Source organism: Dasypus novemcinctus, chromosome 15, assembly GCF_030445035.2.
Source record: "Dasypus novemcinctus isolate mDasNov1 chromosome 15, mDasNov1.1.hap2, whole genome shotgun sequence".
Lineage (NCBI taxonomy): Eukaryota > Metazoa > Chordata > Mammalia > Cingulata > Dasypodidae > Dasypus > Dasypus novemcinctus.
Window position 1 is genome coordinate 19,103,617 of NC_080687.1, and position 121,896 is coordinate 19,225,512.

The 121,896-nt window shown below is 42.2% G+C and overlaps 1 protein-coding gene and 2 pseudogenes across 1 annotated transcript; 2 read left to right on the plus strand and 1 right to left on the minus strand.

The window, feature by feature from the left end:
* Nucleotides 1-21,446: 21,446 nt before the first annotated feature.
* TMEM255B (transmembrane protein 255B) lies at nucleotides 21,447-120,900 on the minus strand. The gene is made up of 8 exons (XM_071208119.1): nucleotides 120,897-120,900; nucleotides 118,339-118,481; nucleotides 94,361-94,423; nucleotides 68,298-68,387; nucleotides 32,679-32,759; nucleotides 27,942-28,027; nucleotides 25,756-25,918; nucleotides 21,447-24,005 (listed from the first exon to the last, which is right to left on the minus strand). Exons 1-8 carry the CDS (start codon nucleotides 120,898-120,900, stop codon nucleotides 23,976-23,978), a joined length of 660 nt encoding a protein of 219 aa, XP_071064220.1. The 3' UTR covers nucleotides 21,447-23,975.
* LOC139436568 (nucleotidyltransferase MB21D2 pseudogene) lies at nucleotides 43,413-45,088 on the plus strand (annotated as a pseudogene).
* On the plus strand, nucleotides 104,415-104,548 carry LOC131273584 (small nucleolar RNA SNORA31; annotated as a pseudogene).
* Nucleotides 120,901-121,896: the final 996 nt, after the last annotated feature.

The window sequence follows — 121,896 nt, forward strand, 5'->3', positions numbered from 1 at the left end:
TAGCAAAGCCAGGTAAAGATACCACAAGAAAAGAAAGTTATAGACCAATATCCCTCATGAACATAGATGGAAAAAATCCTCAACAAAGAATTATAATTAAAGAATTATATACCATGATCAAGTGAGATTTATTCCAGGTTTGCAAGCATGGCTCAACATAAGAAAATCAATTAATATAACATACCACATTAACAGAAAAGAGAAAAAAACCCACATGGTCATCTCAACTGACACAGAAAGGAGTCTGACAAAATCCAGCATCCCTTCTTGATTAAAAAACAAACAAACAAAACTAACTCAGAAAAGATTAGAGCAGATATAAATGAAATCGAGAATTTTTTAAAAATCAGTAAAAATTTTAACAAAACCAAAAGCTGTTTCTTTGAGAAGATTAATAAAAGTGACAAACCCTTAGCTAAACTAACAACAAAAAAAAGAGTAGATGCAAATACATAAAATAAAAAATGAGGAAGGGGATATCACCACTGATCACACAGAAATAATGAGCATCATAAGAGGATACTTTGAAAAACTGTATGCCAACAGGATGGATAACTTAGATGAAATGGACATATTTCTAGAAACACACAAGCAGCCTACATTGACAAAAGAAGAAATTGATGAACTCAACAGACCAATCACAAGTAATGAAATTAAATTAGTCATCAAAAACTTCCCAACTAAGAAGAGCCTGGGCTAGATGTCTCCACAGGAGAATTCTACTAATCATTCTGGAAAGAACTAACACCAATCCTGCTTAAACTTTTCCGAAAAATATAAGGGGAGAGAACATTGCCTAACTCATTCCATGATGCCAATACCAAAGCCACGTAAAGACACCACAGGAAAGGAAAACTACAGACCAATCTCTGTAATGATGTAATGCTAAAATCCTCAACAAAATACTTCCTAATTGTATTCAGCAACACACTAAATGAATTATACACCATGACCATGTGGGTTTCATCCCTGATATGCAAGGATGGTTCAACATAAGAAAATCAATGTAATGCACCATATTAACAGATTGACAGGAAAAAAATCATATGACCATCTGTATTGTTGTTGATGCAGAAAACACTTTTGACAAAATACAGCATCCTTTCTTGATAAAAATCACTTCAAAAGATAGGAATGGGAGGAAACTTCCTCAACATGATAAAGAGTATAGTGAAAAACCTACAACTAACATTACATTCAATGGTGAAACACTAAAGGCTTTCTCTCTAAGATATGGAACAAGACAAGGATGTCCACTGTCACCACTCTTATTTAACATTGTGTTAGAAGTACTTGCTCAAGCACCCTAGGCAAGAAAAAGATATAAAAGGTATCCAAATTGGAAAGGAAGAAGTAAAAATTTCACTATTTGCAGATGGCATGGTCCTATACACAGAAAGCCCTGAGAAATCTACAACAAAGCTTTTCTGGAGCTGATAAATGACTTCAGAAAAGTGGCAGGATATAAGATCAACATGCAAAAATCAGTAGCATTTCTGCCCGCCAATAATGAGCAATCTGAAGAGGAAATCAAGAAAAAATTTCCATTTATAATAGCAACTAAATGAATTAAATACCTAGTAATAAGCTTAACTAAAAATGTGAAGGACTTGTATTCAGAAAACTACACTATGTTGTTCAAGGAAATCAAAGAAGACTTAAATAAATAGAATATTCCATGTTCATGGATTGGAAGACTAAATATCATTAAGATGTCTGTCCTACCCAAATTGGTTTACAGATTTAATGAAATCCCAATAAAAATTATAGCAGCATTTTTTACTGAATTGGAAAAGCTAATTATGAAATTTATTTGGAAAGGCAAGGGGCCTCAAATAGCCAAAAACATATTGAAAAAGAAAAATGAAATTGGAGGAATCATGCTACCTGACTTTAAAACATATTACAAAGCTACAGTGGTCAAAACTGAATGGTATTGGCACAAGGATAGACATACCAACCAATGGAACAGAATTGAGAATTCTGATATAGATCCTCACATATATAGTCAACTGATATTTGACAAGGCCACTAAGTCCACTCAACTAGAAGAGAATGGCCTCTTCAATAAATGGTGCTTGGAGAACTGGATCCACATCCAAAGAATAAGAGGATCACCATCTCATGCCCTATACAAAAGTTAACTCAAGATGGATAAAGACCTAAATATGAAAGCCAAGACCATAAAGCTCCTACAGTCATAGGACCATAAAGATCCTATAAGATCTTGTAGTAGGAAACATTTTCATAAACTTTACACCCAAAGCAATGAAAGCTAAGATAGATAAATGGGACCTTCTCAAAATTAAAAACTTTTGCACTTCAAATGAGTTTGTCAAGAAAGTGAAAAGGCATCCTACTCAAAGAGAGAAAATATTTGTTAACCATCTATCTGATAAGGACCTAATATCCAGGATATATAAAGAAATCCTACATCTCAAAAATAAGAAGACAAACAACCCATTTTAAAAATGGGCAAGAAATTTGAATAGACACTTCTCCAAAGAAGAAATACAAATGGCTGAAAAGCACATGAAAAGATGCTCAACATCACTAGCTATTAGGAAATGAAAATCAAAACTACATTATCATCTTACACTATTAGACTGGGGGCTATTTTAAAAAACAGAGGACTACAAGTGTGGGAGAGGATGTGGAGGAAATGGAACACTCATCCACTTCTGGTGGGGATGTAGAACGATGCAGCCATTGTAGAGGACAGTTTGGTGGTTCCTCTGGAAGCTAAATATAAAACTACCATACGATTCAGTAACCCCACCGCTGAGTCTATACCCAGAGGAATTGAAAGCAAGAACACGAACTGATATATGCACACCAATGTTCACAATGGCATTATTCACTATTGCCAAAAGTGCGAAAGCAACTGAAGTGTCCATCAACAAATGAATGGATAAGCAAATTGTGGTATATACATACAATGGAATATTACTCAGATGTAAGAAGGAACACAGTATTAACTCATGGGACAGCATGGATGAACCTTGAGGATCTTATGTTGAGTGAAGTAAGCCAGTCACTGAAGGACAAATACTACCTGACCTCACTGATATGACAAGCAAATTGATCAGACTCACAGAGCTAGAGCCTGGAAGATAGACTATCAGGAGACAGAAAGGGAATATAGAGTGGTGAGCTGATGCTCAATATAGGCAAAATCTGTAAGGCTGAAGGGAGTGGTTGGGCAGTGGATGAGGGTGATAGTAGAGCAGTGATGGGATTGGGCTCGAGGGTGAAGGATATGAGGGGGAGAAGAATGTGGGCATGGGTTGGACTATATCCATGGAACTGGGGGTAGGGTTGGAGGAAGGAACAGGTGAACTCAGGAGTTACAGGTCTGTGGTTAAAACTACAATGGTGGGAATGTTCTTTTGGCAAATATAGCAGGGAAGGATTATTGAGGTAGAGCATCAGGGGTGGGATGACATGAGGGATAGGGTGCATCTGGGGCATGCTTCTATGGAATATGAAAGTATACATCTTGTCACAGTGTATTTATCGTGGGTAGAGACCCATACAATAAACAAGTATTAAACTCCCATCCTCAGGAGTTCTGCTGTGTTCTCAATTAGAGGGGCAAGAATCTCTCAAGAACATAGGCAATGCTTAATAAAAGAAAAAAGACCAATATGTCAAGCCCTTGATATTATTGTATGTAACTATGAACCTTATTCTTCAAAAATTGAAACTTAGTGGTTACCATAATTTCCAAGGAGAAGGGGAGGGAGAAATAGAATAGATGGAACATAGGACATTTTCAGGGCATTGGAATTGTTCTGCATGATCTTGCAATGATGGATAGAAGTCATTTTAAATTTTGTCAAAACCTGTAAAAGTGTATGGGCAAAATATAAACCATAAAGTACATAATTGACCATGGTTAGTGGCAATGCTTTAATATTTGTACATCATTTGTAACAAATGTACCATATACATGTAAAATGTTATTAATGGGGAAGAGTGGGAGAATGGGAGGGGTTTGGTGTATATGGAAATCCCCTATATTGTCTTTGTGACTTTTCTGTAATCTAGAGCTTCTCTGAAAATAAAGCAAAACGAACAAACAAAAAACAACAATCCCCCCCAAAAGACACTGGGGGATCATATGGAAGAAATTGTCACTCGAAAGATCTTACAGTGATATGGAAGACGCAATGAAAAATTTTTTTCATTTTATTATTATTGTATTTTTTATTTTTGAAATTTTTAAAACTGTTTTTTTTTTCCAATTGAGTTTTTGACATGAGTGTTGTATTAGTCAGCCAAAGGGGTGCTGATGCAAAATACCAGAAATTGGTTGGTTTTTATAAAGAATATTTATTTGGGGTAGGAGCCTACAGATACTAGGCCATAAAGCATAAGTTACTTTCCTCACCAAAATCTATGTTCACTTGTTGGAGCAAGATAGCTGCCAATGGCTGTGAGGGTTCAGGCTTCCTGGATTCCTCCCTTCCAGAGTCTTGCTTATCTCTGGGTTCAAGATTCCTTTCTTCCTGGGGCTTGCTTCTCTTTCCTCTGTGAGCTTACTGCCTGGAGCTCCAGCTTAAGTCTTCAGCATCAAACTCCAACATCAGAAACCCTTATCTCTGTTCTTTGCCATGCCTTTTATCTGCAAGTTCCCACCTACTAAGGGGTGGGGACTCAATGCCCTAATCATAACTCAATCATACCCAGGTACAGATCAGATTACAAACATAATCCAATATCTATTTTTGGAATTCATAACCATATCAAACTGCTACAGGTGCCAAGACCATTCAATGGGGAAGGAACAATCTCTTCAACAAATAGTGCTGGGAAAACTGGATCTCCATTTCCAAAAGAATGAAGATATACCCCTACCTCATACCATATACAAAAATTAACTCAAAATGAATAAAAGACCTAAATATAAGAACCAAAATCATAAAATTTCTAGATAAAAAATTAGGGAAGCAATTTTTTTTAGGTAATGGTTTCTTAGACTTCACACCAAAAACATGAGTAATGAAAGAAAAATAGACAAATATAGCTTTATGAAAATTAAAAACTTTTTCATATCAAAGGGATTTATTATGAATGTGAAAAGAAAACCTACACAATAGGAGAAAATATTTGAAAATCATATATCCAATAAGGGTTTAATATCCAGAATGAATAAAGAAATCCTACAATTCAACAACAAAAGGATAGTAACTCAATTTAAAAATGGGCAAAAGATTTAGACATTTTTCCAAAGAAGATACACAAAACGCCAAAAAGCACATAAAAAGATGCTGAACATCTGTAATCACTGGGGAAATGCAAATAAAAAAAAACAATGAAATACCATTTTATACCCATTAGAATAGCTAGTATTTTTAAAAAATGGAAAATAATAATTGTCAGACAATATGTAGAGAAACAGGAATGCTCATGCATTGTTGATGGGAATGTAAAATGGTATAGCCACTGTACAAAACAGTTTGGTGGTTCCTCAGAAAGTTAAGTGTAGAATTTTCATATTATACAGTAATACCACTTCTGCCATATACCCAAAAGAATAGAAAGCAGGGACTCAAATAGGTATTTGTACACTGGTGTTCTTAGCAGCATTATTCACAATTATTAAAAAATGGAAGCGACCCAGGTGTACATGAACAGATGAATGGATAAACAAAGTGTTGTCTAGTCATACAATGGAATGTTATTCAGCCACAAAAAGAATGAAGTGCTGGAGGGGCCTTTCAGACTGCTGGCCTGGGCCTCAAGAGTCCCTGTCACCATGGCTTCTTAGTCACAGGGCATCCAGCAGCTACTGCAGGTGGAGAAGCGCACTGCCGAGAAGGCGTCCAAGGCTCTCAAGCAAAAGAACTGGAGGCTGAAGCAGGCCAAAGCAGCAGCTCAGGCTGAAATTGAACAGTACCGCCTGCAGAGGGAGAAGGAGTTCAAGGCCAAGGAAGCTGTGGCTCTGGCATCCCACGGCAGTTGCACACTGAAGTGGAGAAGGAGACCCAGGAGAAGATAACCATCCTCCAGAACTACTTCTAGCAGAACAGGGATGAAGTTCTGGATAACCTCTTGGCCTTTGTCTGTGACATCTGACCAGAAATCCATGAAAACTACCGCATAAATGGATAGGGGAGGAGGACTGCCTGTTCCATGGATGGACATTTTAGATGCCTTCACATGGAATATGAAGCTTTAGCAAAGCTAGAGTTATATTCTTGGGGAAAGGCATTAACTTACTTCTGTATATTATGTAGTAGGTCCTTTTACTTTTTAGAGAGTAGCAAACCTAGCTTCTTTGTATAGACTTAGAGCTTATCCAAAGAATTTCATCTTTTTACCTCCTGTTTCTTATCAATTTAATGGGTATCTTATATGTTGTCTATTTTCCTTTGCCATTTAGCTCAAGCTACATATGTGGCAATACTGACTTTTTTTTTCTTACATCTATTACCAAAAACCACATTGAAAGAAAGAAAGGGGTTAAATGTTTTATTTCCCTAAGGCTTTCTTAAAGGTCAGGGGCTTTATCTATGAAAAAGTAGTAAATAGTCATTTGTAACAAGTGTGAAGCTTAAAGTAGTCCTTTCTGGCTAAGAGTTTGAACAATGAATACTAGAACAACTGAGCTGCTTTTAGTTTCTTTTAATAAAAATTACTAGATAGAATTCAAGACTTATTATATGTTGTTGCTTAATGTACTGGTAATCATTTAAAAGTAAAGATTCTTTGTCATGCAAAAAAAAAAAAAGTAGTGCTGATACATGGTGCAACATGAATGGACCTTGAAGACATGATGTTAAGTGAAATAAGCCAGACCCAAAAGGACAAATATTATATGATCTTATTGATATGAAATAATTAGAATATGCAAATTCATAGAGTGAGAAGCTAGAATACTGTTTACTAAGGACTGGAGTGGGGGTTGGGTATGGGGAGTTAATGCCTAATTCATACGAATTTCTATTTAGGATGATGGAAAAGCTTTGGTAATGAATGGTGGTGATGGTAGAACAACATATGAATGTAATTAATAGCCCTGAATTATATATTGAAAGAGGTAATATGGGAAATTCTCACTTATATATATGTTTACTGGAATAGACATTTTTAAAAAACCATAAAACTGTCCAACACAGTGAGCCTTTATGTATGCTATGAAATATATTCAACAGTATAATTAGGATAATATTGACTTATCAGTGTTAAGGAAATTAACACACTAATGGAAAACTGTATCTTTGAGGAGTGCATATGGGTTCTGTGTACCTTTAGCATGGTCTTTCTGTAAACGTACAACTTCTTTAATAAAAAAATAAGGGATAGTTTAAGACATTCTCAAATAAAACCTGAAAGAGTTCACCACTAAGAGACGTGTTCCACAAGAAATGGTAAAGGAGTCCTTCAGATTCAAAGGAAATGACAATAGATAGCAGCTTGGAACTGTATGAAGAAATAAAGATCTCCAGTAAAGGTAACTACATTGGCTAATACAAATGCCAATGTTATTGCATTCTCGGTAAATTACTCTCTATATTTTTTACAAGATTTGAATACAACTATATAAGAAATTTCATAGTGGTTGTAGTGGTTTGAATCTATGTATCACAGAAAAACATGTTCTTAAATTTAATCCACTCCTGTGGGGTGTGGACCCATTGTAAGTAGGATCATTTGATGAGGCTACTTCAGTTAAGGTGCAATATACCTCATTCAGGATGGGCCTTAATCCTGTTGCTAAAGACCTTTAAAAATGCAATGAATACAGAGAGAGAGAGAGAAAAAACCACAGAAGCAAGAAACTGAAAGCAATAAAATCTAGAAGAGAAGGAAGATACCAGCAGATGCTTCCACATGCCTTGCCATATGGCAGAGGAGCCAAGGATCACTGGCAGCCTGTCTTTGGGAAGAAAGCCTCACCTTGATGATGCTTGATTTGGATATTCTCACAGCTTCAAACTGTAAACTAATAAATCCCCATTGTTTAAAGCCAACCCATTTCATATCTGCTTTTAGTAACCAAAGAAACCAATAGTTCAATGTCTATGTTTTGACACACAAAATATAAAGAGGTAATGTATGACCAAACTCACATAAGAGGAGAACAGAGAAGATAGCAGCAGGGACTGTGTATGCTATTTAAGTTAAGTTGATAGCATTTCAAATGAGTTTCTTATAGATTTAGGATTTAAAATATAACCCTAAGGTAACCACAAAGAAAGTACCAAAAATACATATAGAAAAGAAAATGAGAAGGGGATCAATATGTTTCACTATAAAGGTTCAACTTCACACAAAAGCAGGCTGTAATGGAGGAAATGAGGGAAAATAAATGTAGAAGACATACAAGAAACAAAGGACAAACTGGCTGGATTAAGTCCTGCTTTATCAATAATTACTTTGAATGTAAATGAATTAAGCTATCTAAACAAAGAGACACAGATTAGCAGAATGGGTTAAAAAAAACATGATCCAACTATAAGATTTTTACAAGAGATTTAGCTTAGATCCTTTAGCCACAAATAGGTTGAAAGTTGAAAGGATGGAAACAAATATTGCATGTAAATAATAACCAAAAGAGAGCTGGGAGGGCTATACTAATATCGGGCAAAAGAGACTAAGTAAAAAACTATTACAAGAGACAAATGGAAAAGTGGCAAGATGGCATCAGTTTAAGTGTGCATTCACCATCTCTCTTGCAAAAACAGCTGAGTGGGGGCAAGATCCTGCCTGAGGAAACTTCAGGGCATTGATCTGGAGAAAGCTGGACAAAGAGATAAATTGCTCAAGGTAAAGCCCAAATTCTTTGCCCCTGAGGCTAGAAACTGCAGGATGGCTAAGCCCCACCATCAAGGCAAAGCCGCTATGAGCCCCGAGCCCTGACTACTGTCAGCCACCCAGAAGGAGGGAGCATTTTCCAAGAGTGGGAGAGTTATGTTGAAGGGTGGAGAAGGATTTCCTTTCTGTGGGTTTGGTTACCTGGACCCCCTTTGAGATTTGAGGAGCATAAATCTGATCCTCAAAACTGACTTGAGGTGACACCAGGAAGAGGGGAGAGGTGTATCTGCTGAGGCAGCCTGATTTACCTCACCACCCTGGGATAATGAAACTTGGCCTGGGATAGGATGGAGTCAGGCAATTGACTAGTCCTGTGCTGAAAACTCTCAAAATTTCAACTCCCCTAAGGGAGGCTGGCAGTAGGAAGTGATTAATAAGCTTCCAAGAGCCTATTTAGGAACCCCCAGGGGGAGGGGTGGTCTGGAAGAGTTTTTTTTTTTTTTTTTTAAGATTTATTTTTTTTATTTATTTAATTCCCCTCCCCTCCCCCAGTTGTCTATTTTCTGTGTCTTTTTGCTGCGTCTTGTTTCTTTGTCTGTTTCTTTGTCCGCTTCTGTTGTCGTCAGCGGCACGGGAAGTGTGGGCGGCTCCATTCCTCGGCAGGCTGCTCCCTCCTTCGCACTGGGCGGCTCTCCTTATGGGTGCACTCCTTGCGCGTGGGGCTCCCCTACGCGGGGGACACCCCTTTGTGGCACGTCACTCCTTGCGTGCATCAGCACTGCGTACGGGCCAGCTCCACACGGGTCAAGGAGGCCCGGGGCTTGAACCGCGGACCTCCCATGTGGTAGACGGACGCCCTAACCACTGGGCCAAAGTCCGTTTCCCTGGAAGAGTTTTAAGAGTCATTTTCCTGTGGTGAGTTAAGTTACCAGGGTACCATTTGATTTCAAAAGGGAATTCAACCTGACAGAAGAGGTGAGGGGAGATTACCTCACACAGACTATTGCATCCTGCTACCCTGGGGCCATATTTCCTTATCCATTCTGCCAATGGATGTCTCTTGACTGGTGAGTTTAATTCATTAATATTCAATGTTATTACTAACATTGTAATGTAAGTAAGGAATTACTTACATTAGCCATATTTTCTTTGGGTTTATGTATATCATATGTTGTTTTTATTTCTCTTTTTGTCTTTTTAGTTGTTCTTACACTCTCCTCCATCTCTCTCTCCTGTTTTTTCCTTTCAACTTGCAGAACTCCCTTTAGTATTTCTTGAAGAGCAGGTTTCTCTTTGGCAAACTCTCCTAATTTCTGAATATCTGTGAATATTTTGAATTCTCTATCATTTTTGAATGCCAGCTTTGCTGGATGGAGAATTCTTGGCTGGAAATGTTTTCTTTTAGTACCTTACTATGTCATACCACTTCTTGCCTCCACTTCTTGCCTCCATGGTTTCTGATGAGAAATCGGCACTTAATATTATTGAGCTTCCCTTGTATGTAATGGTTCTCTTTTCTCTTGCTGCTTTCAGTATTTTCTCTTTGTCTTGAGCATTGGACAGTTTGACAAGTATATGTCTTGGAGTAAGCCTGTTGGGATTTATACTGTTTGGGGTATGCTGTGCTTCCTGGACATGTATGTCTGTCTCCCTCAATAGGTTTGGGAAGTTTTCAGCTAATATTTCCTCCAACACTCCTTCTGTCCCCTTTCCCTTCTCTTCTTCCTCTGGGATGCCTATAATGTGTATGTGTGTTCATTTTGTGTTGTCATTCAAATCCCTAAGTCCCTGCTGGATTTTTTCTATCTTTTTATCTGTCTGTCCTAGTATATGTTTGATTTCAGATGCACTGTCTTCCACGTCACTAATTCTTTCCTCTGCCTGTTCAAATCTTCTGTTATGTACTTTCAGTGTATTTTTGATTTCTTGGATTGTGCCATTCATCACCATCATATCCATTTCCTTTTTATGTATGTTTACAATTTCTTTAGTATATTCTCCCATTTTTTTCTTAATATCCTTAATCTCTTCCTTCATTTCATTAAGTTGATCCATGACATTTATTTGGACAGCTTTGATTAATTGTTTGATGTTCTGCATCTCTTCCTGGTTTTTAGTTTGTTCACTGGACTGGGCCATGTCTTCTTGCTTCTTGGTATGGTTTCTAATGTTTTGTTGCTGTCTCATCATCTTTTATCTTGATGGGTTTATTCAGTTGATTAGCTTCTCTCACTATTCTAGGTTTTTATTTAGTTGCTGTTTTTGTATGTGTGTTAAGTGTTTTCTTTGACACTCAGTTCCTCTTATTCTATTTCCCTGCTGTTGTCTGTTCTCGTGAAAGAAAAGATTAGGGCCAAAGAAAGCAAAAGAGGGAAGAAACAAAAAGGATAATAGTAATAATAATAGTAAAAGGAACCATATAAGACCTAGGGAAATGAATATTTAACTCATGTAAGCAGTGTAGAGTGATAGGAATAAAAAAGTGAAGTAACAACAATGAAATTGGAAACCTAAAAGAGAAAAATACATAGGATGAATTAATAGGCCAGAATGATGAGGATAGAGGGAAAGAGAAAATAAAAGGAAAAAAGGGGGGGGGAAAAAGCAGTAAAAGGAAACAGAATAGGCAAGAGAGAAAAATCCAGAAGAAATGAGGACTAAACAAAGAGAGGGAAGCGAATTTGGCTCAATGGATAGAGCATCTGCCTATCGCATGGGAAATCCATGTGCTGAAAACCCAGGGCCCCCTGACCCATGTGATGAGCTGGTCCATGCTCAGTGCTGATGTGCACAAGTAGTGCCATGCCACACAGGGGTGTCCCCCGCATAGGGGAGCCCCACGCTAAAAGAGTGCACCCCATAAGGAGAGTTGCCCAGTGCAAAAAAAAGTGCAGCCTGCCTAGGAGTGGTGCTGCATACACGGAGAGCTGATGCAGCAAAAGGACGCAACAAAAAGAGACACAGATTCTGAGTGTCGGTGACAAGAATACAAGCAGACACAGAAGAACACACAGTGAATGGACACAGAGAGCAGACAACTCGGGGGGGTGGGGAGGGGAAAGAAATAAATAAAAAATAAATCTTTAAAAAAATAATAAACAGGTGGAATGTAAGATCAACAACAGAAAGTAGAAGATAGAAAGATGAAGGAAGGAAAAGAGTTAACATTGGTAGACAATATTGGTTTACACAGAAAAGGGGAAACCACGGAAGAGGAAACACAGCAAACAAGAAGAGGAAACACAGCAAACAAGAAACAAACCAGCAGCACCTAAGTATGTAAAAGGGGTGGTGGTGGAGAAAGAGGAAATAAAAACACACAAACAAACATACAAACAAATAAACAGTCCAATAAAAACTAAGGAAACAGCCTTCCATCTTAGGCCCCTGAAGCGCTTCTCAGGCTGTGATATTCATCAATCAATTACCCTGCAGCCTGCCCTCTGCAGGCTTTTGTTTTGTTGTTTTCTCTTTATTTCCCGCTCCTCCCCCCCCCCGCCCCGCCCTGTCTGCTCTCTGTGTCCATTTGCTGTGTGTTCTTCTGTGTCTGCTGTTCTCATTAGGTGGCTCTGGGAACCCATCCTGGGATCTTCCAGAGTAGAAAGAGGTGATCATTCTCTTGCTCCACCTCAGCTCCCTAGTTCACTGTGTCTCTTCTCTGTGTCTCTTTCTGTTGTATCATCTTGCTGCATCAGCTCTCTGTATGGGTGGCACCACTCCTGAGCGGTTTACTCTCCTGCACAGGGCTGCACTCCTTGTGCGGGAGCCACTCTTTGTGTGGGGGGCACCCCTGTGTAGAGCAACACTCCTTGCATATGGCAGCACTCCACGTGGGCCAGCTCACCACATGGGCCAGGAGGCCCTGGGTATTGAACCCTGGACCTCCTATATGGTAGGTGGAAGGTCTATCCATTGAGCCCATATCCGCTTCCCCCTCCACAGGTTTGGATTTTTTTTTAAGATTTATTTATTTCTCTCCCCTTCCCCACCCCCCTCGTTGTCAGCCGTCTATATCCACTTCTATTCTTGTCAGCAGCCTGGGAATCTGTCTCTTTTTGTTGCATCATCATGCTGTGTCAGCTCTCCCTATGTGCAGTGCCACTCCTGGGCAGGCTGCACTTTTTCCACACAGGGAGGCTCTCCTTATGGGGCACAATCCTTGAGTGTGGGGCTCCCCTATGCAGAGGACACCCCTGCATGGCACGGCACTCCTTGTGCGCATCAGCACTGCACATGGGCCAGTTCCACATGGGTCAAGGAGGTCCTGGATTTGAACCATGGGCCTCCCATGTGGTAGGCAGACGCTCTATCCATTGAGCCAAGTCTGCTTCCCAGTTTGTTTTTAAGATTTATTTTTTCATTTTTCCCTACCTCCTCATTGTTTTGCACTTGCTATGTCTGTTCATCTTCCATGTTTCTTTGGGAGGCATTGGGAACTGAACCCATGACCTCCAATGTGGAAGGGAGGCACCTAATTACTTGAGCCACCTCCACTCCCTTGATAAGGTTTTAGTGAGTAAACTAAGTTAATTTTTAAAAAATTAACTGTTTTTAGGAAAAATTAGAGACCTAAGAAAAGCTAATATAAAAATAATATCTATGTTTTCCCTGTCCTAAAGTATCAGCTGGGTGTTTGATATCCCAGTGGATCACTACCCTAAGTGCAGCCAGGAATTGCAATAGGGACCTCGTATATTCAAGGCAGAAACTCCTCCACTGAGCTAAACTTTCCTGTTGGGCTAGTTAGCTCTTCAGAAAGCTATCCAGTCACTTTCCCTTGGGCAGGTTTGACTCTTTGCAGTCGGGTAGATTCCTGCTGATTAGGAGCCCATCTGTCCCTGCCCCCTTTCTATTCTTACTGCTTTCTCTCCCAGGGCAGCAGGGTGCAATAGCCTGTGTGAGGGGATCTCCTCCCTCTCCTGTCAGGTTGAGCTCACTTCTGAAATTCAAATGGGACCCTGGCAATCAAACTCACTGCAGAAAAATGACTCTCAACCCTCTTCCAGACCACCTCCTCCTCCCAGGGGTCCCTAAATAGGCTCTTAGAAGCTTATTAAGCACTTCTTACTACCAGCCTCCCTTAGGGAAGTTGAAATTTTGATAGTTTTCAGCATGGCACTATTCTGTTGCCTGACTCCGCCCTCTCCCAGGCCAAGTTTCTCTAACCCAGAGTGGTTAGGTAAAGCAGCCTGTCTCAGATGATTTGCCTCTCCCCTCTTCCTGGTGCCACCTCAAGCTGGCTGGTATGCTCCCCAAAGCTCAGAGAGGGTCCAGGCAACCAAACAGAAAGGAAACCCCTCTCCCCCCTTTGCCATAACTCTCCCACTCTTGGAGAATACTTCCTCCCACTACACGCCAGTGGAAGTCAGGGCTCGCAGTGGCTTTTTGCCCTGATGGTGGGGCTTAGCCATCTGCCTTTCCCTGCCACAGGGGTGAGAACCTCATGGTTTTACCCTGAGCAATTTATCTCTTTGTCCAGCTCCCTCCAGATCAATGCCCAGAAGCCTCCTGTTCTGTGGGTTCCCAAAACAGCTCACTTGGGCAGGATCTTTCCCCCACTCAGCCATTTTTATGAGAGACAAGATAAACACTTTAAGACATCTTCATTTTACATTTTTTTCCTGAAAATTCTTTTAACAGCATTTTATGTTTCACTTTTATTGGTATCCAAAGGTTTTAAAAATACTTTTTATATTAATCTCATCAGTTTTAGACATTGTAAATATCAGCTAGCCTTTTGTTTTCTATTAATTTTTATGAGGAGTCCTTTATTTAACAAAGACTAATTTTGATGGGAACAAATTCATTTTGCTGCTGTTTTCTATTAACCTATTATGCTATTAATGTTTTGTTAAGAAGTCCTACTTCACCCTTTGGTTACAAATATCTTCTCTTAACCGTGAGCCTTTTTTTTTTTTTAAGATTTCTTTCTCTCCCCCTCCCCCCACACCCCCACCCTGTTTTCTGTTCTCTGTGTCTATTTGCTGCGTGTTTTCCTTTGTCCACTTCTGTTGTTGTCAGCAGCACGGGAATCTGTATTTCTTTTTGTTGTGTCATCTTGTGTCAGCTCTCTGTGCGTGCGGGGCCATTCTTGGGCAGGCTGAATTTTCATGCTGGGCGGCTCTCCTTATGGGGTGCACTCCTTGTGCATGGGGCTCCCCTACGCAGGGACAACCCTGTGTGGCACAGCACTCCTTGAGCTCATCAGCACTGCGCATGGGCCAGATCCACACGGGTCAAGGAGGCCGGGGTCTGAACCATGGACCTCCCATGTGGTAAACGGATGCCCTAACCACTGGGCCAAGTCCACTTCCCAACTTTGAGTCTTAAACAACAGTTGTACCCCAGTTTGACCGGCTGATTAAGTGCAGGGTTCCACTCTCCTCCCAGGAAAGGGAACCACTTCAGCTACCTGAGAGTGTGGAGTTTGCAGAGTCATCACTGATAACTACCTGTCCAGATTTCCTGGAGAAGTCAAAGTTGGGAGGACTTCCTGGCTGTGAAGTTCACCTGATCAAGTCAGTTTAGCTGGGGCTTTTCCTGCCTCCAGTCTCACGCAGCCTCTCACTTCCCTTTACCTTCCTTTCCCTTCTGTAAGTGTACTCTGGCTTTGGGGGTAGTGCTGACTATGAAATATGTTTCTGCTTTCACTGTGGATGTAAAGCAGGACACTATATAATACAGCATGTCTTAGTTTACCAGCACTGCTAGAACAAACTACCGCAGGAAGTTTACCTTAAAATTCAGGAATATATCGTCTCACAATTTTGGAAACCAGGAGTCTAAAAGCAGGGTCATGTTTCCTTTGAAGTCTGTAACATTCTGGTGGCATCCTGCTGTCAATCATTAACTCAGGCTCTGTTTCCAGCACTTGGTAATCTGTCTCCTGTTTCCTACTCACTCCTGCTACTGTGCCCAAATTTCCTTTGCTAAAGACTCCAGTCATTTTGGGTTAAGGCACACCATGATTAAGTTTGGCCTCACCTATCTAATAATATTTCAAAGATCCTATTTACATATGGGCTCACATCCACAGTCTGGGGATTAGGAACTGAACTTGTCTTTTCAGGGACATGAATCAATTCACAACACTGTCCATCAGGTGGTTTATTCATTTATCCTTTCAAATATTTACTTAACAAAAGATTGTGTATCTGCCATGCATCACATATTAGGGGAACCCAGGCAAGACACTTTTGTCAGGTATTAACACGAGAAATAATTGAGTTTCCCTGAGCCCCTGGCTGGTTTTGAACATAAGGGTCTGTAATCATTACTATGAGAGATCTCATGGTGATAAAGACAAAGAATGTGCATCTTTTGTGATATAGGAAGAGTATTCTGCTGACAGGGAAAACGTCTGGTGCTCTGTGAGCTAGGATCACACATTCAACCAAGGGCCAGCCCTTTATTTCCATTATTAACCATAGAAACAACAATTAGGTACTTGTCCAGGATGCAAGTTCCTCCTTGCTGTCAACTAGGGAGATCATTAGCATAGACAGTGTTTATTCAGCTACCAGCATGACAGGTCAGATAGCCAATGCATGTTGGCCAGAGCGAAAAGGTCTTGTGTTCCCCAGAGTTCTTCAGCATGTTATAGATTCTTTAATGCTGCTAATAGGGAAGAGCTGCTGGCGGAGGGAGGTGTCAGACTGTTAAAACAAAGTGTGGGAAGTGGGCTTGGCCCAATGGATAGGACGTCCACCTACCACATGGGAGGTCCATAGTTCAAACCCCAGGCCTCCTCGACCCATGTGGAGCTGGTCCACACGCAGTGCTGATGCGTGCAAGGAGTGCTGTGCCACGCAGGGATGTCCCTGGTGTAGGGGAGCCCCATGCACAAGGAGTGTGCCCCGTAAGAAGAGCCACCCAGTGCAAAAGAAAGTGCAGCCTGCCCAAGAATGGCGCCACACACATGGAGAGCTGACGCAGTATGATGATGCAACAAAAAGAGACACAGATGCTGCTGATAAGGATAGAAGTGGTCACAGAACAACACACTGTTAATGGACACAGAGATCAGACAACTGAGGGGGAGAGAAAGGGGAAATAAATAAATCTTAAAAAAAAAACAAAGTCTGAGGGGAGGGGTGGTTGTAAACTTATTGTACATACATAAATCTTGAAACAGCTGCCTAGTATAGACTACATATTGGAAAAGATAATTTGAGGTCATTATTCAGCAGTTTATAGACCATTTCTTCATTGAGTCCCTATAGGGCTTATGATTTTATAAAAGGGCAATGTGGCATTTTATGAATGACAGGTGTTTTTCACTTCATCTCTGCCTTGTCATTTGTGGTAAAGAGATTTTGGAAATGCCCCGCACTCCTGGGAACCTAAGTATTCAAGAGAAAAAGCTGCCACTCAGGGCTGCAATAAATTCTCTGCATGTTGAACAATATTATAAATTCATGTTGAGATCAGTTTATTACAACTTATTTCCTGGGAAATTTGAAACCAGTGATTTGACTAATGTTGAAACTTGACTGCAAAAAAAAAGGGACATTTCCCTGTTACAGAATGCTAAAAATAAACAAAAACAAACACCAATAGAAAACTTGAAAGTGACTGTTCTCAATAGTCCACAACACTTCTCCTTTTTGCTGGAAAACATCTTGAATGACATCTGCTCAGCATAGGACACCACAACTAACCCATATCCCTCTTCAAACACTTGCTCTAACCTTTAGCAAATGATACAATCAGCAGCGGATGGTCAGTTGCCCAGCTTCATGAGGGGGGCTGAGGTCTTTAACTTCAGTGGACAAAATTGCCCCTGATGGATTTCTTTAATTTGGTTAAAGACTACTGTTCTTTAGTACAGTGAATGAAATGCATTTGCAATCATGTGGCAATAGCTTACTGAAGGCTGGTATTCATTTAAATGAAGGCAGCCAATAAACCATGTGGAAAAATTCCTACAAAACATTAAGTTGGACAAGGATAAATATACTATTCACATTTATGATACTAATCCTATTGTGAGCAGAAGAATATCCAGAAATAAATAATAAAAACTTATAATTTACTCATGTCATTACTTTTGCTGGAATCTTTATTTCTTCGTGCACCTTCAATCTAGTCTCTAGTGTCTTTTATTTGCAATCTGAAAAACTCCCTTTAGCATTATTATAGGGCCATTCCTATGGTTACAAACTCCCTCAGATTTTGTTTATCTGGGAATGTCATAATCTCTCCCTGTTCTTTGATGACCACAGAATTCTGGGTTGGCATCATTTTCCATTCAGCATTGCAAATGTCATCCCAGTACCTTGTTGCCTTCATGGTTTCAAAAAAAAAAAAAAAAAAAAAACAGCACAATTTTATTGAGGCACCCTTGTTTCTGACATGTTGCCCCTCTACTGTGACTTTCAGAATTCTTTTTCTTTGGCGATCAACAGTTTAATTATAATATGTCATGGTGTGTATATACTTGAATTTATCCTATTTGGAGTTTTTGAGTTTCCAAGATGTGTATATAATTAAATTTTTTAAGTTTATGGTCATTCTTTCTTCACATTTTCTCTCTGCCCCATCTTGATTCCCCTGCTGGGATTCCCACAATGCATATATTAGAATGCTTGATGGTGTTGCACAAGTCTCTCATGGTTTGTTCACTTTTTCATTTTTTTTCTTTGTACTCCTCAGATGGAATGATTTCAGTGATCTTATCTTCAAGTTCACTACTCTTTCTTCTGCCAGCTCTAATGTGCTGTTGAACCCCTCTAGATAATTTTTAAAAATTCCCATTAGTCTCCAGCTGTTTGCTCCCTTTTCAAGATTTCTACCTCTTTATTGATATTTTCTGTGTTCACTTATCACTTTCCTGGTTTCCTTTAGTTCTTTGTCTATGTTTTCCTTTAGCTCTTTGAGCATATTTAGTACTTGTAGCAGTTTAGTATTGTTTATGAATTCCAAAAATAGATATTGGATTATGTTTGTAAACTGGTCTGTCAGAGGTTTCACTTTTACTTGATTAATTTATGATTAAGGCTTTGATTGGGCCACATCAGTAGGACATTGAGTCAAGAAAATGACAAAGCACAGGAGTTAGTTGGTATCCTGGAGCCTGGGAAGTAAACATGCAGGAGAAACAGATATGTGAGGAAAGAGAGAAGGTTCCTTAGACATGGCAGAGGCCCCGGGAAGAGATGAACCATTCACCTGAGAGTTTACAGCTGACCTTGTAGAGAGAGGAGCACAGCTGAGCCTGGAGAGAATCAAGTCCCAGGGAAAGAGACAAAGCCTAGAGAGCCTGATAGTCTACAGCTGACCTTGTGGAGAAAATAGAGCAGCTGAACCTGGAGAGAAAAGAGTCCCGGAGAGACAAGACTTATCCCAACCTATAGCTGATATTGGAAGAAGCTGGGATCATGGAGTCCTAAGAGGAAGAGGAAGGCTAAACATTGGTAGCCATCTTGCTCCAACATGTAGCAACAGACTTTGGTAATAGAAGTAACTTGTGCTTTGTGGCCTGGTAACTGTAAGCTTCTACCCCAAATACCCTTTATAAAAGCCAACAGGGGAAGTGGATGTGACTCAGGTGATAGGGCCTCCACCTACCTACCATATGGGAGGACCTGGGTTTGATCCCTGGGGCCTCCTAGTGAAAAAGAGGAAGAGAAAGCATGCCTGCATGGCAATCCAGTGCCCATATGGCAAGCCAAGAGCCCACATGGTGAGCCGAGTGCCAACATGGCAAGCTGTGTGGCATGCTAAGTACCCACACAAGTGCCCGTATGGTGAGTCAAGTGCCTGTGTGGCAAGCCAAGTGCCTGTGTGGTGAGCCAGTGCCTGTGTGACAAGCTGAGTAACTGTGTGGTGTGATGAGCCAGTGCCCGAGTGGAGAGCCGAGTACCTGCATGGTGAGCCAGTGCCTGTGCAAGTCAGTCACATGGCAAGATGATAACACAACAAAAGAGAGACAAGGGAAGAGTCAAGGTGAAGCACAGCAGAGACCAGGAACTGAGGTGGTGCAAATGACAGGGAACCTCTCTCCACATCACAGGTCCTTAGGATCAGATCCTGATGAATCCTAGAAGAGAAAGACTAGAAGAGAAGACCAAAAAAAAGCCAACAGATTTCTGGTATTTTGCATCAGCACCCCTTTGGCTGACTAATACAGCATTATTTTCAAAAAAGTATTTGTTTAGTATATCCCAGGTCTGGTCCTTCATGTGGATTGTTTCTAATGCTTTATCCTGCTCCTTAGCATGGGCCATCATTTCCCGTTTTTCACATGTTTTGTAATCTTTTGTTGCAACATGGATATTTTAATATTTTAACATGCTCTGTCTGGAATTCAGACTCTGAGGTGTCAGTTCCTCAAGTGTGTATCTAGCCTGTGTTATGTAGAGATTTATTTGAATGCTGGGAGCCTACAAAAATGGGAAAAGAAAGAGAAAAACCCTTTCCCAGTCTTTGCAAATTGGACTTCAGAATTTAGCTACACAACGAGCTTACAGAATAGCCTGAGGCAAAACATAGGGGCTCCCTGTTTTTTCCAGTGCATGCATCTTCTCCTGGGCATGCACACATGGCTCTAGCAATTCCCCTCTTTACACAGATCTGAATGTATTATCTTCCAGGAAACTTTGCTCCCTCACTATTCTGGGCACCATACTATAGGTCTGACAGCCAGCAAGCCTTTCCCCCTGACAGCTGCAGTTTGACTGATCTGGTACAACATCCTGAGCTAGAGTTCTGAATGACTCTATGCTCTGGGCACATGAATCCGTGGTGAGTGTCCTGGTTTAGTCACTCAGACAGTCAACAGAAAGACTGACCAAAAAATATATGCAACCATTGTGCGTGAGGGTTATTCTGCGCACTTGGGACCTGGGACCTGGGACTATCAATGGAAGTGTAGGCTGCCTATGTACTGACTCAGTGTGGGGTGGGGAGGATCCGCAAAGGGCACCATGAAGAGGGTCTCCTACCATTTTTAAGTTGTTTTCTTGATTGGTGTTCAACTCTTACAGCAATCCTTTATGTGTTTTCTAGAGCATTGTGAAAGATGTTTCTGCCAGATCTCACTAGCTGTTGAAAACTTCTGTGGGGGAAAGGGGCAGTCCTGCAGCCTCTTGCTCCATGTTCATCTTGTAGGTGCTCTAAACAAACCAGTTCTAATGAAATTTTGGCACAGAATGCTCTAATTACATATTACACAGATTATAAAACTGAGTGAAATACATCTTTCACTTGCTTCCAAACAGTTTCGTTAAAAAAATGCAAGACAGGGAAACGGACTTTGGCCCAGTGGTTAGGGCGTCCGTCTACCACATGGGAGGTCCGCGGTTCAAAACCCCGGGCCTCCTTGACCCGTGTGGAGCTGTCCATGCGCAGTGCTGATGCGCGTTAGGAGTGCCTTGCCACGCAAGGGTGTCCCCCGCATAGGGGAGCCCCACGCGCAAGGAGTGTGCCCGTGAGGAAAAGCCGCCCAGCGTGAAAAGAAAGAGCAGCCTGCCCAGGAATGGCGCCACCCACACTTCCCGTGCCGCTGACGACAACAGAAGCGGACAAAGAAACAAGACGCAGCAAATAGACACCAAGAACAGACAACCAGGGGAGGAGGGGGGATTAAATAAATAAATAAATCTTTAAAAAAAAAAATGCAAGACAGTTTTTAAAAAATGAAAAGTTCTCCCAAAAAGCTTTAAATCACACAGGTATATAGTTTTGAAATTTGAAATATATATATTTCACTTACTTGTATGCACTTTATTTCATCTGTATAACAATGTCATAATAGAACTTCCAGAAATCACATATTTTCATAGTTTTGAACACAGCAAAATGCATTTCTCACTCACTTTTATGTCACCTATGTAACAGTATTTAAGTGTAAGTCACATAACAGAGTTTTTAGAGCTGAGTAAGATGCATGCTTCATTTGCTCAAAGCATTTTTTCCCCCAGTATAACACTGTTTAAATTAAAAATCATCCTAGATGTTAGGTTTTAAAAACTGATTTAATGCAAATTTCACTCACCTCTATCCACTTTTTTTCACTCATAAGCACTGTTTTAATGAAACATTATCCAGGATGTTATAAATCATATGTATTACTAGGCTTTGAAACTTGAGTAAAACATGTTTCACTCCCTTATAAGCAATGCTCTTTATCTGTGCAACACTCTTTACATGATACATTTTGTAGACAGTTGTAAACAACATATCTTACCAGTTTAAAAACTGACAAACACACATTTCACTCAATTCTATGCACTTTTCATACCAATAAGACACTATTTTAATTAAAATTTCTTCAGAAATGCATACATTACATATGTTACACAGTTTTGAAAACTGGGAATAATGCAAGTTTCATTCATATCTATACACTTCACTTTACCTATATAACACTGTTTTAATGAAACTTTCTCCCAGAAACCTGTAAACCACATGCTGTAAATTCACTTTTGAGAACTGAGTTAATGCATGTTTCACTCACTTCTGTGCACTTACCTTCCCTAAAACAAGGCTGTTCATATGAAACATTCTAAGAGAAAGAAGTAAATCCCGTACTAGCTTTTGAAATTTTAAATACATTTCACTCATTTCTATTGACTTTTCACTGTTTAATTGAAGCATTATCCTAGAAAGTTATAAATCACATGTTATTAGGTTTTGAGATCCAGATTAAAGACATGTTTCACTCACTTCTATGCATTTTCCTTCACCTATGCAATACTTAATCAAATTCTCCCAGAGCCACATATGCTGAACAGTTTTGAAGGCTGAGAGAAATGCATGTTTCATTGCATCTGTACATGTTACTTCACCTACACAGGACTGTTTTAAAGAAGATCCTCACAGAAGGCTGTAAATCACATAAGTTAATCAATTTTGAAATCTGAGTTCCATGCATGTTTTACTCACTTCTATACACTTTTCAACATTCACACAAGGTCTGTTAACTAAAACTTTCTCCTAAAAGCTAAAAATAACATATATTACTTACTTTGGAAAACTGAGTGCCATGTATGTTTCACTGACTTCTCACTTTTTATCACCCATGCAATACTGTTTAAATGAAAGAAAACCCTGTAAAAAGGTGTATATCACATACCTTATATGGTTTTGAAAACTGAATTAAACATGTTTCACTTGTTTCTGTGTACTTTTCTTCATCTATACAATGCTATTTATTTTTTTTTTTTTAATACTGGGATCATTTATTTTATTTCATTTTTTTTAAGATTTATTTTATTTATTTCTCTCCCCTTCCTCCCCCCCCCCCCCCCCCACACCAGTTGTCTGTTCTCTGTGTACATTTGCTGTGTGTTCTTCTTTGTCCTCTTCTGTTGTTGTCAGCGGCACAGGAATCTGTGTCTCTTTTTGTTGCATCATCTTGTTGTGTTAGCTCTTCATGTGTGTGGCACCATTCTTGGGCAGGCTGCACTTTCTTTCACGCTGGGTGGCTTTCCTTAAGCAGCATACTCCTTGCACGTGGGGGACACCCCTGCATGACACGGCACTCCTTGCATGCATCAGTACTGCACGTAGGCCAGCTCCACACGGGTCAAGGAGGCCCGGGGTTTGAACCACAGACCTCCCATGTGGTAGGCGGATGCTCTATTGATTGGGCCAAGTCCTCTTCTCTATACAATGCTATTTAAATGAAACATTCTCCCAGAATTCTGTAAATTACATAGATAATTAGATTTGGGGTTTTTTTGTTTGTTTTTAAAGATTTACTTTTATTTCTTCCCACCTCCTCATTGTTTGCACTTGCTGTATCTGTTCATCTTTCTTGTTTCTTTAAGAGGTACTGGGAGCTGAACCCAGGACCTCCACTGTGGGGGGAAAGCACCTAATTGCTTGAGGTATCTCTGCCCCCTGCTTTTGTTGTGTCTCATTATGTTTTCCTCCTCATGTCTCTTGTTGTGCCATCTTGTGGCATCAGCTTGCTGTACCTGCCCATCATGTCAGCTCACTGTCTTCTTTAGGAGGCACTGGGAAACTCTGCTCTCTGCTTCGTTGTGTCTCTCATTATGTTTTCCTTCTTGTGTCTCTTGTTGTGTCAGCTTGCCACACTTGCCTGTCACACCAGCTCACTGTCTTCTTTAGGAAGTACTGGAAACCGAACCATGGACCTCCCATGTGGTAGGTGGGAACTCAGTTGCTTGAGCCACACTGCTTCCCAATAACTAGGTTTTGAAAGCTGCATTAAACACATTTTACTCACATTTACTAATCTTCACCTATACACGGCTGTTGAATGAAATTTCCTCCTAGAAAGTAGAAAACATATATTACTAGGTTTTCAAAATAGAGTGAACCACACATTTCACTCACTTCTACACACTATTCATCACCTATACAACATTCAAAGTGAAAATTCTACTAGAATCCTTTAAATCACATATGTTACTTGGTTAGAGAAACTGAGTTAAACACATGTTTTATTACGTCTATGCTTTTTTTCTTCACCTATACAGAACTATTTAAATGAAGCATTCTCCTGGAATTTTGTAAATTGCCTGTGGTAGTTTTGAAAACAGAGTTAAATATAATTTTCATAAACAAACTTATATGTCATTTAAAGAAGGTTAAATAAAGAATTCTCAAAGAAAGCTATGCAAATATTACTTGGCTTTGAAAACCACTTTAAATGCATATTTCACTACTTATATGAACTTTTTTTCAACTCTCCCAATTTAAATGAAACAATCCTACAGAAGCTGTAAATATGTTCTAAAAACTGACTTAAAAGCATGTTTCACTTACTTCTAAGCACATTTCCTCACCTATACAACACTTTAAATGAAACACTCTTAGAACTGTAAATCAAAAATGTTACATAGTTTTGAAAACTCAATAATGTTTATTGCACTTACATGTGATTTTTCACCATGTTTACATGAAACATGTTCCTAGACCTGTAAATCCCATATGCACATAGTTTGAAAACAGAAAAACAAAGTGACAAGCACATTCATGCAGTTGTCTTCATTTAAAGGGGACTTTTAAATGAAATTTCAACCTGGAAAACTGTGAATCATATATGATATGTAGTTCCCAGATGAGACTGAAAAGCATGTTTCACTCACTTCCATCACTTACCTTCATTAACTAAACACTATCAATGAGACTTGCTCTTAGAAAGTTGTGAATCACAGGACTTAGTTTAGAAAACTGAGTAAAACACGTTTCACTCACTTTTGAGCACTTGCCTTCACTCACTAAACACTTTATATGAAACTTTCTCTTAAAGCACTAAATCATGTGTCTTAGTTTCAAAAACTGAAGGAAACCAATGTTTAACCCCTTCTATATGCTTATCTATGCTTAACTAAACACTGTTAAAATGAACTACTCTCTTGGGAAGTTTTGAATCACACTTGTTATTGAGTTTCAAAAATTAAGTGAAATGCATGTTTCAATCAATCCCATTCACTTATCATCACTCAACAAAAATATTTGAATCAAGCTTTCTCTTGGTTGTCAACCCTGGCTCTGCATCAAAATCACCCCTGGACTTTGTTAAAATACAGATTCCAAGTCCCAACCCAGATAGATCTACTACATTGGAAACTCCAGCTTGTTGGTTTGTTTAACTCCATAAGTGATTTTGATGTACAGTCTGGTTGGGAAACAGTGGAAAGACCAGTGGATTTGGAATCAAGACTTGTGCATTCAAGTACTGGTTCCCCCTCTTTACAGCTGGACTTTCATTTCTCAAATGTTGATAACACAGTGCCTAACTCATAGGGTGGATGACAGGACTCTATTAGTTAAGCTTGTAAAATATTTACAACAGGCCCTGCTTCCATAGTGAATAATCAGTAAATGCTCACTATCATAATAATAGAGTCCTAATAGTACTTACAAGTCTCAATTTCCTCATTTGTAAAATGGGTATAATAAGACCTGCCCTGCCCACCTTACGGAGAAAATGAATCTCAAAGCCACTTGTCCATTGTCAAGTGTACTAGAATGAGTGTTGTGATTGCTTAATACTCAGAAGAGGTCTTAACTCACCATGTCCTCCTTGAAGGTCCCCAGTACAGCTGCTGTGACAATGCCCAAGAACAAGCCGAGGACGTTGAACACAGTCGAGGACCATAGTAGCCGGTAGAGGTGGATCACGTCCTGACAGCTGCTCACGCCCACAAACTCATAGTAGCTTGGGGAATGCTCTGTGCTGCATATGGAGATATGACCCTTTCGTTTTTTCAAAGCTGTGATTAGATAATCTTACCATGTGACCAAGAGAGGGCCAAAGTGATAAGAAGACAGGGTTCAAATCACACCAAACTTCTGTTGCAGGGATCAGTTTCTCTGAATCTAGAGAGCTGCATGTCTTTGTCCAACAAAGGGCCACTCGAATGGCCCCCTTGGTTGTGCAAACGTGGGGCATCAGGCCCCTTGCAGAATCAGGCACAGCTGCACCCCTGCGAACACGGGCAGTGAAGTTTGGCACTTGCAAGTCTGGGTGCCCATTTGCAAAAAAGGCCTCTGAGAAGGAAGGAACTACAACCCAACACCCATCCCTACCCTCTCTGAAAGTCAGGGGAGCCGGCCCACATCAGGGCCCTTGACAGTAAAGGGCAATGAGGCTCCTGACATTAAATGACCTTGAGGAAAGTGACATCAGAGCTGAATCCTTGGAGCAAGCAGAGCATAAAAGCTGATGACTGAAGCGCAGCTCAACCCTGACACCCTGGCAGGGAACAAAGGCTGGGGCGTGGGAATGTGAGCTCCAGAGGGAGCCCAAGTGTGGGGCAGCCTGGGCCCTTAAGGCAGAACTGTCCTTCCTCAAAGGATGTGTTGGGGTGAGCAGGGCCTTGGGCATCACTGCAGGTTGATCTGCAGACCCATGGGCCAGAAGGGCCTGACCCCCAGCCACCCTGGGGGACAGCAAGACAGCCAGCAGCAGCAGCTGATGATGCAACATACTGCTGCTCCTGTTTGGGTTTGGCAAAAGGATAGACCACTCCTCTGTCTGTGTGGTGGGGTGAAGTTTAAACCCCCAGAGATTTCAACAAGTCAGGGGGACAGTTCCCCAAGAAGCAAACATTCTATTTCCTGCTGATTAAATGTCAGTGCTCAAGCTAGTAATACAAAATTTAAAAGGCAATTGACCATAATTTTTACCTTGAATTTGTAGAACCAATTACCTTTGTGAAATACTTTGAGTGCCTGCCATGTATCAAGCACTGGGCTCACAGTGGTGAATGGGACAACACAGGCTCTGCCTTCCTGAAGCTTATAGTGAAACGTGGGCTGGATCGAATTATAGCTGTGGGTGTAATGGTACGATAGAGAGGTGAAGTGGGTGCTGGGGAAGCAGGAAGGAGCAGCGAGTTGCTTGTGGTCAAGCACTTGAGAAAGCCACCTTCTCCTAGAGTTGCTCTTGCATCTAAAATTTACCACCTGGCCTTCTCTCCTTCATACACTGCATCCACTGCAGTAAGCACAAGCGGAGGAATTAGATCTCACTTCTAGAGTTGGCAGGAGGATAGAAGCTCTAGAGGGCAAAAGGCGAGGGAGCTGAGGGGACGAGGACACCTAGGGTGGGCAGGCCCCTTGCCCAGATAAAGCCAGCAGCTCTCAGGGACTGAGAAATCACAAGGTGACACCACTGCCCCACCACCTGTGACAGGCTGGGGTGAGTGGGAGAGATGCCAGAAGCCCGGAGACAGACAACTGTCCTTCCTACTTTCAGAGAAGGTGCAGCTAACAAAGAACAGGCAAAGGCCAGTGTGACTTCTGGAAAGCGTGGCTCTGGGCATCCAGAGGGAGCCAGCAAGAGAAGCAACCGTGAGCGGGGAGCAATGGTTTGTTCTAACAAAAAAATGACATCCAACTAGGATAAGTATACTTTTTGCATAAAACAGGCCAATGGCATTAGCTTGGAAGGGGAGAGCCCTCTGGCAGCAAGGGCGAAACCAGCTTAATGAAAGGTAAAGGTACTGTGAGTGAGCAGTGACGCACTGATAAAGGTCAGGGGCTCTCTCACTTCCCACCACCCCATCGTGCAGTCTGGCACTATGGAGAGGAGGGTTGTGGCTGCTCCATCTGCTTAATGGGACTGTCTAACTCTATTTCTAACATGGAACAAGTAGTAATTTTTAAGAACAGTTTGGTGGGGACCTGCCTAATGCAAGTCTATTGGAGGAGGGGGTGTCACAGACCCCTTCTCCATCACACGGTGCCCGGCTCACCTGTCACAGTTGTAAAGGTCACAGCAGTAACAGGTGTTGCTCCTCACCTTCAGCTGGCACTTGCCATTCGAGGAGTGGCAGGTGACCTGCAAACAGGAGATCTTTTCAGTTCTCTCAGAGGCACAGCCCTACGGGATGCCCACTGCCTCACCCTGCACCTCTGAGACGGGCAGAGCTGCCTCTGCCACAAGCGTAAGGAATGCCAGGCTCTTCTCAGGACCGGTCAACCTTCCTTGGCTCAGAGACCTCTCATTCTCTTGAGTCTTTGTTTGCTGACCCTTACCCTCTCCCGATTCCACGGTAGAGCAAGTAGGAACCTCATGGCCCATCCCTTCCAGCAGGAGCTCATGCACCTGCTAAGTGGAGGAGAGTCCAGGCAAAAATGTCTACTGGACAGAGGGAGAGTGTTCAAGGCATCATGCCACCCAGACGAGGACTCATGCTGACAAGGTACAGAGGACAGTTAGGAAGCCACCTCCGATTTGACCAAGCAGCAAGTATCTCTTTTACAAGGAGACTTCCCCATTGGTGCTGGTTGTCCTGGAGCTGCACATGTTTGGGGAGAACTTTCGATATTAAGGGAACAGAATAGGCAAAAACACTCAACTTTTCTCCTTCTCTTAGAGCTGTTTGATAGGAAGACGGATGTATTGGTAAAGCTGACAATGTTTTTCCACACACCTGTGTGAAGTACACAGGCAGATATCATTATTCCCTCTTTAGAAATGAGGACAGTGAAGTTTGGAAAGGTTACAAAGCTTCCCAAGGCTTCATGGGTACTGAGTGAAGAGTGGGGATTTGAACCCAGGTCTCTGAACTTGTAGCACAGAGCATGTCTCAGGATGTCCCACTGATAGGTAGAGTGCCTTGGTTGCCAGGTTAAGGAGCAGTGCCATTTAGAACTCTAGAACATTCACAGACCCTCCTTGAGGGTCATCATTGAGTCTGGGGAAAGTTTCTGAGTGGTCTCTGGACCCTCTTTAGCTAGAGAAATCCTGCTTTTGTGTTTTGCATGTGGCCTTTCTTTCAAGGGTTCTGTGATTAAAGTTTGAATAGTATCCAAGTTGGCAATGGGCAGCTTTGGAGTGTTTGAGCAAGGGTGTGACCTAATGAAAGTATGATAGAATAAGTTGGAAATAGTGTGCAAAAGGGACTGTAAGAAGTGGAGACCAGAGACAGAAATCAGTTGGGAGGCTTTTAAAGTAGTCCACGGGTGAAATCAACCTGGAAAGGAAGAACTGGGCAGGTCAGGTATTACATACAAAGAACTGTAGGAGTGAGAGAGCATGGTCACTGTTTGATACCGGAACAACAACAAAGGGAGAATTTAAGGTGACATTACTGTTCTGAGCCCAGTAATCAAGAAGTCAGAAGATCAGCTCTACAGAATGTTGGAGCTAAAATTTAAGAGGGCAAAACCCTTCATTTCCCAGACAAGAAAGCAGAGCTGACCAAGTTAAAGGCACACAGAAAGTTGTGGAACTGGAACCTAAGCCCCATCTGGGGACTGTATTGCACAGTGAGGTGATAAATTCAGTTCTGTACAGATTGAATTGGTGGCTTGGTGAAGCGTCTAAAAGGAAATGTCTGTAGATCACTGAAACTTTAAGTCTAGGCTCTGAGAAATGAGTCACAAGCACGGAGAGAGGGGTAGAGCTGTGGGAGGGGCTGGGACTGGAGAGGGAAAGAACAGAGAGCAATGAGTGGCAGGGAGATGGGCATGGGCCACATGGCAAAGGAGCCACTCCTATTTCCTGGAACCTCATGTGTGCTTAATACTATTGAATATATGCACTGCGAATGGAGCCATCAAATGTTGGGTAGAAAACACTACAAGGGCAGAGTTTTAAGATGGAGATACACAATGACAGTTGAGCTAGAGACAGGTCAAGGAGAATAATAACTGAGAGAAGGCCATTGAATTTGTCACTGGAAGGTCACTCCCATTTAAGGAGACATTTCTCTAGTGTAGCTGTGGAAGCACACAAGACTGTGAGGAGAAAGGGACAGAAGAAAGGGAGTAGGAACAGAAGCAACTTCTTGCAAGAACTGAGAAAGGAAAATGCATCTCATGAGGGCAGAAGAGCCCAAGCAAGTTTTTCAAGCGAACCAGAACGTAGGGAGGAAGGAGCCCTGCAGAGAGAGAGATGGAAATGCAGCAGGGAGGGCTTCTTAAGGGAACCTGGGTCACAGGAGGTGGGAGAGGGTGGGGCTGGGTGGGCCACAGGAATGTGGTGCTCTATAGGTGGGTCCAATGGACTTAGCTGGGGGAGAAAAGGACCAGACTACTGACTTGGAGGCCTCAGTCTGGATACCTCCAAGTAGGGCTCAGTGATACCAACTATCTAGTATGCTTTTTTTTTTTTTTTTAAGATTTATTTATTTATTTATTTTCTCTCCCCTTCCTCCCTGCCCCAGTTATCTGTTCTCTGTGTCTATTTGCTGTGTGTTCTTCTTTGTCCACTTCTGTTGTTGTCAGCAGCACGGGAATCTGTGTTTCTTTTTGTTGTGTCATCTTGTTGTGTCAGCTTTCTGTGTGCAACGCCATTCCTGGGCAGGCTGCACTTTCTTTCGCGCTGGGCAGCTCTCCTTAGGGGGCATTCTCCTTGCGCGTGGGGCTCCCCTACGTGGGGGACACCCCTGCATGGCAGGGCACTCCTTGCACGCATTAGCACTGCACATAGGCCAGCTCCACATGGGTCAAGGAGGCTCGGGGTTTGAATCGCGAACCTCCCATGTGGTAGACGGATGCCCTAACCACTGGGCCAAGTTCACTTCCCTCTAGTGTGTTCTTTATTTCCATTGTCCATTTGGACAGTCCTTGCTCCTCCTTGCTGATTATTTCTGATACTGCTTTCCTACAAGGTCAACAATTCCTGCATGTTCCTCCAGTCACTTGACACGACAACATTCTGTCTGCACCTGGAATCCTCCCACAGCCTACAGCTGGATCTGCCCCTCTCTAGGGAACCCAGTGCAGGCTCAAGGTCCTCCTAGTCTGTCTGATGGGACCACAGTTAGCCTTAACCCTTCCATGCCCAGGACAACCCTGGATGAGGAGTTGGAGCCTTGAAGAGTGACCCTGTAGAGAATTATTCAAAAGCTAAAATGTTTAAGATGGGAGGGCCTCTAGGTAATCGATTTGTTAGGACATGTCAAAAGCAATAGTAGATGACAAGGTTTAGAGCAGGGGTTGCCAAACTACAGTCAAGGCCCAAATTCAGCCTGCTGCCTGTTTTTGTAAATAAAGTTTTATTGGAACATGGCCACACTCACTTGTTTACCTATTGTTGTGGCTGCTTGTGCACTAAAATGGCAGAATTGAGTAGTGATGACAGAGACCATATAGTCTATAAAACTCTAAAATATTACCATCTGGCCCCTTACAGAAAAAGTTTGCTGATCCCTGGTTTAGAATAGTGCAACTTTGGTTCTAGAATCACCTGGGGAGCTTTTAAAAATCCCAATGACTAGGCCATACTCTATACCAATTATTAATAAACCAGGATCTCTGGGGTGGGACCCAGGCCCTACTATCTTTTAGAGCTCCTCACTGATTCCAATGCATAGTAAGGTAAGAACTCTATATCTGAAGCAGGGGAGGAGAGGCCTGTCCTCAGAAGGTTCGTGGGCAGTCTCAGCAGGGTTACAATGAAGACATTAGAGTAGACTTGAGGCCTTCCTGCCAAACGGAGCCCTGCTTCTCGATGACTGAAGGAGCAGAGAGAAACAGCCAAATCTTGAACTGGGACTGAAAAATAAGGATGATCTGGTAGAGAAGGGCAGACTAACATGTGGGGAGGGGGCTGGGAGGCCAGGAAACTTTAGCTGCGACTCTTTCCTCTGAATGTGACTCTTTCCTCTGAATATTCCTCCAGCCTGACTGCATGAGCTGAATTGAAGAGAAGGGCAATGCAGGGACTGGTGAAAGGCCATGAACCCCAAAGACTGGTCTTTGGAGAAGCCAAAAGAGACAAAGACCCTGGCCAAGAGGCGTTGAGGACGGGGCTGCCCTGGACTCTCACTACCCCAACTCTAATATTTTCCCATATACAGAAGACAGAATGTCTCTTCTCTGAAATGTGCCAAGGAGCTTGAAATCTTTCCAGCAGTTCATGGAGAATCCCAGAACAAACTGATGCAGGATTGCCATGGGGTGTTTACTTTCAGCCACTTCCTCTTTGTCCTCCTCATTCTCTTCCCCTTGTATGTTTGAGAAGTCCATGCTTATTTCAACAGATAAATCTATGCAGAGCTAGAGTTGACAGCCAGTCAGAGTAAAATGAAGCTATACATGTCATCATTCCAGGCATTTTCATGCAGCTAGAAATAGAAATTAAAACACTATGCCAATGTGCTTGGCCCAGGGAAAGTCAATGAGTTTCTTGGCCAATATTAATTTATTACCCTGGCTTTTTATTTTAATAATTAAGGCAGTAAAAATGCAAATAGTAAAAGCCACCCAGAACTGAACAAATGAATTCCTGGAGGCTGTTCTGTGTAAGGAAGGCATGTGAGCAGCTGTAATTCCAAAATAAATACAATATATCAAAATGTCAAAGCTAGCTCAAAAATAAAGTGTGAGCTATCAATTTCTCACCATTGCAGAGAGTGAAGAGATGATAGGAATAACTATTAGAATCAAAACAACAGATTTTGACTAGTGACACAAAAATTTGTCAGATTCACGAAGTTATCAGAGTAAAACCCAAACAAATTAAACAGTGTTTTGTTTACCTCTGTCTGGTAGACATCAGATAGGTAGCCTATCCCTCTTGAGTAAAATTGGCATCTTCCAGTACTAAGAGGTCTTAGATCCTAGAGACAAATAAACAGACACAAATGTAATGAAATAAATTTATCTTCAAATTAAGAGCGGTCAGAGGCAATTTCAGACATGTCTGTCCCAGGCTCTTCAGCTTACAGGAGAGGCACAAAGCAGACTCAGCAATGCCAGTCCAAGAAAACAAAGCAGGAAATACCACCGCTCATTCCAGAGCACCAGGTCTCATGCCATCCAGAAGGCAGGAACATGTATCAGAGGAGTGGTCACCTTGTCCCCCCAGGCTGGGCTAACATTATTGTCTTCCCCAGTCAACATGGGGGAGCCAAAGGAAAATGGTTGCTTGATCTTTTGAGGTACATACCCCTATAATTCTACTTCACAGATGCCTTGCCACCAGCCTCTTTCCTAAAAGTAAAACTTATTTTTTCTACTAGAAAGGCAGCAGCAAGGATTTCAGACTAATGCATTTGTTCATCCAACCTGCCAATCATCCTCCCAACTACGCATTCATTCATCCATCCATCCACTAATCCATTCATTTATCAATGTTTCCATCTATCCGTCCATCCATCTATCCATCCATCCATCCATCCATCTTTCTATCCAACCACTCAGCCCATTTATCCATCCATCCACCTATGCAACTATCTATCCATCTATCCCCAACATTCATGGAGTAGACACAGAGCTAAATTATAATATACCAAGTTAAGACAGTTCCTGCCCTTAGGGAATGTGATGATTTGAAGCTGCATGTACCCCAGAAAAACACATTCTTAAATCTAACCTGTTCCTGTGAGTGTGAACCCATTGTAAGTAGGTGTGGAGAAAAGGCCGGAGGTTAAAATGTTTCCATAACACAAATGAAGGTATGGACCTTAGAACATCAGATACTTTCAGGACAGAACACTGTCCTGAACAACCCTATAATTGTTTGCAGAAAGAAACATTTAAACCTTGCATGGCATACATGGGGAAAATGTGGATGTGATTGCTCTGGCATAATGTTATCTAAAGAATAAAAAAGTAACTATACTCCCATCCCTGAGATACTCAATTAAATGATGTGGAAGCTTGGGTTGAAGCTCTTAGTCCTTGAGGCTTTGAGTACCCTGTATTCATCTTTTCTTACTTCTTGTGTCTCTTTCTTAAGTTCTGCGGTGCCTCCCGTTTGAGCCGTTCCTTATGTCGAGCTTTTCTCTAGAAGTAGGACCTTTTGATGAGGCTCTTTCAGTTAAGTTAATTCTGAGGCCATGAGATGTCCAGATCAAAGCACCATCAGAGATGCTTTTTCACTGAAGTCACCTATTGGTGATCCTGGGGTCCTGCCATGGGCAAAACAAGATGACTACCATTTCTGCCTAGGTTCTGCCTTCCCCTCCGGCATCTACCATCTTCAGGAACTCAGCTATGGGCAACCAGGCATAGGGTTTGTCTATTTCAGGGCCTCCTCTCTCAGTTTTGGCTGCTCTGCTATCTTCCCGAGTTCAGCTGTAGCTATCAGGCATACTGATCACCTCTTCAACTTTGAGCTGCTCCATGGTCCCAGCCTCTTGGGGGCTTTGTGCTTAAACTTTGGCTGCTAGGGATCTCTTACATGACAGGATAAAAAATGGCAGCTTCTGGGAAGTGGACTTGGCCCGATGGATAGGGCATCCGCCTACTACATGGGAGGTCCACGGTTTAAACCTGGGGCCTCCTTGACCCATGTGGAGCTGGCCCATGCACAGTGCTGATGCGCACAAGAAATGCCCTGCCATGCAGGGATGTCCCCCATGTAGGGGAGCCCCACGTGCAAGGAGTGAGCCCCATAAGGAGAGCCGCCCAGCGCGAAAGGAAGTGCAGCCTGCCCAAGAATGGCGCCGCATACACAGAGAGCTGACACAACAAGATAACGCAACAAAAAGAAATACAGATTCCCAGTGCCACTGATAAGGACAGAAGCAGTCACAGAAGAACACACAGCGAATGGACACAGAGAGCAGATAACTGGGGGGGGAAGGGGGGAAGGGGGAAAGGGGAGAGAAATAAATTTAAAAAAATAAATCTTTTTAAAAATGGCAGCTTCTTTTCTCTCTCTGTCTCCATTTATATAAGACCCAGCATGCCTCACTCATGTAGTTTAATCAAATGCAATCTAATCGAGTGATCTAAAGTGAATCTAATGCAATCAAGGGGTATCACACCCACAGGAATAGATTAGTTTAAGAACATCTTCTTTTGAGATTCAAAAAAGAACTTTAAACCGTCACACATGAGAAGTCAGGAGTTGTCGTTATTGCAATAGCCAACAAGGTTGGAGGGGCAGCCAAGGGGGGCTGACTGTTAGAGTGACATGGGATGATCAAGAGAGGATGGTGTCACCAAGGCAAAATGGATGGGCATCCAATGAAGGCACTGCTAAATACACATAATCAAAGAGAACAAGAATGGAGGGACAGGGCACTTAGGGTAGTCACCCCAATAAAAAGTCACAGTCTCTTGCCCAGTTGTTGAACCTGAACCACTTTTCAGGTCCAGGTCCCACTGACCAAAGAAGTGGTCAAGTCCCCAAGGGGAAGAATCCTACAACACCATGCCAGTATATAATGCACAGATTCTCCCTTCCAAAGCTACCTACAGTCATTTACCCAAGGGACTATACACTGGAGAAAGGGGAATACCCAGAGCTTTTGAGGACTGTGGTTTCCAGAGTCGGAGTTGACATTAAATTCTGGAGACACAAAAGCATCGTTAGGGAACCCTCTTATAAGTAGGTGGATATGAAGATGAGGTAATAAAAGGAGGTCTAGCCAAAGTTTAGGTTCCAGTGAGTCCAGTGGGTCTATAGACCCTCTCAGTGGTCATTTCCCCAGTGCTAGAATTTATAATTGGGATTGGTATCCTTGGCAGTTGGAGAAAGCTCCACATTGATCACTGGCCTGTGGAGTAAGAGCTATCAAAGAAGGGAAGGAAAGTAGAAACCTCTGAAACTGCCCTTCCCCCAGCCAGAACTGTGATTAAAAAAATATCACATCCCAAGGTGAGGGGTATTGGGATTAGTTATACTATTATTGGCTGGGAGGTTGGTGGAGATTTGTTACATCATTAAAGACTTAAAGGATGCAAGGGGTGGCCATCTCTATCAGAATTCTACATAATTTGTCAATCTGGCCCCTAGAGAAATCAAATGGATCCTGGAGAACAACTGTAGACCACAAGTACAGCTGCCATACCAGATATAGAAGTTTTGTTAGAGCAGTTTATCGTGGCCCCAGGTATGCAGTATATAGCCATTGATTGAGCAGATGCATTCTTTTCAAGCTCAAAGAAAAGAATCAGAAAGAGTTGACATTCATAGAGAATGGACAACAATATACATTTATAATTTTGTTCCAGGGTTATGTGACTCCAATGACTATACTCCTCCAATCTTGGTGTTATTAAAATAATTACAACTGCTGCTGAGTTCTGGGAGTTAAGTTACAATCTAATGTGAAGGTTGTTCCAACTGCCAAGAATGGCAATGTCAAATGTAAATTCAAGACCCAGGGAAATGCCCACCAAGTAGATCTGTGGACCCAGCAAACTCACTGTTAACTCTCCTGCCTTCTGTCTGAACTATTATAATGTTCCACGGAACATTACACTGATCCATTACAAAAATGTCATTATGCTGATTAGGCAGGATGAGTAAGAGGTAGCTAGCAAGCTGGAGTCCTGAACATGCATTCCAAAGGGTGAGAGAAAAACCCTAAGAATATTTAGGGACTTGCTACTTTAGTCAAGTTTTTAGGGATCCAGGTTAGAACATCCCTTCCAAAGTGAAAGACAAATTGCTGCATCTTGCATCCCCTGCTACAAAAAAGGAAAAAGAGTGCCTGGGACACTCTTTGGGTTTGGAGGCAACACATTTCACACTTAGGAAAACTGCCCTGGCCCGTATACAGGGTGACACTGAAAACCAGCAGCTATATGTGTGTCCTGAAACAGGAAAGTGCTCTGTAGCAGGTCCAGGCTGTGGTACAAGCAATCTTGCTATCTGGGCCATAGGATTCTGCCAGATTCTCTGGTGTTGGAAGTGGTGGTAGAAACAGATACAGCCTGAAGTTTATGGAAAGCTCCCATGGGAGAATCACAATGAGGATCCCTGGGGCTCTGGAACACAACTATGCATCTGCAGTGGAGAATGATATGCCTTTTGAAAAACAGCTCCTCGCATGCTACTTGGCCTTGACCATGGGTCACTAAGTAACCACTGTTGAGAATTGCTTACCATGAACTGAATGCTGTCAGACCGACCAAGTCATAAAATGGGTAGTTACTAATAATCCATTATAGAGAAGCAGATTTGGCTCAACGGATAGAGTGCTTACCTACCACATGGGAGGTCCAGGGTTCAGACCGAGGGCCTCCTGACCCATGTGATGAGCTGGCCCACACACAGTACTGATGCATGCAAGGAGTGCCGTGCCACACAGGGGTGTCCCCCAAGTAGGGGAGCCCCACACGCAAGGAGTATGCCCCATAAGGAGAGCCACCCAGTGCAAAAAAAGTGTAACCTGCCCAGGAGTGGTGCCGCACACACGGAGAGCTGACGCAGCAAGATGACCCAACAAAAACAGACACAGATTCCCAGTGCCGCTGACAAGAATCCAGGTGGACACAGAAGAATACACAATGAACGGACACAGAGAGCAGACAACTCGGGGGGGGGGGGGCGGGAGGAGGGAAGGGGAGAGAAAAATAATAATAATAAATCTTTTTTAAAAACATCCATTGTAAAATTGAAATGGTACTTCTGGCACTGAGCATGAGCAGGACCAGAAGGCACAAGCTAGTTGCATGAGCAGCTAACCCAGACCTCCATGTCACCCACCATATTGTAGCAGGACTTCACCCTCAGCCCAACCCATGGCTGCACAACCAGCTGAAGGAACAAGAAAGCCTGAGCAAGAAAGTGGACCATGTTACATCCTCACTGAGGGGTAGTCTTGAAAGACACTGATGAGAAATCTTCCCAATGGACAAAGCTTCAAGTGAATACCTGGCCATCCACTTCCTTTGTAAGGAGAAGTAGCCCAAGGTTAGCATACACACAAATTCACAGACAGTGGAGAATGACCTGGCTTGCTGTTCAGGGACTTAGAAGAAAAAATATCAGAAGACTGGGGACAAGGGGGTCAGGATGGAAGCATCTGGGAGTGGGCATAAAGTGTGAAAAATCCTTGTATCACACCCACCAGAAAGCATGGGACTCAGAGGAGGCCCTAAACAACCAAGGAAACAAGAGGACTCAGGCCATTGTTTCTACCCCAGTGCTAACACAATGAAGCTAGGACCAAAGTGGCAGACATGGAGGCCATGCATGGGACCAACAGCAGGGACTCCCACTTCTCAAGGACAACTTAGCTACTGCCAACTCCTAATGCCCTTTCACAAGCTTTGGCTGCCACTTGGTCCCTTTGGTGCAGTAGAGAGAAGTCACCATCTTGACAGGGGTAACTCACCCTGGTCAGCTGAAGGAGGTAGGACGGCTATTCCACAGTTGGGGCAGGGAGGAACATTTATGGCTCTTCGATGACCAATTGGGTACCCCTTGGTACTCCCTTGCCCAATTGTGATGGTACGTGGGCAGGTACAGCAACCCTGGCCTAAAAAGGGTGTGATAACTAGGGACTCAGACCTTTCAGGAATGAAGGTTCGGGTCAGCCACCAAGGGGAATCTAGAATGGATAGTGGAGAAAGGAGATAGATGAGTGCCAGGTGCAGCCTTCAAAGCAACTTCAGCAACTAGGGCTGTAGTTCGTCCCACTAATTCCCATCTTCTAAGTTCCTGCTCTGGAAGAGAGGTCCCCCAGATCCCTAGAGGAGCTGTGCATTTCACAAGGGGTGGACTGACAAAAACGGGAATCTACCACTGTGATCCCCCTTAGCCAAAGGACTGGCTGCCCAGTGCAACGAGTGTGGCTCACTGGCAGACTGCAGCTGGTGGTTCCTGCAGGGTCTGCCTCAGCTCTCAAGGTGAGGCTGTGCCCTCCTCAGAGCAGTCCTTGGCCAGTGCCTGAGCAGGGCAGCGGTAGTCAAGGGAACTTCCCTCTCAGGCATCCCCAACCAATGACAGGACAAGGCTGTGCATCGGGGCCTGGCTTTTTTCCACCTAACAAGGGCTCCAGTGGGCACAGTCTCCTCTGGAACTCTTTGCTTTGAACTGGCAGAGACTTGTCAAGTCTGCATAATGCTCTTTCAGATCCCCCTACCCTACCCAGCCCTGCTGCTGCTCTTTTCCTTCCACAGGTGTTATTCCCCAATACAGCTCTTGCATTCCTAACTCAGTCTCAGTGTCTACTTCCCAGAGAATCCAGCTAGCAACAAGGACAGTAATATTTGAGGTGGTATGTGGCTGAGCGTGAGGGTTTCATCCTCGCTCAGGCCCAAGAATCGGGGGGGCTTGCTCCTGCCGAACTGCCGGCGGGGGTGCTCCAAAAGGGAACACCGGTTCTCCAGGCGTGGGGGACGCGCGGTTGAGGAAAAACCACGGAGACCGCTTGAGCACAAGAACAGGTCTGCTTTATTGCGGAAGTACACTTAGTTATATAGGGTTGGGTAGAGGGAGGAGTGTGGTGAAGGGAGGGCTGGCTATGGGGCGGTTGTGGATAGGCTGAAGCTGATGGACAGACCTGAGGTAAGCAGTTACTAGGGAAGAGGGCAGATTGTAGGTTGGCACTATGGGCGGGACTGGCGGGAAGGACGGCGGGGGCTGGAAGGGGAGGAGGGGTGGAGAAAGGCAGTAACAGTGGTACATTTAATGTGACTTTGAACAAACATGTTAGTGAGAAACTCAAGGTAAAAAGAATTTACATTATAATGGTATCCCTGTGAATACTTGCTCATTCTTATGCCTAAAATCATGACTTATGATGGGGAAAATGTTCTTTTCAAAGACTACCTGCATTGATACCTGGATGAGAAGGAGACCAGATCTATGGGTCACCTGAAAGTCACCCTTTATGCTTCTCCTGGTCTAAGTTTGATCCAACACAAGCCCTGTTCTGATTCTTTTAAGAACATATTTTGCCAATTAACTCTAGAGCACAATTAACTCAGAGTGAGCAGCATCTGCTCCTTGCTGAATGCCATATTAAATCAATGATAAAGCCTTAATAGAAAACTTGGTCTTTCTAAATGAATCTTTTCCCTTAACACTGGTGATTCAGTTTTATTTCCTGTCCAATCTTTACTCTTCAACCAGGATGAAGTAACTCTAATTAGTCTTTTTTTTAAAGATTTATTTCTCTCACACACACACACACACACCCGCCCTCATTCCCCCCATTGTCTGCTCTTTGTGTCCATTTGCTGTGTGTTCTTCTGTGTCTCCTTATATTCTCATTAGGCAGCTCTGGGAAACGTTCCTGGGATCTTCCGGAATAAGAGAGCGGCAATTACTCTCTTGCACCTCCTCAGCTCCCTGTTCTACTACGTCTTCTTATTTTTTCTCCTCTGTGTCTCTTGTTACCTCATCTTGCTGTGCCAGCTCTCCATGTTGGCCAGTATTCCTGCATGGGGCAGCTTTTCCTGTGCGAGGGCAGCTGTCCTGTGCAGGGCCGCATTCCTGCATGGACCGACACTCCGTGTGGGCCAGCTCGCTGTGTGGGCCAGCTTGCCTTCACCAGGAGGCCCTGAGCATCAAACCCTGGACCTCCTATATGGTAGATGGGGAGCCCAATTGGTTGAACCCATCTGTTTCCCAACTTAAATTAGTTTTACATTAAAAAGTTAATTCAGTTTAGCTAAACCACGTTCAAAATCATCTTTTATGGGGAAAACCCTAATCTACTTGCATGAGCAAGCCCAGACTCAATGTCATTTTGGTCTTGGAAAGGGATAATATTTATTTTCAAAGTGGTCGTGTGGATGCTCAAGAGGAATATTTAAATGGTTTATCTTATTTTTTTTATTTTAAATGGTTATTTATTAAAAGCTCCTTATAAACTAATTCTGAGACAGTCAACATAGTAAATCATTACACTATAAGGCTGGTTAAAGCTCAATTAAAACTTTGTCTATTGCAGGGGTCCACAGAGTTTGTATGGCCCATGGGCCAAATCCAGCTTGTTGCCTGATTTTGTAAAGAAAGTTTTATTGGACTACAACCACACTCATTTACATATTGTCTGCAGTTGCTTTTGTACTACAATGGCAGAGTAATTGTAACAGAGCCTAAAATATGTACTATCTGGCCCTTTACAGAAAGTTTGCTGTGCCCTGGCCTACTATATCTCCGAGAGAGTCTGGCACAAGCTGGGACTTCAATAAGTGATTGTGAAATGAGTGAATGAGGAAACGAACATGCTAAAAAAGCAAGAGAACATCATGCCCTCTGAATGTCAGCGTTTTGCAAAGGGCTATAGTGTGTTGAGCCACTGGAGATTCTCTAAAATGAGCCATTAAATTAAAAACTCTTTTGGGTGACCACAAAGCTGCTCCCCCAGACTTAGAACTGAAGGCCTGGCTAAGTGACACCAGCTTTATTATTTCATATTTATCCTGTAATGATCTGTAAGCTCCATAAATCTGGGCAGAAGATCTGACTGAATGCCCCGTAGGGTTGAAAATAGATAGGTGGGCTAATTCAGCTGATAAATCTCCTTGCCAGCAATGACCTTCTGATTACCTGGGAGCTGACATTACAGAGTTAACAAGGTGTCTGGCCTATTTGAAACAAGGGAGCCTGAACTACATCTAATGATATTTCTACTAGGCCTGCCAAGGATGACTTGCTTCAATAAATCCTATTAAATGTCAATGAAACAAGATACGAGCTGAAGGATAAGCATAACTTGCCATTTTTATGCTTGTAGTACTAGATGGAAGATATTTTTCTACTTCAGAAACATAATTGGTTTGACAACGACCATCTCAAGGAACTGAGAGTCTATAACCGCAGGAGAGTCCCATCCATCTGTCCTATGGGATTGAAGCCCCCTCTCAATAAGAGATGGAATGGGCATCACCATCCCAGAATCCTCAGGATTGGGGAATAAACTATGGACTAAAGCAGATTTATTGATATTCTACTATAGACTTATTGTGATTCTAGCAATGTAAGAACTTATCATTGATGTGGAGGCAGTGGAGGTTCTGAGGGCAGAGAGAGGAAAAACAGGTTTCGGGACTTGGGAATTGTCCTAAATGACATTGCAATGACAGATACAGGCCATTATATATCTTGCCATACCCTACAAAATTGTGCGGGAGAGCGTGTAAACTACAATGGAATCCATGCTTAGTGGCAGTGCTCCAAAGGTGTTCATCAAGTGCAATGAATGTACCACACTAATGAGGGATGTTGTTTATGTGGGAAAGTGTGGGAGATGTGAGGAGTGGGCCATGTGAGAATCCTCTCTATTTTTTATATAATATTTATGTAATCTAAGTACCTTTTTTAAAAAATAAAAAAATATATTAAAGAAAAAAAAGGAATTTGTCTGACCTGAGAGGACAATAAGTACTGAAAAAAAACTGACTGCCCAGACCAGTAGGAAGTAGTGGTTTTCAGACCTGGAGTAGGGTAGGGACTTCAACCTTAGGCTGCCTTTCATGAATTGACTCAAGGAAGGTGTTCCCTTTCTCAGGAAGATAGAACCCGTTGTAGTTTCAATCCTTTGCAACACACCACCAGTTCTTTGTGCCCTGCCCAGAAAAAGGTATGTAGCTGGACAGCTAGACATCTATGTGTATGATACCAAGGGTACTAGGAAAATGCCTTCTCCTTCCTTGCTCTCTCCACCTCTATCACCTCCCCCCACCCCACACACGCACACACATATACATTGACTCACGATGACTCCCCTACCTGATTGGCCCTTATCTGAAATTTCACAATCAGAATTTTCTTCATTTGGCATCAGTCAATGGTTGACAAAATTCTAAAAAAGAACTAACTTTGCCTTTAATGAAATATTGCTTAAAGTCACTCCCATTAGGATGGCTATACTTTAAAAAAACAAAACCAGAAAATACAAGGATATGGAGAATTGGAACCCTGGTGCTTTGTTGGTGAGAATATAGCATGGTGCTTCTTCTGTGGAAAACAGTTCAGCAGTGCCACAAATCAAACAAAGAATTACCCTATAACCCAGCAGTTTCACTCCTAGGTATATACCCCAAAGAACTGAAAGCAGGGACTCAAACAGATACTTATACACCAATGTTCATAGCAGCAATATTCACAATAACCAAAAAGTGGAAATACACTGAGTTTCAATCAACGGATGAGTAGATGAACAAAATGTGGTACATACATACAATGAAACACTATTCTGCTATAAATAGGAAAGAAGTTCTAAAACATGTGACAACATGGGTGACTCTTGAAAACATTATGCTGAGTGAAATAAGCCAGACACAAAAGGACAAATGTTGTATGACACCACATTTGTGAAATCCTAGAATAAGCAAATTCATAAAGACAAAGTAGAACTTACTAGCAGCTAGGGAAGGGGGAAATGGAGCATTACTGCTCAGTGGGTACGGAGTTTCTTTTGGGATGATGAAAAAGTTTTAGTAATGGATGGCAGTGATAGTAGTACAGTATTGTGAATGTAATTAATGCCACTGAATTGTACACATACAAATTAGTGAAGTGTCAAATTTTATGACACATGCGACCACAATAAAAAATTAAAAAACATTGCATTGGCATGTTTTGTATAAAGATGGCAGCTCCCACCGCCAGCAAAGCAACCATCCAGCCTTTGCGCCCAGAGCTGGATGTCAGGTAAGGAGCTCAGGTGGAGAAATTGAACAAACTCATCCAAGAAATCATGAAACATGACCGGTGGGAATATGACAACTGGAGAGTGCTGGAGATTCACAGAGCCAAGCATTTCATCTTTTTCAAGCTAGGAAAGTGCAAAACTGGACCAAAAACATCCAGTGGCTAATGAGTACTTGTTGCTCTCTGAAGGAATCAAGGAAGGTATGGTGGACCTGGACTTTGATGAGCTTAACATATATGCCTGGAGGCCGATTATGACTTTGCCCTTCTGGTGCCAGCTCTGAAGCTGCACGTCTGTATTCAACCTGTGACACTTGTGCCACTCTTGGCTGAGCCTCTGACTCTTCAATGAGGGGACAATGAATAAATGGAAAGCATGCTGCATCATCCTAGATCACATCAATGGCACTACCAACTACTTCTTCCTGACCAAAGTGGTTGACGTGTTCTATGACCATCAGCATTGACCTTTCAGAGATACAGGAAAAACCTCAGCGAGAGATGCCAAAGATGGAAAAGGTAGAAAAGAATGGGACCATCATTTCCATCATTCTGACTGCAGGCTGTAGTCACATGTTGTATGATATTGTCCCCATGGTATGTTCAAAGGCTGGCCTGTAGTGGCCCAGAGCTGGCTCATGGAGAACTACTTTTGGGATGGGAAGATCACTGAAGAACAGGTCATCAGCAGGCTTTTCTTGGTCCCTGCTTTCTTCTACAAGGGTAGGAAGGTCAATGGATGTCAGTTGTCCTTTGCCACAGGAGTGAGGTGCAGGTGAAAAATGTATCTCCAACAGCCCCATGCAGGCCTACCAGACATGCAAAACCATCATCATTCAACTATTAGCCCCTATCACCTATGGAGCATGATGCTCTGAACCTGTGACAGACTTCCTGCCAACTATTTTGCTCAAGAGGGCCAGTGTAGCCCACTTTCTTCTGGGTCTCTTCAATGACCTTCAACACTGCCTGGTCAACAAGACGTGCCCCAATTATTTCATCTCTCATGCAACATGCTGGAGCACCTGTTGGAGGACACGGTCATGCTCCATGCCTGGAAGCTCTCCTCCACACCCTAAGAACCTGCAGAGTGCTTACGCACCACCATTGAGCACGTCCTGGCCACCGACTGGCGAGGCAGCACCCTCAGTACCTCTTCCCTGCAGTCCAACGGAGGGGACTCCAACCAGCCTGATGACCATTTGGACAAAAAACTGTAGCAACTAGTGACTGAGATCCCAGGGAAGTCCATCTCTGTTTTTATTAACCCTGATGATGTCACAAGGCCCCATTGCAGAATTGATAAATCTGGGTTTCTGGCTGACATTTCCCCCCCTGGTTCTATTAATAAAACTCTCATAATGTGTAGTATGGTTTGTGATGCAGTCTTTCTGTTTTTTTTTTTGTTTTGTTTTGTTTTTTTGTACAAATCCAGCCTAGATTGGATCTGTTAAGAACAAATTTTAACTTTCCTGGTTCTTCAGGATGGTGCAGGTTCTGAAACAGTATATTACCTATTTCATATTCTGCCTCTGATGTTTTTGTCATTTTTATTGCTCACTTTTTGTAGTTATTGTCATGGAGTATTGTTTATCTTGAGGCCTTGAGTCATAGATGAAATTGCCCATGAATCCTCTTGCATTTTTCTATTTCATACTTTGTGCAAATTTGTTCATGGGGATGGGGAAATAATCGCTTTTCTGACATTTAAGTTCTACACTGTTTGCTATTTATTTTTTATTTCTTTAATAAGCTTTCATCACTGTGGATATCTGAGAGAATCGTCTGAACCTGGGGACTACCTGGCATGTTACCAGTGGCCAGAGTAGTTTCCCCTTTTTCTGCCAAACGATGTAGACTTTGAGTGTGAATATGCTACAGATGGTGTTTTACAGCAACTTCATTGAATGTAATTGCTCTCAACGCAGAACTCTGGGTGGCTTGGAGGATATTGTTGACAGTTTTCCAAACAGAATTAAGGTTTCCAAATGTTAGCTTTAGTGTATGTAACTCTTTGAAGCCTTATTTAAATCCCATTAAAGAATATATATATTGTTAAAAAAAAAATTAAAAAAAAGGAACACACTTGAAAAATACATTTACCAAGACTGGGTTGGCCTGCCCATCCAAAACCAGCACATCCGTAGACGCATTCCTGAAATGGCAACTCGTTTGGAAAGATCTTTTCTGTAAACATCCAGCGGCACTCCAGGGCAACTAGGTAGGATGAAATCAGGAGCTTGCCAGAGTTGCTTCTGGGAGGCAGGTTAACATTCTCTGGCTAGAAAGGATCTTTGAGATCATCTAGTCTAGTGGTTTTCAGAATTGACTTAAACAGGATCTTTTCTTCAAATAAAATATTAAGCAGAAGCCCAAAATAACAATCAAAGGGAAAAACTACTCTGGTCGCCGAGGGAGGTGGAGGGGCTCTGCCCTTCCTGTAGGTTCTACCCTCTCTGCACAATTAAGGGCCAAAGCTTCCCTCAGACTCACCAGAAGCATGAGAGAAAACCACTCGTCTGTGCAGTCTCTCATTTTGACATGAGGAAACTGAAGCTCAGAAAAGGTAAGTTCTGGAAGTCACACAGCTAGGGAGTGGCAGAGTACAGCTCCAGTGCATTTGTCTTCTAACTACCAAGCTGACACTCATCACAGTTCAATCCAACCACTGATCTTTGAAACTTACATAAGTCTTGGAGGGGAAGAGTACAAAAAATTAGAAAAAAAAAGGGGGGGGGGGTGGGCGGCAATGTATTAAAAAACTTCCAGTGAAGTTGGAGCAATAAGACATACAAATGGATATAATTTTCAAATCAAGCAAAAGGTGTGGGGAAGAAGGGCATGTTCTCTAAGGAGGTAATGAGGTTCTTCTGAACAGGGTCTTGATACATAACCAGGAGGAAGGAACTGGGACTGAAGAGGCAGCAGGAAAATGCTCACCAGACCGCCCCTTGGAATTTCCATATGGCCTTGATTCCAAAACACTTTCAATAGTAAAGTGTACTTTAAAAAGAAGAAAAAAATAAAAAACAATTACATTCACACGACACCACAAAATGGATCTTGCAATCAATCAAGATTGGAAGTTCCTTCAATAAACTCCAGCTAGACTTTCAACTCCAACTCTGGAGTTTTTATGAGAGATTCATCACTTTTTTTAGCAAGTCTTTGTCCAATAGCCACCCCAGGTCTCTGTGAGAAGGACTGAGTGGATGAGGCTATTTTCCTCCAGCCCATTCTCCCTCCCACTTTGGTCAGAACTGGCCACAGTGGCTGCTTTGGCACCCCGCTTTTGTGGAGAGAGGCAACCAGATTTTAAATCAGTTTTTTTCCCTCTCTCTCTCAAATCAGGGCTCACAAGACTGTCTGCCAGAGCCCAGCACAACCCATCTTGGCCTTCAAGCATAAAAAAGCTTAGTTACAAAAAGAAGGAAGAGAAAATGCAAAAGGTGAAAGTAGTCCCAATAAATACTGAAACCTAGTAGCTAAAATTTAACCCCAAAATGGAAGAACATTTCTTGGTGGTCATGGGTGCACACACAGTCCTTTGCAAATCAATTTATGTTTTAGGTCTTCATAGATATTTATTGGGCTCCAGCTGTCACTGGGCACTATGGTAGGGACTAAGAGTATGAGATGGGTGTGGCAGCCCCCTGCCTCCAGGGTCTCTCAGTCTGCCCTTAAATTGCCACTGAAGTTGAGTTAAATAGGCTTTGTGTGTTAGCCTGGGGACTTTTCTACCAGGCATATGGTTTTGATGGAAAAATGTATTCTGATATACCTTATTTCACCTATGATGCACATTTCTCCCATATTTAATGTCTCTGAGCACTGTCTCCTAATTTTTGGCATCTTCAAATCATAATTCATCTTTTTTTCCTTCCTCAACAGTACATAAAATCGCAGTACATCTTATAACAAATGGTGTCTTGGATTCAATAAAACGCTGTCTAGGTAGCCAGTCTAGAGGTCACCCTTGGGTAGCTGCCTTATGGATGTGCTGAGGACGGCTTAATTACAAATCAAAATGCTCACATGTTGCTGTTCAGATTCATTTAATCCCATACAATCCTACGGTATTATCTTATTCTTAGACACTGAGTTTCAGAGCTTAGAGATGTGCTCTGGATTACACATCTCATGGACTGGAGATTTCACACTGCTCTTCAGTCCTGAGACCCACGACCACCTCCAAGTAGCTAAGTCAAAAGGTGGTCATTTAGAAGTCTTCAAATACCAAGTAACTAAACAGCCAAGTGGATAACTTTTCGTTAAGGTCTTTGGTAAGAGTGTGTGTGTTTGTGTGTGTACATTTGCATACATACAATGACAAATCTGGGAGTAGATGAAGAAGCCTAACACCTAACATTTATGACATTTTGTAATAGTTTGGCATATAGGAAAATAAGCAGAAATTGTAATGGAATTGACTTACAAGAATTAATAACAAATCATCTCTATTTTAAAAAAGTAAAAGCCTAATGCATTTACTAAGATCATCTAATTGCAAAGGTCAGATATCTGCACTAGGAGGAAGACTAGAACACGGACCGCTTAGAGCCCTTGCTGTGAATTAAGCAGACAATGCACGCCCTCTAGAGGAATACATTCTTAGTTTCAAAAAAAGAGAATCCTATATAATGTCAGTGTGTCATCAGGATGTCCTGGAGACTGAAATATATTATTCATATTCACTTAATTTCACAATTGCCTAAGAAAACTGACCTCTTTACTGTTTCTGATGGATCAAAGGCATTCACTGTAGCAGTTTCCCACAGCCCCTCTCAAATGAAGAGCAAATACAATTACCAAAGATCTTTTTGCTAATCAGATTTTGTTTACTATCATTCTTTGGAATAATTTATTTTGCCAGCTGCTCTTTTTGCTTGCATTTATTTGAAATATTGGGTCCAACTTGCTTTGAAAGATACATTAGTCCATTAACTATTCATTTAAGATCCTGCTTATCAAAGTTTTAAGAAGAGGGCTGATTTAAAGAGCTAAGCTTGAAGGTGAATGAAATGGATGTCATTGAAGATGTCTGATTAAACATTTTATCTGCTAACAATTCCTTACTTCTGTGGATAGAGACCTTTACTGGTTTATTTCTTAGTTTGAAGTAGCAGTGCTCAATGACTGAGCTTGATGTCATTTCTAAAAATGTCTTTTACCAATTAGTAACTTTAGACAAGTGAATTAATGGGACTTCCATTTCCTCAGATGTAAAAAAAAAAAAAAACAGAATGAGAGGAAATTGTTTCCTAAGAGGGGTATCCCCCAAGGAGCTAATATCGGTGAAAACTCTGTGGAAATGGAAAAGATATCCAATGTCAGTTACAAGTTTGAAGAAGAGAGCATTCAGCTGATCATGCTTATCATTGTAAAACAGTAGCCCTCTCTCTGGAGAGTCAATAGGTTAGCATATTTTCAACCTTGTAACAGTCAGTTCCTCTCCTTTCATTTCCTCCTGCCATATCTAGAGCCAATACATTTGAAATAACTAACCCAGTCCTGGGAACATTGATCATATGCAACAAGAAGAAAGCTGAAAACTGATTTTCTAAGCAATGAAGAAAGAAAAAGGACGTTTACATCAGAAATGGGCTTTTGATTTTATCTCCTGCCTGACAGGATTCTGTAAGCAACCATTTCTTAACGAGATGTTTGTCCTTGGCCAATAACCTAGGTGGATAGACAGGTGGTAACCAGCTGCAAGCTGTCATTTAAAATTTCCTGACTTGGGAGAGTAAACTTGTCTATTTGGCAATTCCTTGACCCTTTACTGATTCCTGGCAAAAGGAATTTGTAAAAATCCATAGTACCAGCACTTTTTAAACCTTTCACTGGGAAATAATTTCAAACTTTACAGAACAGATGCAAGAATAAGAACACCATAAAGCATACCCATATACCCTTTACCCAGATTAGCATAATGTTAGCAATGGGTACCAGCATTTTTTAGGGCCTAGGAAACTTAATAATAAAAACAAAACTGTGAATATATGAAATGCATTGAGGTAACTGATGACCTGGTTCAAACAAGTTGCCATTTACAGAGCTCTTAGGAAGTGTTATGCATAATACATGTTGGGGATCCTCAGGGGAAAAAAAATGCCCAAATGAGTCCTGAGTCACCCCCTGGCTATGCCACATGGAACGGTTTGTCCTTCTCATGGGAACAGATGAGACTGACAATTTATTACAATTGATGCCCCCATCCTTGCCCTTTCCTTCTGAGACAGGCTGCAAATCTGCACCCAGAGAAGACAGGTGATGGTTGTGGCTCCCTGCTAATGTCTGTAGTTCAGGAATCTTGTGTGGCTAGTTGTTTTCTTAGCTAAATTGGGGGAAACTCACTCCCCGCCTTTGTATCTCAGATGTCGCCAAAGAAAGTTGAAGTGAGCTTTCCCCAGGGGCATAAGAGGCAACTGAATGTCACTGGGGTCCACAACCTTGCCCAGTCTTCTTCCTTGACCCACTTCCTTCTTGTCTGACCAGCTTGCAGAGACTTCAGAAGTGTGAGCACCCCCACTGTGATCCTCCCAGGTCACCACCCAGGCAGTACTGCCTCGAGGCACGGTCAGAGGCACCCACCATCAAACACAGGTATAAAAGCATTCTGATCAAAATCTGTTTATTGGTTTCCCAAAATGTCTACATCTCATTTCAATTGAAAGAACTATGACATGGACTAATCCCAGAAAGTGGTGGAACTCCCTGATTTGATGGACCCTAAAAACATATTATTTTTTTTAATCCTCAGTCCCAATCCTATGAGATAGGAATTATCACCACTTCAACAAAGGAAATTAAATTCAGAAGTTAAGCAAGTGGCCCAAGCTCAGAATTTAAATCCAGGTCTCTCTCACTCAAATATTTGTGCTCTTTTGTTCATTTCACTAGAACTGCCTGACAGCTGTACCCTCTCTGGAAGGGTTAGGAGGGTAAAGGTATTATATAATTGCCCCAGACATAGCAGCTGATGGTACCCTGAGCCAGTGCTGCTAATCTAGACACAAGCATTCTCTTCCATATTCTTCCTGAGTCAAAGATGACCATTTTTCAATGTGTGCTACATCATGAAAAAGTTGAGAGGACTGTATTGCAGTATGTGGCTTGGTGAATAGGTTACAAATCTTTAGGAGAGCAAAGGAGTAGTATTATGAAGAGTCATAGCATTTTGGGAGGATTGAAGCTAGATTCTCCTAAGATTTTATCCTGAGGAGATAATTCAACAAAAGGAGTTATTAACTATAGCATTATCTGTGATAGAGAAAGATGTCTAGCAATAGGGAAGTGGTTATATGCAAAATCAATGGAACCATAATTTTAAAGTATAAGGATTGGTTAAAAAATTATATCCCAGCTCATTCCAAAAAGATTTAAGGCAGCATACTATAAAGAGGCACATTTGAAAGAAAAATCTACGTCCAAAACTGCCTATGCTCCAGGATTACAACCATTTATGCAAATTAGCAGGAATGAAAGAGAACATGAAAAGTGGAAATATTTATTTTAGGTTTTAGTACAAGAACCATTAATTCTTTTTTTTTTTTTTTTACATTTTCTATCCTTATCTTTTATTTTTTTTAATTTATTTTATTTATTTTTTTTTATTTTGTAAAAATATTACATTAAAAAAAATATATGAGGTCCCATTCAACCCCACCACCCCCACCCCACCACTTCCCCCCCAGCAACACTCATTCCCATCATCATGACACATCCATTGCATTTGTTAAGCACATCTCTGGGCACCTCTGCACCTCATGGTCAATGGTCCACATCATGGCCCATACTCTCCCCCATTCCATCTAGTGGGCCCTGTGAGGATTTACAATGTCCAGTGATTGCCCCTGAAGCACCATCCAGGGCAGCTCCAAGTCCCAAAGACGCCTCCACATCTTGTCTCTTCCTGCCATTCCCCATACCCATCAGCTACCATGTCCACTTTTCCCACTCCAATGCCACCTTTTCTCTGTGGACATTGGATTGGTTGTGTCCATTGCACCTCTATGTCAAGAGGAGGCTCAGATTCCACATGGATACTGGATGCAATCCTCCTGCTTTCAGTTTTAGGCACTCTAGGCTCCATGGTGTGGTGGTTGTCCTTCTTCAACTCCATCTTAGCTGAGTGAGGTGAGTTCAATAAATCGGATTGTAGGTGCTGGAGTCTGTTGAGGCTCAGGGCCTGGCTATCACATTGTCAGTCCAGAGATTCAAATCCCCTAAATATATCTTAAACCCTAACACCAACTACAACTCCAGCACAGTAGCATGAAAGCCTTATGAAGAGAGATCCCATCTGAGTCCAGATTCATCACGCATAAACACCAGCTCCAAAGAAGGGCCATCTGACATGGCAGTTAACCCCATCTTCCATGACCATAGCACCCATGGGTCTCGTCAGCCCTCAAAGGAACCAATACCTGGGGGTTGTATCTACTTTATCTGTCTTTCTAGATTTTCTTTATAATGGGTATATTGGTTTAAACATTTTTTAATTACCCTAAAATCTGCTTCCACCATGACCTACGTTATTTAAGTGAAGATAAATTTATTTTACTATCAAAAAGTTATCAAATCAGGCAGACCATTTTCCTGTAAGTATTTAGTTTTGGATACCCCTGCTCAGTGAAGAGGAGTTTGTCAAAACATCATGCCAATGCCTCCTTTTCTGCTCCTTTCTTCAGATATAGTCTAATTAACAACTTTCGACCAATTCTACTGAGTATTTTCAAGGGGACCAACTTTATAAAAAGAAATCTAGTACCTTCAAATGCAAGGCTGTCCTTGGATCCAATCCTAGCTGCCATTCCCCTCCAAGTCCTTGGCCAGCTCTCCTAGGTGGACCAGATAACTGAATAACAATAAAGGCATGCCAGGAAAAACAAGGGACTGAAGACCGCCTCTGGATACCTGGGGTCTCGTTCCCTGACTTTGTATCCTTCTATGTCTTTGGACATTTCATGGGAAAGGAAGAGTTAGCTTGGAGTGCAATTTGCAGATGAAAAATTGTTTGTTTAGGGATGAAAACCATGTCCCATTATCAAAATTAATTCTAATAAAGGATATCCTTCATTAGGATGAGGGGAAAAAATCCAGTTTGGCTGAAGGACTATGTGGGTATGATGACTCGGGCACACTGAAGGGCAGGGGATAAACCAGTGGGCCGATTCTGGCAGGCTGCAGTGGAGTGCAGGCAGGATGTGATGGGAGTTTCTAACACCAATACAATCCAGGAGTCATGACTCAGAAATCCTCACTCTTAAGCTTCTTTTTTATTTTGCTTTCCATTTTTTTAAACATCTTAATTCTTTGTCTTGCCATGAGATATAGACACGATTTTGAAGAAGTTTTGTGTAAAGAAGGATACCGGCAGTTCCTACTTCATTATTATTTGGATCCATGATTTGCATTATTGCTTGCCACAATTATACGTTTAATTGCTTAATACATTGGATTTTTTATTTGCATTGCATATTATAAGGTATGTCATGGCTTGAGTTGATTATCAGGTCCTGATTATATAAGCACATTGGCTCTAAAGATGTGGTGATTGCTTCTAGAAAATCAATCAATCATCCTTCTGGAGAGGTTAGTAAGGTGTGTGTGTTCAGAAAGTGAAGGGAACTACATCAGGATTCATGTGGGAAAGGCTTGTTGATGGTGTAGTGGATTGTACCACTTTTTCTTCTCCATGCATTTTGAAAGGGACATATTTAGGAAGACTCTGAACTTTTCCATAAAACACACTCTAAAATCCACTAGAAGAATGTTGTCTACTTTAATTGGCAAAGAGTTATTAATGGTTCACAAAGGTCTATGGGAATAGATCTTCTCTTCTCTTCTAGAATAAAGGTCATGCCAATTACTTTCCCAGTGACAGCACCCATGTACAACATGAGTGTTCTCTGTGCCAGGCCACTTCTGCCCCAGGGTTCACAATGGCTTGCATCCCCATTCCACCCAGAACCACCACCTCAGAAAGTCTTCCTGGCCATCCTTGCAAGAGAACCTTCCACTCCTCACTCACTGTCCCTCCTTCCTACTTTAGCTTTCATCACTTATCACCATCTGACATAATGAGTTTGTTTATTCTACCTTGCCCCAATGCTAGAATGTAAGTTTCATAAGAGAGACTTTTAAACCAGGTGAAAATTCTTTGGGGCTCCCTCACTCCTGTTTCCCCATGCCCTCCTCCTACCTCCTGTTCCCGTAAGCAACTTACTGATTTCATTAGTTTAGCCAAGGGATGGGAAATCATATTTGGATTAAAGAATATGATTTCTGTTCTAATAACAGAACAAGCAGAGTCACAAAAGCATAGTTCAATTATCTTTCCAAAAATAAATAACAAAAGTCTGGAATAAAGTATATGTTATGTGGAAGTTCTTCAGGGGGTAAGGCACAAACACAAACACAGTCAGCCAGCAGAAAATGAATGAAAGGACAGCTTTGTTAGGTCAAAAGCCTGGGTGGGGGGGAGGGGAGGGCGGGGAATGAGGGCTGCAGAAGGGCCTGGGACTTCCCATATGTAACCTAGGCTCCCACAAGGGTCAGTGAATGGGGGTGGGGAAGAAGAGAGCACAAGAGGATCCTAGGCTCTTGTCTTTATTGCAGGGGTTCTTAACCTTTTTTTTCCGTAAACCCCTTTGCCAGTCAGGTAAAAACCACAGACCACTTCTCAGAATGTAGCAGCAGATAGTTTTATGACTTCCAACTTCAGCAGGTCTTTAAATTAAATATGTGCCAGCCAATGTGGAGAGCTGGTGCAGCAAGATGATGCAACAAGAGACACAGGACAGAAAATAAGAAGATGCAGCAGAACAGGGAGCTGAGGTGGCGCAAGACAGTAATCACCTCTCTCCTACTCCAGAAGTTCCCGGGATCGGTTCCCGGAGCTGCCTAATGAGAATACAAGCAGACACAGAAGAACACACAGAGAATGGATACAGAGAGCAGACAACAGGGGAAAATCGGGAGAAATAAATAAAAAATAAATCTTTTTAAAAAAAATTAATTCAAGCTCATGAACACCCTGAAATCTTTCCATGGGCCCCGTGGGGGTCCCTGGACTCCTGGTTAAGAACCCCTGCTTTATTGTGACGCAGAGGGGAGGGGAAGGGTTTCCCCACGCTTACTAGGGATTACAAGTTTCAAACTATACAGTGTGAAAGGCAGGGGTGGCAAGGGCCCTTGGGTGAAGCTGAGAGCAGCTTCTTATCATCAAGCCATATGGATATATAGGTCTTGCTAGCAAATGATGTGGTGCACAGAACAAGGGACTATTTGGAGAAGCAGCAACAGGGCCCATTCAGAGAAGCTAAGGTGGTTATCATCCGTATGGAAGTGCCTGCATTGTTATTTGTGGTAATGCCAGGGCAGGGCTAGCTGGGTTGGTCACTCAAAAGGGCAACTTAAGACTAGGCAAAAATGAAGAGGCATCACATATAAATTTCATTTATGCCATTACACTCAGGCCATAGCCACCTTGGAAAATGATGCCCAGACACCACAGGTGTAAAATAAATTATATTTGCCGGCCTAGTCATAAGCTGCCCTTTTGAGTGGCCACCCCAGTCAGCTAGCAAGGCACATACCTACCTCCACATGTTCTGAATGATAACAGCTGCCCTCAGCTTCCCCAAATGGCTCTTGTTACTTCTTCCCTTTGTGCCACATAGTTTAAAGCTGCCAATTCCCACCATCTGTGGGAAAATCCCACTCCTCTTTTTTTGGGATCACAATAAAGGTGAGAGACCAGCATCCATATCTTCTTCTTTCCTGGCCCTCCCTCCCCTACCCTCATGGGAACCTATGTTGGGTGAGCCCCTCTGCTGCGCTCATTCACTCTTCTTCACTTCCAGGCGCTCTGATCTAAAACAGTCCTTTTGTGCATTCTTGGCTGTCAGGCTATCTGTGTTTGCATCTTACCACTCCAAGAATTTCCACATAACATCCAAAACAAACAGTACCGAAAGAACTGGAAAAGTGATTACTCCAACTCCCAAATGGGTGATATTTACAGAAGGGCAAGTCATGGTAAATTGGGCAGCCAGATTTTATGTTGCTCACTAATCATAAGATGTATGTAAAACCATCCCTTTCATGAATACAGTTCTTTGGTGCTTGCATAAAGTGCTATACAAACACATCCCCACACCTCTCTCCTAGGATCCTTGAATCACTCTGTAAAGATGATTAGGCAGATATTATTATTCTTATTTTACTAAGTTGAAAACTGAGGCTCATGGCACTTAATTAACCTGCTGTGATGGTTAGGCTATTGTGTCAACTCGGCCAGGTAAATGTGCCCAGTTGTTTGGTTAAGCAAGTACTCGGCTAACTGCAATACAAGGCCATTTATGGACTTTAGTCACCATTGACTTTACTGCAGTGGTAAATCATAGATAGCTGGTTATAATCACACCAATCAGGGAGATTGCCATCAGCAAAGATTGACACTTAACCCAATCAGTTGAATGCCTTAAAAGGGAAAGTGACTCCAGCAGTGAGAGAGAATTTCCCAGCTTGTCTTTGGACAGACAACATCTCCCAGAACTTGTCAAGAACCTTTATTGGACTTTCATTACAGCACCTGGTTGCAGCCTGCCTGTAGAAACTGCCTGTAGAACCACATGGCTGCATGAGAATCTTATAGAATTGCGCATACTATTGACAGATATCTCTTGTTGACTCTATTTCCCTAGAAAACCCTGACTAATACAGCTTGGTACCAGGAGTGGTTCTTGAGGAACAGAATCTTAAACATGGGGTGTCTGAGATGGTTCTAGGAGGTTTGCAATTGTCTCTCTACTCTAATTGGACTCAAGGGTACTGACAACTCCTTTTCCAACAACAAAGAGGCTGCTAACAGTCCATGGTGTGAGTTGGTAATTGAGATACACAAAATAGCATCACTGGATTCCACTACTTCCATGCTTATAAAAAGCAAGGATCTATGTGAGAGTGTTTTCAACACCTTAACAGAGTTTTGTGGAGTCAAGTGGTATAGTGATGTTGGCTGGCTCCTCCTAGATACTCTGGATACTGTAACAAAACAAAGAGATGAGTTAAAGGCTTCAAATTTGAAACTTAAACACTGTATGGATGATGTGAAAGTTTTTATGTGTGCTCTGAAAGAAAATCTTGTTTCCTGTAGCCACAGGCTCGAAATATCTGAGAACCAAACTCAGACTCTTATTGTACGAGTAGCAGAGTTACAAAGGAAACTAAAATCTTAACCCCACAGGGTTTCTGCAGTTAAAGTGAAGGCACTGATTGGAAAAGAGTGGAATCCAGAGAATTGGGATGGAGACATATGGGATGATGATGATATTGATAGAGACATTGGAACCCTGAATTCTGCTGAGACTTTACCAGATAAGCCTGCCATGACCCGCCCTGTCCAGACCACACCTTGTCAACCTTGTATCATCCAGCCTTCAGCCTGCCCCAGGGAGTATGGACCTTCTCCCAGCCCTGAAGCACATACCAGCCAAACTCCAGCATGCCCGGCCAAGCCTCCAGTCTGCCCTAAGGAAACTGCCTTCCAACCCCTGCCATGTTGCCTTTTCTTTCCCAGCCCACAGCTTTAGCCTCTTGGGGAGTCCCTTACAATCAGTTGACTGAGAAAGAGAAAACTCGGGCCTGGTTTACAGATGGTTCTGCACAATATGCAGGTACCACCTGAAAGTGGACAGCTGCAGCACTACAGCCCCTTTCTGGGACATCCCTGAAGGACAATGGTGAGGGCAAATCCTCCCAGTAAGCAGAACTTTGAGCAATGCACCTGGTTGTTCATTTTGCTTGAAGAAGAAATGGCAAGAGGTACATTTGTACACTGATTCATGGGCTGTTGCCAATAGTTTGGCTGGATGGTCAGGGACTTGGAAGGAACATGATTGGAAAATTGGTGACAAAGAGGTCTGGGGAAGAGGTATGTGGATTGACCATTTTGAGTGGGCAAAAAACATGAAAATTTTTGTGTCCCACATGAATGCTCACCAGAGGGTAAATTCAGCAGAGGAGATTTTAATAATCAAGTGAATAAGACAACCCGCTCTGTGGCTAATGCTCAGCCTCTTTCCCCAGCCACTTCTGTCATTGTCCAGTAGGCTCATGAACAAAGTGGCCATGGAGGTAGGGATGGAGGTTATGCATGGGCTCAGCAACACAGACTTCCCCTCACCAAGGCTGACTTGGCTACAGCCACTGCTGAGTGCCCAATCTGCTAGCAGCAGAGATCTACACTCAGCCCTCCATATGGCACCATTCCTCAGGGTGTCCAGCCTGCCACCTGGTGGCAGGTTGACTACATTGGACCACTTCCACCATGGAAGGGGAAGCAATTTGTTTTAACTGGAATAGACACATACTCTGGATATGGGTTTGCATTTCCTGCATGCAATGCTCCTTCCAAAATTACCATCTGTGTACTTACTGAATGTCGTACCTACCGCCATGGCACTCCACAAGGCATTGTTTCCGATCAAGGAACCCATTTCACAGCAAATGATGTGCATGAATGGGCACATGCCCATGGAATTTACTGGTCTTACCATGTCCCCCATCATGGTGAAGCAGCTGGATTGATAGAATGGAGGTTTGGCCTTTCAAAGTCTCAATTATAGCACCAACTAGGTGGCAATACCTTGCAGGGCTGGGGCAATGTTCACCAGGAGGCTGTGAATGCTCTAAATCAACATCCACTTTATGGTGTTGTTTCTCCCATAATCAGGATCTGTGGGCCCAGGAATCAAGGGGTAGAATGGGAGAGGCACCACTCACTATTACCCCTAGTGACCCAGTAGGAAAATTTTTGCTTCCTGTCCCTGCAACCTCAAACTCTGCTGGTCTACAGGTTTTAGTTCCAAAAGGAGGAATGCTCTCACCAGGGAACACAACAATGATTCCACTGAACTGGAAGTTAAAACTGCCACCTGGCCACTTTGGGCTCCTTTTACCTCTGAATCAACAAGAAGGGAATTACTGTACTGGCTGGGGTGACTGATCCTGACTATCAAGGGGAAATAGAACTGCATCTACATAATGGGGATAAAGAAGAGTTTGCCTGGAATACAGAAGATCCTCCAGGGCATCTCCTTGTACTGCCATGTCCTATGATTAAAGTCAATGGAACATTGTAACAACCCAATCCAAGCAGGACTAACAATGGCCCAGAATCTTCAGGAATGAAAGTTTGGGTCACCCACCAGGCAAAGAACCATGGCCAGCTGAAGTGCTTGCTGAGGGTAATGGAAACATGGAATGGGTAGTGGAAGAAGGTAGTGATAAATATGAACTTCGACCATGGGACCAGCTACAGAAACGAGGACTATAATGGTCATGAATCTTTCTTCCTTGTTTCATTATGATGATGACTGTATATGTACACAAAACTAATTTGCCTTCTTCCCCAAACTTTTCCCTTATCATATAACAAGTTGTATCCATTTCATGTCATAAATATTTGAGAATGTTATGTTTGAGAGTATTACCCAAAAACTTGCATCCTATTCTGTATGGAATTAATGTGTTTCCAGTTGTACATAGAAGAGCTGAACATTGGTAGGTGGAAATATATATCTATATGCATGTCTGTTATTGTTTTTACTTAGAGACTAAGTATGGTTGCCAAGTTGACAAGGGTAGACTGTGATAGTTAGGCTATTGTGTCAACTCGGCCAGGTAATTGTGCCCAGCTGTTTGGTTAAGCAAGCACTGGGTTAACTGTAATACAAGGGCATTTATGGACTTTAGTCATCCTTGACTTTACTGCAGCGATAAATCATAGATAGCTGGTTATAATCACATCAATCAGGGAGACTGCCATCAGCAATGAGTAGCGCTTAACCCAATCAGTTGAATGCCTTAAAAGGGGAAGTGATTCCAACATTGAGAGAGAATTTCTCAGCTCGTCTTTGGACAGCCAACATCCCCTAGAACTCGTCAAGAACTTTCATTGGACTTTCATTGCAGCCCCTGGTTGCAGCCTGCCTGCAGAACCTGGACTTGTGCGTCCCCACAGCTGCTGTGAGAGACTCTTATAGAATCACATACTATTGACAGATATCTCTTGTTGTTTCTGTATCCCTAGAGAATCCTGACTAATATACCTGCCTAAATAATATCAAATAACTTGAGAATTTAGCTATTCAACTGCACCATATTCCCTTATATTGACTAAGATTCTGAAAAAATAAAAATAAAATACTAAATATTAATTCATATAAAGGTACAACAACAACATCTTAATCAGATGCTCACCCCAATGCCTTTAACAAGTTCAACTGTATGTGGCAAGCATTAGATGATTATAAAACCCTGACAAGAAAGCAAAAAGCCAGCTTTTTATCCCAAGCAAACTCCAGCAGCTTTAGGGGGGAAGGGTAGAAATGATTAAGAGGTACATGGAACAGTGAGAGACAAGAAACCATCAGAGTAAAGGGTCTTTAAGCACGGGGGGTGGGGCAGTCTTCTTGGCAACATATAACAAAAGGCGATGCTTTTGCCATCCAGAGCCAAGGTCAGCTTCCCATCCCCCAGCAGACAGTTATATTGGCTTTCATGAGGTCCATACCAGGGAGAACAATACAGAAACCCCAGTTTTTAAACATGCAAGTCCAGCATCCCTAGGCACTCCACTGACAAGCAGCCCAACAACCCACCTATTAGTGTAACACAAGGCCAGAGATCTGGTTAACTCCCTTACCTTGCCAGGTCAAGGCTCTACTAAGCAATATGCTATGTCCAGTAATGCAAACATATCTAAAGAGGCATAGGAGAAAATTTTTAACTGTACCACCCAATCTTACCTGAAGAGGGGCAATGCTATCCTTGCAAGCACTAATCAGCAATCTGATGTAGGATAAAAGCTACTCCCCCCCCCCAATAGGTGCTACTTCTCGAACAGGTCTACACAGAGAAACTATGATGAAACGGTCAAATGCCAAGGACAAAAACAGAATCTTAAAAACAGCAAGAAAGAAGTGATGTTTCACATATAAGGGATCCTTAATGAGATTAACCTTCTGATTTCTCTATAGAAACCAAGCAGGACAGAGGGCAGCAGAACATATTTAAAGTACTGAAAGAAAAAACTGTTACCTGAGAATGCTATGCCCAACAAAGCTGCCCTTCAAAAATGAGGAAGAAATTAAGACATTTCCACACAAACAAAAGCTGAGTGTTCATTATCACTAGACCTGCCTTACAGGAAATGCTAAAGGGAGTCTTCCATGTTGAAAGGAAAGGACACTAGAAAGTACCTCAATGCTGAAGAAATAAAGATTTCTAGTGTAAATGACAATATGGGCAAATATAATGGCCTACAGTATTAATAATTCATTTATTCATTATAATGCTGTCTTTTACTTCTTAGAAGTCTTGAAATTTGAAATTCAAATGCATAAAAAAATAAGCATGAATCTCGTTATGTGCAAGCAATGGATAAAGATGAAATTTGTGGCAAGAGAAACATAAAATGGAGGTTTGGTGGGATATAGGTACTGTGTACGTATAAGCTATTGAAGTCAAGTTGGAACCAACACAAACTAATTGTAAGAGATATAATATGCTAATATAATCCCAATGGTGACTATATAAAAAAATCTACACAAAAGGAAAGGATAAGTGATTCAAAATGACTTGTTATTAAAAGGAAGAGGGGGGGGAACGGACTTGGCCCAGTGTTTAGGGCGTCCGTCTACCACATGGGAGGTCCGCGGTTCAAACCCCGGGCCTCCTTGACCCGTGTGGAGCTGGCCCATGCGCAGTGCTGATGCGCGCAAGGAGTGCCCTGCCACGCAGGGGTGTCCCCCGCGTAGGGGAGCCCCACGCGCAAGGAGTGCGCCCCGTAAGGAGAGCCGCCCAGCGCGAAGGAGGGAGCAGCCTGCCCAGGAATGGCACCGCCCACACTTCCTGTGCCGCTGGCGAAAACAGAAGGGGACAAAAAAAACAAGACGCAGCAAATAGACACAGAGAACAGACAACCGGGGGAGCGGGGGAGCGGGGGGGAGCGGGGGGTGGGTGGGGGTAGGTGGGGGTAGATTTAAATAAATAAATAAATCTTTAAAAAAAAGAAGAAGGGGGGAAGCAGCCTTGGCCCAGTGGATAGGGCATCCACCTACCACATGGGAGGTCCACGGTTCAAACCCTGGGCCTCCTTGACCCGTGTGCAGCTGGTCCACGCGCAGTGCTGATGTGTGCAAGGAGTGCCCTGCCATGCAGGGGTGCCCCCCCACGTAAGGGAGCCCCACGTGCAAGGAGTGTGCCCCGTAAGGAGAGCCACCCAGCGCAAAAGAGTGCAGCCTGCCCAGGAATGGCGTCGCACACATGGAGAGTTGATGCAGCAAGATAACGCAACAAAAAAAAAACACAGATTCCTGTGCCGCTGACAACCACAGAAGTGGACAAAAAGAAGAACATGCAGCAAATTGACATAGAGAACAGACAACTGGGGCAGGGGTGGGGGGAAAGGGAGAGAAATAAATAAAACAAATCCTTTAAAAAAAAAAAAGGAAGGCAGTCCCTCTCAATCAGAAACAGAGTGGGCTTCACCATCCCCAAATCCTCAAGATTGAAGAATTAAGAAATCAACCCACAAAAAAAACTGTGTTCCTATACACTAGCAATGAACAATCCACAGAGACAATTAAGAAAATTCCATTTACAATAGCATTTAAAAGAATATGATATTCAGGAATAAATTTAACTAAGGATATCAAGGACTTGTATACTGAAAACTATAAACCATTGCTGAGAGAAATTAAAGAAGACCTAAATAAATGACAAGACATCCCATGTTTATGAATTGGAAGAGGTAGCATTAATACATAAGTATAATAATATACAAATTCAATGAAATCCCTATTAAAATTCCAGCAGCCTTTTTCCCCCCAGAAATGGAAAAGCCAATCCTCAAATTTATTTATTTATTTCTCTCCCCACCTCTCCCCTCCCCCCCAGTTGTCTGCTCTCTGTGTCCATTCGCTGTGTGTTCTTCTGTGACCGCTTCCATCCTTATCAGCGGCACTGGGAATCTGTGTTTCTTTTTGTTGCATCATCTTGTTGTGTCAGCTCTCCGTGCGTGCAGTGCCATTCTTGGGCAGGCTGCACTTTCTTTCACGCTGGGTGACTCTCCTTACAGGGCACACTCCTTGCGCGTGGGGCTCCCCTATGCGAGGGACACCCCTGCATGGCACGGCACTCCTTGCACGCATTAGCATTGCATGTGGGCCAGCTCCACACAGGTCAAGGAAGGTCGGTGTTTGAACCGTGGACCTCCCATGTGGTAGGTGGATGCCCTATCCACTGGGCCAAGTCTGCTTCCCCCAATCCTCAAATTTATATGAAACTACAAGGGGTCCTGAAGAGCCAAAACAGTCTTGAAAAAGAACAGGTTTGGAGGGCTCACACTTTCCAATTTCAAGTTGTATTACAAAGTGACAGCAATCAAAACAGTGTAGTAATGGCAGAGAGACAAGTAGATCAGTGAAACAGCTGAAAGTCCAGAAACAGACCATACATCTATGGGCAAATGAGTTTTGAAAAGGGTCCTAAGAAAATGCAGTGGTGTTGGGTAAAATGCATATCTGTATGAAGAGGAATGCATTTAGATTCCTATCTCACACCACATAAACATCAACTCTAAATGGAACCAGAATCTAAATATAAGAGCCAAAACTATAAAACTCTTAGAACATAACAAATGAATCTTCAGCAATGGATTCTTAGATATGACATCAAAAGCACGAGCAACAAAAGAAATAGCAGGAAAATTTTATTTCGTCAAAATTTAAAACTTTCGTGCATTGAAGGAAATTATGAAAAAGTGAAAAGAACCTAGAGAATGGGAGAAAACAGTTGCAAACTATATGTTGGGTAATATCCAGAATCTATAAAGAAATTTTACAAAGCAACAAAAAAAGACAAACACCCAATTTTAAAAATGGGCAAAGGACTTTGTTTTTGTTTACTAGGCTACAGGAGCAAATACCATGAAATGGGTCAGATTAAACAATGTTAATTTATTTGCTCACAGTTTTGAAGCTGGGAAAAGTTCCAAATCAAGGCATTATCTAGGCGATGCTTTCTCCTCAAAGACTGTGGCTTCTGGGCCTGGCTGCCGGTGATCCTTGGCAAGGCACATGGCAGCATCTCCTGGTCTCTTCCTCCTCTTCTCTCCAGTTTCTGTTTCAAATTCTTGCTTCCTTTGGCTCTCTCTCTCTTTCCCCCTCTGCCTTAATTTCATTCCATTTATAAATGACTCCAGTAGTAGGATTAAGACCCAGCCTGCGTGAGGTGGCTCACACCCTATTCTAACTGAAGTAACCTCATCAAAAGGTCCTACTTATAATGCATTGGCAGTTTGATATTATTTATGAATTCCAAAAAAGATACTTTGATTATGTTTGTAAAAGTTCTGTTCCTCTGGGTGTGATACCCTTTAATTGTATTGGATTCAACCGAGATGCCTTTGATTAAATTATGTTAAGATTAGGGCTTTGATTCAACCACATCATTAGGGTGACTTGGTTTGAGTTCCCACCCCCACTTTGTGGGCTATATATATGGACATTTGCTCAGGGAGAAGACAGAAGTAGATACACAGAAAAAGACATGGCAGAGGAGAGAACTTGGTTTGGACTCTGGAGCCCTGGGAACAGTTGAGTGTTGTGGGAAAACAGTAAGAAACATAGTTTGAAGTTGAAACGTTTCCATAACGCAGACAGAAAGTACAGGCTTAGGAAAAAGTGTGGGCCTTGACTAGATGGAACACCATGTGGTCAGCACGAAAAAAATGTTGTGTGAGGAGGCATTTGAACTTTGTATGACCTGTACCTTATTATTGTAAATGTTGCACCTGTCCCTTTTTATTGTAAATAACAAACAGCTGCTTGTTAGTTCCTAAATAAATGTGGAAACTAGGGTTGAGGCTCTCAGTTTCAGAAGCTGTGAGTCCCCTGGTCCCATCTTTATTTCCTCTCTTACGTCTTTCTTTCTGTCCTTTTATCTCTTCAGTTCTGCATCACCTTCCCTTAGTGCAAACTCATTGCTGAACTGGTCTCAGCAGTTGAGCCATTCACCTGATAGTTTACAGCTGACCTTGTGAAGAGAACAGAAGAGTTGAGCCCACAAAGAAATGAGCCGGAGAAGAGAGATAAGCCCTATGCCAGTCTACAGATGAGATCAGAAGAAGCTGAACCCATGAAGCCTTAAGAAGGAAGAGGAAGGCTGAACCCTCACAGAAGTCTCCTGCCATCTTGTGCCAACATGTGATAAGACGTTGGGTGAGAAAGTACCTCTTATGGCACCTTTTGGACTCTCTAAGGCCTTGTAACTGTAAGCTTTTACTCCAAATAAATACCCTTTATAAAAGCCAAGAGATTCTGGTACTTCGCATCAGCACTCCTTTGGCTGACTAACACCATGGGTTCACACCCACGGGAATGGGTTAAATGTAAGAACATGTTTTTCTGGAGTACATACAGTGCAAAACCATTGCAGACTTGAACAGGTATTTCTCCAAAGAAGATATACACATGGCCAATAAACACATCCAAAGATGCTCATCATTAACCATTAGAGAAATACAAATTAAAACCACAATGAGATACTACTTCATACAAAGATGGATATTATTTTTTATAAATGGAAACCTACAAGTGTCGGAGAAGATACAGAGAATTTGGAACTCAAGTACATTGTTGGTGGGAATGTAAAATGGTACAGCCTCTGTTGAAAAGAGTTTGGCAGTTCCTCAAAAATTTAAACAAGGAATTACCATTTGACTGAGGGTTGGGGAAGGAGGAAAGAAGGGGTAATGTTTGTTTATAAAACTAAAAAATTTAAAAGAAAACTTTAAGGAGTATGTGGCAGTGGGATTGTATTTGAGATTTGGTTATGCAGGCCTTGTACAAACAAATGAATGTGAGGAAAAAGATATTTGTTTGGGGCTGAGGGTTGGAGGGTGAAGCTTGGGGGAGGTGGGGTGGGTAACCTGGTATTCCACACAGAGAGAATAAGTTAATTCAAATATGAATGAATATGTGAGAAACTTAATTGGGAACTGTAGATAGGTCAAAATGGCCAAAAAAATAATAATGTGGAGATAATGGGAAACGACAAGTGTAAAGTATTCTGGGTTATGAAAGACCTCATATAACCTACAGAGATAGTTGGTTCTTATCCTAAAAGCAATTGGAAGTTGCCAAATAATTTAGATCAGAGTGGTTGCCAGGTTAGATGTGTTAAACAAAATCATTCTGGTGGCAGTGTAAATAAAGGATGAATTGGAGGGATGCAAGATTATTTGGGCTGGGAAAAAACCCACAATACTGGTTCTGCTCCTCCTTGCATTCATCTTCCACACATCTGGTTGCATCTAATTGCATTGCTTTGTGCTCATAACCAAAATAAAAATGGCTAAAAGAGATACGCTGCTGGGCAGCGCAACCTGACATCACTATCAATATATTTCTGCAAGAGAATAACTGGGAGATAGTTATGGGCAGTATAAACATGACATATATCGGGAAGCAGACTTGGCCCAATGGATAGGGTGTCTACCTACCACATGGGAGGTCTGTGGTTCAAACCCCGGGCCTCCTTGACCTGTGTGGAGCTGGCCCATGTGCAGTGCTGATGCGTGCAAGGAGTGCCCTGCCACGCAGGGGTGTCCCCCGCGTAGGAGAGCCCCATGCGCAAGGAGTGCACCCCGTAAGGAGAGCCGCCCAGAGCCAAAGAAAGTGCAGCCTACCCAAGAATGGCGCCACACACGTGGAGAGCAACAAAAAGAAACACAGATTCCCGGTGCTACTGATAAGGATAGAAGCAGTCACAGAAGAACACAGTGAATGGACACAGAGCAGACAACTGGAGCAGACTACTGGGGCGGGGGGGAGGGGGGAGGAGGGAAGAGAAATAAAAAAAATAAAAATAAAAAGACATATATCTTCATCGTGGCCCAATTATTTCTGTATAAGACCATAAAAATGTCTATTAGTGATTTTCAAAAACCATATTCAAAAGCTCACTGAATCCGTTTAATTCTAACAGGAGACTGAGAAAATACTTTTAGGAACAAAAGAGAGTGATAATCTCAGTAATGACCCTTCAGCAAGCACAGTTTTCAGATAAAGTACATGTAGTGTCGTAGCCTCCAATTTTTAAACAAAATTAACCTCGAAGTTTAATTTGGCTCACTGCTTCTGACTTTTGAGGTCAAAGGTAACATTTGAAATGCAGACAATAACATTGCACTGTAATCAGGGCTGTCCTATTTCAAAAGAAAATGTGCTGGTAAGTCAAACTGGGACACTTAAGTATTTATAATATAATACTTGTACTGTACATGATTCTGATCATGTGGAATTCTATCAAAGAAGACTAAACAAATAAAACATTCAAATATTCTTTAATGTGTCTAGTTTGAAAGTCAAAGTTGAAACAGGAAGAACCATTTCCTGCCATTACGACAAAGATTTTATAAACAGAAAAAATGTTAGAAAAAGTATACATAATTTGACAATGGATTTAAAATGTTGCCTTTGTCCTGACTACTGATTTTAATATATTTTTATAATCACCATCACCATTGAGCTAATGTTTCATTTCAAACCTATTTGCTATAACAATTTTTTAAAAAGTGTTCTGTACCGTAGCTATGTGAAAGCCCTGGTTTAAAAAGTGTGTGTTTTCTGATGTAGCTCTCATTTAAATAACTATTAACGGAATCTTTTATTTCAGGCTTCTATTTCAACATCATAAAATAAATGTAAAAGATCTTTGACAGGATAGTCAGGCTAGAAAATTCCATCATAATCTTTTTCAGAAAGATGTATTTGAACTTGCAAAGTCATGGTAAGTCAATTTCTAGGGATGCATCTTGTTTCATTAAGGTTAAAGACGACATAAGGACATTTACCTGAATATGAGAACATGGTGGAATTTCTGGGAAAGAAAGGATGAGGGACTTCTCCAAAGGGCTTAAGAAGTTGAAGAATCTTGATTTGAACTGATGGAACAATGCTGGTGTGTACTGTGTGAGTGTGAGTGTGTGTGTGTGCGCGCACGCGCGCTGGGAGGGGTGCCAGGGAAGGTTGACAAAAGGAAAGACGACAGTTGGCAAACAGAGGAAATGTTAAGATCTCTAATGTTGGAAACTGAGGCATAGTGGTCTCGCAAAGAGAGACGTGCTGTTTCCATGGCTACGCTTACAACGTAAGGAATGCGGTAATTAAGAGTTCCCAGCAAACAGGATGTAGCTGTTAAAGGCTGAAAGAAAAGATGAGCACCTACCTTTTGTAGTAAATAGAACACTTAGCCTTAGTACCTTAAGATTTTTTGAGTTCCTTAGTAAAGCTAATAGTTAACGCGTGCTTGTCCTGGGGTAGACTGGGGTATTTAAAGAGCCCCTTGTAAACAATCAAGTTGTCTGATGAGTCTCTACTCGCAGACCCCATGATCCCTGCTCCCTCTTTCTTTCTCTTTCTTTCATTCTCCTTTTTCTCTTTCATTCCCGTTACCCTTTGGGCCCAAATCTCCAACACTCTAAACTCAATTCCACAAAATGACGTTTTACATTTTTTAATGTATGTTTTTTTTAAAAAACCCAGGAAAGAATTCATGAACAAAATTAAGATGGTGAAATTGATTTAAAGGTAGTACTCATTACATGTCATATATAATGTGTATGACACTATATGTCATATATAACATATATAATGTATTTTTTTTTTACCCAGGAAAGAATTCATGAACAAAATTAAGATCGTGAAATTGATTTAAAGGTAGTACTCACTATATGTCGAGCAGCAAACACACCATCCACTATGGCACAACAAGCTGCCGCCACCATGCCAAAGCTGATAAACACGATTGCTGCTACCAACTGAAGGAAGACAAGGGAAGGGCTCTAAGTTCTCAAATAGTTTCAGCAAAATCCTTTTTCAAATACAAACCAATTCAAAGTTCCAACTCAGTATTAGATTTTGCTCTCATAGAATGTTTTCTTCTTCACCACTAACTTTTGTCCTCAGTGAGTCCAGGATAGACCCAATCCTAGGCCAGATTTCACCCTGTGCAAAGTAATTTTTGTTGTTTTTATCTCACAAAATATAAATGAATACATTCTGGGTGTGAGGCAAACAATAAAGAAGAAATTTTTAAACCTGCTCTCACGCCTTCTCACAGTCTCCTTCTCAGAAGTAACACCTGACAGCAGTTTGTTTACAATTACAACTATATTTGTATTCATTTAACATGCACACAGTGTGTGTTTACTTACAAGTATTTTTACATTAATGGAACCATATTTTATGTACTGTTATACAATCAGTTTTCTCCCTTAATGATTAGTCCGAGAGCTCATTCCATTTGAGGGCAACTAGAAGTAGAAAAGTTTATCGCAGAATAGTTTATCATTATTTAACCATTTCACTATTGATAGGTATTTAAATTGTTTTCAATTTCTATTAGAAACTCTGTCACAAAGACCCTAAATATGTCCTGTATAAAAATTATGTATGAGCATTTATATAGGGTAGATTCCTAGAACACATCTGAACCCAATATTTCTATATAGGACATACTTAGGTTCTTTGCATGTTGAAACAGTGAGAGAATACAGTTTTGCCTTATATAAAAGCTTTACCAGTTTTTACTCCCACCAACAGTATAATGCCCACATCCTAACATCCTGAACGACACTTCATATTATTAATCTTGTTAAGTTTTGCCAATCTAATGAACAGGGGGAAAAAAGTCTCATTTTCATTTTCTGAAGATTATTGAGCTTAAGTACCTTTTCTCATATTTATTGGCAATTTCTTTTTAATTTTTTAAACTTTCTTTTTTTTTTAAAGATTTAGTTATTTATTTATTTATTTATTTCTCTCCCCTTGCCTCCCACCCCCTGCCCCAGTAGTCTGTTCTCAGTGTCTATTTGCTGCATCATCTTCTTTGTCCGCTTCTGTTGTCGTCAGAAGCACGGGAATCTGTGTTTCTTTTTGTTGCCTCATCTTGTTGTGTCAGCTCTCCGTGTGGGCGGCGCCATTCCTGGGCAGGCTGCACTTTCTTTCGCACTGGGTGGCTCTCCTTACAGGGCGCACTCCTTGAGCGTGGGGCTCCCCTACGTGGGGGACGCCCCTGCATGGCAGGGCACTCCCTGCGTGCATCAGCACTGCGCATGGGCCAGCTCCACACGGGTCAAGGAGGCCCGGGGTTCAAACCACGGACCTCCCATGTGGCAGACAGATGCCCTAACCACTGGGCCAAGTCTGCTTCCCAAATTTTTAAACTTTTAAATTTCAGACTTACCAAATAAAATTTTAAAAATCATACAAAGAATTCCTGCATATCCTTCCCTCCGATTCCCCAAATGTTACTTTTTAACAAAACTACAACAAATAACCCCTTTCCTTATTTGTAACTCCTTTCTCCAACAGTGAGAAATCTGGCTCTCCAGTTGAGCATCTGCCTCCCACATGAAAGGTCCTGGGTTTGGTTCCCAGTGCCTCCTGAAAAAAAAAAACCCTGCAAGCAAAATGAAGGAGAAAACCAACTTGGGGAAGCCAATATGGCTCCGTGATTGCATGCCGGCTTCCCACATATGAGGCCCCAGGTTCAAATCCCTGTACCTCAAAAAAAAAAAATCTACCTCTCATTATCTACATTTTAAAAATTAATTAACTGATTGATTGATTTGCTCAGTGTGCTAGAATACAAATAAAGTAATTTTGGAATCGGTAACCCATATTCTGGGAAAAAATTAAAAATCTCTACTAAGAGGAATCCAATATTTGTGTGTAGCTCTTTTTGTCTTTACTCTTAGAGTAGATAGTCAAAATACTGTTTTCAAAAGTTACTTACATTAGTTCTTTCCCCTACCCTTTCCATGTGGTTATGGTACCTATTTGTAATGTGGTTAGGATAATTGATTTCCACATTGCCTTCCCTTTTTAAAATTATTTCTTTTTTAACATGAATCTAAAAGTCAGATACTATACTATCTAATAGGGTCTGTACTCAGAGGCATATCTCCTTCCAGTCCTTCTACCCCAATTCCATTCTCCCATGTTTTCCACCCCATTCCCTCCTACTCCCTGTTCTTCTTTCATTTTGCTTTTTTTGCTTAATGGTGTAGACTGGAAATCATTACCCGTTCATCGTCTTCCCTTAGTCTTTCACATAGTTACAGAGAACTTCATTGTGTGGGCGTGCCATCGTTTATTCACCCCTTCTCCTCTGTAGAGGCATTTATGTTGTTCCCAATATTTTGCCATCACAAACAACGCTGCAATGACTAACCCCATGCATACAGAGTTTCGTACTGGTAGATGTGTATTTTCAGGGCAGCCTCCTAAAACTGGGGTTTCTGAGTCAAATGATAAGTATTAAATATATATGTAGCTTTGTTATTGTAAAATTTACCTCCAAAATTACATTAAGTCCCTTTGCTCACCAATGTATGAGAGTTTATTTTCTCACAGCCATGCCTACAGAATGTGTTGCATACTCTTTAATTTTCACCAGTCTGATGATGAGAATGGTATCTCAGTGAATTTTTATTTGCATTTCTCTAATTATGAGGTGAATATCATTTTATATGTTTAAAGACTATTCTTTTAATACTTTTTATATGTTATCTGTTTATGTTTTTTCCCCCACTTCCATTTTTCTATTGGGCTTTTGGTCCCTCAATTATGTCCCTAATTTGTAGGAGATACATACACACATACATGTGCATATACATGTACGCACCCATTACATCCTTTATTTGCGACATAAATTGCAACTTGACTCTCCCAATTTGTCAGTAATCTTGTGATTGTGTTTATGGTATTTATTTGCTAAGCAATTAATTTTGTTATTTGCAGTCATGTTTATCAAACTTTTCTTTTGTTGCCTCTGTATTCTACCAGACTTGGAAAGTTTTCCCCACAAGAGGTAAAGAGGAAATTTACCATATTTTCTTTTTGTATTTATTTGGTTTCTTTCTTTCTTTTTTTTTTTTTTACATTTAGATCTCTAGTCTGTTTGTGTATGGTATAAGTTATGGATCTAATTTTATCTTTTTTCCAAATGACTACCCAGTTGTTCCAACTCCATTTATTGAAAAGTCCATTTTTGCCCCTATGATTTGACATGCCACACTTCTATTAAATTTCCATAAGTTTTTGGATCTATTTTTTTTTTAAAGATTTATTTCTTTATCTTTCCCCCACCCCCCGTTGTCTGCTCTCTGTGTCCATTCACTGTGTGTTCTTCTGTGACCACTTCTACTCTTATCAGTGGCACTGGGAATCTATGTTTTTTTTTGTTGCATCATCTTGTTGTGTCAGCTCTCCGTGTGTGCAGCGCCATTCCTGGGCAGGCTGCACTTTCTTTCGCGCTGGGCAGCTCTCCTTACAGGGCACACTTCTTGTGCATGGGGCTCCCCTACGCGGGGGACACCCCTGCGTGGCAGGGCACTCCTTGCGCGCATCAGCACTGCGCATGGGCCTGTTCCACACGGGGCAAGGAGGCCCAGGGTTTGAACCGCAGACCTCCCATGTGTTAGGCGGACGCCCTATCTGTTGAGCCAAGTCCACTTCCCTGGATCTCTTATTCAACTCGCTCTGTTCTAATGGTTTGTCTGTTTATACTTCAGTGCCACGGTATTTTAATTTTAGAGGTTTTTATAATATGTTTTAATGTGTAATAGGACTAATCTCTTCCATTTTCCAAGTGTTTTCCTAGTATTCTTACATTTTTTCCATATGAATTTTAATATCAACTTGTTTCAGTTTCATTAAAAAAGTATCCTTTTAATTAAGGTTCAGTTTAAATGCATACACTTGGACAGAAAAGACATCTTTATGAGACTGAATCTGCTATCTAAGAACAAGGGAAGGCTTTCCATATGTTCGAATCTACTTTTGTGTCTTTCAGGATATTTTTAAGGTTTTCCTCATATGGGTTTTACATATTTTTTGTTAAGTTTATTCCTAATATTTAATCATCTTTCTTGCAATGGTTAGCAGGGTTTTCTCTACCATTATGTTCTCTAACTCACTACTGTTTATATATGTGAAAGCTATGGATTTCCATATGTTGATTTATATCCTTTCCATTTCCCTAAAGTCTTAGGAGCATCCTCTGAAAAGGGAGGAGTCATGGCAAGAACACTCTGGATGCCTTCCTTTTGCCACAGGAGTCTCAGAAAACCATGGGGCAAGGACATGGGATTGATAAGTGGCATAAAAATCACCCACTCAAAATTCTGAGCCTCATCCTTAGAAGTTCTACAAGACCCCAGAATTTGCATTTTTAGCAAGCACTCAAAGGCCACTTTAGGAACCCCTGAGAGTGATTGCTGAATGCAAGTCAACACCATCATAAAAATAAGATCCAATGGCATGGCAATAGTGAGACAGGAAATGAAGATCTTAAAAATCCTAAGAATATAATAATCACACAACACAGATCCAATCATTTATTTCTTTCCAGGATTGTCCCTCCCACTAAACTGCAAGCTCCTGACAGACAGCATTCCTTTCTGTATAACCAGAGCCTGGCACACAGTAGATACAAAGAAATAGCAACAGGGGTAACAACTACATTTTGGAGCACCTCCTAATACTAGATGCGGAAAGCACTGAACATACACTATCTTAAATCACAACTACATGAGTTCGTTCATTCACTCAAATAAATGAATGAATGAACAGATGAACCAATCAACCAGCCAAGTAAAACTGGGTTCCACTCTAAATCTTGAGGGGTCTCTATTCCACCCTCCCCCCCACCATGGACTTCTCAAGGATAGGGAATGTTTCATTCTCTTCTTTGTAGCCTCCAATCTTTGCCCCATGCTGGCGAGAGTGCATGGGCACTCATAAACATCAACTGAAAACTTTATTCAATTTTATAACCCACTTGGTTTCCATCCCAACAGAGATTTTTTTAGTTCACCAGGTCTGTAAAAAAGGTCCCAGTGACAAATAGAATTTTTCTCAATAGAAGAAAAAGTCTGCAGATTCAATAGCCTCTTCTGAAAATCACTTGGCATGGAAGAAGCCTGAACCCACTCAGTCTAGACCTTCTCAAGCCATAACATCCAATTACAAAGAGCACCCATCGGGGGTTACAAAATCTGGGTCTGGAAAGTATTGATCAGAATATGACCTTGGGCTGTCTTTCCTGTTTCACACATGGTAGACTTATTGATGACTTAAACAATTTAAAAATCCTAAGCTGCATATCAACCCATTCTTTATAATCTATGCACCTTTGCAGCTACCAAATTGGTACATTTCTGCAGGCTCTAAAAGTTGTCAAATTGGATTCTCAGGGTAAAACTGCTGTTTCCAGCAGGTCCCACTTGCGGTGACAGACAGGGTCAAAGCAGAAACAAGCCACCAGGTATGAGTAGGGGACAACCATCTGTCCTTCCTCCTCCTCCTCCTTCTGAATCCCATGTCACAAACCTGCCCAGGGACCTCCTCAAAACCCATGGAAGCCCGCCCTGCAGGCTCACCTACTTCTGCAGCAAAGGCCATATGCAAAGAAAAGTGAAACTTCTCTGAAAAGACTGTTTAGCATCCTCACCGTTTTAAAAATGTTTCAGCAGAGGACAATCTGTAAATCAATGGTTTCCTAACTGTGCCAATGATGAATAACAAATGACTACAGTTAGAATGCTTGCATTAAACATAAATGAGTAAGGCAGCAGAGCTGGGTGTATACCGTATGCAGGTAAAGTCAGTTGAAATGAATTCATGATAGGATGATATTTCCCAGAGGGCCTAGTCCCAAACTCACCCCCATGTCTGTTTTGCACTCTTCTACTATGTTATATGTTTACAAGTCCTAAAATTGACAGTGTCCTTCCCTGAGTTACAAAAAAAACTGTTCTTTAACACTTTGGCCTATTCATTTCTTCTAAAGCAACTCTTTGGCCATATTAACAGAGAAGATTTTATAAGATAAGATACATATCTTTCTTTCTTTCTTTCTTTCTTTCTTTCTTTCTTTCTCTTTCTTTCTTTCTTTCTCTTTCTTTCTTTCTTTCTTTCTTTCTTTCTTTCTTTCTTTCTTTCTTTCTTTCTTTCTTTCTTTCTTTCTTTCTTTCTTTCTTTCTTTCTTTCTTTCTTTCTTATTTTTATTGATTTTGTAAAAATATTACATTAAAAAAAAATATGAGGTCCCATTCAACCCCACCACCCCCACCCCACCACTCCCCCCCCCCAGCAACATTCACTCCCATCATCATGACACATCCATTGCATTTGGTAAGTAGATCTCTGGGCATCTCTGCACCTCATGGTCAATGGTCCATATCATGGCCCATACTCTCCTCCATTCCATCCAGTGGGCCCTGGGAGGATTTACAATGTCCGGTGATTGCCCCTGAAGCACCATCCAGGGCAACTCCAAGTCCCAAAAGCGCCTCCACATCTCGTCTCTTCCTGCCATTCCCCATACCCATTAGCCACCATGTTCACTTTTCCCACTCCAATGCCACCTTTTCTCTGCGGACATTGGATTGGTTGTGTCCGTTGCACCTCTATGTCAAGAGGAGGCTCAGATTCCACATGGATGCTGGATGCAATCCTCCCACTTTCAGTTGTAAGCACTCTAGGCTCCATGGTGTGGTGGTTGTCCTTCTTCAACTCCATCTTAGCTGAGTGAGGTGAGTCCAATAAATCCGATTGTAGGAGCTGGAGTCTGTTGAGGCTCAGGGCCTGGCTATCATATTGTCAGTCCAGAGATTCAAATCCCCTAAATATAGGTTTGGGAGGGGAGGCAGGTCTGAACAATGTATAAAGATTTAGGATGAAATGTTGGCTGATTTGATGCCCTTGAACTTTGAGTTCCTGTTTTGACACAAACTCCCAGTGGCTAGTTAAGGGAAGAAAAATAGGATATCAGTGCAGAGACCCTCAAAACTCTAAGTGGTGGAGTGCTCGGTGGTTGAGCGCCTGCCTCCCAAATATGAGGTCCTGGGTGTAATTACCAGTACTCCTAAGAAAAAACAAACAAAACAAAACAAACAAAACCCAACACTAAATGGTGGTCAGATTGGTTATTCAAAACACCTGTATGTTTTCTCCCCTGTGAAACTACAGCATAGTAAAATGATTACTATGCATAGAGGTAAGCAAAAATATTTTGTAGAAGCTATACCTCCCTGAACTTTTCTATATTTGTATTACTTTTATAAAAATAGATAAAACATGAATTAAAGATTCAGAAGACAATTGTTTTAGATTAGTGGTGCTATTTCTGAAGGGTAATAACAGTCTATCTAATCTGGTTGTCATGAAGCCTTCTTTTTGACCTCCCTGCAATTCTTAGATTTGTTCTTTTTCCTCACTTAGCTCATGCCCCTAAAGATGAAAAATAAAACCCCATGGTACATTCTTCTCTTAGGTATCATCCCGGCATCACGAGGCTGTACCATCCTCATTTTAGCATCAGCTTTGAGAGAACAACGGATTTCTATTGCTTCTGTTGAAAATGCTTCTGTTATTAAATGCAGGGTCCCTCAACCAAACCCAGCCAGAGGAGGCGTAGATCATTGCCTAGGACACAGTTCATAGCTATTTGCTTAAGAGCACCCAGCATTTTTCCTTGGGCGGAATTCCCAGCCCAAGAGGCCAACAAGAAAGAAACAAAGATGAAATACAACCACCTTAAAGTTTCCCAAGCCCTTTCATGCTGACTCTCTCCTCTAATCCTCATAACAATTAGCCCATAATTATCCCCATTTTAGAGATGAGTCAACTGAGCGGAGATCAGTCACTGACTTTCCCAGCCAGGTTCCATGCGTGGGAAAGGGGGATCCTGACCCAGAACTCCCGACTCCAGCCTCGCAGGCCGGGCAAGCACCAGGCAGTATGAGCGGGGGGCCACACAGAGGCCACAGCTCCAATCCCGGGAGTTCAGAGGGCAGCCTCCTTCCTCTACCCAGGTCTCCTCCAAAAGCCACACGATCTCAGGGAGGGAGGAAGACTTGCCAAAGACAAAAGCAATGGAAAGAACACCTACTCCTCCAGCAAGTATTTCCTGAGCACCTCTGATGTCCCAGGCCCTGTGCTAGGCTCTGGGGAATCCAATGATGCACTAACTTGAGTATGTAAGCATTTTGTTTTGTTTTTTAGTTACAAACTGAATGAAAAGGCAAAGAAGGACTTGGGGTCTTTACCCTCTTTCTGCTGCAGATATTAATAGGTGATCCTGCCTGCAAACAGGAAAGGTGTGGTAGTTTGAGGCTTCTATGGACCCTAGAGAATCATGTCCTTAGAGCCAATCCACTCCTGTGGTGTGAACCTTTTGTGGGCAGGACCTTTGATTAGATCACCCAGTAGGGCATGGCTCGGGTGTGCCTTAATGGTCTTGCTGGAATCCTCTATAGACAAGATGAATATGCAGAGAAAGATAGAAACCCATGGAAGCAGAGAGAGAAAACCCACAGAGGAGCAGACAGGAGCCCGGAAGCTGAAACCAAATTCCAGAAGAGACCAGCAGATGCCACCACGTGCCTTGATGTGAGAGTGGAGCCCAGCGTCGCAACCAGTCTTTGGGGAGAAAGCATTGCCTGATGAGGCCTTCATTTGGACGTTTTCCACAGCCTCCAAACTGTAAGTTTACAACCTAGTAAATCCCCATTACAAAAGCCAATCCATTTCTGGTATACTACATTTTGGCAGCCTAGCAGACTTTTTTTTTAGGAAGTACTGGGAATCGAACCCAGGACCTCGTACACGAGAAGCAGGTGCTCAATAACTTGAGCTACATCCACTCCTGACAAATGGCCTTTTGATTGTGCCACTCCCTCTTCCAGGCCCAGCTTCCCCTGTCCTTGCCAAGTCTAATTCATCCCCCAGCACCACCTCTGACATGGGGCAGAAGCTATCACCATACTCAAATTTAAAGAAAAAGTCAAAAACTACCAGCAGCCCTCAGGGCCCAGCGAGGCCTGTTCCACTAACCCCTGCAGAGCCCCGGCCCCAGGGCTCACTAGGGCTGGGGCTACCTCTCCCCCTCTTCTGAAGGGGAGGTCTGCCGGGCCCAGCGCAGGAGCACGTGGCTGGTGTGTGCCCACAGCCCAGGGCAGCCAGTCACAAAGTGTTGCCAGTGGCCTGATTCACTTCCAGACGTAGAGCTGACAGCTCACGGAAACCCTGTTGTGTCTCTCACCACACACGGGTGAACCAGGGCCCCCATTAGGGACCTGCTGGGCCCAGGTGTGTTCATCTTGAAATACCCTCCTAACCACTCAAGGAAATTTGCACTCCGTGGCCGTGCGACTCTAACCCAGCGGAGAGGCCTGCCTGCGGTCCTGACTGGCTGAGGGAGGCCCACAGTTTGCCTCCATCTGGTTTCGTTCAAAATGCCACAGCAAAGCATAAACTTTCACGGGATCCTTTAAAACCTGCAGGGGCTGCACTCCATTGCCTAGGTTTTATAAACACGTTTTGATTGTGTTTTGCCCCGTCTGTCCCCACCACTGAACTGCCCTCGTCACCGTTCAGCTGGCGCTGCCGGCTGCCCTTCCTCCCGCCGCCCCTGACAAAGTGAAACTCGGGGCTCTGACGACTGTATACACAATCTTGCCTGAGAACCTTCTTGGTCTAAATGATAGCACTGGTGAAGACCTCGGAAAGTGTCTCCTCTAACTCTTTGGATACATTTGGGTTGGAAATGGAGAACTGAGCCAGTCAGAAAACTCTTGGCAGAACCAGACAGGAGAGCTACCTCTTTGGGAAGACATTTGGATTTCCATTTGGTTTTGTGTCACAGTTCCTGCTTTTCTTTCCAGGCACTGTTATCTCTTCTTCAAGATACATTTTTCATAATATAATCAGCTTAACGACAGCCAGCCAGGAGAATATACTCAGCGTGAACCCAGTCAGTTCTCTAAAGAATACCATCTAAATCATTCTCCATACTGTGTGAGGACTGCCAAGAGCTATAGCAGTTGCAACTAGAAACAGCCTCTGTTACTAGAACAACTATAGAAGGCTCGAAATTAAGCTTGTGAGTAAACCTGGGGCCAGTCTTCTGACAGGCCCGGGTGGCCTGGTTCTCCTGTTATTGATCTGTGAGGAGCATCCACCTTCTCAGGCCAGTTCCCCCTCTCCTCAACATCCTGACAGTGCCCAGGTGTCTTTCTGTGTCCTCCCCCAGCCCCTAAATCATGCCCCTCAGGCAGGCCTCGTTGCTCAGCATGTTGGGGTGTCGCCTGTGCATGTGTCTAAGCTCCCCTACTAAAACAGAAGCAACTTGAGATCAGAAGCCCCGTGTGATCTTTTTGTATCCACCCCTGGCACCAAGTGCCTAAACCAGTTCTTGGCACATAATTGTTATTGGAAAAAAAAAAAAAGATGGATGATAATTAATCCATACACAGAAAAAAAATCTCAGGAGGAAACAAGTGCCCTTTAAGCAATAGTGACAGCTGCGTCTGTTATTGTTGGAGGCAGTTAAAATTACTTTGAGATGGAGTCAGTCGTTTCATTTACCTGTGAAAACACTGTGTAGACCTGCCTTTCCTACTAGACATTCAGGCTCCAGTGACATCATTCTCTGCACAGTGGCAGCAAAAACAGACGTGTTTGTAGCTTTCCATCAGAAAAGTCCCAAGATACGTCCTAAACATGAAGGGATTTGGATGCATTCGGACAACTGATTAGAGTTTCCAAATTTGTGCCATAGGGTCATGGTTTATGTAGCAGCAAAAACAAAAGTTCCAGGTATTCGTTTCAAACAGAACAGTTGTGTGACCATGTAGCTGCAGGAATAAAGATCCAGGATATTTGTGGTTCTCTATAAATTCTCTCCATATTGAGAAAATCAATCTAATTAATGCATCCTAGGATCAGTAAGTGAAAGTTTCAGATGGGCAAATGGCAGGTCAATGTCAGGAGGAGTAGAGCTTTCTCATGCTCACCAACCTATCAACACCAGTTCATTGAGCCGGGCACTGCAAGAGAGCATCTCTCCCATAGGAGCTCCAGTCTACGGAAAAGAAAGAGCCAAGGCCAGGCTGCCTCAAAGCAGCTGGGCCAAGGGAATGAATATCTTTGCACACTGGTACCAACATGTCTGTAGTATACCGACATCTGTAATGGGCCGAGCACACCAAATCCTGGCACCAGGGTGACGGCACGCTGCGTTGGGAAGTGCCAGTTGAGTGCACCTGATCCCTTTTCTGGGTTTTCGCTACCTGGGCCTACCTCCTGGAATGGCTGCCCTTGTGCTATCCAGGATTGCCTCAAACAGGGGAAGGAAAGCTGGGATTCTAGCATCTCAGAGGAAAGAAGCATGTCCAGAGACAGGGGAGGGTGAAGGTGTGCCTGAGGGTGCTGCTAGTCGGCCTGCACCCCACCATGAGCGCGTGAAATGGAGACTGGTCCCTCGGGGGTTAAATAACTCACCCACTATCACCCGTCCTGTGAGCAATGGGGCAGGGAATCAGGCTCTACCTTTTGGGGACTCAGCTATGTTGGCATTTGGAAGAACAATAAAAGACAGTTTCCAACCAGCAGTAGCAAGACTTTTTAAATGATCAGAGCTGTTTAGTCAGTTTCCTAAGCAGTGGAAAGAAATTCGTACAGGCTTCAGAACTTAGGCGTCTAAAAACTGGAACTTCTTATTCCTATAACTAAACTTCACCTGTCACAAAGCCCCGGTCTAACTGATGGCGGAGAAGGTGTGCGATGTTGGGTTTCCAACTCACTCCTTCCACCCCCAGCTACCCCTGCCTTTCTCTCTGAAACTGACTGAACTTCTGGGGGGCTTAGTGGTAGCTTCTTGGAGCCAGAGTGTGTGTGTGTGTGTGTGTGTTTGGGGGAGAACGAGGGCCAGCCACCCACATCCGAGTGAAATCCGAGTGTGCTTTTACTCTGGAAGTTGGCAAGGTGCCTTATGATGACCTTTTAGAGCCTTCTGGCCCTTTCAGATCTCAGAAGAAGGTGCCATCTCTACCCTGCCCTAATCGCAGAACTATCCTCCCTGGGTTTCAGGTCCCCACCTAACTCAGCCCTGGGTGTGGAAAGACCACCTTAGCTTCTGTAGAAGGACAGTTAAGGGACTACCCCCAAAAGACGGATGAAATTCCCATGACGTCAAAACCCTAAGCTGAAGAATTAAGCAGGAGGGTGGAGAGAAAGATCACCAAGGCCCCTCCTCACAACCCTCAGCAGACCTGAAAAAACAGGTCATCTCTAGACCAAACAGAGGCCCAACAGCCTGACGCTCTCTGGAGATCTTTTTTAGTATAGAAGGTGATTCTTATTGGTCCCTTTGGTTCCTCGGGGGCAGTGGATTTTAAACGATGTTCCACTAAGACTCCACTGTGCGTGTGTAGGTGTGTGCAGGTGTGTGTGGGTGTGTGTGCACACATGCATGCATACTGGGGGAGGATTCAGGGCCCCTTCTCCGCTTCGACTTAAGCTAGCCTGGATAAGATTTTCTTTGAAGGAAAGAAAAAATCAGCAGTTAAAATATTTTAGGCCCTTAACTTTTCCATCCCTGATCTTATGGGACAATACCAGAAGCCATTTCTAATTATTAGATTCACTTTTGATATTCCGTCCCTTAAAACGAAGAGTGTGAAGTATTTACAGATGAAAGGAAAGATACAGGATTTGCTTCAGAATAATACGGCAAGGCAAAACTCTTAGAAGAAACCATAGTAGCAAATCTTTTTAGATATGACACCAAAAGTGCACTCAGCAAAAGAAACAATAGATATATTTGATTTCATTAAAATTAAAAACTTTTGTACAAAGGAAATTACCAAGAAAATGAAAGGACAGCCTATAGAACGGGAGAAAAAAGTTGCAAACAACATAGAGGATAAGGGTTTAATATCCAAGATATATAAAGAATTTCCATAATGCAACAAAAAAAGGCAAAAAAAAAAAAAAAACCTATTAAAAAATGGACAAAGGACTTGAGTAGACATTTCTCCAAAGAAGACATACAAGTGAACAAAAAACACATGAAAGGATGTTCAACATCATTAGCTATTACGGAAGTGAAAATCAAAACCACAATGAGATTGCCACTTCATACCAACAAGAATGGCTACTATTTTTAAAAAAGTAAAATTACAAATGTTGGGGAGGATGTGAAGAATTTAGAACTCCAGTGTATGTTGGTGGGAATGTAAAATGGTGCAGCCACTCTGGAAAGTTTATGGTGCTTTCTCAAAAAGTTATAGAATTACCATTTGACTTGGCAAAGCCCCTGCTAGGTGTATACCCAGAGAGAGTGAAGACAGGACTGCAAATAGATACTTGTACACTAATGGTTATAGCAGTATTAGTCACAAAAGTCAAAAGTTGGTTACACCCTAAGTACCCATCAACAAATGACTAGATAAATAAAACGTGGTACTACACACAATGGAATATTATTCAGCCATAAGAAAAAAAAAAAGAGGTTCTAGACAAGCTGCAACATGGAAGAGCCCTGCAAACATTATGCTCAGTGAAATAAGCAAGATACATCAGGACAAAAATCATGATATCATTTATAACAGATGACTAAAAATAGCAAATTTACAGAGATAGAAAGCAAATTAGAGTTATGGGGGATGGGAAAAGAGGAGAAGAGAGAGTGTTTATTTAAATAAATAAATTGTAAAAGGGTGAGAATTAAAAAAACAAAAAACAAAAAACAAGCTTGGGGGAAACAGATGTGGCTTAAGCAGTTGGGCTCCTATTTATCATATAGGAGGTCGAGGGTTTGATGCCCAGGGCCTCCTGGCGAAGGCAAGCTGGCCCACACAGGAATGCCACCCTGCGCAGGAGTGCCGCTGAGGCGGAGAGCTGGTGCAGCAAGATGACGCAACAAGAGACACAGAGCAGAGGCAATAAGAGACACAGCAGAACAGGGACCTGAAGTGGGGCAAGAGAACAACCACCTCTCTCCCACTCCGGAAGGTCCCAGGATCGGTTCCTGGAGCCACCTAAAGAGTATACAAACAAACACAGAAGAACACACAGAGAATGGACACCGAGAGCAGATGACTGGGGCGGGGGGTCGGGGGAAGAGAAATAAATAAAATCTTTAATTAAAACAAAACAAAACAAAAAACAGGCTTAGGGCAAATTCTGTTGGCCTGGGCAGAAAGAATCGTGCTCTTGTTACAACTAAAACTTTTGCGCTGAATTTTCAAAAACTGAAAGCCTATCTCCTTTTTTCCTATAAAATATAATAATTTATATCTATTTATGATTAGGATCAGGAAGACAACAGTAGCATCTTATAAACAATTTCAAAGACAGTGGAAAAATATAGAATCATTGGTGTGCGTTAATTTTACTGGCAAGGTCAAATTTAGATTTTGGCTGTTCAGGACTGGCCAATTGGATTTGACACTAAAAAAAAAGTACTCTGTTTAAACAATTTGTGAATTTGATGAAAGTGAATAAACAGATATATATTTTACATTTTCATTCAAATGAATAATAAAAACTAACCCACAAGCATCACACGCTTTATCTCAAGCCCTATTCTACATATTATATACCAAAAGAAAAAAAAAAGGTAGAACAAAACAAATCCTGTTTAAAGGTATTTGAAGTAACCCAGAGGTTAGGGAATAGAGAATTCTGTGCACATGTCCTATTCCCTATGTGATTTTTATCTGGAAGAGAATGTAAAACCTCTAGAACAAAATTCAACATAGTGATTGCTTAAGAATAAAATTAATGTTAGGTGCCTATCCTCAAAATGTATTTTAGAGCGCCAAATATTAACTTATTAAATTTCTGTCCATGCTTCAATATTTGTTCCTCCATTGTAACAAATGCAGCATACTCGTGTAAGATATTATTAGTAGGGGAAAGTGTGAGGGGGGGAGGGGGCTGGGTATATGGGAATCCCCTATATTTTCAATGTAACTGTTCTGTAACCTACTTATTTAAAAATAAAGTTAAAAAATATTTTAAAAATAAAATAAATTAAACATTTCTGTACAAATAGACATGCTTATCATATAACCAATACCTACTGCTTTTGGAGTCTACAGGCAATAAGTAATAGAAATATTTCCAAGGAACTACTTTGAGTGAATAAGTAACAGATTTATTTTGGAAATAAAATCATTTTTAGCTGACATTTTCTCAGCATGCTATGTCTCCTTTTGAACACTTTAAATGTGCTGATGAATCTATGAGCTTATATACAGTATATAATAATGGCTACTATTTTCTGATACTTTTTATATGCATTAACTCAAATACTTCCAATTAGCCTCCAAATGAAGAAACTGAGGTTCAAAACAGTTACATCTCCCAAAGTTACAAAGCTATTAAATGGTGGCCTGGGTTCAGCTATCATAAATATTCAATTAACATTTGACAGTGACCTCTATGTTTATCATGCAAAGTTAGCATGAAAGAATGCTTTTCCCTGGAAAAGCAGATATGAGACAGTATCGGCATCACAACCACCCCAGGCGGAGGGTTGGGGTCTGAGGAAGTCGGGTGGGCCCGCCTGTCCCAGGGTCCAGGGGATGCCAGTTTGGGAGCTGGACCCCACACTGCACTGACATTTGCTGTTGCTTCTGGATTTGTATCTTCCCGCTCCGATGCCTACATTTCTTCTATCAAAGCCATCAAAATAGGCCCCCAAGGACCAGATTAGGTCCAAACCACCCATAAATGGGCTTCGCTGCAGTCCAGCCCAGCACAGGCTGCAGACCCAGTTTCACAGCACAACTTCTGCTTCTTTTTCACATGGAAAAGTACATCAGGAGAGATTTCGGCCAAAAGATGCCAAGAACAGCCCTCTTGGGCAGGACTGCTCGCCTCGGCTCTTCCAGAAGGCACGCCAGCAACCCCGAGGATGCAGGACGGAAGCGTCCAGTCAAAGCACATCAGCTGCAGAACTCTGGCGTTGACGGGATTCCCGCCAAGTGCCCGCCTCAAGATCACGCAGGCGGGGCTGTGTGGTGGAGGACACGCTTCAGTGTGACCAGAGCCTCAGCTGATGTGAAGCCAAATGCCATGGAGTACAAAGGCAGCACAACCACGGAGCCCTGCAACTGAATGCAAGCAGGCTTCCTGAAAGAGGTGGCATTTGAACTGGGTCTTCCAGGAACTTGCCTGGAGAAAGGGGATGGGCTTGTCCCAGTCAAAGAGGGCATATGTGCAAAGATGCCAAGCCTGCCAGTTGGCTGTGCCAGAGGAAAGTGAGAAGCAGGGTGGATGGGGAAAGTCCAGCATGATTTGGTGTAATAATTTGGAGATGAGGTAGAAACGGTTACTGTTACTCAACAACATCCCTTCTAAATGCTGTTTTTACAATTCATTACTGGCTGCTGCGGTGAATGGGAGAAAGTTGACTCTTTTTTCTTCTATAAGTATTCCCAAATCAGTGAATTGACAAAAGAGATTCCAAATTGAACTGATGACTAGACACCAGGTGTTTTAATCTGATCCATGTCAAACCAATATTCCTTGAGTGCCTACCCTTCCACACCTGCCACGTCCAGATTTCCATTCTATAAAGACAACATGGGGACTTCCGGCAAGATGGTGGCTGAGTGAGCTTGCCTTGCCGTCTCTCCTGGTAAGAGGCAGCTGGGCACCGCTGGAGGTTCTCCGGGACCAGGCTTTTTCAGGATTTTTTCAGGGCAGGAAGTGTCTGGACATCGATTTGGTGGGAAGGTAACGGAAAGGACTGGTCTATAAGATATAAATTGGGACTTTTCAGGAGGGGGAGGCAAAATGGCGGCTGAGTGAACTTCCTGGTTACTAGCTCCTGGGGGGAATTGGCTGGGAGGCGTCGGAGACTCTTTGGGACCGGCTGTTTCGGGATTTTTCCTGGTCCGGAGGTGTCTGGACATCGATTTGGAGGGAAGGTAACAGAGAGGATCCATCTGTGAAATATACACGGAGATCCCAGCTACGTGTGGAGGATTCCCTCCTTGGGTAGGCGGAGCCGAGGCAGCTAGCACCGCGCGGAGCCCCGGCGGGCGGCGGCCAGGGTAGCCGAGTCCGGCCGAGCCCGGCTGAGCCGCGGCGGGCGGGGGGGCGGAGCCCGGCTGAGCTCAGCCGAGCCCAGCCGCGCCGCGCCGCGAGCGGGAGAGCCGAGCCGCGCTGCGCCGCGCCGGGCGGCGGGCGGGAAAGCCGGGCCCGGCCGAGCCCAGCCGAGCCCAGCCAAGCCGCGCCGGGCGGCGGGCGGGGGACCGGAGCCCAGCTGAGCCCAGCCAAGCCTGGCGGCAGGGTTTCTGTTCTTTGGTTTTTTATTTTTTTTAATTTTTTGTTGTTGTTGTTGTTCTTGTTGTTCTTTTTTTTTTTTTTTTTTCCAATCCTCTCATCCTCTCTTTCTTGTCCCCAATATTCTTCTTATACTATTTTACCTTAACAATACAATAGGTCCTACAGGAAATACCTCACATTTGCTGGGTTTCCTCACCCTCCACTGCCTCATTTCTCTGTGAATAGATTTAGCCTATCTACACTATCCCCTTTCCCCTACAACTTGATATCCTCCACCATCTGCTATCTCTCCTATATTCCATCTCCCTTTCTTTGATCCACAAAGTGTCTAACTCTTAATTTCTAATACCTTTGTTTAGTTTTCCATCTGGTATTCGTCCCTGAAACTATTACCTCTCTTTTCTCTTTCCCTCTCTCACGAAAAAAATAGCCTCTTAGTACGTACCACATTCCTCCCATATTCAGTCGTCTACCTCATTATAGGTACTTTGCTACTACTATAACTCTACACAATTTACATGATCTAACCTCCATCCTCCCAGAACTCATATTGTTGCTTTGTAAACATATATCACCAATACTACTTCACACTTTTTCCTTCCTTACACAATTGACTTTCCCCACCACTAATACTTTCCTTTAAAGTGAGCTTAACTAGCAATAAGAAATTGGAATAAGAAGAACAAAGTGACAAAGAGAAGATATAACACTTACGCAAAAACAACACCTAATTAATCTCCAAGATTAGACAAAGAAGCTAAGGAACTGATTAAACCCGTCAAGAAAAAATGTTGACAAGACAGCAACAAAAATCTACAAACCAAACCAGTAATCAGGAAAACATGGCTGAATCCAATCAACAAACTGAAAATCAGGAAGGGGGGCAGGACTTCGCACAAGCAATGAAAGATCTCAGAACATTTATCACCGACAAATTTGATGAAGTAATGAAAGAGGTTAACAGCGTGAAGACAACACTTGGAGGGGAAATTGCAGACATGCGCAAAAAAATAACAGATATGATGGAAATGAACACCACAATTCAAGAAATCAAAAATACACTTGCAGCAAATTACAGCAGACTAGAAGAGGCAGAGCAGAGAATTAGTGATGTGGAAGACAGTGCATTGGAAATCAAACAGATAGTAGAAGTGGTCAATAAAAAGGTAGAAAAAATCCAGATAGGACTTAGGGACCTGAATGATAACGCAAAACGCTCAAACATACGTATTATAGGCATTCCAGAAGGAGAAGAGAAGGGAAAGGGGTCAGAAGGAGTGTTGCAGGAAATAATGAATGAAAACTTCCCAAATCTACTGAAAGAGACAGATGTACATATCCAAGAAGCACAGCGCACTCCACTGGTCATAAACCCCAACAGGCCCACCCCAAGACATATACTTGTCAAATTATCCAATGCTCAAGACAAAGAAAAAATTCTAAAAGCAGCAAGAGAAAAGAAAACCATCACATACAAGGGAATCTCCATAAGATTAAGTGCTGATTTCTCATCTGAAACGATGGAGGCAAGAAGGCAGTGGTATGATATAGTCAAGGTACTAAAGGAAAAAAATTTCCAACCAAGAATACTCTATCCAGCTAAACTAGCATTCAAAAATGATGGAGAGTTCAAAATATTCACAGATAAACAGAAACTGAAAGAGTATATCAACAAGAAACCTCCCCTTCAAGAAATTCTTAAGGGAATTCTGCAGGAAGAAAGGAAAAAACAGGACAGTCAGAGATGGAGGAGAGTGTAAAAGCAACAAGAAAGACAAAAATAGAAGGGGAAAACAAATTAATACAAACAAAATATAACAAACACAAATCCAACCAAAATATGGCTACCATAAATAACGCTCTAAACGTAATAACACTGAATGTCAACGGATTAAACTCACCTATCAAAAGATTCAGACTGGGACACTGGATAAGGAAATACAACCCATCTATATGCTGTCTACAAGAGACACATCTTAGACCCAGAGACTCATGGAGATTGAAAGTGAATGGCTGGAAAACAATCATACAAGCAAACAACAACCAAAAAAAGGCAGGAGTAGCTATATTAATATCAGACAAAATAGACTTTAAATGCGAAACAATTGTGAGAGACAAAGAAGGATACTATATTTTAGTGAAAGGGACAATTTGTCAAGAAGATCGAACAATCATAAATATTTATGCTCCTAACAAGGGCGCCTCTAAATATGTGAGGCAAACGCTGGAAAAACTAAGTGAAAGAATAGATGCATCTACAATTATAGTGGGGGATTTTAATACACCACTATCAACTCTGGACAGAACATCTCAAAAGAGAATCACTAAAGAAACAAAACATTTGAACAGTATATTAGAAGAGCTGGATCTAATAGACATATATAGATCATTACACCCAAACACAGCAGGATATACATTTTTCTCAAACGCACATGGAACATTCTCCAAGATTGACCATATGCTAGGCCACAAAGAAAGGCTTAATGAATTCAGAAAGATCGAAATCATACAAAACAATATCTCTGACCACAGTGGAGTCAAGCTAGAAATTTGCAAGGGACAGAGACCCAGACTTCACACGACAATCTGGAAATTAAACAGCACACTCTTAGAAAAACAGTGGGTCAAAGAGGAAATCTCAAAAGAAATCAATGACTACCTTGAAACAAATGATAATGATAACACAACATACCAAAATTTATGGGATGCAGCAAAAGCGGTACTGAGAGGGAAATTTATAGCCATAAATTCATATATCAAAAAAGAAGAAAGAGCAGAAATTGAAGAATTAACTGCACATTTGAAGGAATTAGAAAAACAACAACAAAGTAACCCAACAGGAAGAAGAAGGAAGGAAATCACAAAGATAAGAGCAGAACTAAATGAAATAGAAAATAAGAAAGCACTTGAAAAAATAAACAAGACCAAGAGCTGGTTTTTTGAGAAGATCAACAAAATTGACAAACCTTTAGCGAGACTAACAAAGAAAAAAAGAGAAAAGATGCAAATACACAAAATAAGAAATGAGAAAGGTGAAATCACCACTGACCCCACAGAAATAAAGACTATCATAAGAGGATACTTTGAAAAACTATATTCCAACAAAAATGACAATTTAGAGGAAATGGACAAATTCCTAGAAATACATAAGCAGCCCATACTGACGAAAGAAGAAATTGATGATCTTAACAAACCAATCACAAGCAAAGAGATAGAATCAGTCATTAAAAATCTCCCAACTAAGAAGAGCCCAGGGCCAGACGGCTTCACAGGTGAATTCTACAAAACATTCCGGAAAGAACTAACACCAATCCTGTTGAAACTATTCCAAAAAATCGAAACAGAAGGAACACTGCCTAATTCCTTCTATGATGCCAACATTACCCTAGTACCAAAGCCAAACAAAGACACCACAAGAAAGGAAAATTACAGACCAATTTCTCTAATGAACCTAGACGCAAAAATACTTAACAAAATACTTGCTAATCGTATTCAACAACACATTAAACGAATTATACACCATGACCAAGTGGGATTTATTCCAGGTATGCAAGGATGGTTCAACATAAGAAAATCAATCAATGTAATACACCATATAAACAGATTGAGAGAAAAAAACCACATGATTATATCTATAGATGCAGAAAAGGCATTTGACAAAATACAGCACCCCTTCCTGATAAAAACACTCCAAAAGATCGGAATACAAGGAAACTTTTTGAACATGATAAAGAGTATATATGAAAAACCTAAAGCCAACATTGTTTACAATGGCGAAATCCTGAAATCCTTCCCTCTAAACTCAGGAACAAGACAAGGATGCCCATTGTCTCCGCTCCTATTTAACATTGTCTTGGAAGTACTGGCTCGAGCACTGAGACAAGAACCAGATATAAAAGGCATTCAAATTGGAAGGGAAGAAGTCAAAATTTCATTATTTGCAGATGACATGATCCTATATATAGAAAACCCTGAGAGATCTACAACAAAGCTCCTAGAACTCATAAATGAGTTTAGCAAAGTCGCAGGTTATAAGATCAATGCGCAAAAATCAGTAGCATTTCTATACACCAATAATGAGCAAGATCAGGAGGAAATCAAGAAACAAATACCATTCACAATAGTAAATAAAAAAATCAAATACTTAGGAATAAATTTAACTAAAGAGGTAAAAAAACTTATACATCGAGAACTATACAAGATTGTTCAAGGAAATCAAAGAAGACCTAAATAAATGGAAGAATATTCCCTGTTCATGGATAGGAAGACTGAATATTATTAAGATGTCTATCCTACCAAAACTGATCTACACATTCAATGCAATCCCAATAAAAATCAACACAGCCTTCTTTAAGGAACTAGAAAAACTAACTATGAAATTTATCTGGAATAAAAAGAGGCCCCGAATAGCCAAAGACATATTGAAAAAGAAAAACGAAATAGGAGGAATCACACTTCCTGACTTCAAAACATACTACAAAGCTACAGTAGTGAAAACAGCATGGTACTGGCATAAGGAGAGACACACAGACCAATGGAATCGAATTGAAAGTTCAGATATAGAACCTCATGTATATAGCCATATAATATTCGATAAAGCCACCAAACCCTCTCAACTGGGAGAGAATGGCCTATTCAACAAATGGTGCCTGGAGAACTGGATAGCCATATGTAGAAGAATGAAAGAGGATTACCATCTCACACCTTATACAAAGATCAACTCAAGATGGATCAAAGACCTAAATATAAGAGCCAAGACCATAAAGACCTTAGAAAGCAGTGTAGGGAAACATCTACAGGACCTTGTAATAGGAAATGGCTTCATGAATATCACACCAAAAGCACGAGCAGCAAAAGAACAAATAGATAAATGGGACTACCTCAAAATTAAAGCCTTCTGCACCTCAAAGGAGTTTGTCAAGAAAGTAAAAAGAGAACCCACACAATGGGAGAAAATATTTGGCAACCATATATCTGATAAGAGACTTATAACTTGCATATATAAAGAACTCATAGATCTCAAAAACAAAAAGATAAACAACCCATTTAAAAAATGGGAAAAAGATTTAAACAGACACTTCTCCAAAGAAGAAATACAAATGGCTAAAAAGCACATGAAAAAATGCTCCAAATCCCTAGCTATCAGGGAAATGCAAATCAAAACTACAATGAGATACCATCTTACTCCCATAAGATTGGCAGCCATGAAAAAAACAGTAGAATACAAATGCTGGAGAGGATGTGAAGAAAGGGGAACACTCATCCATTGCTGGTGGGAATGCAGAAGGATCCAACCATTCTGGAGGACAGTTTGGCGGTTTCTCAAAAAATTATCCATAGATTTGCCATATGACCCAGCAATACCACTGCTGGGTATATACCCATCAGATCTGAAAACAAGGACACAAACCGATATATGTACACCAATGTTCATAGCAGCATTGTTCACCATCGCCAAAAGTTGGAATCAATCCAAAAGTCCATCAACAGATGAGTGGATCAATAAAATGTGGTATATACACACAATGGAATACTACTCAGCTGTAAGAACCAATACACTACAATCACACGTGATAACATGGATGAACCTTGAGAATCTTATGTTGAGTGAAGCAACCCAGGCATTGAAGGACAAATACTATATGACCTCAATGATATGAAATAAGTTAACTGCCTCAGAGAGCTAGAGTCTGGAAAAGTGGCTTACTGGAAATCAGGGGGTGGAGGAAGGATGTGAGTTAATGTCTGTAGGGGTGGAATCTGTGATGAGCTGGGGGTAAGTATGAGCACAAAGAAGGGACAAAATGGGGGCAAGGGGTTACCTTCGGGTGGGGTTTTCTGGGTTTGAGGGGGGCTGGGGATGGGAAGAGGGGTAATATGGTCCAAGAAATAGGTGGGAGGGAGGGGCAACATATGAACATGGGAGAGTGTCAGAAGTTCATTGAGAACTAAATGTTGAGTAAAATGTATCAAAGTATAAGTAGGAGGGTTACCTGGTTAGGACGCTCAGGGGGTATGGTCTGATGCGTGACGGACTCCGGAGGGAATAGCTGAAGGCTCATTTTGCCAAGGTGGGTTCTACCATTGGGTGGGGTGGACCCATATCCTGGGGAAGACTAATGCCGATGAATAGAGAGAACTGTATCTCTCGTGAGAAAGGACGGCTCCCAGGGCATTAGATTGGCAGGCGTTGTGGGCCCTAAGGGGAGGGGAAAATGGACGTGCAATGGATGGAACAAAGGTAAATAAGGGGGCAAAAGAGGAGCTATGTGAGAGTACACGAGGATGGATATAAAACAGCTAATATTACACCAAAAACATATAGGGGACGACAGACTAATAATGAAAACCATAAGACAAAACATAGGATAACTAAAAAATTTAGAAAACTATACAACCTAAAGTATGGACCACATAGTAAGCACAAATGTTACTTTGTTTGAAAACTATAGTTTCGGAATCTGTACATCAGTTTCAGGAAATATGATATGAATAAGTTAAAAGATTATTGCTGTGGAAGGGAAAAGGTTTTATGGTGGATCTGGGGAAATACTGTATATTGTATATATGAATTTTGGTGATCTAAGACTCTTCTGAAGCTGACATTATGTTGGGATTCACTTTACGGAAAGTTTTGGATCACAGAGTGGTTCAACAATGGCAGCGGAGGAATACTGATATGGGATGTTATTGACAGGATATATATGGTTGACAGGGAGTTATACAGGGCATATGCCCAGGGTATATGGTAATGTCTATATATACTCATAGTGGAAACAATTAAAAACAACAGCTGGGGGGGTACTGGGCTCCTGGCCGGGGGGTCACTGTTGTGGGCCCTGGGAGAGCAGCGGCAATCCTCCAGGTGCAACGGCAAAAACCAGGAAGGAAGGAGGGCCCAACAGTGGGCTCTTGATACTAATGGCTACACTTTTGAGCCTATGCACCTGCAATAAGAACAAGGCCTAGAGTAGCATTGTGCCTGGGGGTTTCCTCCTGACAGCCTTCATGTTACTCAAATGTGGCCACTCTCACAGCCAAACTCAGCGTGTAGATGTGATGCATTCCCCCCAGCGTGGGACACGACACCCGGGGATGAGCCTCCCTGGCACCGAGGGATCACTACCACATACCAGCTGAAGAAGCAACTAGAAAATGACCTTGAATTAAAGATTCAATGTGGAACAGCAGAATATACCTATCTACATATAATAACATGACTTCGGGAAGCGGTTTGACCTAATGTAAGGGGGAAATGGAAAGGAGAAATGAGATTATAAGGCTGTGAGTCTCTAAAAAAGAGTCTGGAGGTTGTCAGAAGGAATACCCCTATGTACAACTGAACAGAGTCTAAGAGACAGATAAGGTAGATACAACCCCAGGTACTGGTTCTTTTGAGGGATAAAGAGACCCACGGGTTCTATGGTCATGGCAGAAGGGGTTCACTGCCATGACAGATGGCCCTTCTTTGGAGCTGGTGTTTCTGCGTGATGGAAATGGACTCAGAGGGGATCTCTTTTCACAAGACTTGCATGCTACTTTATTGGAATTGTAGTTGGTGCTGGGTTTAAGATATATGTAGGGGATTTGAATCTCTGGACTGATAATATGACACCCAGGCCCAGAGCCTCAACAGACTTCAGCTCCTACACTTTGACTTATTGGACTTACTCCACTCAGCTAACATGGAGTTGAAGAAGGTCAACCACCACAACATGGAGCCTAGAGTGTCTACAACTAGAAGCGGGAAGAGTGCATCCAGTACCCATGTGGAATCTAAGCCCTCACTTGACATAGGTGTGCAATGGACACAACCAATCCAATGTCCACAGAGAAAATGTGGAATGGGTGTGGGAATGGTAGCCATGGGGGCTGCTGGTGTGGGGAACGGGAGGAAGAGATGAGATGTGGAGGCGTTTTCGGGACGTGGAGTTGTCCTGGATAGTGCTTCACGGACAATTACGGGACACTGTAGATCCCCCCAGGGCCCACTGGATGGAACGTGAGAGAGTCTGGGCTATGATGTGAACCATTGACTATGGGGTGCAGTGATGCTCAGAGATGAACTTACCAGGTGCAATGGATGTATCACGATGATGGGAGAGAGTGTTGCTGTGGGGGGAGTGGGGGGCGGGGGCGGTGGGGTTGAATGGGACCTCATATATTTTTTTAATGTAATTAAAATAATAATAATAATAATAAATAAATATTAAAAAAAAAAAGAAAAACAAAAAGACAACATGAACCATTTTTCATCAAAAAGGAGATATGTGCATTTACATTTTTTTTTGCCTGAGCTTTATATGTACCATGGCTTCATTTAACTTGCCATAGCCTGCCCCAAACCAATCCCACTCCCTGATTTTCCCCTGCTTCACCTTTAGCTGCTGGGATCAACATGGGACGTTTATGGTGTTGTAAAAATGTACCCTAAGCAATCCTAGGGATGATTTCCACTTAAACCAGGATGTGAATGGCACCACGAAGCTCTCGAGTCTAGGACCGTGCAGTGTAGGGTCTGGGAAACCACAGGGGTGGGCCTTTCCTAGAAACACCGGCTGTAGCTGTAAAATTCCCTATCAAAGAACCAACACTCCCCACCCGTCCCACACTGGAAGGAGACTATGTATTTTCTTACCATCTGCCTTCTGTTCTCCACAAGGTTGATGCCAACAATTCCCAAGAAAGATCCAAAGCCCAGCTAAGACCAAATGAAAAACAAAAATAGGAAAAAAACTCCAGGTTAGCATGTCTGGCAACTTAACACTGGCATTTAACAGTCAATAATGCCCATGAGACTGTCACCATTTATCAACCATCCAATCAAATGTGCTAAAGCTAGCCACTTCCACTGTGTGAAAAGCCAACCACTAAACGGCAGGTGGGTGCATCCATTTTTGCGTGGGGTTCTCCTGTTCATTCAGAGTTGGGTGAATGGATAGAGTTCAAAAAAGCTGAAACACGACATTGCTTTCCTTCTCAGTTCAAATATTTTTAACAAATAAGTCAGTTCAGCTCTTAGTGAAAGGATGTTATGCCCAAGGCACAATACCTTCATGGCGTCTCAGAGCTCCCATTACCCATTCTCGTCAGGTTTGGTTGTGAGGTGAGACACCCACTCAACTTGTCTCCTACTGGACCTGCCTCCAGTCCCAGCATCAGAGCATTATTTCTTTAGGTTAGACAGGAGGAAAGTAAAACGCATGTGGTTCTCCAAAGAGGAGTTACACAGAAATCCACTGACACCCTCTAACGCCCGATTAGAGATGAGCAGTGAAGTCAACAAACAAGAGGAAATCCTGACAAAGGAGAAGAAAGGTAGAAAGACACCTCCCCCCAGGGCTCTGCGGGGAGCAATCCCAGGGCAGGAGGGGCCAGGAAAAGGAACAGAAAAAGGTGGAACACTGCTAGGCTGAGAGGACAGAGCCCAATGAGGAGGCTCTTTTGAAGAATTCTCTTGTTCCATGTGTCAGCCTCAGCTCTTGGCCTCCCCAAAGAGAAAGCAACTGCTGGTTTAGTGAGGAAAATAAACACGGTATGTTCTTATCCTAAAACTAAGCATCTGAGGGTCTGGACATTTCAATCCCTCCACCTGGATTCCTAGCCGGCACAGGTGTGCATGGTTCTGTCACTCCCATTTGGTAGAATTTTTAAAAAGTATTTCCCGTTAGTGCTAAGAACACTGAGTTTCAGCAATGCCCCACTGAAAAGGCTGTTCCGGGAAGCCAAGGGAAATGCCTTGCCCAGACAATACATAGCTACTGAACAGAAACTTCTGGAGTAAGAGCCACAAAATCTATAGGGTGAGTTATACTCACACAGTGGGTAACTGTCAAAATGAATGAATGAATGGCTGGGTGCCAAGTGTAGACACTCTGCCTGGGGCATCCTGACAGGCTGGCTTGGTAGTGTGGGAGTTTTTAAGGATAAAGTGTCAAATTTAATGCACTAAAAAGTATGCATATTTACGCCTATAGTTATGTCTTTATCTGTAATTATATCTATGGTGATATGCATGTATGCCCACATGTTGTTTTCTCCAACAATTTAAGAATTCTCAGAGAAGAAGAAAAGGTGAACATTTTTATCATGTAGAGCTTAAAAATATCACAATCCGACTATGCAGTTCAAAAATATCAAAATTCCAAAATAAATGTATTAAACATAACTAGGGAGTTTTGCTAAGTTTCAATTTTTGGATTTAAACTTGGGTGAATTTTTCATAGAGTCAGAAACTTGAATACAGGTTTCCAGGGAGTGGGGATGGCTAGGACAGGGGGAGTTAAAGCTTAAGTAGTTCAGAATTTCTGTTGGGGGTGATGGAAAAGGTATAGTATTGGATGATGGTGATGATTGCACAACGTTGTAAATGTGATTAATACCACTGAATTATATGTCTGAGTGTGGCTAAAGGGGGACATTTTAGGTTGTATATATGTTAATACAATTTTTTTTAAAAAGCAAAACCTAAAATTGGGTAATTTTTTCCAAAATGCTAGGGTGTTTCCTATTCATATTCTAGCCCATTTCTCCCTGAGATCAATTCATTCCTATAGATCTCTAAGTGGGAAACAGGATCTCCACAAAAGTTTTTTTGTTTTAACTTTATAGAAGTTACAGGTTCACAGAAAGATCATGCAGAAAATACACAGTTCTCATATACTAGCCCCCATTTTTAACATTCTGCATTAATGCAGTACCTCTATTATAACTGATGAGATATTATTATTATTATTATTGTACTATTAACTATAGTATAGGCTTTACATTATGGTTCACTGTTTGTACAGTCCTATGGTTGTTTTTTGGTTTTAATTTTGCTTTAAATTTGTATTCTAGCAACATATATACCACCTAAAATGTCCCCTTTAACCACATTCAGATATATAATTCAGTGGTGTTAATTACTTTCACAATGTTTTGTTACCATCACCACTATACATTACCAAAACTTTTCCATCACCACAAACAGAAACTCTATACCAATAAAAAATTAACTCCCCATTCCCTACCCCCACCCCAGCCCCTGGTAACTTTCCACAGAAGTTATTTTCAACCACATTTTTGTTAAGGTAATTTCATTTGTCCTCTTCCTAGTTTACTTTCACAACTATCTCCATTAAAGCTAATTTCATTCAGGTCAGTATAGTTTTAATTCACTCCTACAATACCCATTTAAGTTTTGAATGTAACTTTAAGATGGGAAGTCTTAAATAACTGAAGCGTCAAGGACAAACAAACTACTACTCAATATTGATCTTGATATAGTGCAAGAAATTGTGGATGATGGATCCTCAAAACCACTAGGCGGCCAGAAGACAGAGTAGAGAGTGGCAGGGTGCACACGTCCTCCAGAAGTGGCAGGAAGACAAGCAGGCTTGGTGGTGCAGTGGGAGCAATGAGGGAGGCCTGTGAGGGTGGCCTTGTACGGGAGAGCAGCAGGGAAACAGCACAGGAGGCCTTGCCTGGTGCAGGGGGAAGCAGCATGGATGGCCCATGAGGGAAATCCTGCTGGGCATAGGCAAAGAGGATAGCCAGAGGCAGGGCTTGGATTCCAGAGGCCAGGAGACTGCAGTACATCAAGGAAGTAGTAGAATGGGGAGGTTGAAAGACCACCCCGGGGGAACCAGCTCTTTGGAACTGGTCTTTGCCCCATTCATGGGTCCCTAGCCAGGTTCTGATCAGTTAAACATGGGCAATTCTGAAGAATTAGAATAAGGTGAAACAAGTGCCAAAGAAGAGTCCTATCACAAAATGAAATAACCACAAAACCCTAGACAAGAGAGAGAAACTGACCAGAGTAAACTTATAAAGATAAGCAGATGCTAGACACCCGCAAAAAATCACAAGCCATACTAAGAAACTGGAAGATATGGCCCAACCAAAGAAACAAGCAAATAAATTGGAAGAGATGCAGAATTTGGAAGTAATCAAAGTTGTTCATACATATCTCCTAAGCCAATTCAAGGAGATGGGAGAAGAGATAAAAGGTATTAAGAGGGAAACGGACTTTGGCCCAGTGGTTAGGGCGTCCGTCTACCATATGGGAGGTCCGCGGTTCAAACCCCGGGCCTCCTTGACCCGTGTGGAGCTGGCCATGCGCAGTGTTGATGCACGCAAGGAGTGCCGTGCCACGCAAGGGTGTCCCCCGCGTGGGGGAGCCCCACGCGCAAGGAGTGCGCCCGTGAGGAGAGCCACCCAGTGTGAAAAGAAAGAGCAGCCTGCCCAGGAATGGCGCCGCCCACACTTCCCGTGCCACTGACGAAAACAGAAGCGGACAAAGAAACAAGACGCAGCAAATAGACACCAAGAACAGACAACCAGGGGAGGGGGGGATATTAAATAAATAAATAAATAAAATCTTTAAAAAAAAAAAAGGTATTAAGAAAACACTGAGTGAGTATACAAAAGAAATTGAAAACATACATAGAAAAATAATGGCTATTATGGTAATGAAAGGCACAATAGAAGAGATTAAAAATACACTAGAGGGGAAGCAGATGTGGCTCAAGTGATTGCACTCCCGCATCTCTTACTGTCTCTCTCTCTTCTTGTTGCATCATCTTGCTGCTCCAGCACTCCTGCGTGGGCCAGTACTCCGGTGGGAGACCAGGAGAGACACATCCTTCAGGACAGTGAGGGGCAGAGAGATGAAGAAGCCAAAATGAAAACCGTGAGTTACTAACCCCCACAGCCAGGAATGGAACTCATCTCCCACTCTCAAGGTGAACAGCCCAGATAAAACCAGTGGCTCACTGCAGCCAGCTGAGAGGGGAACAAACGTCTTCCTCCCTTGGAAGAGGGAGAACATGGCAGAGGGCAGAGAGTAGTTTCTTTTCAGTGAATTTGGCCAGCAAAGCCTGCTTTGAATCTCAGCTCTGACCAGACCAGAATCATGGCCAAGTGGAGGTTTAAAAAGACACCTCCGTGGAAATATTTGCCAGTGAGTGCCATCTGCTGGCTGGTCAGGAAACTATAAAGAGAAAAACCACTTTTAGGAGTCTCTCATCTCAGGGTCCTTGGAGCAGATATGTGTCCCATTATTGAGTCCCTGGCCTTATCTTGACAACTTAAGCTGGGTAATTTTAAAGACTTAAAATAAGCTGAACCAGAAATCAGAGAAGAGCCATGAAACAAAATCACTAGGCAAGAGAGAGAATCTGACCATCAGACTAAAGTCACTAACATATTCAGATGCCTAGACATCAGTGAAAATTACAAGTCATATTAAGAAACAGGAAGAGATGGCCTAGCCAAAAGAATAAACCAAAAATCTTGACAAGTCACAGGACTTAAGTCACTGATAATCACACAAATCTCCTAAATCAATTCAATGAGTTGAAGGAAAATATGAATAAAGAATATTAAGAAGACACTGAGTGAGCATAAAGAACAATCTGAAAGTCTTCAAAGAGAAGTAACAGAGCATATGGGAATGAAAGACACAATGGATGAGATTAAAAATACACTGGAAATCCAGCAGTAGAAGATGGACTGTAGTTAACAGGACAAATATGAGAACATTATCTCAATAACTATAATATATGTATAATACTAACACAGGGTGTTAATAATAAGGTGGGTTGGGGGAAAATACACCAAATGTAGTAATATTTTGAAATGCTATTTCAAAATTTGTAGGCAGAAGTTTTACAATAGTGTAAGGTGTCATTGGTGGGGTGATGTATGGGAGCCCTGTATGATGATATGCATATTTGTTTTCTAAGTTCACAACTTTTACTATACACTTATTGTTCATGTATGTTCATGTATGAATGATATACTTCAAAAAATTTTTATTTTCAAAATTAGTAAGAGATTAAAATATTCAGAGATAAACAGAAACTTATAGAATTTATCAAAAAGAGGCCTGCCTTACAAGAAATACTAAAGGGATTTCTGCAGGATGAAAGGAAAAGATAGGTGAAAGAGGTATGAGAGTGTAGAAATGAAGATTACTGGTAAGGGTAACTAAAAAGGTAAAAAAGAGAAACAAAAATAAGATAATGACATATAAAGGCCTAAAGATAAAATGGTTGGAGTAAGTGCCTTTACAGGAATAAAACTGAATGTTAATGGATTAAACTCCCCACTTAAGAGACACAGATTGACAGAATGAATAAAAAATATAAGTCATCTAATTGCTATCTACAAGAAACTCTCTTTAGATCCAAGGATACAAATACACTGAAAGTAAAAGGTTGGAAAATGATCTTTCGTGCAAACAACCAAAAAAGCGCTGGGTAGCTATATGAATATTGGACAAATAAACTTAAAATGCAAAACTGTTATGAGAGATAAAAAAGGATGCTATCTATTAATAAAAAGGGCAGTCTACCAAGAAGAACAGTCAAATATTTATGCACCTAACCAGGGAACCCCCAAAATATGAGGCAAAACTGAGAGGAGAAGTAGACACCTCCACAATAACAGTAGAAGACTAATACACCACTCTCAGATCCATCTAGACAGAGGATCAGTAAGGAAACAGAGATCTTGAACAATATGATAAATGAACTAGACCTAACAGACATATATAGAATGCTGCACCCAAAACAGCAGGATATACATTCTTCTTGCATGCGCATGGATCATTCTCTGGGATAAGTCACAGAACGAGTCTCAATGAATTTAGAAAAACTGAAATTATATAAAGCACTTTCTCAGACTACAACAGAATGAAGGTGGAAATCAAAAAAGGGCAGAGGGAAGAGGATTTGGCTCAAAGGATAGAGCATCTGCCTACCTACCATATGGGAGGTCCAAGGTTCAAACTCAGGGCCTCCTTGACCTGTGTGGAGCTGGCCCATGCACAGTGCTGATGTGCACAAGGAGTGCCGTGCCATATGGGGATGTCCCCGGCATAGGGGAGCCCCATGTGCAAGGAGTGCACCCCATAAGGAGAGCCACCCTGTGCAAAAAAAGTGCAGCCTGCCCAGGTGTGGTGCCGCACACAAGGAGAGCTGACACAGCAAGATGATGCAACAAAAAGAGACATAGATTCCCAGTGAACACAGAAGAACACACAGCGAATGGACACAGAGAGCAGACAACTGGAGGAGAGGGTAGAGAAATAAATAAAAATAAATAAATCTAAAAAAAATAACAATAAAGTCATAAAGACTCTAGAAGATAGGTTACCAGGAGATAGAATGGGGGTAGAGAAGGGAGAGCAGATGCTTAATCTGTGTAGAATTTATAACTTGGTTGATTGTAGTGGTTTAGGGGTAGAGAGAGGTGATGTAGTATGATGATAAGAGTGTAGTTGGCAGTGCAGAGGTATGTGGATCTGTGTGGTTGAAGCAGGAGGTTTTGGGTCATATTTGTTACTAGAAGGAAAGCAAAGGATAAAACATAGGATTGTTTAACACAATGAACCCTATGGTGGGACTGGGGTTAATAATACAAATTGAAGAATGTTCTTTCAGGATCTAAAACAAAAGTATGTCACTAGTATCAGGTATTCATGATACGGTGGTATATGGGGGGAAATGCACCTAAAGCAAAATATGGACTATAGTTAACAGCAACATTTTAATATCCTTGCATCAAATGTAACAAAATGTTACTAATGTTAAGTATCAAATAATGGGGGGTGGGGATGGGAATGCTGCATATTTTATTCTTAGAAAAGTGCTTTATGTCACAGAAACAAAATTTCCCTGTAAGTTATACTGTTTTATATGGCCAGATGTCTAGACAAAACAGGGCCTTTTAAACAGCTTGAATGTTTTATAGATACTTCTTTGGGATATAAATGCAGTCTTGTTGCCATAAATATGTTTTCTGGATAGGCAGAGGTACGCAGTAGCTAACAAAATATTCAACTTCCCTCCTGGGGAAGTCCTGGTACTTGAATAAGATGGCCAAAAGGTCTGGAATATATAAGCTTGCTAATAAAGGAAAATGGGCTAATAAGCCAAGCTCTCCAACTCCATGCTTGTATTTACTAACCTTATTCCTGTAATAATGAAACTAAGTCTAATTGTACTTAATGCCTAAGAGTTACCTCCTGAAAACCTCCTTGTTACTCAAATGTGACTTCACTCTGAGCCAAACTCTGTAAATAAACTCCCTACCCTTCGCACCCTCCCTGATGTGGGAAATGACTCCCATGGATGAGTTTCCCTGGCACTGAGGGATTATTACCAAGTATTAATCAGCAAGGGAAGCGAACTTGGCCCAATGGATAGGGTGTATGCCTACTACATGGAGGTCCCGGGTTCAAACCCTGGGCCTACGTGACTCGTGTGGAGCTGGCTCACATGCAGTGCTGATGCGTGCAAGGAGTGCCCTGCCACACAGGGGTGCCCCCGCATAGGGGAGCCCCACATGCAAGGAGTGCACCCCTAAGGAGAGCCGCCCAGCGCAAAGGAAAGTGCAGCCTGCCCAGGAATGGCGCCGCCCACACAGAGATGTTCAATTAAAAAAAGAAACACAGATTCCCGGTGCCACTGATAAGGATAGAAGCGGTCACAGAACACACAGCAAATGGACACAGAGAGCAGACCGGGGGGCGGGGGAGGGGAAGGAAGGGGAGAGAAAAAAGAAATCAGAGATACATTTGGAAAAAGACCTTAATCAAAAGGGGAAATACCAAATAAAATAGGTTTTTATGACTACGAGATTTCAAAGTGAGTTGAGACATCATTCCAGAGGTAACACTTATGCAGGTCTCAGGCAGATTTCACAAAACACCACAGTAAACAAAGTCGCAAACAAAAGTGCTCCCGAGAGCCCTAAGGATGTCCAGACACCATAGGCAAGACAAACAGCCACCCAAGATTGATAGCCCCTTGGAGGGCTCTATCTGGGAATATATGAAAAACTATTTACCCCATATTACATAGTTTCACTCATTTGTAGATCACCTAATCATGATTCTTCTGCTTCTTTTATTTGAACCTATAAACTTCAGTATACTTGTTAAGTAATGACTCAGGGATTTAAAGCTCTCAGCTTCATCCTATGCCAGTGGAGCCCTGAAACCCAGCAGATCTGCGGCCAACTCCTACTTGCGCCAGTTCTTCACACATGCCCTGGACACTAACAAAATGATGATGAGGGACCAGCCTCTCCCAAAAGCGAAGAGTGTCTTCAACGACAAGCAAAACAATTCCATTCCTCAGTCCCACAATATCTACATCTCTTCTCAGCCTGAAGCAGTCAAGGTGAACATCATCCCAAATCCCTCAAGAACGAGAAATGAACGGTAATGAGGGGCAAGGAACATATAACCATTGACTACCGCAGATTTGCTGTTATTGTAGTTAATATCTTCTGTTTTAAGTGAGTAACTTATAACATCGAAATTTTAAAAATAAATTTAGAATATGTTTTTTAAAAACCACTAAGGAAAGACAAGCTGCCTCGGGAGCTGTTCTGCGGTTGGATTTGACAGCTCCACTTCCCAAAAATGCGGGAGGAAAAGACTGTTGGGCACCAACTTCAGCTACTGATGCGTAAAATCAGTGGGCTACAGTATAATCCTGAGAACAGCTAAGGTTTGAGCCTGTCCAGGTCAGAAAGAGGCCGGGAGCTGCCATCTTAACTCCAGCCTGGCACGAGGGGAAGCGGGGCGGACTGAGAATCCCAGTGCTGGTGGGGACCGGCTTCTTTCCATCCAGGTCAGATTGTAGGTCTAGCCTAGCCTCCAGCCCCACTTCTGGGAGGGAGGAAGCTGGGGGGACCTGCGCCAGCCTCTTCGGGAAATTACTGGCCAAGCCGTGGAGGCTGGTGATAGTCCTACTTTGGTAGTGCAAGCTGCCCCGGGAGCTATTCTGTGGCTGGAATTGGGAGCTCCATTTCCCAAGAGCAGGGGAGGAGAAGATGGTTGGCCACTGCTTTCAGCTACTGATTAGTGGACTTGGTTGGCTAAGAGATAACCCTGGGAACACCTGGAGTGTGAATCTGTCCAAGTCGGAAAGAGGCCGGAGGCTGCCATTTTGACTCTACCCCCAGCCTGACGGGAAGCCCGACTGACTGAAAATCACAGTGACCATGGAAATGGTTTCTTTCACCTAATGGGACTGCAACTATAGCCTAGGCATCAGCCCCACCTCTGGCAGGGATGAGGCTGGCGAGCCCTGCACCAGACTATCCAGGTAACTGCACAGACTGAATAACAGGAAGCCTACCGGGGCAACTGTGGTAATCTTAGTCCCACACTGCATAGATTGCTGCCCACACCTGCAGCTCCATCCCTGCCCCAGGCAGGGCAGAAAGGGGTGTGAAGCCTCATCAGTCTCTCTGGGCAATTACAATCTAGGCCTGCACGACTTGAATTATTCCACACAGCTGTGACTCTGCCCTATCCCTGGCAAAGGAGAAAGTTTGGAGAAGCATTATCGGTCCCTGGGGCAATGAGGACAGCTTAAGCCTCCACAGTTTATAGCACCAAATACATCCTTGGCTCCTACTGCACAACCAGCAAAGGAGAAAGGGCAGGAAACCCTAAACTAAGAGAAAAACTGCGCACAGAATAAATACTCTAGTAAACGAGATGCCAAGACACCAACAAAAAATTACAATCCACACCAAGAAAAAGGAAGCTATGGCCCAGTTAAAGGAACAAGATAAGTCTCCAGATGACATAAAGGAGTTCAGACAACTAATCATAGATGTTCAAACAAATCTACTTAATAAATTCAATGAGATGGCTAAAGAGATTAAGGATATTAAGAAGACATTGGATGCATCTCTGACAGACCTGGAGCAGTTAATGTCTGCTGCTAACGTTTCCACTATAGATGCAAGTAAAAGAAGGTCCTCATGCTTTTCTGTCTGTCTGGTTGTGGCAGCCAAGATTGAATGGGGGAATACAGGAAATTCCAAAATCATGGGGAAGGGGAAATAAATCTTTGAAACTCAGAAATAAACTTAAAAACAGCAAGTAGCCTTTTTACTTCACAAAAGGAAAAAAAAAAAAAGATTGCCTTGGATATTTTTGGCTTTTACATTTCCATATACATTTTAGAATCAGCTAGCAATTTCCACCAAAAAATTAAACTGAAATTTTGAATAGGATCTTATTGAATTAATAGATCAATTTGGTGAGAATAGTCTTCCTTATAAAATCGAGTCTTCTGATCTGTGATCATGGCATATCCCTCCTTTACCTCAAAAATATTCCATGTCTTTCATTAGATTTATTCCTAGTTATTGTGTTTTTGATACTATTGTAGATATTGTTTTCTTTAACCTTAGTTTTTTATTTGTGTCTTGCTGTTATACAAAATCATTAATTTGTATATTGACGTTGTGTCCAGTGACCATGCTAAATTTAATTAATCTAATATTTTAAATATTCTTTTGGATTTTGTACATGTACATTTGTGTCATCTGCAAATAAAGAGTTTGATTTATTCCTTTCTAAAAAAAAAAAGACATTGGATGAGCATAAAGAAGAATTTGAAAGCATACATAGGAAAATAGCAGATCTTATGGGAATGAAAGGCACAATAAGTGAAATTTTAAAAAACGTTCAAATCACATAATAGCAGATTTGAGGAGGCAAAAGAAAGGATGATGAGCTTGATGAAATGGTCTCTGAAAGTGAACATACAAAAGAAGAGATGAAGAAAAGAATGGAAAATTTGAACAAGTGTTTCAGGGAACTAAGTGACAGCAAAAGGTGTGCAAACATAGGTGTTATGGGTGTCCCAGAAGGAGAACAAAAGGAAAAGGGTGCAGAAAAAATATCTGAAGAAGTAATGGTAGAAAATTTCCCAACCCTATTGAAGGACATAGATATCCACGTCCAAGAAGCACAACATACTCTCATCTGAAAAAATCCAAATAGACCAACTCCGAGACACGTACTAATCAAAATGTGAAATGCCTAAGACAAAGAGAGAATTCTGAGAACAGCAAGAGAAAAGCAATGCACACATATAAGGGATGCCCAATAAGATTAAATGCTGATTTCTCACCAGAAACCATGGAGGCAAGAAGACAGTGGTATGATATACTTAAGATACTGCAAGAGAAAAACTTCCAGCCCAGAATCTTATAACTGGCAAAATGAGGGTGAGATTAGAAAATTCACAGATAAACAGAAACTGAGAGAATTTCTAAGAAAGAGACCAGATTTTCAGGAAATGCTAAAGGATATGCTAGAGCCTGAAAAGAAAAGACAGGAGAGAAAGGCCTGGAAGAGAGTCTAGAAATGAAAATTATATCAATAAAAGTAACCAAACAAGTGGAGAAAATAAAATATGACAGATAAAATACAAATAGGAATAAACTTAACCAATGGTATATAGCACTTGTATTCAGAAAACTGCAACTCAATGTTAAAGAAATCAAAAAAGGTCTAAATAACTGAAAGAACATTCCATACTCATAGATTGGAAGACAAAATATCAAGACATCAATTCTACTCAAATTGATATACAGATTCAATGCAATCCCAATAAAAATTCCACCAGCATTTTTTTTCAATTGAAAATACGATTATCAAATTTATTTGAAAGGGTAAGGGATCCTGAATAGCCAGAAATATCTTAAAAAGGAAAAGCAAACTCTCATCTCCAGACTTTAAATTACATTATCTAGCTATAGTGGTAAAAACAGCATGGTACTGGCATAAAGACAGACCAATGGAACCAAATTCATGGTTCAGAAATAGACCCTCACATGTATGGTCAAGTGATTTTTGACTAGCCTGTCAAACCCACACAGCTCGGGCAGAACAGTCCATTCAACAAATGGTGCTGAAAGAAGTGGATATCCATAGTCAAAAGAAGGAAAGAGGACCCCTATCTCACACCTTATCCAAAAATTAACTCAAAATGGATAAAAAACCTAAAAATAAAAGCAAGAACCATAAAGCTTCTAGAAGAAATTGTAGGAAAATTATCTCCAAGCCCTGGTGGTAGGTGGTGGATTCTTAAAGGAGATAAGAGGAGAACTGAGATGGACTACTGATGTTTAATGTATATAGAAGTTTTAATTAGCTTTAATATATAGAGTGGATGCTAATTAACAAATAGTAACAGCTAGTTTATAAATGGGAATATGGCTGAAAATGGTAGTCTAGGGATATAAATACCACTTGACGGTACACTAGAGAATAATCTAGGAACTGAGTAGCACAGTAAACCAAGAGGTGGCTGAGAATTGCAGTTGATGGTACAGAAGCAAGGTGTCCTTTGTGAGCTAGAGCAAATGTACAGCACTACTGCAGGGTGGTGGGAATGTGGAGAAGCTTGGGAAAAATACAGATGGAGCGACCTATGGACTGTGGTTAGCAGTAATAATGTAATATTCTTGCATCTATGCCAAAGATGTACTGTGTTGATAATGGAGGAATATGGAAAATGTGTGCCAAATGTATACTATGGACCTGGTAATAATAGAATGATATTATCTTTTCTCTAACAAATGTTCCACCACAGTGTGGTGTGTTGATAGAGGGGTGTTGTTTAGGAATTCTGCACATGTGCATGATTGTTTTGTAAGTTTTAACTTCTTTCATAAAAATATATTTTAAAAATAATATGAGGGTAGGTTGGGGGAAAAATACACCAAATATAAGATAAGGACTATAGTAGTAAGATTTTGACAATATTCTTTCATAATTTGTAATAAACATCTCATAACAATGCAAGGTGTAGGTGGAGGGTTGATGTATGGGACCCTTGTATGATGTTATGCATGTTTGCTTTGTAAGTCCACAACTTTCACTATACACTTACTGTTTATGTATGTTCATATATAAATGATATAAAAATAATAATAGGGTGGGTTGGGGAAAATATTTTGGTGTGTAGTAATATTTTGACAATGCTCTTTAATCATTAATTAAAAAGGTTTAACAACAGTGCAAGGTATTGGTGGTAGGGTGTTATGAGAGTCCTGTATGATGTTATATATGTTTGTTTTGTAAGTTCACAACTATTACTATACACTTATTGCTAATGTTTGAGTGATACACTTCAAAAAAAAATTTTTTTTAAACCACTAGAGAAAGCCCCAAGCCCTCTGCAGTTCCAGTCCTCCCTTTCTGCCCAAGACAAGACAAAAAATTTCCTTTTATAAGGCAGCATCTCCAAAATTTCATCAGGCTCATGCAAATTTACCAACAAAACTTTTGAGCAAAGACATTATTTATATATGTTTACTCATAAATTTTATGCCAGTAGATAATGTACATTTATAAGGAATAGACTAAGTAGGAAAAAAAGGATAATATAATGATGAAAAACAATATTTATAAAATACTCTTAAATATTGAGTTCTAAAAATCTTTTCACCCTTGCTAAAAATGTTTTCAAAATTATTAGTAATCTTGATAATAATTTTAGTGGGAGTGATGTGATCAAATAGGGGTCATCTTAAAAAGTCAATTCAACACGTTAAGATACAGCAACTCAAAGTTCCGGCCTACTTCAAAAGCGTCACAGCTGACAAAAAGGGATTTCCACAGAGGCCCACTGTACACAATGCATTTGGGACAAACAGTGGATGTGAATTCGTGTTTTAAAAACTCTTCTTGAGAGAGGAGGCAAGATGGCGGCTGAGTGAACTTCCCGGTTACTAGCTCCTGGAGGGAATCGGCTGGGAGGCGTCGGAGACTCCTTGGGACCGGGCTGTTTCGGGATTTTTCCTGGTCCCAAGGTGTTTAGACATCGATTTGGAGGGAAGGTAACAGAGAGGATCCATCCGTGAAATATACACGGAGATCCCAGCTACGTGTGGAGGATTCCCTCCTTGGGTAGGCAGAACCGAGGCAGCTAGCACCGCGCCGAGCCCCGGCGGACGGCGGCCAGGGTAGCCTAGCTGGGCCGCGGTGGGCAGCGGGCAGGGGATCCGAGCCACGCTGCGGCGGGCGGCGGGCGGGAGAGCCGAGCTGAGCCGCACTGCGCCGCGGCGGGCGGCGGGCAAGGGAGCCGAGCCCAGCCGAGCTGGGCCGCGGTAGGCGGCGGGCGGGAGAGCCGAGCCGCGCTGCGCCGCGGCGGGCAAGGGAGCCGAGCCCAGCCGAGCTGCGGCGGGCGGTGGGCGGCGGGTGGGAGAGCCGAGCCGCGCTGTGCCGCGGCGGGCGGCGGGCAAGGGAGCCGAGCCCAGCCGAGCTGCGGTGGGCGGCGGGCGGGAGAGCCAAGCCGCGCTGTGCCGCGGCGGGCGGCGGGCGGGGAAGCCGAGCCGGGCCGAGCCCAGCTGAGCCGCGGAGGGTGAGGGGGCCGAGCCCAGCCGAGCTCAGTCGAGCCCAGCCGCGCCGCGGAGGGCGGCGAGCGGGAGAGCCGAGTCGCGCTGCGCCGCGGAGGGTGGCGGGCAGGGAAGCCGAACCCAGCCGGGCCCAGCTGAGCCCAGCCGAGCCGCGGCGGGCGGGGGACCCGAGCCCAGCCAAGCCTAGCCAAGCCCAGGCAAGCCCAGCCGAGCCGAGGAGGGCCGGGGACCGGAGCCAGCCGAGCCCGGCCGAGCCCAGCCGAGCCTGGCGGCGGGGTTTCTGTTCTTTGTTTTTTTGTTTTTTGTTTTTTTTTCTGTTTTTTTTTTTAATTTTTAATTTTATATTTGTTGTTGTTGTTGTTTTTTTTTAATCCTCTCTTTCCTGTCCCCAATATTCCTCTTATACTATTTTATCTTAACAATACAATAGGTCCTACAGGAAATACCTCACATTTGATGGGTTTCCTCACCCTCCACTGCCTCATTTTTCTGTGAATAGATTTAGCCTATCTACACTATCCCTTTTCCCCTACAACTTGATATCCTCCACCATCTGCTATCTCTCCTATATTCCATCTCCCTTTCTTTGATCTGCAAAGTGTCTAACTCTTAATTTCTAATACCTTTGTTTAGTTTTCCATCTGGTATTCGTCCCTGAAACTATTACCTTTCTTTTCTCTTTCCCTCTCTCACGGAAACAATAGCCTCTTAGTACATACCACATTCCTCCCATATTCAGTCGTCTACCTCATTATAGGTACTTTCCTACTACTATAACTCTACACAATTTACATGATCTAACCTCCATCCTCCCAGAACTCATATTGTTGCTTTGTTAACATATATCACCAATACTACTTCACACTTTTTCCTCCCTTACACAATTGCCTTTCCCCAGCACTAATACTTTCCTTTAAAGTGAGCTTAACTAGCAATAAGAAATTGGAATAAGAAGAACAAAGTGACAAAGAGAAGATATAACACTTACGCAAAAACAACACCTAATTAATCTCCAAGACTAGACAAAGAAGCTAAGGAACTGATTAAACCCGTCAAGAAAAAATGTTGACAAGACAGCAACAAAAATCTACAAACCAAACCAGTAATCAGGAAAACATGGCTGAATCCAATCAACAAACTGAAAATCAGGAAGGGGGGCAGGACTTCGCACAAGCAATGAAAGATCTCAGAACATTTATCACCGACAAATTTGATGAAGTAATGAAAGAGGTTAACAGCGTGAAGACAACACTTGGAGGGGAAATTGCAGACATGCGCAAAAAAATAACAGATATGATGGAAATGAACACCACAATTCAAGAAATCAAAAATACACTTGCAGCAAATATCAGCAGACTAGAAGAGGCAGAGCAGAGAATTAGTGATGTGGAAGACAGTGCATTGGAAATCAAACAGATAGTAGAAGTGGTCAATAAAAAGGTAGAAAAAATCCAGATAGGACTTAGGGACCTGAATGATAACGCAAAACGCTCAAACATACGTATTATAGGCATTCCAGAAGGAGAAGAGAAGGGAAAGGGGTCAGAAGGAGTGTTGCAGGAAATAATGAATGAAAACTTCCCAAATCTACTGAAAGAGACAGATGTACATATCCAAGAAGCACAGCGCACTCCACTGGTCATAAACCCCAACAGGCCCACCCCAAGACATATACTTGTCAAATTATCCAATGCTCAAGACAAAGAAAAAATTCTAAAAGCAGCAAGAGAAAAGAAAACCATCACATACAAGGGAATCTCCATAAGATTAAGTGCTGATTTCTCATCTGAAACGATGGAGGCAAGAAGGCAGTGGTATGATATAGTCAAGGTACTAAAGGAAAAAAATTTCCAACCAAGAATACTCTATCCAGCTAAACTAGCATTCAAAAATGATGGAGAGTTCAAAATATTCACAGATAAACAGAAACTGAAAGAGTATATCAACAAGAAACCTCCCCTTCAAGAAATTCTTAAGGGAATTCTGCAGGAAGAAAGGAAAAAACAGGACAGTCAGAGATGGAGGAGAGTGTAAAAGCAACAAGAAAGACAAAAATAGAAGGGGAAAATAAAATAATACAAACAAAATATAACAAACACAAATCCAACCAAAATATGGCTACCATAAATAACGCTCTAAACGTAATAACACTGAATGTCAACGGATTAAACTCACCTATCAAAAGATTCAGACTGGGACACTGGATAAGGAAATACAACCCATCTATATGCTGTCTACAAGAGACACATCTTAGACCCAGAGACTCATGGAGGTTGAAAGTGAATGGCTGGAAAACAATCATACAAGCAAACAACAACCAAAAAAAGGCAGGAGTAGCTATATTAATATCAGACAAAATAGACTTTAAATGCGAAACAATTGTGAGAGACAAAGAAGGATACTATATTTTAGTGAAAGGGACAATCTGTCAAGAAGATCGAACAATCATAAATATTTATGCTCCTAACAAGGGCGCCTCTAAATATGTGAGGCAAACGCTGGAAAAACTAAGTGAAAGAATAGATGCATCTACAATTATAGTGGGGGATTTTAATACACCACTATCAACTCTGGACAGAACATCTCAAAAGAGAATCACTAAAGAAACAAAACATTTGAACAGTATATTAGAAGAGCTGGATCTAATAGACATATATAGATCACTACACCCAAACACAGCAGGATATACATTTTTCTCAAGCGCACATGGAACATTCTCCAAGATTGACCATATGCTAGGCCACAAAGAAAGGCTTAATGAATTCAGAAAGATCGAAATCATACAAAACAGTATCTCTGACCACAGTGGAGTGAAGCTGGAAATTTGCAAGGGACAGAGACCCAGACTCCACACGACAATTTGGATATTAAACAGCACACTCTTAGAAAAACAGTGGGTCAAAGAGGAAATCTCAAAAGAAATCAATGACTACCTTGAAACAAATGATAATGATAACACAACATACCAAAATTTATGGGATGCAGCAAAAGCGGTACTGAGAGGGAAATTTATAGCCATAAATTCATATATCAAAAAAGAAGAAAGAGCAAAAATTGGAGAACTAACTGCACTTTTGACGGAATTAGAAAAACAACAACAAAGTAACCCAACAGGAAGAAGAAGGAAGGAAATAACAAAGATAAGAGCAGAACTAAATGAAATAGAAAATAAGAAAGCACTTGAAAAAATAAACAAGACCAAGAGCTGGTTTTTTGAGAAGATCAACAAAATTGACAAACCTTTAGCGAGACTAACAAAGAAAAAAAGAGAAAAGATGCAAATACACAAAATAAGAAATGAGAAAGGTGATATCACCACTGACCCCACAGAAATAAAGACTATCATAAGAGGATACTTTGAAAAACTATATTCCAACAAAAATGACAATTTAGAGGAAATGGACAAATTCCTAGAAACTCATAAGCAGCCCATACTGACGAAAGAAGAAATTGATGATCTTAAACCAATCACAAGCAAAGAGATAGAATCAGTCATTAAAAATCTCCCAACTAAGAAGAGCCCAGGGCCAGATGGCTTCACAGGTGAATTCTACAAAACATTCCGGAAAGAACTAACACCAATCCTGTTGAAACTATTCCAAAAAATCGAAACAGAAGGAACACTGCCTAATTCCTTCTATGATGCCAACATTACCCTAGTACCAAAGCCAAACAAAGACACCACAAGAAAGGAAAATTACAGACCAATTTCTCTAATGAACCTAGACGCAAAAATACTTAACAAAATACTTGCTAATCGTATTCAACAACACATTAAACGAATTATACACCATGACCAAGTGGGATTTATTCCAGGTATGCAAGGATGGTTCAACATAAGAAAATCAATCAATGTAATACACCATATAAACAGATTGAGAGAAAAAAACCACATGATTATATCTATAGATGCAGAAAAGGCATTTGACAAAATACAGCACCCCTTCCTGATAAAAACACTCCAAAAGATCGGAATACAAGGAAACTTTTTGAACATGATAAAGAGTATATATGAAAAACCAAAAGCCAACATTGTTTATAATGGCGAAATCCTGAAATCCTTCCCTCTAAACTCAGGAACAAGGCAAGGATGCCCATTGTCTCCGCTCCTATTTAACATTGTCTTGGAAGTACTTGCTCGAGCACTGAGACAAGAACCAGATATAAAAGGCATTCAAATTGGAAGGGAAGAAGTCAAAATTTCATTATTTGCAGATGACATGATCCTATATATAGAAAACCCTGAGAGATCTACAATAAAGCTCCTAGAACTCATAAATGAGTTTAGTAAAGTCGCAGGTTATAAGATCAATGCGCAAAAATCAGTAGCATTTCTATACACCAATAATGAGCAAGATCAGGAGGAAATCAAGAAACAAATACCATTCACAATAGTAAATAAAAAAATCAAATACTTAGGAATAAATTTAACTAAAGAGGTAAAAAACTTATACATCGAGAACTATACAAGATTGTTCAAGGAGATCAAAGAAGACCTAAATAAATGGAAGAATATTCCCTGTTCATGGATAGGAAGACTGAATATTATTAAGATGTCTATCCTACCAAAACTGATCTACACATTCAATGCAATCCCAATAAAAATCAACACAGCCTTCTTTAAGGAACTAGAAAAACTAACTATGAAATTTATTTGGAATAGAAAGAGGCCCCGAATAGCCAAAGACATATTGAAAAAGAAAAACGAAATAGGAGGAATCACACTTCCTGACTTCAAAACATACTACAAAGCTACAGTAGTGAAAACAGCATGGTACTGGTATAAGGAGAGACACACAGACCAATGGAATCGAATTGAAAGTTCAGATATAGAACCTCATGTATATAGCCATATAATATTCGATAAAGCCACCAAACCCTCTCAACTGGGAGAGAATGGCCTATTCAACAAATGGTGCCTGGAGAACTGGATAGCCATATGTAGAAGAAGGAAAGAGGATTACCATCTCACACCTTATACAAAGATCAACTCAAGATGGATCAAAGACCTAAATATAAGAGCCAAGACCATAAAGACCTTAGAAAGCAGTGTAGGGAAACATCTACAGGACCTTGTAATAGGAAATGGCTTCATGAATATCACACCAAAAGCACGAGCAGCAAAAGAACAAATAGATAAATGGGACTACCTCAAAATTAAAGCCTTCTGCACCTCAAAGGAGTTTGTCGAGAAAGTAAAAAGGGAACCCACACAATGGGAGAAAATATTTGGCAACCATATATCTGATAAGAGACTTATAACTTGCATATATAAAGAACTCATATATCTTGAAAACAAAAAGATAAACAACCCATTTAAAAAATGGGAAAAAGACTTGAACAGACACTTCTCCAAAGAAGAAATACAAATGGCTAGAAAGCACATGAAAAAATGCTCCAAATCTCTAGCAATCAGGGAAATGCAAATCAAAACTACAATGAGATACCATCTTACTCCCATAAGATTGGCAGCCATGAAAAAAACAGTAGAATACAAATGCTGGAGAGGATGTGAAGAAAGGGGAACACTCATCCATTGCTGGTGGGAATGCAGAAGGATCCAACCATTCTGGAGGACAGTTTGGCGGTTTCTAAAAAAATTATCCATAGATTTGCCATATGACCCAGCAATACCACTGCTGGGTATATACCCATCAGATCTGAAAACAAGGACACAAACCGATATATGTACACCAATGTTCATAGCAGCATTGTTCACTATCGCCAAAAGTTGGAATCAATCCAAATGTCCATCAACAGATGAGTGGATCAATAAAATGTGGTATATACACACAATGGAATACTACTCAGCTGTAAGAACCAATATACTACAATCGCACGTGATAACATGGATGAACCTTGAGAATCTTATGTTGAGTGAAGCAACTCAGGCATTGAAGGACAAATACTATATGACCTCAATGATATGAAATAAGTTAACTGCCTCAGAGAGCTTGAGTCTGGAAAAGTGGCTTACAGGAAATCGGGGGGTGGAGGAAGGATGTGAGTTAATGTCTGCAGGGGTGGAATCTGTGATGAGCTGGCGGTAAGTATGAGCACAAAGAAGGGACAAAATGGGGGCAAGGGGTTACCTTCGGGTAGGGTTTTCTGGGTTTGAGGGGGGCTGGGGATGGGAAGAGGGGTAATATTGTCCAAGAAATAGGTGGGAGGGAGGGGCAACATACGAATATGGGAGAGTGTCAGAAGTTCGTTGAGAACTAAATGTTGAGTAAAACGTATCAAAGTATAAGTAGGAGGGTTACCTGGTTAGGACGCTCAGGGGGTATGGTCTGATGCGTGACGGACTCCGGAGGGAATAGCTGAAGGCTCATTTTGCCAAGGTGGGTTCTACCATTGGGTGGGGTGGACCCATATCCTGGGGAAGACTAATGCCGTTGAATAGAGAGAACTGTATCTCTCGTGAGAAAGGACGGCTCCCAGGGCATTAGATTGGAAGGCGTTGTGGGCCCTAAGGGGAGGGGAAAACGGATGTGGAATGGATGGAACAAAGGTAAATAAGGGGGCAAAAGAGGAGCTATGTGAGAGTACATGAGGATGAATATAAAACAGCTAATATTACACCAAAAACATATAGGGGATGACAGACTAATAATGAAAACCATAAGACAAAACATAGGATAACTAAAAAATTTAGAAAACTGTACAGCCTAAAATATGGACCACATAGTAAGCACAAATGTCACCTTGTTTGAAAACTATAGTGTTGGAATCTGTACATCAGTTTCAGGAAATATGATATGAATAAGTTAAAAGATTATTGCTGTCCAAGGGGAAAGGTTTTATGGTGGATCTGGGGAAATACTATATATTGTATATATGAATTTCGGTGATCTAAGACTCTTCTGAAGCTGACATTATGTTGGGATTCACTTTACGGGAAGTTTTCGATCACAGAGTGGTTCAACAATGGCAGCGGAGGAATACTGATATGGGATGTTATTGACAGGATATATATGGTTGACAGGGAGTTATACAGGGCATATGCCCAGGGTATATGGTAATGTCTATATATACTCATAGTGGAAACAAAAACAACAGCTGGGGGGGTACTGGGCTCCTGGCCGGGGGGTCACTGTTGTGGGCCCTGGGAGAGCAGCGGCAATCCTCCAGGTGCAACGGCAAGAACCAGGAAGGAAGGAGGGCCCAACAGTGGGCTCGTGATACTAATGGTTACACTTTTGAGCCTATACACCTGCAATAAGAACAAGGCCTAGAGTAGCATTGTGCCTGGGGGTTTCCTCCTGACAGCCTGCATGTTACTCAAATGTGGCCACTCTCACAGCCAAACTCAGCGTGTAGATGCGATGCATTCCCCCCAGCGTGGGACATGACACCCGGGGATGAGCCTCCCTGGCACCGAGGGATCACTACCACATACCAGCTGAAGAAGCAACTAGAAAATGACCTTGAATTAAAGATTCAATGTGGAACAGCAGAATATACCTGTCTACATATAATGACATGACTTCGGGAAGCTGTTTGACCTAATGTAAGGGGGAAATGGAAAGGAGAAATGAGATTATAAGGCTGTGAGTCTCTAAAAAAGAGTCTGGAGGTTGTCAGAAGGAATACCCCTATGTACAACTGAACAGAGTCTAAGAGACAGATAAGGTAGATACAACCCCAGGTATTGGTTCTTTTGAGGGATAAAGAGACCCACGGGTTCTATGGTCATGGCAGAAGGGGTTCACTGCCATGACAGATAGCCCTTCTTTGGAGCTGGTGTTTCTGCATGATGGAATTGGACTCAGAGGGGATCTCTTTTCACAAGACTTGCATGCTACTTTATTGGAATTGTAGTCGGTGCTGGGTTTAAGATATATGTAGGGGATTCGAATCTCTGGACTGATAATATGACACCCAGGCCCAGAGCCTCAACAGACTTCAGCTCCTACACTTTGATTTATTGGACTTACTCCACTCAGCTAACATGGAGTTGAAGAAGATCAACCACCACAACATGGAGCCTAGAGTGTCTACAACTGGAAGCGGGAGGAGTGCATCCAGTACCCATATGGAATCTAAGCCGTCACTTGACATAGATGTGCAATGGACACAACCAATCCAATGTCCACAGAGAAAATGTGGAATGGGTGTGAGAACGGTAGCCATGGTGGCTGCTGGGTGTGGGGAACGGGAGGAAGAGATGAGATGTGGAGGCGTTTTCAGGACGTGGAGTTGTCCTGGATAGTGCTTCACGGACAATTACGGGACATTATAGATCCCCCAGGGCCCACTGGATGGAACGTGAGAGAGTCTGGGCTATGATGTGGACCATTGACTATGGGGTGCAGTGATGCTCAGAGATGAACTTACCAGGTGCAATGGATGTGTCATGATGATGGGAGAGAGTGTTGCTGTGGGGGGAGTGGGCGGCGGGGGCGGTGGGTTTGAATGGGACCTCATATTTTTCATAATGTAATTTTTAAAATAAATAAATAATTAATTAAAAAAAATAAAATAAAAATAAAAACTCTTCTTGATAATTTGGAATTAGGGGGACCAACTTCTTGCCCCATCTGACAGTCTTGTCATCAATTTTACCACATAATGTTAGTGTCCAAAAGCTGTTAGGAGTGGAACAATGTCAGCCATTTTCTATTGCTCCCATATGATCACACGATTAACATAATCTTTCATCTGTGGTTTCTTGACAGGAATCTTTTTAAACTCTTACTGATTTTCCAAGGGTTAGTATGGTTAAAACAACAATAATTCAACTGACAAGTTCACTTTATCAGTCCCTCCACATTAAGTGTAGCAGGCATACACTGCCTCTTCTCCCTCAGAATTCACCTCACACCATTCAAGGCTGAGGAGCCGGAGAGAACTGCTTAAAGTATTTCCTTTTCTTTTAGAAACAAAGTGGAAAAATAACACTGCATTCATCTTCTAAAACTTTTGTAACAACCAACCACAAACTTAGTGGCTTCAAACAACACAAAGTCATTATCTTACATTTCTGGAGGTCAGAAGTCTGACATAGATCTCACCTGGCAGAAATCAGGGTATCGGCAGAGCCACGTTCCTCCTGGAGGCTCTAGGGGAGAAGCAGCACCACAGCCTTTCCAGCGTCCTTGGCTCCTGCCCTCTACCTCCATCTTAACATCTCACATCATTTCACCTGGACCTCTTCTACCTCCTCTTCCACTTTTAAGGACCCCTGTGATGACAATGGGCCTGGATAATCCAGGATACTCTCCCTATTTTCTGTCATCTGATTAGCAGCTGCAACCTAAATTCCCCTTTGCCAAGTACCATAACATGGTCACAGGTTCCAGGGATTAACTACACTGGTCTGCCTACCACTAATGCAAACAGAAGCTTCCATGCCTTGGACCTCCCACTTCTGTGGGGCTGGAATGGTCCGTGGCCCCCCAGCCCCTCACAGCAGACCCCAGAGTTCAGAGCCTGCTCAGCCACACTCACAATGATTCCTGGGTAATAGCTGCCCACGGCCACATTCTCAGTTCTGGTCGTTGCGGCAAGACCTATGGTCAGTATGAGGAACGACACGGCGAGTAGAGAGACTGCAAACCAAAGGGAAGTCTTCTTTCGTTGGGCAAACTCTTCTGTGAGGAGACCAAACGAGATCAGTTAAAAAGACAACGTGAGCTCTGAGACAGGTGTTTGAGCAAATGTCAGGGACACATTGAACGACAACGGTTTTTCTTTCCCAACACCGCCAGTCCTTGACTGCCTCTCTGTCTTTGCTCAGAGGGTCCCAGGAGCCTGGGATATACTTCCTCTCCACGTTCTGAAGAAATTTGCCTCAGCCTTAACTGCTCACCTTAAATGTCGCAGAAACCTGGGAGTCACCACCCCCCACCCCACCATATAAAACTAACTGCCACGTTCTCTGACTTTATCTCCTAAACAACACTCAAATCAATGTTTGTCTTCAGTGCGCAGACAACCCCTCGTCCAAGTGCCATCTTCCTGCTCTGGTCAAAAGCCTCCTCTCACCCCTGCTCCCCTCCAGTCCCCTCCACACTGAAACCACAGGGGCTTCTAAGCCTTCACTGGTTTCTCTAACATTTATTGTATGCCTCTCCAACTTCCAGTCCCTCTTCCTGCTTCCTAATGGCCGCCATGTTTTCCTTTGACAAGCCATCTCTCCCTGACTCTGTGGTAGCCCCGCAGATTGTGTGAGGTTGTCCCAGCAGCAGTATTCAAAATCCAGTACAGGTACCAGCAATCTGAGCACATGCCAAGGCTGCAGGAGGGTCACAGGGCCCCTGCTGGAGCCTTTAGTGGCTGAATGGTGGAAAGGAGGCCCATCTGGAGTGTCCCAGGGTAGGGTGTGATGGAGGAAGGCACTTGGGGGCTTAGGAAAATAGAACAATTAGTGCTGACATTTTAATCACTGAGGGGGAACATCAGCCCTGAGTTGGCCCCTGGCCCGTCCCAGCTCCAGGGGCCCTGGAGACCAGTCAGCAGCATTTCAAATCCTTCTCGACAGTGATTGGCTCAGGGATGGGCATCAACACTCACTGAACTATCCCCACTTAGAGAGGGGAGGCTAAGAAGTAAACCCAGGTAGTCAACCTCGCCCAAAGCCAAGCTCCTAACCATTAGGCCACACAGTATCCCATGAGGACACACAATAAACTGGATGACAGAATTGGCACAGGTCCAGCTTTTAAAGTGAGTTTCAGATGATGGCATTAGGCCTGGAATTAGCATAGTGTTGCAATTCTTTTGACCACAAAAGATAAACCAAGAATCCAGGGTCTTGTTTTGAAAATAATTTTATCACATTAGAAATTCATGTGGCAAGCACCTAATCATCTGAAATAAGATCAAATGTCTAGTGCTTTTACTTCAGATGATGGTCAGGGCAGCACTGGAATACCCACAAGGTGAGCTTCTTCTCCCGGCTCAGAACTCGGGAACCTTCTCAGCTGCTCGGGCTGCACTGATTCTTGGGCTGTTCTTGGATACAGCCACATCTGTTTGCCCTCAGTGAGGAAGCAAGAGGCTAAACCCCCCACACTGCCCAGGCAGAAGAATGGGTTCATTTAATCACCAGCTGTGGGAACAACAGTCAGGGAGGCAAAGTGACAGTCCCAGCTACAACAGCCCAAGTTAGAATTTCTAACTCAGCCATCAGTTTTTTTTTTTTCTCATTTTACACATAACACATGCCCAAGAGGAGAACACAGGAAAGCGTAATGTCGCACATACCCATTACCCTACCCCCAGCTACAATTGTTTTGTAGTTTTAATAAGTTTTGGTATTATTTTTTTAAAGTTTAATATCTTTGTCCAAAAAAAAAAAATTAAGTCAAAATGCTATTTTTTAAACCATCAAGTCATCCTACTATAACGGCTGGCCCTAATAAGATAATTCATTTCCTGGAGGAAGAAAACACAAGTAAATTAAGTTTAGTCATAGAGGATTTTAACTTAGAGAATGGGGAACAGAGAATTGTTCCTTTTAGGGAGAAGCCAGATTTCCTGACCGTTATTTAACAGACAACTTTAAATGATCTGTATTTTTAAAGAATCCAAGGATACTCCAAACAAGGTTCTGAGATAAAACACCCGCAGTTTTAGATCTGCCTATTTCAGGAATAGCAACAGAGCCTCACTAGCCAAATCAGGCCACTCCTCACTCCAGCTGGCAAAGCATCACTTACCATGGAACCATTATTTTTCTTGTCAAAATCTCCTCTGATACGGCAACCCTCTATTTTATGCATGGTTTTTCTGTAAACCACAACTTTTGTAATTAAAAAAAAAAATCTCCCCTGCACTCTCCCCTTCGGGAAAGCAAGCCAGGATTGATTGTCCGGCCCTGATAACTTCCCAGGTGGAAAGTCAAACCTCAGCGCCCCAGCGGGCAGCAGGTGTCCTGTTCTCCCATCCCCCGGCTGGCTGCAAGGTTGCAGCAGGATTGAGGCGGGGAATTGTTCAACAGAGATTCGGCTAATTTATGCGGGAGAATCCTGCGCTTTTGTGTCTTCCGAGCAGGAAGAAGTTACCCATTAGTCGAAAAAGACTTTTCCTAGCAAGATTTTGGGGAGCGAAATAGGATAGGAGATGGAAGAGGAGTGTGCAGTTGGGTAGCCAAATTTATAAGCAGCGCGGTCTATTCTCAGGAATAAAAGCCGGGAAAGACGCGCAGGGAGGACAGACACAAAGTTTGAAAGAGACAGACTGAAAAAAAGACAGGGGGCAGAGGTGGAGAGAGAGAGAAGTGAGAACAGCCATGTCGCCTCTACCAGTGGGGCGGGTCCCAAAGCTAAAGCTCAGCCGCGGCGGGAAGGAAGCCGGGCCCGCAGCCCCGACGGTCTTCCCCGCACCGTCCCCGCGGGGCCCCGGGCGCCCCCCTCCCCCTGCCGCTCGGCGGAGGCCGGGGAGCCGCGACCCGGCTCGGGCGCTGCCCCGGGCAGGAATGCCGGTTACCTGCGGCCTCCAGCAGCACCAGGGGCCCCGGCCCGGGCAGCGCGGGCGGCTGCATCCTCCGCGGGGCCCGGGGGCGGCAGCGGCCGGCGGGGGCGCCGGGCGGAGCGCGGAGCCGGGGCGCGGCGGCCCGAGCGCGGAGGGCGCTCCCCGCGCAGCGCTGACGAGGGGCAGCCTCCCGCCCGCACCGCCCCTCGGGCCGCCGCGCTCCTGGAAGCAGAAGGTGCGGGAAGGGAACGCCGCGAGGGGGCGCTGGGAGCGGCGGCCGGACGCCCCGGGTGGCTCTGTGCGCAAAGCCCTCGATTTCCTCCCCGGGCAGAGCCCGGCCGGGCCGAGGGCGCTTGGCGGGCTGAGAGCGACGGCGAGCAGGGCCCCGGCCCGCAGCGCCTGTCCCCACTGCTGGGTGGGTTACGGGGAGCTTGTCTTCCCGCCCGCGGCGACGCTCCTTGGGGCCGCGACGCCACCCCTGCGTTCCTGTTTTCAGACGGTAGCTCAGAGTTGAAACTCAGTTTATGCTGAATGAGAACTGAGACTAACAGTGCTGCCTCTGCCAGCGCGAGGTTCCCAAAGCTAAAGCTC

What these genes read in the sequence shown, in the direction of transcription:
- TMEM255B (XM_071208119.1), bottom strand. An exon ending in GACCTTTACAACTGTGACAG is followed by an intron (nt 25,919 to 27,941) that starts GTGAGCCGGGCA and finishes CTCCATATGCAG; the next exon opens with CACAGAGCATTCCCCAAGCT. An exon ending in GGACCTTCAAGGAGGACATG is followed by an intron (nt 24,006 to 25,755) that starts GTGAGTTAAGAC and finishes TCTACTTTCTAG; the next exon opens with GAGGAAATTTCATTCAACAG.